The 144,179-nt window shown below is 37.5% G+C and overlaps 1 protein-coding gene across 6 annotated transcripts; it reads left to right on the top strand.

Annotated features, from left to right (window-relative positions):
- Window positions 1-37,244: 37,244 nt before the first annotated feature.
- PKIB (cAMP-dependent protein kinase inhibitor beta) lies at window positions 37,245-135,857 on the top strand. 6 transcript variants are annotated; one of them, XM_031456236.2, is made up of 6 exons: window positions 37,245-37,372; window positions 56,708-56,807; window positions 98,912-98,981; window positions 101,161-101,270; window positions 129,171-129,347; window positions 134,603-135,857. In XM_031456236.2, the coding sequence occupies exons 5-6, from the start codon at window positions 129,179-129,181 to the stop codon at window positions 134,668-134,670; spliced, it is 237 nt and encodes a 78-aa protein (XP_031312096.1). In that variant the 5' UTR covers window positions 37,245-37,372; window positions 56,708-56,807; window positions 98,912-98,981; window positions 101,161-101,270; window positions 129,171-129,178; the 3' UTR covers window positions 134,671-135,857. The 6 variants fall into 6 exon arrangements, with proteins under 6 accessions (XP_031312096.1, XP_031312095.1, XP_010977476.1 ...); XM_031456235.2 differs by lacking the exon at window positions 101,161-101,270 and having other exon boundaries at window positions 37,246-37,372; XM_010979174.3 differs by lacking the exon at window positions 101,161-101,270 and having other exon boundaries at window positions 37,246-37,470.
- Window positions 135,858-144,179: the final 8,322 nt, after the last annotated feature.

Here is a 144,179-nt window from a genome sequence, read left to right as displayed (position 1 = left end):
GTACCCCAATCCCCTGTTGTAGTAAGTCACTCTTCGTGTTAAACTATCCCTGTTCAAATCACAGTACTGTGATTCCGTCCTGACTGCTCCAGTCGCTTCAAGCCCAGAAGAGGCTGAGTGTCCCCCGGGGAATAACAGCATGGTATGCTGTGCTCTCCTCCATCAGCCCCTGACCGTCTCATCATTTACCTCCTGGCTGTGCTGACTGTCCTGTACTCTGCTCGCCATCTTTAAACACTCTTTTAAGAGTGCTGAATTATTTTTATTTTTCAGGCTTCACAAAGAAAATTGGTATTTACTCCTGGAGTTACCTCACTCTAGAAATACCTTAATGTAGGTATCATCATCTCTCAAAATTGTTCAGCACAACTATTTCTAAAAAGCCTTCCCTAACCCTTTCTCTCTCTTGAAATGAGTTGTTTTTTAACCTCTCGTTCCCTGAGGGCGTAAGCTGTTCACAGGTCTGTCTCCCTGAGTTTACAGTGAATCTTTTCTCTTTCTATCGCCAGATCTAGCACGTTGACCTTTTGTTGCATATTAAGAACTCAATAACCTTTATGAAATGAATGAATGCGTTTAATTTTTAAGGAATCTAATTTACAGTTTCTTCCATGGAGAATTGAGGTATGAATATGAAGCAAAATCAAGGTGAGATTTCAGGAGGGGGAAGCATATTAAATGGTAGGATGGTTCTCCCTTGACGTGGAGCCCTGTTTCCACGGCTTTCTCCACGGTCACAGCTGCACCACCCCGCTATTCTGAAGCAGCTGTCAGACCAGCTTGAACTTGGAGCTCTTCACAGCTTGCGAGTTGGGATCAAAGTGACACAGGTGCTTCTAATTTAGTCGGAGCTAAGTGACACTTCTAATTTAGGTAGAACAAATTGTCAGCGTATTCCTGTATCCTGGTGGATATTTGCATTTATAGGTCAACAGGTGTAACCTAGAATCTGTAGTTCTCAAAAAAAAAAAAAATTTAGAAATCAGCATTTTACAGCTCCTCTCAATTTACCAATTTAAAATTATGTACTACTGAGTTGGGATGTACTGTTGACCTAAACACGAGGACTCCTACGCTAGACCACTGTGACTACAAACTAATCGTTTTTCTCTGATGAAAACAAGACGTTAGCCTACAATAATGACAGAGAAAGTTACTGACTTCAACTACAAAGCAAAGATTCCCCAATTTTTCAGAGGGTCTCAATGATCTTTGAAATGAAGGTATTTAAATATGTGTTAATTAGGTTTCTAGTTTGTTCAGAAATCGTGCAGGTAGATAGCAATATAATGTTAAATAAATCTCAGAGTACACTGGTTATCCCTGGAATGTCTTTACTACATGTACTGATATGTTTATCAGGCACACAAAATATTCATCACGCTTGCATTTGACTAGTGCTTGTACTCACTTAAACTGAGATTTTTTTCAAGAAATCTGTACCATGGGCAAGAATTATCTTCATTTTACAGTGGAAAAATAACTGAGCAGTAGAGGGGTTAGCTATCAAAGGTCATATAGTCAATATGTTGGAAAACAAGGACTTTAATCAAGGGCTGTCATCCACTATTCGGTTGGCATTAAGTACATGACTTTGACAGAGTAAACTATAGAAAGATCAACATTTTAATCAACTGCTCAGTTCTTTCTCTTTCTCATATAGAGACTCATGAGAGGTTGTGCCACCAAAAAAATCAACTAATTAAACTCTAAATACCACTCGTTTTTAAGTGACCTCCAAACAAATCAATTCAAGGGAATATTCTGTTAGTGACTTAAGGTAATTGCTTAAACAGCTGTTTTGGAAAAATAAATTCCTCCTTAGAGATTTAAAATAACATCAACAGCAAATTGCAGATGGGACGCTACCTACAAAGAAGATCTGGGCAAATCGAAAGGTAATAAATCCATCCATTCATTTACTGAGCAAATGTTTATTATGTTCCTCCTTTGTTCTAATCACTAGGTAGGCATATACTGATTAAAAAAAAAACAACGATCTCTTGTGGTGAAGACTCTGACAATTCGAAGTCAAATGTTGTGATGAACCCAGAGGTGAGACTAATCGACTTGTCTGGGGAAAGGTAAATCGGAGAAGAAATTATATTTGAGTTGAATCATGAAGTTGAGCAATCCAGGAGAAAAAGAGGGGAGAGATCATTCCCAGGAAAGGACCATTTATGCAAAGACAGGAAGTTGTAAAAAAAATACAGTGTATCTTAGGAAACGTGAGGAATCCAGCATGGCTTGAGAAGAGGTTGCATGGGAGGCTGGAAGGATAGTTGAGGGTAGTATCTGAAGGAGCCTTTTGGCTATGAGTTGTTCGCTTTTTATCTTGCAGGCAGTAGGGAGGCATTGAAAACTGAGAGATTATGGCAGGGGTGATTGATAAAACTCAACATTTAGGTTTAGAGTAGAAGACATACCAAGTGCTAAAAGAAAGGAAGAAATATCGAGAAGATAAAGGACTTGTAGAACTGGTCCCGAATATGGCATTCTCTCTTTGATATTTTGGAAAGGAGTGATTTCACACACTAATTTTGTGCTTTTCTATCCTGCAGACCCTCTTTTTCTTTCAAATTGCCATTAGGACTTTAGCCTCTGGGTGCATTTCTTATCTTAATGTTCTGCTTTCTTTCAGGACATTACTTGTGGCCAGCTTGAAGATTCTGTTCACTGTGATTTAACTCTTCCTTATTAGTGATGATGCTTTGGAGAAGGCCGGTCTCATCATAACATGTAAGAGAAACACTCACCTCCTTGGATGTATACAGATGTGTAAAATACAGAAATTCCACACAAGATGGCCCCCTTGGTGGAACTTCTAGGGGTCTAGTGGTCTGGGGCATGTTGACACATTCCACTGAAGATGAAGGACAAGTTGCTGCATCTGCCTCATCTAACACTAAGAAAGAGGCAAACACCTTGTGGGCTTCTTTGGATTTTTAAAGACAACATATATCTCATTTGGATACACTAGTTCAACCTATTTACTAAAGGCTGCCTATTTCGAGTAGGACCAGAGGAAGAGAGCGTCCTCTATCAGGTCCAGGCTGCCCATACTAATTGCTCTACAACCTGGGCTGTACAAATGAGCAGATCTGATGGTTTCTGAGGAATCAGAGGTAGATAAGGAGGTTGTATAAAACTATTGGCAGGTCCCTACAAGTGAGTCATAGCAGAGAGCTTCAACGTTGTGACAAAGCTTTGCCTTCTCTGTAGAAAACTCTCTCCCTTTTGAAAAGCCACTTCTGGCTTGTTACTGGCAAGCCAGAAGTAACTGGAAGCTTGATCATGGACCAGTAAGTTACCAAATTACCCAAGCTACCTATCATGAACCAAGTGTTTGACAGGAAGCCAAAACTTTGGCCACATACAGCAGCACTCTGTCATCACAGGAAAGCAGTAACATGAGATCAGGATCAAGCATTTGCTGAAGGCACGAGTTAGCACAGAGCAAGTGTCACAGATGCTCCTGGCCCACATTTCTGCCTAAGTTGTACCCATAGCCTCATGGGACGCTCCCCCTGACAACTGACTAAGGAAGAACAACATTTGTGGTCTGGTTTTACATGTGATTCTGCACAACATGCTAGCACGACTCTCAAGCGGAGAGATGCAGGACTCAGCTCTACTCAGGCGTAGCCCTAAAGGACAGCAGTGAGGGAAGTCCTTCTAATGGATGAACTCAGAGCAGTGCACGTGGTTGTTCATGTCTTCCTGGAAGAAGAGATGGCCAGAGGCATGAATCTATCCTGACCCATATATAGTGCTTAATGTCTGGATGAATAGTCAGAGACTTGGAAGGAACACAATCAGAAAACTAGTCACAAAACAGTCTAGGGAAGAGATGTGTGGATAGACCTCTCTGACTGTATAGAGTATGAAGATATTTGTGACTTATGTTAATGCTCACCCAAGACTGTCATCAGCAAAGGAGGATTTCAATAGAAATCTGAAAAGTTGTTATTATGTGGATGTCAGTCAGAATCTATTCTCAGCTGCTGCTTTCCTTGCGAGTGAACACTGAAAGTGGCCATGGAAGCAACGATGGAGGTTTTGCATGGGCTCAGTAACACAGGCCGATCTGGGCATAACCACTCCTCAATGTCCAACCTGTCAACAGACGAAATCTGAGACACTAACATGGCACCATTCCCCTGGTAGTTTTGCCAGCCACCTGCTGGCAGATGATCGCATCAAACCACTTCCATCCTGGTGCTTTATTTCCACTGGAATAGATACATCTCCCAATATGGATTTGCCTCCCCTATCTGCAATGCTTCTGTCAAAACCATCATCCAAGAATACACAGAGTGCCTTACTCAACATCATGAAACTCCATGGAGCATCACCTCCAACCAATGGACTTTATAATGAATGAAGTGTGGCAATGGGCTCAGAATTCACTGATCTTAGCATGCTACCTTGTCACCCTGAAGCAGCTGACCAGAGAGAACACTTGTGAACACTCAGTTGTGGTGTCAGCTGGACAGCAACACCTTTGAGGGCTGAAGTAAAAATTCTCCAGGATTAGGTATACTATCGGAATCTGAGACCAAAGTAGGGTACTGTTTCTCCCACAGCTAGGATTCAGAGTACAAACAGGAGTTAACATCTATCAATATTTTTGCTTCTTATTCTTGCATCTTTTGACTTTGCTGGTTTGGTGGTCTTACTTCCCAAGGAGGGGATACTTCCAGTAGAGGATGCACCAATTGTTTCACTAAACTGGTTTTCGAGACCAATAACTGGCCACTGCCTCCTCATGTCACCTAACTAGTTGGTAAGAAGGGGGATATTGTACTGTTAGAGTGATTGATTCTCTCAAGGGGAAGATGGGTTACTACCATACGTTGGAGAAAGAAATGTGTATTTGGAATGGGGATTCTTTGAGATGCTTCAGAGCAGGCCCATATCCTATGATAAAAATTTAATGAAAAATTGCAACTGATCAATAGAGGCAGGACTTGTAAAGGGACAGACCCTTGAGCAATGAAGGTTTTGATTATCTGACCAAGAAAGAAACCCACCACCAGCTGAGAAGCTTGCTGAGAGCAAAGGGATTATGGAATGGCTAGCAGAAGAAGGGTGTATAGACCAGCTATGATTATATGATGGTAGGTGAAATGAAGACTTTGTAGTTGTATTTCTTCCTTATTTTGACATGAATTTATTTTTGTCTATTTAAAATGATCATTTATCTTTTTTCATTCCCTTTCTCATGCCCCTACTAGCTAAATAAGATAAGGGTTAAACTGATTTCTCAGTATTTAGTTACAGCATATCAAAAAGGGAATGTGATTCAGAAGAAGAAATCACTAAGATGGTATTTGTGGCTCCTCCTTTGGGGTGAGGAATAGTATGTTTTCAGTTATGCAAGAGATCGTTGCATCAGGTTAGGCAGAAGCATGGCTTTTCTTTTGTTTTATATGAAATATAGTTAAAAGAGGTGTGTATCAATGGCAGCATGACTAGGAGAGGACTATTTTAGATTGTACTGTCACCTTGGTTATGTTGAGAGCCACATTTCCCAGAATCCTCTTCCTGACAAGATTCCAGGTTAAACTTGGCCAAAAGAGAGCTTGCATGAGATTTAGAAGGCATAAGTACAAAATAGCAGCCTTTATTCTCTGGAGGTCTTTCTGGTCAGAGTGACAGAAGGTGCTCTTCTTTCTAACTCTTGGCCCTAGTGATTAATAGCATTTCCAGGTTTAGCACAGGATGCTTGACTGTACATCCACAGAAGCCATAGATAGCCTTACATAGTCCTCTCCCCTCGCAGTCCCACTTTGGAGGGATGTGCTAGTTTTTGCAGAATTCCCTGCAACCATGGGCTTTTTTTTACTTGCACCGGTGCCTCAGGAGGACTCATTAAGACTTCTTTGATGCTCTTACTTTCCCTCTTTGCTGTCAGTTCCCCTGCTCTTCCCACAGTTGTGTAAGCTTTACTTCCTACAGTATATCCTTTGTCCTGTAGCACTTATAGTGACTCTATTTCCATGACTGAACTACACATGTTAACAAGCACAAGTTCATGTGCCTGATGCACAGTGAGGCCAAATGATACCGAAATGTCAGGATTTGGTGCAGAGAAAGGTTTATTGCTGGGCTGAGCAAGGAGAATGGGTGGGTCTTGCTCAAAAAACAAGCAAACAAACAAAAAAAACACCGACCTGCCCGAAGGGTTTCAGCTATGCATTTTTAAAGGCCAGGTGAGGGAGAGGCATCCCAGGGTATGTGATCAGCTATGCACAATTCTCTGATTGGTTGATGGTGATCGAAAAGTCTGGGGGCTACAGGCTCATGATCATCAAGCAGTTAATTTCTTCAGTTTGGTGGGTATTTTTATGATCTGAAACACTCAGGAAATATACATAAGATACTATTATCTGGGTCCTTCAGAGAGGAGCTACAGCAGAGGATACGGGAGGAGGGGTCTGTTCCGGAAGGGTCCCATAGGGTCCTGCTTGGTTACACACATGTCTTCCAAGCTCTTGATTATCTTCAAATCTTTATAAAATTAAGACAAATGATTAAGTGAATTTTAAGAAATTATTTTTGGTGTGACCTTTCTTTCTTGAGAGATTTAATAAATATTATATAACAGAAAGACTTAAAGGTTTGAATTATTGAAATGGAGGTTAAGACTGGAAATACATTTATGTTTACTAGGACTCTAAGTTTTAGAAACACATCTTGAACGTACTGAAGCAGAAGAAGGGATTTAACGGCTCAATTAACTAAAAAGTGCAGGTTGTATATGCAGGTTTTGGGCATGGCTGAATGTAGGTGCTTACACGTTATCAAGTCTCTCTCTCTCTGCACCTCTCAGCTCTGCTTTCTTGGCTAGTTTCATTCTCAGAAGCTTTCTAAATGGTAGCAAAGATGAACATTGTCACTTTCAGGCTTATATTCTACCAATAACAGTACCAATGGAACAAAAGCACTCTTTTCCCAATACATGTCGATAAAAATCTTCAGGCTAATTTGGTTTACCTACCTTGGGTCATGTGCCCATTTCTTAAGCAGTAGTTGTGGATTCTGATTTTGAATTATAAGGTCAGAGCATACTCCTAGACTTGGGGCAGACCATCCAAACCTCATGCATTTGGAGGGGTCCTTAAGAAAAAGAAGGGGTCCATTGCTAGGGGGGCCTAGTAGGTAAAATTAGTACATCTCTATTATATCACACTTGGTTGTCCAGCAAACACATATACTTTCTTTTAATTCATACATTTCAACATTTCTTTTTATAGACACATTGCTCCTATGTAACATAAAGCAGTTATTTTATACATAACAAATACCACATTTAACTTCTATCTAAAAAGTACACGTGTGCTGTACAGTTACCCCGTTACCCCTAGATCTGGATCTTTGCTTTACGCCTATCTTTCTGTCAGTCTCAGATATAGCTTCTCAAGATTCAGCAGCCTCTGACTAATGGTGTATTTGTTTAATCACCTACAAGGCAAACATAATACACAGTGGTGGAGTAAATAAAGGATAAATTCAATAAAATTCTCATTTGGGAATAGGAAGAGGGGAAAAGTAAATAAACAGTGGTTCTATTCCTCAGGGATTGCACGTACTTACTTTCCTGGAAGGATAGTGAGTCCCTTGGTCAGGAATCTACATCACGGAGGATTTCACTTGACAATTATCTTCTTGTGGCTACATCTGATACCCTTTTTTTTTTCTTGGTGCCTGCCATATGTTAGTAATGCACATCCTGTTGGTCAAGTTTTGGCGGGGGAGGGAATGCTTAGGGATTAAGTACTTCCAAACATTTGCTTGCCAGGTTGGCAGTTTCTCTGGAAGGAAAACCTCCTTAAAACTGTAGTAGACATCCAGTTAATGTACATTTGGTCAATGCTATAGACTAATAACTGGAACCTGACATCATGCTGCGTCAAAGTCTCAAGAGAAATCTGAGTCTGTAGTTTCTGTTTCTTAGCATTTAGGACCCCAATGTTCTATCCATTTTCCAACTCTTTAGCCTAAAGGTTTATCATGGTGCAGAGCAACTGGTTGGGATTGGAAGTCATAACAATCCTCCGCGTATTTCTAGTTGGTATGACAGGGAAAGTTTTCACTTTTTAAAAATTAAGATAATTAGAGTGGAGTTTCTGTTATTTTCACCTAAAAACATCCTACCTAACACCTTCTTCAGACAAGGAGTAGCTATTGAAGTTCTTTGGAAGGATCTAGAGAATCATACTGCAGCTTCTCCTAGATTCTATCCTTATTTGCATCGTTGGATTTCCTTGGATTTCCCTTACACTAAATTTTTCTTGGGGTGAAGAATTTACCTTTTATAATGGTAAAAGCACATAGCTATTTGAATCTCAGCTGTCTTGGATTATCAGATGCAGCCATGAAGCAAGGTAGTGTTTTCTTTCTTTCTTTCTTTCTTTCTTTCTTTCTTTCTTTCTTTCTTTCTTGCTTGCTTGCTTGCTTGCTTGCTTGCTTGCTTGCTTGCTTTCTTGCTTTCTTGCTTTTAAACAGTCAAGCTTGACATATTGAGAACTTGCTATTATATTTCAGCATTCTGATATTTTTCTACCAAGTTCCCTAAGGTTCTACCCTCAGTAGACACATGACCTGAATCCAAATGTATGGCAGGTAACCATCTGCTTTGCTACTGCATAGCACAGATGGACCACATTCTAGCTAGTACAAGGGGAATACTCACCTCCCTGCAGTCCACCTCAACTTGGCCAACTAACATTTTAAGATTTGTTAGTAACAACAACTGACTTCCATATTAGCCAGGATATTTTTAGGTGAAATGACAGCAACCTCATCTACTTGTCTAATTTTTTTAAAACAGGTGTTAACATTTAGATTATTTATTATTTTTAACATTATAAATAAGACTATGATGAATATACATGATTATTTTTGTGGCATTGCCCTTAGTACCAACATTTCTAAGGCTCCTGGTGTATAGACGGTCAAATATCTTTCTAAAATTATTGTGGCAAATTACATTATTCCTAGCAATATATAGAGGTACAAATTTCACTGTGCCCTCAATGGCTGTAGTAGATGCTAAAATTGTCTTCCCCATCTTCCTTGAACTAGATCATTTTGGTGTTGGGTGACTTCCAACTGCTGGCTGTATTTATGTGCTTGGAATTTTTCTGAGATGCAAAAGGCATTTCTGTCCAAGTATGTGTCATAGGTCAGAAATGCTACAGAATTAACATACTCCAAGAGCCTCTGTCAAATAATGACTGATGAGAGTTGATGAATAAATACCCTTTGAAGCATGTGTTTTACACCATTATCTGCAAGATTAAGCTTCGGTCACCCATGCACCAATAGTAGCTGGCTTCATAACATGGTCCTTTTTCCTTCATTTTTATTGAGATATAATTGATATATAACATTATGTAAGTTCAAGGTATACAACATGATGATCTGATATATATATATATTGCAAAATGATTACCACATTAAGATTGGTTAACACAACCATCACCTCCCATAGTTACCATTTTTGCATATGTCTGGTAAGGATGTTTAAGATCAATTCTCTTAGCAACTTTCAAGTATACAATACAGTATTGTTAACTATAGTCACCATACCGTACATAAGATCCCCACTACATATTCATCTTATAACTGGAAGTTTGTACCCTCTGACCACCTTCACCTGTTTCTTCCACCCTCCCTCCCCTGGCAACCACCAGTCTACTCTGTTTCTATGAGTTCAGTTTTTTTAGATTCCATGTATAAGTGAGATCATACTTATGATACTTATGAAAGAGTATTTGTCTTTCTCTGTCTGACTTCACTTAGCATAATGCTCTCAAGGTTCATATATATTATCACAAATGGCAGGATTTTCTTTTTTATGGCTAATATTCCATTGTGTGTGTATGTGTCTATCAATCTATCTCTCATCTATATATATAATCTATCTATCTACCTATCTATCTGTATCTATCTCATTTGTTTTATCCATTCATCCATGGGTGTACACTTAGGTTGTTTCTGTATTATAGCGATTGTAAATAGTGCAACAATGAACATGGAAGTGCAGATATCTGTTGAGACAGTGATTTCATCTTTTTCAGATATATATTCAGAGGTAGGATTGATAGATCTTATGGTAGTTGTATTTTTATTTTGTTGAGGAACCTCCTTACTGTCTTCTATAGCGGCTGCACCACTTTGCTTAACACACTTGTGACCCATTGTCTTCCCTTCCCTGTCATATTTCACTACTCCTCTGCCAAGGTTCCTTATACTACACAGATAAACTACTTATACTTGAAGTCTCATCTCAGAGTCTGCTTTTTGAAGGAACCCAAAATAAAACATCAGGATTAATTATCATCATTTAATCTCAAATGGACAAACTTAATAGGAAATGAGTTAGCAATTATTTGTATCAACATAGATAAACCTTGAAACATTGTTAATTGAAAGAAGCAGCCTTCAGGGAATTCATAAGTGGGGTAGTATTTGTGGAACAATAATATACACAAAACAATTTTATTCCTGCAAAGCAATGCCATATATGCAAAAAACTGCATATATGCAAAATGATATAAAATATCATGTCACAAAATATATGATAAAACCTGCTTGACAGGGATAAAAGCACAGGCAGAATTGCACTAACTAATAAGAAAGGGGAATGTAATTGGGAAGGTTACATAGGAGGCTTCAGTTATATCAGTGATGTTTTATTTCTTAAGCTGCATTGTAGCTCTGTGTAGTTATATCATTCCATATGCTTTTCGTATGTGTGAAATATGTCTTTATAAAAAGATTACCTAAACTATATAAAGTAAAACAAAATATTTGTAAAGAAGTATTCATCTAATACTTAAATTAATACTTACAAGTACAAAAGACAAAAATAAAAAGTCTGATCGAATTAACTCTTAAAATGTAAATTTCTGAGATACTGTAATGGGGGATTCATAACATTATGCATTTGTCCAAACCTTTTGTATGTACAACACCAAGAGTGAACCCAAATATAAACTATGGTCTTTGAACGATAATGGTGTGTCACTGCAAGCTCACTAGTGGTAACAAATGTACCACTTTGGTGGGGGATGTTGATAATAGAAGAGACTATTCATTTGTGGGGAAGGAGGTGTGTGAGAATCTGTACCTTGAACCTAAAACTGCTTTAAAAAGTCAAGTGTATTAAAACGTACCAAAAAAGAGTGAATTTTTATGTGTCAAAAAATTGAACCAAAATTTCTTAACTAGGAAACTACCACAAATACAGAAAATATGATATTCTTAGTATATAGATGTCACACAAGTCAGTAAGAAAAACACAAAGGACCTAATAGAAAATTGGCAAAAACATATGAACCAACAATTCTCCAGCAGAAGGTAAAAATGGCTAGAATACATAAGAAACCAGTCAACCAGTTTTTAGTTAACTTCATAATAATCAAATAAAAGCATAATAAATGAGTTAACATTTTCATCTCTCAAAATGGCAAAGATTTAAATGGTCACAGAATTTTAAAAAGTTGATTCCTTTCCTGCAATAATTTGCTTTCTTGGACTTAATTTTGTAAACTAATCAGAGCTGTGGTTTTCCTGGTCAGAGAGAAGATGCGGCATCAGACAAGTTCGGGTTCAAACACCTTGTCTACTGCTTACTGGTTATATGGCTTAGGGTGTGTTATTTTTTCCTTCTCACTGAGCCTACTTCCTCAACTGTAAAATATGGACAATTGTATCTGTTTTATAGAAAATTATGAAGATGAAATTAAATCATGTAATTAACAAGTTGGTATAGGGTTGATCATTCAGAGTTATTTAACTGCTAGTCATTTTATTATAGTGATGTTTCTTGTAGCAGTACATATAATATTAAAAATTTAGACATTATCCAAATGCCAAATATATAGAGGAAAAGGCAAAAAATACTGTGGTATTGTTTTCAAAGGGAAGAGTATACGGCCAATAAAGATATTTTCCAAAAATGTTTAATGACAAAGAATATACTCACAATACAATGTTAACCTAAAAATACAGTCTAGGATACAAAGCTGTAATAAATTATGGTTCCATGTAAAATGTATACAGAAAATGCATGCCAAATTAATATTGATATTTCTAGGCTGCAGAATTATGAATAACTTTCTTTTGTATGCTTTTTGGTATTTTCCAAGTCTTCTCTCATAAATAGCATACTTTTATAATCATAAAATGTCACAAAGGTAATATGATGAAAAAGAGTATAATTTAATTTATATGTAAATGTAAGTAAATTGTAAGAAACATTACTGACAACATTTGTTTAAAAGGATATATACAACATATTACATATTGATTTTCTTAAGCTTTGATATCTCATGCATTTTGAAATTAACTCTATGTATAATTAAATAAAATGACTGAAAGTACCAGAAGGGAAAAGAATCAAGGAAATAGATATGACCTTTTAAACACAGTTCTTCTATAGCATTATGGCCTCGATGGTCTATCTCCAGCATTTATACATTGATCTATTCATGTATTTATTCATCAAACATTAGACCATTTATTATGTGTGAGGTACTGTGCCAGGTATGAGGCATATAAGAACTAAGGTGGGGTGGTCCCTCTTCAAGGATTTCACAATTTGATGGAAAGACAAACAGTGACTACACTAGAACATTATATATGGGGTTACATAATAAGCATTGTGGATCCAGAAAGGGAGAAGACATTCACGGCTTGATTAGGTCATTTAACTAAAAAGTATCATTAAGTATATTTGAAGTTAGGAATTCTAGCAAAACAAGATTAAAACCTGATCCATGTTGCTTTAAGGATAGAAATCTATTATGGAACAACTTTTTCTTGGAATAAGGGAGACAGTGTTAGAGAGGTCAAAGAAAAAGCAATTAAGTAAAAAGATCCTAACTATGGACATTGAATTTGGAATTTTCGTTTATATGTCCTTCTAGAAGTTTATAGTTACATTATTTTCAAACAAAATGTTATGCAAATCTTTTGTATAACAAAGGTGAAAAAGATTTTCAAGTTTGTGAGTTCATCACATCTTCCTCAAAAGATAGTGTCCATTTGCTGTCACATATCAATGAAAAAAAAATTCAGGGACCAATACTGAGGAAAAATGGAATGGTTTCTTCTCATTTTAAATGGGGAAAGACAAACATCTATTTAAAATGCATTAATTGGAAAGAAACAGAAAAGAGCGTAGTAATGGGAAAAAAGGATAATTTCTGTGTAAAAATTTCAGAGAAAGGTGTAAAACTTAGTGGGCAGGAATTACTTCAGGATGGTGTTAAAAGAGAGGAGAAATGTGATTGATGAGCAATTAACAAATATCGTTTGAGTAAGAAGGAAATGTGGATAGAAACAATAAGCCAGGAAGATCGATTTCTACCTCACCTGTGAGTGGAATGTGGGGAGCTATGGGCAAAAATAAAATCAAGGTTCAACCAAGACATTTTCAGAGGACCTGGCAAATGAGTTAGTGTCACATATGATGCTTCAAGCTGGGAAGGTTGCTACTTAGGTTTTTTTTTTTACCTCTACCCCTTGATATCTTTCTAAAATCTTGAATTATACTTGTTCATCCATCAATTCCCCATGAAACCCCTTATTCCTCTGGACTTATCTAATGCTGTTAATCATAGCAAATTTTTTTAGTTACCTTGCTGTCAAACTTTTACTTTATCTTTTCCATTTCCTACATTCAGTGCCTAGTTTTCCAGTTTCCCTCTGTCTAATCCATCTTTCCTTCCTTCCTATTTCCAAGGTCTCTACCCTAATCTTGGTCGCTTTCCTAGGCTCTCAGATTCTCAGCTTTCCCCACAATGTACCTGGTTGATGATGTAATCTTCTGAAGGTCAGATCCGGTATCATTCTACCTGCTTGAACCCTTCCCATGACTCATTACTTCAGAATAAAGTCAGTAGTTCAAGGTTGCCATAATTTACCTACAGCCTACTTTCTCAGGGTTATTTCCAATTACTTTCTTATAGTCCTTTTATACTCTAATCAAAGTGGACTTTTCACTGATGTAGTGAAACAGCCCATGCTTTCCCATCCCCGTATCTTTGCATGTGTGTTCTCTCTGCATGATTTACCCTTCCTCTCCTCTAGCCCATGAGCCCTAACCTATTCTTCAAGACACATCTGCAAATCCCTCTCTGAAGATCTTCCCAGTGTATCAAATTCCGTGGAGTTGTTTTCTTATTTCAATCCTCTGCATATTATTTTTATGTCATTTCCTTTACTTTGTCTTTTCTTACAAGAATATATGAATTATTTTTATTTCCCATACTCGATTTTAGCCTTTTCCAGAGCAGAATTTGTGTATTACTCATCTTTATGATTCCTCATATCAGATTAGGCCCTCAGTAAATATTTCTTTAATTGAATGAGCATTAATCAATAATTTGTAACAAAGCAAAGCACTGTTTACAAAAATATGATGCATTTGATCATTCATTCACTCATTCAAATTTTAAAATTTAAGACATACCATTTCCTAGTGCAAAGTACTAAACAACAAAACGAGAGTCATCTTCTGGTTATTTTCTTTGGGCCCCATGTATGAAGATCAGATTGTAAATGATAAATATTATTACAGAAAATAAAGTGGCAGCCTCCCCAGAGTTCAGTTTGAGGAAATGTGAATTGTTCTCACACAAACAGCTACATCAAATAAATGATATGTATTAAATACTACCAGATGTTTCTCATTTAGAGAGATTCTGGTGCAAAGAAATGACATTGTATGTAGACAGATGATGCAGTTAGCCTTGTTCTGAGATGATCAAAAATTGGTTTCAAAGTGTTTTCAGTTAGTGAAATTAACATATTTTTAATTTTAATTTTTAAAGTACAAAAATATTTTTAGTGAATTTATACTGAAATTATTTAAAAACCATTTTATTTTTGACCAGTTTTACTAGTCCAATATAGTAAAGGTTTTAAATTTAGTTTTTCCTGTTTGGAAATAGAGGATTCTATGTGGATGCAGTTAAATTCAACCAGTAAAATCACTTGCGTAAAGGTTCTCCTATAGGTACTGAAATGGTTCAAGCAGAGTCTAAACATGGAAAAGCATCCTCCCACTGTCTTAAATTGTGAATGACAGAAAGCAAAGCTTTAGTAATCGGACTTTGGCTGATTTTTGATGGGAAATTGAGAGTTCTGGAAAATGACCTTGGCATGCAATGATGTCATTTGTTTTCATCTCTTCTATGAAATGAAAGTAATTATGAAACCTACTGCCATTAGTATGTTACTCAGGAAGTGAGTTAGAAATATATTTCTCCTATATCACACTTTTCCTCAGCCTCTTCTTCTTGAAAAATTAATTATCTTCTTCATTAGCCTGTTAATTAAATGAATTGTTTGCCCGAGCAGGATTTGCCCAGCTTCACACATTAGTCAGGCCTCCCTGAGGACCCAGCTTTTCATGTTCCTGTAACATTTAGGACTGGGCTTTTCCTGTATTATATCCGCATGCACCATACCCTACAAGCAGCAGAGACTACTATTTGGCCTGGTGTCTTCTCGGTTCCTGGCATGCCAACATTTTCTTTTTCTTTTTTTTTGTTTCGATTGAATCTGCTTTAGTGAGCCTCCAAGATGAAAAATCAATGGCTAAACACAATAGTAAGATTTATTTATTTTTTCTGAATTGTGCTCAGTATCTTGTCTGACACCACCTGCGGTAAATCTGCTTTTTTTACTCACTCTAGAAAACATGTGAATCAAAGCTGATGGAGAAACAAACATTATCATCAATTCTTGTTGTCTTGGCTACCATAGGTGGATGGCACTGATTCTTTATTACAGACTGTAGCCTGACAAATGCCCTGAATCCTCCATCAATCACAGGCTCAAGATACACCTTGAGTCACACTAAAGCCAGGGGTCCTCAGAAATTGCACAGTCAGGGTATCAAGTATCAAGTCACTCTTCAAATAGCCCTAGTAATTTTGTGGGGAAAAAAGTTTAACTACTATATCAAGCTGTGATTTGGAAGAACTGAACCATTATAATCTTATCACAATTTTTCTATAGAGAATAGAATAGAGTTTTCAGGACTAAAGCAGTTTCTTAGTGTTAAAATTTAAGATCTCCTGGGAAATGCAGATTTTTCCTTAGAGAATTTCCTCCCCCCCCTTCTATCAGTCATCTCAGAGTTGTTTTTATTATAACATTTCTTTTACAATATAGGATTTTCCCTTCACCTTAACTTATGATTGCTAGTCATTATCAAAACTAAGCAATGTTGAGCATGAGAAACTAAACAGAAAAGAAGTAATGCAAAGTATTTGGTCAGAGAGCCTCTCAAAGGACTTAAATAGATTAGGAATGGAAGATACAAGCCTAGGTTAAATTTAAATAACTTGCCATATAAATGTTGAAAAACAATTACCAAATCTTTAAAATTTCAAGAACCAAGATTAAGGGTTTAAAAGAAATTCATTTTCTCTCTTACATAAACTTAATCTTCCTTTTAATGTGTTTTGTTCTTACAATTCTGTGATTGATCCACGTATATTTGCATTTATATTATTTTTCCTGTTTTTCTTCCTTATTACATCTTAATCTCTTTGTGGGCAGGGACCATTGCAAATGTTTAATTGTGACAGATGTCTTTGACTACTGAGTAAATAAATATTAGTTGACTGAGCCATGAGGATAGGTTTTCATGATAGCCATCTTTCTATACCTAGCAATGATGAAATTTTGGTTTTAGATTTCTATCTCCATGAACAAGAGTGGTCTGAATGTGGGGTGGACAGTGAGTGTAGGGGTGGAATATGATATTATTCTGAATTTTTAAAATGTTTATGCCCTTCTTTTACATATATATGAACACATGTGTGTATGTATACATGCATACATATATATCTGAATATGTATGAACCACGAACCATACATTGTTCATATTGGTTGTATATATGCACATATGTGTGTGTGTGTGTGTGTATACATGCATATAAACGTGTGTGGGTATACATATACACATATGCATACATACATACATATATACAACCAATATGAACATATATATATATACCCACACACATATTCCCCATCCCCTTGAGGGCAGAGACTGTCTTTTACCACTATGGACCATACTATGTATGGTTCATAGTACACAGCAGTTGTCAAAAAATGCTTGTGCCTCTTGATAGATGAGAGGACTCCGCAGTTGTTTATTTTTGTCATCTCCATGCAGCTGATACAATAACAGTTAACATCCTAGTGAAAAAGTTAAGTCCTAGATTCATCCCAGTGACCCTTGAGTCCTAATGTTTCTCACTAGAATCCAGTAGATGTTCTTTACCCAGCAGGACTTATCAGTCACACCACCGGGTGTCCTTTACTTTTTCCTATTTGGCATGAAAAAATAGAAGTGAATAAGAGAACATAAGAGGGAAATAAGGAGATGTGGTTACTGGTTAGCAACCCACCCAGTTATTGGGTTATGGCTCTCACCCAGATGAGAATGACTGGAAATGATTTCAAAGGCTAACAGATGGTTTTATATGATAAAATGTTATTGTTAAATAAATTCTGAATAAAAACTGTTTTTTTTTTTTCTCAAAAGCTTATAAATACGTCTTTCAAAGAGGTTGAAGGTAGGAATGATGTTACCTGCTGAAGGAGTGAGACAGATACGTGATCAAGGGTTTTTTCTAACCTATGATCCTGGGATGAGAGCTCTTTCCTTTGTGACTATGGATGGCATTTGTAGAAGGTGCAAATCTTTTGTACTGCCTGTGATAAAGGAACTGATTACCATACTAACATATTATTATATACAAACATCTTTAAGCAGAGATTGGAATACAGGCTCCACAAGGTCAAGGATTTTGGTCTGTTTTGTTCTCTTATGTATCCTGATACTTAAAACAGTTTTTAACACATAGAAGTCATAAAGGAAATTGTTACTGAATGAAGGATTAAAAATATGGACACACTATTCTCGCATGTTTTTGTCTTTGGCTATGCAAGTTGTGTTTTGTTTCCCTGATTTCAAAATCATCTACTGAGTATTGATTAATGCTACCTAATATGAAGAGACATAATATATAGAATGGTCTTAGCAGTCAAAATAGAAATGCATTTCCATCATGAATGGTTTCTTTCTTTTCCTTTTTGCTGTTTCTCTCAAATAGTTTGATTACGTGGGTTGCTGTTTGATTTCATTGCATAATCACTGTAGAAATCAAACTAACTAAGCTTTGGTGAAGATTATTTTGAACAAAATAATACAGTATCTAATAATTTTATTTAAAAATGTATTTCAGAAACATTTTATTATTAGCCTTAAAATGGATATATTAATGTATCTTCTACATTATTCAGACAGCAAATTGTAAAACAGGCATGCCAAAGCACTTCCATCAAAAGACTTACACTTTCTTAATAGTAATATTCAATTATTCCTAGAATTGAGAATTTTTATTCTAATAATGACCTGGGTAATAAACCAATATGACATATATTAAGTATGAGACTCATGATTCATCCTGCAGAATACAATTTTTTCACAAATGAGTCTTTAAAATACCTTTTCAGCATTTTGCTTTGCTTACCAGATTATTCTGTTAAATCTCTGCTGCTTCTACCTTAGGAATGCACCTTAGAACCATACCTCTTCCTACCCATTTACTTAAAAAAAAAAAATACACACGCACATATATGCATTCTATTATAATCCTAATGTGTTTTTTCAGGTTTCTTCTAGGTACAAATACCAATTCAAATGGGCACCATTAATCATAATGATGATAATATTAATAACAATTATAATAATTAATTCTGGATTATTTATTTCCATAGACTTAAATTTTTTTTTTTTATTATTTTGGGGGGAAAGATGAGAGAAATAGGTGAGACAGATTAAGAGGTAAAAACTTCCAGTTTTAAAATAAACGAGTCATAGATATGAGACAGTGTGTGTAATATAGTCAATAATAATGCAATCTTTCTGTACGGCGACAGATGGTAACTAGACTTACCATGGTGATCATTTTGAAACTTATAGAAATATCGAACCAGTATGTGGTACACCAGGAACTAGCATAGTATTGTAGGTAAATTATACTTCAAAAACAAGGAAATAAACAAACTCATAGGAAAGAAACCAGATTTATGGTTCTGAGAGGCAGCGGGTAGAGGGAGGGAGAACTGGATGAAGGTAACCAAAAGGTACACATTTCCAGTTATAAGACAAATAAGTAAGTACTAGAAATATGATGTACAACACAATAAATATAATTAACACTGTTGCATGCACATAAGAAAGTTGCTAATAGAGGAAATTCTTAGAGTTCTCATCACAAGGAAAAATATTTTTCATTTTCTTCTATTTTGTATCTACATGTGATCATGAATGTTCACTAATTTTATTGTGGTCATCATCTCATGATGTATATAAGTCAAATCCCTATGCTGTACACCTGAAAATTACAGTGCTGAATGTCAATTATATCACAATAAAACTGGAAGGAAAAAATCATAGACTTAAATTTTAATTATTTTTTTTCAACTTTAGAAGTAAACAGTTCATTAGGATCCTCTAAGACCTGTGAGAACAGACCAGAAAAACCAACTGTTATGCTTATCAGACTTTCACTTGGAAAAGAGACTTGAATGCTTCACTTGGACGGAGAGCTGGAGGGTTAGTATTTAGCATCTTCGCAGTCTGGGACAGTCTAACTTGGGAAGTCATAAAGGAATGAGGGAAGGACTTACCTACTGTTTTTCTGGTGGTCTGCCCCCTCTTTTGAAATGAATGAATCTATTGGCTCTGACACTAGAGGGAGTGCCAGATAAGTTAAAACCTTTCTTAGCTTTTCCATATCCAATGGAATGTCTTTTATTAGAGAATCCTTCAAAAGATTGAGAGATGATGGACAAGAAGGCAGTCCTGCTGGAAGAGATTTAAGAAGCACTGCTATCACCATCCCTGCCCCTGTGAGATGTTAAATTTATGCTTTGAACCATCTGTGCTACCTTTACTAGTAGTTCTACCTGAGATGAGCTTTTGGATGATGAGTGTACAATGTTGGGTCAAGCAGTGGACTTGGAAGAGATGGGGATGAATGATTTGAGTAGAATTCTTTGTAAGTCTGGTATATGAGGAACCACTTAACCTACAAAGTACACACAGAACTAAGGCTGAACAGACTTAATCTTATCTGCAAGAGATTATACATCATTAATGATTATGAGTGAGGCAAATGGCTATTTAAAGTATAGGTTCACAGTAACTATAAAAGATCTAATTAAAATATTTAGAGCCCAAGCAGAATGAAACTACATGAGGAACAGGAAGAATGTAAGAATGGTTAAACGTACAAGATTTTAGGGGAGTATCCTCACTTTTTTGCTACATATTTCCTCAAATAGTATAATTTTTTCTTATCTCACAAGAGATCAAATGCATAAGTTAAATTAAAATTTACGTCTACAAACCAGAGGTTAAATGTGTCAGTACAAAAGTTACATCATTAGGAAATTATAATAAATCCCAGATTAACTAAACCATGAATAGAATTCTAACCAGGTGTTTTGTTTTTGCATAAGTAGATTCAATAAATAAATAGCACAGTACCAAGCTAGAGGCCTGTGATGCACTGATTAAAAATCTAGTGGAATTTTTTTTCTGCTACATTCCACATTTAGAAGAAAGCTGCAAAAATATTAAATGAAAGTATCTCCTATCTTAGATCTTATTAACTTTTACTTCATGGAGTTTCAAGTAAAATTTTAAAAATAAACAGAACCAAAAACATGTTAAATTACATTTACCATATTATTTATTCATGGTCAGAAAAGTGGCCTCAATCTATTAAGAAAGGATTAAAAATGGACAACTGAGATTCAGTATAAGCTACCCGATGAACTCACTGTTGGTCCAAAATATTAGATTCATTAAATAACCTACTTGCTAAGTATTATGATCAATGGGAGAGTATTTATCCAATACAGTTAGATCAGATATACGAAGAGCAGCAGATGGTCAACTAAATAATTGAACACCTTTCAGCCTGACTTGGCTTTCATTGAACTGACCTATCTGGGCTACCTTTATCTACCTACTTTTCAACACAAACAACTGGAAGCCTTAGAGCTGACTCAGTAGTTGGGTTAATGCTGAAAGTAGCCATAGACGATTTAATTCTCTCCCTTCCTCACAGCTAAAGAAAGTCAAGTCTATAGAAGAAAAATTAAATTATGTAAGTACAGGTCACTTTGGTTGAATCTGAAGGAGAGGAACCCTTGGATACTGTGCTATGCCCGCTGTTTTATTTAAGGGACTTGAGCATCTGTGGATTTTGGTAGCCGCGTGGGTTAGGTGTCCTTCATGCTGAGTCCTTGAAAAATACATATGTAACCTGTTTCTCTCTCCCTCTTTGTTTTTCTTTTCTTTGTTTAAAGATGACACACTCACCTTAATTTGGTTTGAGATCTGAAACCTTAGAAATATGTTCAACGGAAGCTAAACTCTCTTTAGTAGGAATCACGTTTTGTCATGTCTGTGTCCTTCACAATAGAATGCCTGGTGCATGATAAACGTTCTTTGAACTGAATTAAACTTAACCAAATTGATATAATTGACAGAGGCTTAGTGAAATCATGCTTTGAAGTCACCTACTCAGAGAGGGTTTCAATTTTCCACTTTGGGTGGGTTAAGTTTCAACTGTTTAAACTGAAAGTAAATTGATCTATTGAACCAAGGATGGGACTGCCAGACAGGAACTTATTTATGGTTCTGTCCTAGTTAGGTTTCATTATTTGTGTTGCAATTATTAAATGCTGTCTTGATGCTGTCATATATTTCCTTATTTTAAAATAATTATACTTTATATAATTTATTTCTGGCTGTCCTCTCAGTGGGCTGATAATTCATTGTTATCAATTACATTGTCTGTGTTTTGATTCATCTTTCTGTGTCCTCACATAGTCCTTTTGCCTTTGAAGCTACAACAACTTCAAAGAAAGCTTAAATAAATGAAGAGATGTACAGGTTCAGCACTAAAGGAGAGGAATCTTTAAAGCCTAGATAAAAATGGTTCTATTTCTCCTTTTGGTCTTTTAACAAGTATTCAACCCATGACTCTCTTCTTGAGGAAGTCCTTCTCCCCACACTTTCTCCTTCTTGAATACTTGAAGTTGTAGCAGAGGAGAGGACTTGTATTTAGGAGAACAATCCAGCAGATGGGGCTTGAGACAGAATTTGAGGAGATGCAAATCTACCCAACACAAAAAAAGCTCCCAGAACTCCAAGTCTCAGCACTGGCTACAGCTCTTCAGGGCAATTACCGCTTTAGGGCCACAGGAAACCTGGAAGTGCCTGTTGGAACAAATTTCCCTAAGTCTCCACTGAGTGGGATGGTGGGGGAAAGGGGTGCGAATAAGATTTTTTGTTTGGAGATAAAGGTGTATCAAGCAGCCACTTTATTCAGACAAATAAATCAAACTAAATAAATGAGAAGTGTTTCTCTTTTATACTCCTTCTCTCTCTCTTTTTTTTTTTTTTTGGAAAGCATACATTTTTATGTGCCTAGATATGTTTATTTAAATATCTATTTATACATTGCTTTCTTTCCTGGTATTGTTTCTTGTTAAATCCATACAGAAACATTGCAGTTTTTTTGTTTTTTCTTTAATGAAGGTACTGGGGATGGAACCCAGGACCTTATGCATGCTAAGCATGTGCTCTACCACTGAAGTATACCCTCCCCCTTGTAGATTTTCATATATGCCTTGTTTATGCTTATTGAATGAATGAATAAATGAAGAACAGAAATATGCTACGTAGAGCTGAAACATTTCTGAGACATAAATCATCTAGTCCTGTCTCCTAATACTATAGCTGAGGAAATGGAAATCTGGAGAGGCTGCATAACTTCTAATTAGCAGCAGAGGGGGTGGTTAGTATTCATTTCCTTTGATTCTCACTCAACATGTTTTCTGTTGGAAAAATACAGCTGCTACTAAATTGACAGACTTTTTATAAAAGCTCTCGAGCCCAAGATTGAGGAGGTTCTTACTTTAGTACCTAAACCTACATGATCCTAATATAACTTCCGACTAGAGAAATATCTCTTAGAGTACGATGTATGCCATAACCCAGAAATTCTACTTCTCAGTATCTACCCTAGAATAACAGATGTGTATAAGATTCATAAAAACAAATTTATTTTAGCTACATTTATAATAATAAAACCCTGAAAAGAACTCCAGTATTTTTCTGTGTGGTGAGTGGTTAAATGATTCTTGATATTTGTATTTTATGAAATATTATGCAAAGTTAAAAAGAATGAGTCATACCCATGTTTGGTAACAGCAACAGAATTCTAAGACACGGTACAATAAAAAATGAAAGTTGTAGAATACCTACAGTATGTAAAACACACACAAGTGTAAAACAACACATATAGTAATTCTAGATCCTTATGACATGTATGTTAAAGCGTTATCCAAGGGTGGGAAATAAATACGTTAAAGTTTGGATATTAGACAGTTATCTATGGAGAAGGTAAGACTAAAGTTGAAAGTAGCTTTCATAGCTTAATTTCATCTCCATGTTTAAAATTTTTAAAAAATAAAATATATTCATTAATTATTTGTGTAATGTAAAAAAAAATTTTAAAGCATATTATTCAATAAAAACTTAATATGCCTCTATTTTAACATGACTTTACATCAAGAGCTGGGAGAGAAAATGCAGATATACAAGAGGAGGTTGTCATTCTAGGCCAACTCAAGTTCTACAAAGGAGAGCATAAATAAAATATTGATATTTAACTATCATAAGAAACAAGAAAATTATAAAGAGTAAGGGAGCAGTAATGAAAAAAGACAGCTAAATTGATCACATTTTTGCCAGCAAAGAGTTATTAATTAATAATAAGAAACCAATATTTTTCAACTCCATAAGTGACCCTCAAATATTAGCTATATCATATTCTCTGAAAAAGATCTGAATTTTCAAGCTTTGGCTAATCTGAATTATTTTATCTTTTGTTATTTCTGCCCTTAATCATTATGTATGTTTTGACATCAATGAAAAGCAGAAGAAATGAATAAAAATCAGGATCAGGAATAAAGGAGGATATTTAGACATATACTTAGGAGGAAATAGTGAAGTACACCAAAACACTAAACTATTGGTAAGGATGAGTGGTGTCTGATGAAAACATTTATCTTTCTGAGCTTTGAGCCTACTGCTAGCAAATATGGTATCTAAAAATGAAGCCTTATTTAGGAAGAAGAACTTCATGAATAGCTATTTTACATCAATACGATTCACAGCGAAACTCTGTGACGTTTATTTGTGGGAAGTTACATAGATGGAGGTTAAGATCACAGGCTTAGTGATTAGTCATACCCATGTTTTGAAACCTGATTTTACCACTTAAAGGTTGTAAGATCTTAGGTAAGTTTTATTTAACCTATCTGTGCCTCAGTTTACATTTTGTTAAAGGTAATAAAATAATATGGCATATCTCACAGATTGCTTTAGGGTGGTGATGAATAAGGTAATGAAAGAAAAGCACTTAGAACAACAAGGTCCAACTATATAGCATGGGGAACTATATTCAATATCTTGTAATAACCTATAATGATAAAGAATATATATGTATATTTGAATCACTTTGCTGTACGCTTGAAACTAACAAAACATTGTAAATCAACTATACTTCAATTAAACCAAAGAAAACAGAATTGTTATAAAACCATCATACAATTAAAAAGGAGAAAAGAAAGAAAAGCACTTAGCTTAGTTGGGCTCAGTAAACTAGAGAAGAATTACTTTTTTCCCCCCTCCAGTGGAAGTTTAGAAAGGTAGGCAGACAGTAAAATGATAGCCTTTTATCAGTGTTCTACAAAACAAAGTGTCGATTATTTAGCTCTTTAGTTAATTTGATGAACACAGACACAAAGGATAGAAGAGTTTAATCCCCAAGGTGAGCTTTTCAGGTTTTAAGTAAAAGGAACAATCAGATATTTTTCTTGCTTTCTCCAGGCCAAGGAGAAAGGAAGAGTCTGAACGCCTGCCAGGAGAGACTGGAGATAATGGTGATGGTGGGGAGGTGATGTGTGCTCACTGTTCTGTCCACTGGGCTGCCCTCTGCTCAGAGATGATAACTGAAATCTATTGAGAAGGACTTGGTGAGAAAATAGGTAGAAGTAGGTAAAATTGTGGAGAGGTTCTGCAAGTGATGAACTGCTCCACAGCTGTGTGGTTCCTTTATAACTCCCTCTTCCCGTCAGGGGTGTCTCTGTTACAAGCTTTACTTTAAAAAACACATGGATGTCATCCACATGAGCAGATTGCAGTTTATCCACCTCTTAAATCTATCTCTAAGTGGGAAATTCCACACACTCCAGTTTCTCCTTGCTAAATAATTCTATCATTAGGAAAGTCTTTCATCTAATTCCTATTTCTCAACACACACATATCCTCTCTCTCTTCCCACCAGCATGCATGTGGATATTTGTACTGGGCAAAAAGCATTTTATTTCCATAAGACTGGTTGTTTTGTGGATACCTAAACAGAGGGTTTTGGCCAGGTAGATATGACTTTATCAAACATTAGGAAGTCAAAGTTCTTCTATTTAAAAAAAATTAAACCATATCTTTGTTCTTACCAGTTTCACTTACTTAGGATTTAGCGAATGGGATTTGGATTTTTGCTGTATATTAGACTTTATCTGACACTTAGAATGATACCGAGCCAAATTTAAGCATCTTTCATTTATTGTAGAAATATAACTCTTCAGATAAAAATTTGGTTCAAAAAAATTGATCATCTGTATACAATGTTTTAAAAAGCAAAATGAATTATGTCATTATTAACATCCTCAACTGGGATTCTATAAGTGGGGTTTCAAGTTCTAACTTGCTTTATAGTCTGTTTTGTTTTCCTTTTTGCTTTAATTTCCAAGAGGTGAAGAACCAAATTTAAAGTTTAATCTCCATAAACACAGGGAAGATGGTTAATATATTTATTTCATTTCCATTGTACATTTTTTATATAATCTAACTTAACAATGTTATTATCTATAAGGGTCTTTTATAATAAATTCTTTTTGTAAGCTGACAGGATATCAGTTAAATAGAGAATAAATAATGCAATTTTTATAGCAAGTTACTTCCCTTTAAATGCAAGAGGGGTGGTCTAAAATAGGAAAGCTAACTAATCTCTAGCATTTTCTTCATCTAAATTTCTATTATTATGACTGGGGCTTTGAACAACTAACTATATCCAAACTTTCCATCAGAACAATGAAAATCGCTTTTATTTTAACTTAGGTGCTTGAGTAAACTCTGGAAAGTTCTAATCATTGAAAGAGTCATGAGAAGTTGCATTTTTAATATGAAAATCGCTTTTATTTTAACTTAGGGGCTTGAGCAAATTCTGGAAAGTTCTAATCATTGAAAGAGTCATGAAAAGTTGCATTTTTAATATTGTGAGGTCATACACAGTGTCTGATATTTCAGAATCAAGAGATCTGGGACACATTCTGAGGAAAGAAAGCTCCTTGCTTTCTTGAGTGGTTTGCCACAGCACCTCACCCACCCACCCACCAGAAACTGCCTTATAAGTTGCATTTGTCATCACAGGTTCACTTCAACACTAGGATTGTTGTGCAACGACGAGAGAGATGACATTTCTTAGAATAACAGAAGAACAGTTTACCTAGAGTAAAACCTCAAGTTTAATGGCTGAATTTAAAGATGCAAGGTGATGTACAGCAGTGCTTCTCAAACTTTAACATGTATAGGAGTCACTTGGGGATCTTGTTAAAGGCACACTGTGACTTGGTAGACCGGAGTGGTGGGATCTGAGATTTCACATTTCTAACAAGCTTCCTGATGGTATGAATTCCACTGGTCTGGAGATCTAGCATAACAATCATGTACATATTGTACATTGATATTTAGGGTCAGGTAAGGTTAATATTTTTTGTTTGAAATCTAAGGAGGTTTGGAATTGAAATCCAAGAATGTTTGGAGGTAACTTTTCTTACAAATTTTCACAGACTAAAAGTATTGATGGTAAAAGTCTGTGGTGCCAAGTTAATATTTTCAACCATAAATCATCCCTTTACTAAGCAGATTTGTTATTGGAATGAAACTAAATCTTCTAACACATCAGGCCAACTGTTTATGGATCTACACACGTGGATTTTGGGGTATATACAGAATTCTTTCATTTATTTTGGCTATTTAATTTTCCTTATTTTCTTTTTATGGGGAGGGGAGAATAATTAGATTTATATATTTATTTAATTTTTTTTTAATAGAGGTATTGGGGATTGAACCCAGGACCTAATGCATGTGCTCTACCACTGAGCTATACCATCCACCTAATTTTTCTTATTTTCAATGCCCCAGATGATATGAACCAGGGGGAAGGTGGAAAAAAAGTTTGATGCAGCAAGTTTATATGCTTTTAAATTTCTTCTGAAATATAGCCAAGATTTGTATAAACCACTATAAACAACTATCAGAAATGTTTTGTGGAAGAATGAGGACATTAATAAGAACCCATTAAGTTGTTAAGTTAATGGAAAAGCTCAGAATAATATCACTGTTGAATTGAGAAATAAGTTTTATTTGCTCCCCTCCTGAGATGTAGCTATTAATCTTGACTTTATGAGGTGATTTCCAGAGTGTGACATGGAATCAGCTCCTTTACTGATAAAGAATAATTTATAAATGGGTAACATTCACAAGTGTTAAAGTACTTCAAAGGCAACACAGACAGAATTTCAATATAATCCCAGTTAAAACTATCCTTGTTTGAAATGAAACATAAAGATCCTTTCTAATTTTAGAGAGGAATGCCAACACCCATTATCATTTCATATGAAAATTTAGGCATAAAAAGTTAAGGCCACAGAAGTTATCAGGAACAGATTTGAGAATGGGACTGGTTATCTCAGAACTGTGTCCTCCACTAAATTCGCCAGATAAGTTTTCCTCTAAGCAAAATGTAGATGAACAGAATTTCCACTTTTTCTTTAAGATTTACTTTATTCAATTCAAAACATTTATAAAAAGTGCACTGTGTGCAGTAAACTATTACTAAGCGTTTTGTGTAAAAGGATTTACATGAAAAGAACCAAAACAAAAACTAAAACTTAAAAGCAAAAACAAATTACTAAATGGACTTCTGCTTCTAGTCAAGAAGGAGTAATAGGGAGCAGATTTACTCTCCTTCCTGAAACAACTATAAAAGCAGACAAAATACAGAGGACGAGGTTTTTCAGATATTGAACATCAGTGAACACAGGATTGTGATCCCTGAGAAAGAGGAAACAAGGTAAACACGATGATTGCCTCAGCCCAGTTTCTGAAGAGAGTTTCCAGTGATATCGCAGGAAGGGGGAACTCATGCTGAGTCTGGTCATCTCTCAGAGCTGGAGAAACGGAGCTGACCATCTGGGGAGCCAGAGCACCTGCAAGCTGCAGGGCAGAGCCCCTGTGTGGAGGGAACTTCACAGAGAAAGTTCCTGAAATCTCCAGAAAACCCCCTCAAATCTTCAGTTGGGTACAAATCAGTTTACTCACGTAAGGAAATAAGAACCACCCGAGGGAACACAAAGACCAATCACCAAAGGTCACAAAGAGCTGAGAGTAGTTCAAGCTTCTAAGCTGGGGTTTTCGTCGTAATACAAGAGACATTAGGTAGACTCAGAAAGTGCCTACTGTGGTAGTGGAGCACAGTAAGCCCCAGACCAATGGTTTCTTTTTAATCCTACCTCACAAAATTTTATGGAAAGTCTCAAAAAGATAAACTCTTTCCAATTAACTTGGTTATGGCCAAGAACAAAGTTCAAGAATACTAATAGGAACATAAAAATACCCATCATCTACCCAACAAGGCAAAATCATAATGGCTAACATCTAATTAAAAATTACTAAGCATGTAGAGAAGCAGGGAAATATGGCCTATAGTGAAGAGAAAAGGCAGAAACAATCCAAAATTGACACAATGGAATTCATAGGTGATGACATTATAAAACTTATTTTAGCCAGATTCCATATATTCATGAAAGTAGAGGAAAGATTGAGCATTTTATATAGAGCTATGAAAGACATGGAAAAGACTGAGATCAAACTTACCGAGATGAAAAATCCAATATCTGAGATGAAACAAATACTGTATAGAATTAACAAATTAAGCACTACAGAGTAAAACAAATCAGTGAGCTTGAAGGCATAACAATAGAACTGTTAAAAACACACAACACAGAAGAAAGACTGCAAACGAATGAACAGAGCATCAGTGATCTGTGGGACAACTTCAAGAGCTTATGTATATGAGTTAATCAGAATCCTCAAGAAAGGGAGGACAGAAAAATTATCTGAAGAAATGAATGAAAGTTTCCAACCCAAGAAGTGTGATGGACCTCAAGTGCATGAAACATGAAAGAAACTACACCAAAGACATCATAATAAAATAACTTAAAATCACTGGTAAAGAGAATCTTAAAAACAGAGAATAAATAAATATTTTTTACATAGGACAAAGTACAGCAACTTCTTTAAACTATTGGGGAAAAAAAAAACCCTGTCAACCCAGAATTCTATATCAAAGTCTTCCTTATTACTTAAGGAAAGGACTCTTCATTAAGTAGACTGGAATCAGGAAAGCATGGACCTTGTTTGGTAAACCTTTTAAGGTGATAGTTTGCAGTCAGTCCTTCTTTCCTTCCAAACTTCTCCCTTCCTTTCTTTATCAGTACAAGTTTGGGAGAAAAGATTTATTTTATACATACCTTTTAGTTCATTTTTTTCTTTTTTATAATTAATTAATTAATTTTTAAATTGGAATATGGTCAGTTTATAATATTGTGTTAATTTCTGGTGTACAGCATAGTGATTTTTATATATATATATATATATTCCTTTTCATATTCTTTTTCATTATAGGCCATTATAAGGTATTGAATATAGTTCCCTGTGCTATATAGTAGGATCTTGTTGTTTATTTTAGATATAGTAGTTAGTATCTACAAATCCCTAACTCCCAATTTATCCCTCCCCACCCTCTTTCCCCCTAGTAACTGTAAGTTTGTTTTCTATGTCTGTGAGTCTGTTTTGTAAGTAAGTTCATTTGTGTCTTTTTTTTTTTTAGATTTCACATATAAGTGATATCATATGGTATTTTTCTTTCTTTTCCTGTCTTACTTCACTTAGAATGACAATCTCCAGGTCTATCCATGTTGTTGCAAATGGTATTATTTTATTCTTTTTTATGGTTTTATAATATTTCATTGCATATATGTATACCTCAACTTCTTTATCCAGTCATCTGTCAGTGGACACTTAGGTTGCTTCTATGTCTTTGCTATTGTAAATAGTGCTGCTATGAACATTGGGGTACATGCATCTTTTTGAATTGGAGTTTCCTCTGTATGTATGCCCAGGAGTGGGATTGCTGGATCAGAGTGATCATTTAAAGTAAACCTTTCTTCAATGTTACCAACTTTTCTCTAAAGATTTACTAATCCTTTGATTACTAGTTCTATTTATTTATGTAGCCAAATATTAAAATGATAAGATTTATCCCTGATAACTCAGTTATTATCAGGTTGAGATCACTGCATTAATTGATAATGGTTAAGAACTGTTTTTTTTTTTTTTTTTGGGTGGGGAGGAGGTACTTAGGTTTATTTATTGGTCTGTTTTTACTGAAGGTACTGAGGATTGAACCCAGGACCCTGTGCATGCTAGGGATGCACTCTACCACTGAGCTATATACCCTCCACCAAGATCTGATTTTTAAAGAAAGACTTCCCCTCCTAGGTATCAGAGTGGTGCTTTAACTTGAACCTTTGTAGATTGTTTGTTCTCAGACATTATCTTTCTAAAAATCTCTTCTGCAATGTCAGTTACTCTGCTCTACCTCCCCACTGCTGATCTCAAAGATTTCAAAGAGTGTTGCACAAGAAATTATGGAGAGGGTCGGAGTCTTTAGAAAACCTACTCATGGCTCACGAGAGAACCTTAAACGGTCAGGAAGAAGGAAAAAAAAGATGCAGCAAGAGGACAGGCTTTACTTATTTTTAAATTTTGTCTGGTGCTGCATCTAATAAGGAGAATCACAGATAAGACACATCTGATCCAAGAAGCCCAGAGAAATATTAAGGTTAAAGATTATACTTCAATTGTTAAGGTAAGTTAAATTAAGGAATACATATTTGTTGTTGTAATCTGCCTTACATGTACAGGCTAATGTTAATTTTTACAGCTTTTCTAACTCCTGTGCAGTATAAGGGAAATTACCAAAAAAAAAAAAAAAGTGTCCCAATTGGGTTGTCTAAATTCTCAGTTCCCAAGGAAATTTTTAAGAGGCTAGCCTTCAAATCCAATATTCCAGGAACACCTCAGAAGCTTTTTAAAATTTTTAATTTGACTGAATTAAAAAAAAAATTGAAGTACGGTCTGTTTACAATGTTGTGTCAACTTCTGGTGTACAGCATAATGTTTCAGTCATACATATACATACATATATTCCTTTTCTTTTTAAGAAGATTCTACCCACCCTAAATTCCTTCAGTGATGTTAAATTAGAATCTGTTCCAAATTTAAAAAGACCCAACTCATTTTATAAGACAACTTAGCATTATATTTATTGATAGTTACTGAGTAATTCAGGACCATAATAAATATCTATTATGAATAATATAATAAATATCATGAAAATGTTACTCGAATTCTGATAAAATGTATAGTTTCTAATATACTAAGAAAAAGTCCTAGAGACACCAAGATCCTCTAGGTTAGAAGTTATGAGTTAATTTTTTAATTAAATTAAATGCACTCATTTCTGATTTTATGAATCTGTACACAGAAGCAATTCATATAAAAGTATATTAAAATGTTTTCAATTATTTCTTATATATGCTGTTAAATGAAAGCTTATTTGGGCAAATAAATTACCACATACTCACATACTGGTGAATCTCAAATATATCTTTGTTAAGTTTTAGATTTCTTTAATTTCTTTTGATGCTTTTGCCAAGTGTTAAGGTCATTATATTGAACAGACGAGGGCAATGGTTGGTATTTTTATGTGTAATTACATATTTATAATTGAGTAGAAAGATAAGAATTTACTTATATATTCATGCAAAAAATTGTTACTGAATGCCTACCCTGGGCCAAGCACCTTGTCAATGCTGTACCAGTGGATGGCTAGAGAGTTAGAAATTTTTAAAATTGATCCTTAAGCATTCAGAATTGTCTCATTTACTGGAAGAAATTAGAAAGTATATTATGGAGTATAAAAGCTTCATGCTAAGGAACTTACAGTGTAATCAGGAGGATTAACACACATGAAAGGTGTTAAGGACATGCCAAAAATGTGAGAATAATATAGTCTTTTAATCTGAACTTGCAATACTCTTCTAACATGTGAGAGAAAGGCAATCAAATTTAGAAAGCAACTTGACACATGTTTGAAGGAATTGATCCGAGATGGAAAAAAAAATTTGTCAATAGGTCTCTGTAAGTAGATTATTTGCGAACAGGAGTTTGAAGAAACTGAGTGATAATGCTTAAGAGTCAGGATAGTGAAAATAAACACATCCCCCTGCACCAGTTATGAATGTTGGAATGAGGAAGTCACAAGGAGTGGCAAGTTAATTAGTTTATCTGGAAAACAGAATTTGTGCTGGGAAATGATAAGAACTGAGGAGTTTAAATTTGACAAGGAAGCAAATGCAGAAAATTACAGAATTTTAGAGCAGGACAATCTTTGGTTCTATACCTTCCCTTCAGAGAAAACTGACTTTACTGCAGTTACACACCATCAGTGGCATTGCCACTTGGGGTTAGAATCCAAGATTTCTTTTCCCAGTGTTCTTTCCATATACTCTGCTACTCTGCAAAATGATGCCCCATTGACCAGGAACAGGAGGGATGCATGAATGTAATGATAATTTAGAATACTTTCTAAGGAAATTTCTACTTAAAAAACTAAAAGGAAAGCAATCTCTTCCTCTGCCTCTGCCTCTGCCTCTGCCTCTGCCTCTCACTCTACAGCCTCTGATCTCCTGAAAGCCAACTGGGCCCCAACCTCTCTGTTGGTGGATGTGGGTCTATGGCATCATTTCTGCCACACAGTAGGTGCAGGGTCACCAGCAGGCAGCTCAGGCTCCACCTCCTTCTGCCATGGGCCTGTATATTACCATGTTTGGTCTCAGGGCAACTTCCTTGGAGGCCAACCTAAAGATGGATGCTCCTCTAATGGGCTCCAACCCTCAGTGCAGTCATGCTGCTGCCCCACTGCCACAATTAGGGATCCTCTCATTGTCAACACTCAGAAAATAATGGCTGGAATCTTTGAAGGAATTTATGATTCCTATTCTGTTATAAGCAGAAGGGAGAAAGGACCAACGAGTGTGATGCTTTTTAAGGAGAGTTCCATTTGGCTCTGGCTACTCAGTTGTTTCTCAGAGCGCCTGTCAGCTGGAGGAGGAGGACACAGTAACTCAGCATAGTCAGCGTAGTCACACAGTTTCAACATTTCTTTCTCTCCTCTCTGAGAGCTTTTAAGATTGTCCTCTGTTAGGTATGACTTGGGAAGCTAGCTCGGTCTCTGCCACAGATGTACAAGGTCACTCCTCAGCCCTTCTAAATCTTATTTTTTGGGGGAGGGATGAAATGTGGTCATCCTGTAAATGTTCCTTTCAGATCAGGGAACCACACATGTCCTCCAGAATGGAAGGTGGCTGAAGAGGAGGAGTGGAGAATCCCATTTCCTAAGTTTTCTACCGTAACCAGATGAAGCAGTCCCAGGTACACGAATCCTCTTCCCAGTCCCTTTTGTCCCCAAGGACAGATACCTACCCTTAGGGATGTAAAGTCACTCTGGGCAGTGTTAATCTTCTAGACTTCATATGTATTAAATTTTGTGGCTGGAATAAATTTCGTGCCTGGCAAGCTTCATATTATTATAAATATCTTGGTTTACCAAAGAGTCCTGAAAAGCTATTAGCTGCCAGTGTCATCCAGCCTGGCTCTTCCTAGGGCCTCAGCCAGCCTCGCTGTAGTGGACTGCATGCTCGTCTCCAAAAAGATACGTCCAAGTTCCAACCCCAGTACCTATGAATGTAACCTTACTTGGGAAAAAGGGTCTCTGAAGATGTAATTATGGTAAGGAGCTCCGGATGAGATCATCCCAGATTAACCGGGTGGACCCTGATCCAAAAAGTGTCCTTATAAGAAGAGGAGAAAACAGACAAATCTGTGGGGACCAATGCAAAATGCATATGTGGGGTCACTTGTTTAAAAATTATTAAGAACTTAAAGGAAGGGACAGCAGAGCATTAAGAGACAAGCACAGGGCCTTCTTAAGAGTAAAGCCCTGTCCTACTGCACAGGTTCACAGCCATGAAGCTGACCCTGCCTCCTAAACCTATCCTCTCCAACCTTATGGAATCCTTGTTCAATAATGAAAAAATCCCTCCACCTTGGTAATCTATTCACACACTGCTTCCTCCATTTACTTGCTTTAGGTGAAAATCAGCTTTCTTCTGAGGATAGTTTCCCCTGGCTCTCCCTTCATTGTAGACTGATCATTATCTAACACCCTAGGATCATGAAAGGCAGCACTGTCATCCTTGTAGCTCCCCAGTATTGCTTTTGAACGTGGACCACCTCTCATACCAGCCCCTGATCCGTTCAGGCTCTTGTCTCCTGCATGTGTACCTTCTGTCCCAATTCTGCACAGTCATCCACTCATGTCCTGACCATTCTGCCACAGTCATAGAGTCTCTGGTATCTGACTCATCCCTTCTCTACCTCATGGCATCACTGTTGGTGGCTTCAATGTCCATACGGATAGCCTCTCCAATACTTTAGTCTCTAATTTCTTGATCTTCATTCTATGGGGAACAGCTAACCCCAGCCACAGCTCTTCCATAACCCAGCCATCATTCTACTACTAAAACTTTCAAGAAAATGATCCCACTTCCTGACTACAATTTCTTATTTTTCTATCTCTCTTTTTGGTTAAGATTTGTAGTTCTTTGGCTTCTTTCTCTCTCCCTTTTTAAGTCTTCACTTATTTTCTCATGTAGTCTTAAGTGAAACTCATAGCTCTGTCCTTCAACTATTCTCTTAAAAACAGCATCCAAGCTTTCTCCTTGTCTTTCTATCAAATCACTTGGCAAAACTCCAAAGTGGGATTAATTAAATGTTCTGCATTTAGAATTATATTTTACACAAATTCACACAATTTTGTAGAACTACTGCTATCATCAATTCCTGGATGCAAACTTTTTTGTTTCTACGCTTGTTTGTTTTAATAGCCAAGTTCTTGCTACCATTCCCAACAGCAGCTGCTGCAAACCTTCAGGTTCTTTTCCTGACTTCATCATCTCCCTTACTTTGCTAGTAGAAATGAGGAGCTATCAAAAATGTTCAGTCTACTATAAACAGACAAAAGTAATCTATAAGGAGTGTTATCTTAAGTCATTATTTTGTCTTAATGGAAGAAAATGAGATTTTTAAAATTGATTTATAAACTGCTTATTAAGCAGCTATTTTGTACAGGTACTATTCTAGCCACCAAAGATACAACTTTCATGGAGCATACATTCAAGTGATTCTGATGATTTCAAATATGTAACTTAAAAGTGCATCAGTGAGAGCTAATGGTTTTATCAAATTTGCCCCAAAATACAGATCTTACAAGACGTATTTTGTAAGTATAAGGAATACAGTTGCAGAATTATAAAAATCCAATTATTGCAGTGAAGTTCATAAATCCGGACATCTCTACAATAGGCCCTCTAAAATAAATAGGCCTTAGAGTAATTTGCCTTAAATAATATTATATTCTATTACACAATAAAATAATAATAAGCCTTAGAAATATATGTGATGATGTCTTAATTTATAAATAATGTATCTTTGCCTTAAATAATATTATATTCTATTATACAATAAAATAGTAAGATTTGAAGTTACACTAAATACATAGATAAATCTCAATCTCTTTAATTACTGTTTGTATTTCCATACAAATAACTATGTTTTTAAAAAACAAAGTGTACCAATGTTGTCATTTAGAAATATCATAAGCTTTACTAACAGGGATAATTTAAAGATGTCATCAACCATAAAGGCAGGAAGACTTGAGCTCAAAAACTGCCTTGAAGTCTTCCTAATTATTTCACTTTATTCAAATTATTTAACCTTGGTGAGCCTCAGTTTATTTACCTGAAAATAGAGATATTATTACCAACCACATTGTAGGGGTAGGAATATTAAATAATTTAAAGAGCCTGACGGTAGCACCGTTGACAGATACTTTAAATAAAATACTTTAATATCTCACATAGCCTTTGCCTATGAAGATATTGGAAGTAGTCAGTAGTGAAGTGGTGGGTGTCATCGGCCTTGGGGAGGAAGCCGGAGCACAGTATCAACCGATGCCAACCAGTACCAACTAACAAACTGGTGTTAAGAAGACTTAGGACACTGATCACTTCTCTCAGGAAACCAGAGATCTCAGGACTTCAGTGAGGAGAAATCACCTCAGGAAGCAGAGAAGGGCACCTTACTTTGTTAGCAGTATCTTTTATGCTTTCTAAAGGACACAATGAGGCCTTAATAGTAAGGACTTCATTTTCCTTGGTGAAAACCTTGAAGTGGAACTTGATAGACACTGATTTCTGCTTTTCTTTGTCCAAAAATTGTCTACACTGCACATGGCTTCCTAATCTGTTGAAACAATCTGTTAATAAACACGAAGACCCACATTCCGGGTGCAGATAAGAAAACCAGGTACATTCCTACCTTTCTTTGACGCTTGGAGCACAGACGCTCCGGGGCTAGCACAAGTGGTTCGGAGGTGGCCTCCGGGAGCAGGACAGGAAGCAAAATTCCCGCAGTCACATCCAGCAAATTCCTACCAGAACCTTAACAGTCACTCAGGGGAACTGAGAGTGGTAGGCAGGGAGGTTCTGTGGTGATTACAGACGATTAATTGTCTGTTAACGCGTTCGCAGGAAAAAAGAACGCTGCCCAGGGTGGCCAAGAGGGAAAAGCCACCGACGCGCCGGCCCGAGAACCCCGCGGCGGCGCGGGCTACTCAGAGAGCCGGACCTCGTGGGGGGAGCCGCGCTCTACGCTCGGGGGCGGGTCCCGGCGGCCGCTCTCTCCGCCCCCGGAGTCGCCGCCACCTCCTGGCTGCGCCCCAGCCCGGCCTCTCAGAAGCGGCCGCTTCCTCGTGGACGGTGGAGGCGGCGGCGAGCTAGAGCCCGCGTCCCAGCTCGCGGCCACAGAGAGGCCGGGCGAGCCCGAGCGCGCGGAGACCCAGCCCGGCTCGGCAGGCAGCTCTGCGCGCGGCTGGTACGTACGCGGTGAGGGGGCGGCGGGAGTGTTGCCGTCGGTGCGACGACGGAGGGAGAGGACTTGGGGAGTCGGGGGAGACCGCGAGCGAATTTGCGGTAAGTGCAACTTTCCTCTTTTCCTCCTAGTATGCGCAAACATAGGGGGAATTCAAAGCGGATGCCTCTTTTGCTAGAATAACCACATCATTTAACATGCAGGGGTACTTACAGGGTGAAAGGGGGCGCTCGGGTCAACAGGCGTTACAGAGAAGGCTGGTCACCTCTTTTTGCCCACTCTGCCCTGACGGTGGACGTTGGTGACCTACTCTCATAAGTTGCTGAGCCCTTCTCTTCTCGCACCGGCAATGCCACGTCGTTTCCCATGGGCTGCGCGTTCCCAGCCCCAGGCGGCGGCTCGCGTCCACTGGGTCATCAGAGACCCGTGTCCTGCCCGCATCGAGCTGTGTGGCTTTAGCCAAGTCACCTCACCTTACCGGTTCCGGTCCATAATTTGATAAAATATGGGAATGATTAGTTCAGGTGAAATCATCGGTTCCCTGCAGCTCTTGGAATATCACGGAGCCTAGGACCCTGGCCGGCAGCCAGGGAGGGACGCGAGTGCAGTGTGGTGGCAGCCTCAGGAGATGGAGGGTCCTGACTACTGATGCTGCTGCAGGCCGTTGGGGAAGCTCCTGAAAGTGCCTTCTGGGGGAGATGACCTTGATTTACCAGCTGCCGGTCTGGCACACCTCTGCCCAGTGAGGCTGAGACGGACGGGCTAGTTCTGTCTTTGTAGAACTCATCCCAGGGAACGCATCCAAACATGGGTCCTTTGAAAGAGCTCTTGGTACAAGCGGGGCACTACCCCCCCCCCCCAAAGAAAAACCTGCATATGGTATTAGCCGGAGTCTGTGCAGGACTGTAAAGTAGTGGAGATTAGAGGCCGACGACAGACATTCACCTAGAAAAACTAAAGAAATTAAGACACTCATATTAATGGTTTGGATACTGAAAAAGTACTGGATTAGAACTGCTGTGAGTATTGCGTTTCTCTCTGCGTACATACAGATTCCATCTGTCCACTTTATCTCTTCATAAGATGCCTTTCGTCTTACTGGCACTGCTACACTTAAAAAAATTCCTTCTGGCATTTAATATTCAAAAAGCTCAGACTTTGGATTATTAAAATGAGATTTGATGGCTATAAAGCTCACAGGAAGTTCTGTAATGGAGTAGGTTCTGGATCAAGGTTAGTTAGACCAGCATTTTGAAAACCTTTTTTTTTCTGTTAGTAAGTCCTGTGTTGGTCAATACACCTCAACTGACACTATTTTAAGGGAGTTCACTTTCTAAAACAATGTTTTGGAAGATCAAATGATATAATTCTGAAGCAAAATATATGTTGGAAAAAATTTGCATGAAGTTTTTAGTAATTGACTTTTGTTTTATCTTTACCAAAACTTTCTTCAACAAAAATGAAGTCTTTCTTCAAAGGTTCATGGAATACCTTATGCAGGATATTTTAAATTGTGCCAAATTTTATTTTTGTTAAAGGATTTTTTCTCTTCTTTAGTCAATTTTAAACTAGAAATTTAGATTTTTAGAAATTTACTCCTTTCAATAATTTTTAAAGACATTTTGCCAAGTTGTAAAACCATCACCATAATTAAGTTTTAGAACATTTTCATCACTGCAGTAAGATCCTTCAATGCCCATTTATAGTTAATCTCTATTCTTACCCCCAGCTTCAGGCAAACCACTAATCTACTTTCAGTCTATAGATTTGCCTTCTCTGGATATTTTATAAAAATGGAATCATCAAATATGTGATCTTTTGTTTATGGCTTCTTTCACTTAACATATTGTTTTTGAGTTTTATCTGTGTTGTAGTGTATCAGTTCAGAAGTTTTCCATTGTATGGATATACCACATTTTGTCTATCTATTCGTCAGTGGTTCGACATTTGGATTGTTTTAAAATTTGAGACTATTATGAGTCATGATGTTAAGAATGTTGACGTGCAAATCTTTGTTTTCTTTTCTCTTGGATAGATATTTAGCAGTGCAGTGCTGGGTTGGATGATAAACATATGTCTAACTTCTTAAGAGCATTGTAGAATGACATGTAGAAGTTACACATTTATAAAGTGTAGAAAATTCTGGAAAAATTAATGTTTCATGCTGGATCATATAGGATTTGATATATATAGAGAGAGAGAATGTTGGAGAGGAAACACTTTGCTTTCTTTCATATTCAGAGCTCAAATACAGCAAACAAATTTAAAAAACTGTAATATTTCTCAGAAATAAAATATTTCTAAAGATGATTTTTTTGTTGAAGTTTTAGATTCACAGCAAAACTGAAAGGAAGGTACAGAGATTTCTCATACACCCCCACCCCTACCACATGCATAGCCTCCTCCATTATCAATATCCCTCACCAGAGTGGTACATTTGTTACAATGGATGAACCTACACTGACACATCATAATCACCCAAAGTCCATAGTTTACATTAGGGTTCACTCTTGTTGTTGTACCAACCCATTCTATGGGTTTAGACAAATGTACAATGACATCTGTCCATCATTATAATATCATAGAGTATTTTCACTGCCCTAAAAATCCTCTGTTCTCTGCCTATTCACCCCTCCACCCCCATACCTTTGTTTAATGCCAAATGAGTGTAAATCAGGTTTATTTAAGACAAAATTTCCTGCAGTGCCCATTGAGAATGTGAAAGAAAGCAATATAAAAATTGTATTTTAAGGTATTAGCGAGACTCAGACCTGAATGACTTGATAGTGGTTTTCCATTCCTTCGACACAAAATTTTAATTAAGTTAGAAAAAAAAAATCATTCCTTTCTGAATAACAGAAAAAACACCCTATGAATCCTATAATAAAATAAGCTTCCTTAACTATGATGCTATATAATTCTTAGAAGTAGTAGTTAAATATATTTTATTATTAGATGTAGAGATCTAAGGCCCATGTGTAAGTGATTTACATGTGCAAAAATCATGTATTAAGGATAAATCCAGGTCTCTTCCTGTTTTAAAACTTGTGGTTAATACATTCTCTAATGAATCCTGTTGGTCTCAGTAATTTTTATATTAATACGCTCTATGTATTTTTATGTCACTATCAGTTAGTAACATTACATAAAGAGAGCACTTGAACATACCCAGAAAACCTAACAGTGATTATTATCATTTTTCCCTGTTTATCTGAAGTGCAGTTGACTTTGAGAAATCAAATAAGTAGTCTACTTTACACTCAAGTGGGATATGTTTTTATTCTCACTCTCAATGGCAAATAGCAATTTTGTGCTTCTGCCCAGGTTTAGAGCATGCTATGGACTTTCCAAATCAAAGTGGATTTGTGTTCTCTAATAACTCCTATTCTTAAAATGTGATGGTGTCCAAGAGTTGGGTGATTGGTTGGAAAAGAAGTTCTGAGCTGATTAAGAAGAATAAAACAATTCAGATTTGTATATATTCCTGGATAGAAGGAAGTATTCTCACCTACAATCCTGGATCAGTTAGACTAGGATTTCTTAGACTGGAAAGTGGGCCAAGGGAATGGAGACTCTTTAAGATTATGTTGTCTCGAGCCAACACAGCTTGAACACCTGTTTTGGGGACTAGCAGCAGAAGCATTTATAGACAATACAAACGGAGCCAAATGCCTTCCTCTGCCTCTTGGATTCTCCCTCCTCGTGGTCTCTATTTTTTGAAAGACCTAAAATCTACTGTGCTGATGAAAAAGAACCCCTTTGGGAGTGGGGAAATCAGCATGGTTAACTGTAGGTTTTCACTTTTTCGATGAAGGAAAAGAAGAAACCCAGATTCAATGTGATAGTTTCAGGAATAAATCCATGGAAGATAGGAAGGAATTAAGTGATCTTCCCAAGCATGCTTATATTAAGTGACTATGAGGTGATTTACTTCTAGACTAATCTTTATGGGATGGGCTATTATGTCTCAGAAGAAAACAGTTTTAAAAATCAGTGTGTGTTTGTATTGTGTGTGTGTGTGTGAATAAGGATGGCTGGCTCGTGCAATTACATTCTTTTACTATTTTTTTTTATTTAAAAAATGAGAATAAGTACTTCTATCATGGAGTTTCTGGAGCCAGGTATATTATTAAATCTCAAAACTGAAATAAGCCCCTCTTGTCTGTCTTTCCCAAATCTAATAAGATCTAATAAAAAGCTAGATGATAGATATAATGACTTTGCCACATTCTAAAGGTTTGTAAAGAGTCTACCAAGCCAGAAAAAGATTTTACAAAGGTCAGGGCTTCCACAGAAACCATTCCACCTCTCAGTTTCTATATCCCTGAAGAAGGACATCTATCATAATTGTGCTCATTGCAGTAAGGAAGCAGAACTTTTCACAGTAATGATGGATTAGAAAAGCAAACAAACACAAAAAACAACTCTTCATCTTTCTAATGTGTCTTGAAGCTGTATATACATATATATATATACACATACACATACTCTTGTAGCTCAGAGGAGGTTGGATTTGAGGAGTTTTGGAGAGACTGTTGTTGCCCAAGCAAGAGATGCTGGAGAGTGAGTCAGAGATTAGGGATGAAGAATCAGAGATGAATCAGAGTATTCAAAGGCTAGGAATATTAGGAGTGGAAAATGATCAGGCTTGATGGTAATTGGGATATGAAGTTAAGGAGAAGTGGGAATGAAGAGTGCTCTGATTCTTGGCTGGAGGTTGAGGGCTAGCACTGTTTACAAAGATAGCAATAAAAGGGCAGAATTGATGGATTTGCTGGGTTGGATAATGTCTCCTTAAAATTCATATAGTTCCTGGAACCACAAAAATGAGGCCTAATGTAGAAATAAGGTCATTGCCCTTGTAATTGGTTAAGATGGGGTCATACTGGAGTAAGGTGGGTCCATAACCCAATGTAACTGGTGTCCTTATAAGAAGAAGAGAAGAGACAGAGAGGGATACGCATAGAGGGAAGACAAATACGTGATGATGGAAGTAGGAATTGGAGTTATGTGGCTGTAAGGGATTCCAAGATTTGCCAGCCACCACCAGAAGCTAGGAGAGAGGCATGGAACAGATTTCTCCTGAGTTCCCAAGAAGAAACCAACCTTGCCAAGACCTGGATTTTCAATTGCTAGTCAGTTGAACTGTGCCCTTCCTCAGCATCAATTGTAAAGATGGTTACAGAATAAGCAGTGTTATAACTTGGGCAGTGCATCCACTGTATCCTGACATGGTCAGAGTCTGCTGCCACTGAACCAGGTATAGATCTAAACGAGGTCATTTCAGGTTTTCCGTTCATTTGTACCATATGGATTTGACAGTGTGGAAATGGGGCCAGTCTACCACATGGAGGGCACAGGTTTTGTTTGCCTCAGGGAGAAGTGGGAGAAAGTTTTCAGAGGAAGTGAGGAATACTTCCCTCACAGGATGGATTTGGGGCAGCTCCCTGAAATGCTTGTGGACTTTTGCCAAAGAATATTAAGCTTCTAAAATCCAGCATAGGTTGTTCCAACTCTGAGAAGTCAATGTTTGGTTTCTAGGTTTGAATGCTTTGAAAGGAAATATTAACTTTTCAGGTGTAACGCAAAATGGGAGGAAATAAAGCATTTTTAAACTCATAGATGTTTATTTTTATGAACTCCTTAAGAAAGTATCTTAATTTACCTAATTTGTTGAAAACTTTTCAGATTACTTGTCAATAATTGCTATTGGTCTTAATAGCTAATTGGTTCAGTTCTTCATTTTGTGGTTTTGTATCAATATAATCCGCTTAAAATATGGATTAATAAAATACGATTCTGTCTAAGGACAACAGTTTAGGTTGTATCTAAGGACATCTCAAATTATCTTACAGAAGGACTGGTAAAGGTTTACTTTATTTGTCAGTCTACTTTATTTGTTAACTAGATGTAAAAATATAATCAAGTGATTTTTTTTCTTTCAATCTCAATCTTCATCACCTCTCCATCATTACATTATAATGAGTTGTTCCACATGTTGTTTTCTGGGCAGGTAATGTTTGCCGCTTAAAATACCACTAAATTTTAAACTTTCTATTTTTGAAATAGCATTTTTGAGATAATATACATTGCAATGAAAAATCAGAAATTTCAGAATTGTATTAAGAAGAAAATAAGGTCCATCTGTATTTCCACCATTAACTTTAAACTTTTTGCATATATGTAGCTCTTTAAAAACAAAAGTGATATATGCACTATTTCCCACTTAGCATGTCATTTTACTATATCTTTTCAAGGCAATAAATCATATTTTTAATGGCTACGTAGTGTTCTATTAAATTTTTGACTAATCCTTATTGAAAAATACTCAGAATGTTCCCAAATTTGGTATTATAAATAATATCTTAGTAGATAACTCTGCTTGTAATCCTTATATACTGTACACAGCTATTTTATTAATTTATTTGAACAAATTTTTACAGATGGAGTTGCTAGATCAGAGGATATTCACTTTTTAAACATTTTTGATACACTTTACAAAAATATCTTTTCATGAAACCTGTAGCAGTTTATACTCAAAATAAAACTTTCACTAATACTAATACTGTTTCAAAAATTTTAAATTTAGAAATGGGTGGGAAAAGATAGTTCATATTTGTATTTCTTTGTTTGCTAGTAAGGCTGAATATTTTTACACAACCAATATGTTTATTGGATATTTTGGATTTATTTTTATGAATTGCTTTTTTATAGTCTTTGCCTGTTTGAAATCTTTTTTTGTTTCAAGAGCTTTTTATTCATAAGGATATTAACTCTTTGTATGTCTTATGTTGCAATAAGACAGTGTTTTTTCAGTCAGGTTCTTATGTTTTTCCAGTCAGGTTCTTCTTTTTTTTGCCATTAACTATTTAGGCAGCAATGCTTTGTAAAATACTTGAATCTTATGGATGTCAAAGGTGTCAATTTCTTCTTGCATAGTTTCTGATTTTGTTAAGCTTGAGAAGGACTTTCCCACCTGTGAACATATTCACCTACATTTTTATAGTACTTTTGATTTTTGTAATTTAACTTTTTAATCCTTTGAAAATTATTTTAGTAGGAAATGAAGTAGGTAATTAATTTATATATATATATTCTTTTTTCCTTTTTTTAAAAATACAACTGATACTATTTTTTTAATTTAAAAAATTGAGGGGGCAGTAATTAGGTTTACTTATTTATTTATTTTTTGGAGGAGGTACTGGGGATTGAACCACCCTCTGTAATCTAACTTTATTATTACTAATTTTAAATCTCTAGTCTTGCCTCAAATCCATTTGTTATGTAACTGATTCCTTCCCCACTGATTTGAAGTAGCATCCCTTGCCACCTCACCCCAACGCCTCCCTGGAGCCCTCCTTCCTCATAACTGTCCCTACAATTGTGGTGTCCCCGCAGAATTTCCTCCCACGTGCTTTCCTGGCCTCCATTCCTGCACATGACTGCAGGTTCTTTGATTGCCTCCCTAAGCTGCCTTGATCCGTCTGCATCTGTCCCTCACCCCCTTACCTCAGAAGGAAAAGGAATTCCACGTCCCACAGCAGAGCTCTAGCTCTTCCTAAATTCCCCCGTTGCCAGTCTTGCAACGTATAATTTTGTTAGCCTTGCGAAACATAATTTTCTAATGCTTCAAATCTTTGTTTTTATCGTTTGTCTACTCAGTTCTCCTCTCTGCCTTGAAATGTTGTTATGCTTTGTGCTGCCTCTCCCTGACCTAATCCCTGCTTTTTATTCTTCCTTCAAAACCATTCCGTCCTACCTTCTAGAACACCTGTTCAATCACAATAAACTCCTCTTAACCTCCACCTTTTTCCTTGCCCTGAAACTTGACCCTCCTGGGGATATCCCTTCCCTTGAGTGCTTTCTATTGGAGACTGTTTATTATTCCATAGTTCAGGGCTGTCAGCATAGGGATGTGGGTCACACATCCTCCAAACACCCACATCCCACCTCTAGACCATTATTTCTGTACCCTCTCACACTCATTCCTGTTCTTTTGAGCCATTGGGCTATACTGTCAACTACCACTGCTCATTCCTGTGATCTATTCACCACCTGAACAAAGCACTCCTTCACTGATCACTTCAGTAACTGGTGTACAGTCATCTTCTCCCTGCCATCTCCTGTCCTCGTTCTGGGCGACTTCATGTCTATATCTAGCACCACAGCCTCCCAGTTTTTGACCTCCACAACTCCAGCAGTCATCTTCCCTTTTACTCCTTCTCACCCAGCCCCTTTTGTAGTTACACCCTGGACTTCTATAAAGTTGTCCTTCCTAAAGTCTCAAATTCATAAACTCTCTGGGCATAGCATCCTATATTCTCTCTCTTTTTTAACACCAATGCAGAGATTCACAACTACTCTTGTCCTTTGACCTGTTTGGGATGTCTGATTCTTTGATCTGTCGATTTTTATTCTTCATGCTCTGATTGCTTAACATAAGATGTTTCTCGTGTATTCCATGTTTCCAATCAGCACAAGTCAATGCAGAACCTAAGAATTCTGTGTGCTTCTGGCTAGTTTCTTACTACCCTCCCCCCTAAACAGCAACCTCAGAGCCTCAGTACCACCTACCTTGAGTCCTCCATATCCTAATGACCCCTTGTATTCCTATTTATGCAAATCACTGCAAGAACCCCTACACTTCCAAGGAGCATGACCAACTGTCCTGATTTTCCTGGGACTGAGGGGTTTCCCAGGATGCTATATGCAGTAAGTCCTTGACTTAAAGACTCCACACTTTTGAAATTTTTTTGAAATTCCTTATTTTCTTTTTTGCATGTTACCTGTCTTCATCTTTATTTTCAAACTGTGAGATGTTATTTCATCTGAAGTATGTAATAGGTCTTACTGTTCACTCTTTCTGTATGACTTTTTGAATCTCCTATGGGTTGAGAAACTCAGATACCTGAGTGCATTAGTTAGGAATGTTATAGTTGCTTATGATAGAAAATCCTCTTCAAATTTGTTTAAGGATAACGAGAAAATTGATTGGATTTATGTGACTCTGCTTTCAGTCACAGCTTCGTCTAGAGCTCAAATTATTTTGTAAGGACCCAATTTCCTGTCACTTCTTGGCTCGCCTCTCCTTCAACTTGGCTTCATCCTCAGGCTCTGCTTGGTGACAAAATTACTATCAATGGCTCCAGGCCTAATTTCTCAAGTTTAAATTCAAAGAGAAAAATGTGTCTTTACTTAGTAGCTTTGGCACCAGTCCGGAGGTGGACTAACTTGCATCATGAGCCCACTCTTGAAGCATTTGCTGGGTTGCAAACATGTCATGAGCCTGCTGAAGATTTTGCGTCACACATCACATCTGAGCCACTTACTGTGGCTCCAGGCATTTAGAGCTCTAATTTGTCACATCTGGATCTCAACTTCATTCTTGGAAACCACTGAATCACCTGAAGTGACTATAGGAGGGGAGGCTCCTCAAAGGAGAAGTGTTGGGCAGGCAACATTTTTACTGTCCTCTAAATAGGTGACAAGAAGGTTAAAAACAAAAGAGGCATAAACAGGCTCTGATTAAATCTGTAGGATGGTCTTAAGAGTACAAATTGTGAATATTATTAGTGTATAGGTTTTAGGACATTTATTTTGACTCAACAGCAGTATTTTTTAATATCCTGATGGTTGACTGTAGTGTTTGTAGTTCAGTTGCAAAGTAAGTAAGCTTTGTACACATAAGTGTTGTGTAATATAATTCTTCAATCATCATTAATGAATTTTATTTTAAATTCAACCTGTACAAATAATATTTTAAAAGTAAATAATATATAAGAAAGAAAGGAATCTTTCTCCTTTACATAAATATTTTTGCAGCTAACATTTATTAAAACATATCAACACAAGATTTAGAAGATAATAGTAGAGAAAAACTGCTAGACTAGAAGTTAAAAAACTTCCTTGTGAGGCTAAGTCAACTTTTAATCAGTCATGTGACCCTGAAGAAGTCTCTTAATCTCTTGAGATTTCAGTTTTTGTCCATATGATTGCACCAATATGAATAATGTGATTTCAGTTCTTCACCATGAAGTCAATATAGTGAAAAAGTCACCTGTATTGTTCTAAATAGAGTTTATAATTCTATATTTTAGTGCTAAATGTGCCCATTCATATTCAGAGTCATTTCTTCCTCTTTGTAGCGTAGAGATGATACTATTTACTTGCAGTTTCATTTTTTGCTTAGTGATTGTCAAGTACCCAGCACATTTCCTGGCATCCAGGACCCCTTCATTACTCGTAACCATTATGTTTATTTGAAGGACTCTCTTACATATATAAGGATTTAGACTGGTCCTGTGGGGTACTGGAAGAAAGATTTAGGACTGTTGGAGAGAGAGAGATGTTTTTTCTTCAAAATAAAAAAAGATGTTATAAAGGTTAAGCTGCAATAAAAAAAAGTAATGATATGTCTAAGTGGGGTAGCACTTTCTGAGTTCAGTGGTGGTGGTAGGCTAGAGCCAAGGCTTTATAAATCTTTTACTTGAAAGTAAAGAAATCTTCCTGCAACGTTCAGAAGGGATCCCCAGAGAAGGGCTCCTCACTCTTTTCCAGCAAAGAATCCCCAGAAATCTAGAGGCATAACTCGAAGTCTTTCTTAGAAAAGTACAAAGTTTCTTTGAAATTTCATATTCATCTTACACATTTGTATACATCTTGCATTCTACTTTGTATTGTGTTTATTTTGTTTTAATATATAAATTACTTTAAATATATGCTATCAAGTAAGACTGCTTTGATAAACAAAATTTATAATGTACTTAGTGATAAGTACTTTCTGGTATTTTCAAGGGTGCAGGCTTCTTAGTTTTAAAGAAGCACAGCTTAATGAACCCACAGGCTCATAATAAAATAGAATCCTCTCTCAGTTTAACACAGAGAAGCTGAAAATTCAAATTTCCATTGACTAGAATTTGTGTTGCATGGATTAATTTAGACAATCACATTACTGCAATATCAAAATTTTTGGCAATATATTGTATAAACATATATGTGAACTTAAGATGTTTTAGAAAAAAAGCATAAAAGCATTGTTATATTTGAAAATGGCAGCCTAGCTCTAGCTTCTGAGGTGAGGTAAGAGATTGAGTTACTTTGTGACATTACACTTGGCTGCTGCATTTGTGGGCTTTTGTGTGCTGTTTGCTCATATTCCTTTTTTTTTTTTTTTTTAATTAGTGCCTTACAGGGGACAGATATTGAGTAAATGCTGTTTTGTGAAGTATTATTTAGGAAATTTTAAAATTAGAATAGCTTTTTCATTTTATTTAGCTCTAATTTTTGTTTTTCTTTTCAACTCTCTTTCCTAGTTTAGTTGAACCAAAATTCCTGCAAAAAAAAATGCTATAAGAGTGGCTAATCTGAATGGGAAATTATCTTCTCTGAGGACAGCTCCAGACCACCTTTTAGTGATTTGGTTACCTGACCATGTTCCTCCCTTGAATTTCACGTTATTATGATGATAATAAAAGGGGCACAGGCAGTCTGATTATTTTAGCTATATTACTGGGTAAATTGAATTGCTGCAGAGGTATCTACTTATTTGCACTCAATGATTCATCATGGTTTAGGAAGAACACCAGCCGAGAAGTCAGGAGATTAAGTTTTTGTTTGGATTTTTGGCGAATTGCTTTATTACTTATCTCTGGTTAATTAAGAGGTTAAAAGTGCCCAATCTTCACGTAGTTTACAATTTTGTATAGGCCTTTTGTTCTCTAATCATTAATAAACTACAGTATAAACACTTCCTTAATGCTAAGGAATATACAAACCATCAAGGAGACCAAGGTGAGCAGAGCAAGGTCCCAGACCTTGGAGAACATGGGATTAACGTTGAGTATGTAAATTACTGTAAAGCAGTGTGATGAATGCCACCGTAGCAGAATGAATCAAGTCTAAGATGCTCAGAGATGGTTATAAGAAATTCTAAAACCAGGGACAGTTTCTCAGGGGAGGTGATGTTATTGCTAGAACTTGAACGATGATAACCAGTAGTTTGCCAGGCAAAGGGGAATATGTCCTAGGAAGAGGAAAGACACTTAAAGCGTATGATTTATTTAGGGAACTAGAATTAAATCAACAGACTAGACAGCTGCAGATATGGCTGAAAGTTCAAAGGGAAGTAGATTCAGAAGGGCCTTTCATATCACGATAAATAACTTGGACTTGACTGAAGGTTTTGAATTAGTAGATCAATAGAACCGTATATGTACTGTGGTTGACTGGCTGTGAGTTCATGTCTCTCAGAGCACACACCTCTTCCTCTACGACAAAGAGATAAGGGATGGTAGGGGAAATAGGAACAAAGCTGGACCCATATTTTGATGTGTGGGTAAGATTTTACATTGGTTGACTGGGCTGCTGTCTTTGTCCTAAGTGGTAGGACAGATGCAGATGGAAAAATATGCCTAATTTAGATTTGTTAAAAGCCTAGAACTAAGAAGACATACGTGTGGGTTAAACTATAGATAAGAATTGAAGGTCATTCCTAGAAATTGCTATACTTCAATTGAGTTATGTGTTAAGCTATTTTAGGAACAGGCTCATCATAAAAGTAATGTGGTTTATTTAATATGTTTTTCCCATTTTGTGGGGGAGGGTCTGTTAACAGAAAACATACAAATAGTAAAATTCTTTGAAATTATGAAAGGTTTGAAAGTTGTATTTTAAACGTGGTTAAGAAAAGAATGACCTCCTTTATGTATGTGTGTGCTTTTTTTAATAGACTTTTTTTGGCCACAGATTTTGGCTCTGATGCGTGAGTTTTCTGTCAGCTTCTCTAAAGATTCAAGGATAGAGTTTAAATTAAGGATACATTCAAGGGTACCCTTCAGGGTAGGAACTAACTCTGCACTGATTTTTATTTGGTTAGAGAGCATCCCGAGCAGTGTGTGTAGATTATGTAACTAGTCACTCAGGGCCCCTGGCTTCCTGTTAACCTGGCCCTCTTGTGAGGCAGTGCGCTGGGAGCAGCTGGGTCAGGCTCAGCGCTGTTGCCTAGCAGTCCCAGAAGAGGAATCATAAGGGGTTGTTGCTGAGCAACCAGGGGGCTGCTGGTGTCGCATCATCCCCCACGGAGTTGTACAGTAGCGGTGGGCCCGTCCCCATGGGAGAAGCAGTACAGCCTGGCAGGGGGCCAAGCCTCCCTCAGAGGAACAAGGGCTGTTAGCAGTAAGTACTTGACCTTAGAATCAAAGATGATAACTTATGTTCTATGAACATGCAAGCAATTTATGGAATTATTGATGTAAAATTATTGTTGTAAATTTAATTAAACATGAACTTGGAGCATGGCTATGGCAGCCAGAGTTCTCTTTTCAAATACTTTCATTCCGGTTTCTTTCTCCTTCAGGCTTAGTTGCAAGGTAAGTTTTCTGGGTCAATGGAAAGCAATTTTTCTTTATGCCTCATGGAATATGTTACTTTCCCTATTAATATTATTTAACCAAAGCAAGTATTTACACATTAGAAAAACCAGCAAGCTAACTCTGATCTGCTCAAGTGGACCTGCATTGCAAAGTCTTTGACTCAATATCAGTGCAAGAATTTGCTACTAATATTTGAGATACAGCTCTGAGTTGTCTTTCTGTATCAAAAAATCAGAAGATAATTCACCAGGACCACATCTTACTCTATTTTTTAATATTTAACACAGTCAATAAATGACTCTTCAGGAGAGCTGATAAAATGTCAGAAATAATTAGCTCTTGTAAGAAGGCTAACTTCTGCTTTTAGGGCTTAAAGTTGCCCATATTGAACAAACCTTTTCCTGAAGATCCGCACACATGTTTTAAAGGCCAAAATTGAGCTCTTTCAGTACTTTGGAAGAATGCACAGTTGCATCAAAGGCTAAGGTATGAAATAAAGCAATGAACATCCATCAGACTTAAGAAATAATTGACGCTGGCCAGTTAGAGAAAAGTGGTAGAAATCTTTCTGATCTCCCCCCCTCCCCCGATTTTTTCATTCAGTATTTCTGGCCTTGAGCTGTAACTGTTTGCCTGTAAAGATTTTAGGAAGCAGAGCTTTGGGTACAAAGGGGGAAAGTTCTGTGTTAACACTGGAATCTACACTCTTTGAGGGACCTATATCCTTTTTGAAAAAAATACTTAAAAACTTAAAAATTCCTCTTAAGAAATGCACACAGACTTTTGTTTGACATACATGCACACCCACTAATGTGTCTAAGCCATTCAATTCGAGGACAACTAAGATAGTATATCTATTGTAATAAATAATTAAATATTTTTCTGAGGTGCCTTATTTTTAAAGCTACTTAACACTTAAAAGTGAACTTTTTACCATTTTTATCATATAGACCATTGGCAGAAACATTCTATTTGTCTTTGTTATATAAAAGTAGTAATAACTATAATGCATATTAAGCACAAGATGTGCCAGGCATTGTTCTATGTGAATTAAATTATGTCATTTAACTCCCCCAACAACTCTATGTGAGAGGTACTGTTATTGTAGATATTTTACATATGGAGAAGTCTAGGCCTGCCCAGAAAGGTTAAGTAACCAGGCCAAATGTACACAGTAAAGATTTATAATCAGAAAGTCTGTCTTTAGAGTCTGTGCTCTCACTCACTACACTATACTTTGAGCACCATATTATTTCATGAGGGCAACCCAGGTGGTATTCACAACGAACTTGTTTTTAGATTATAATGATATAATAAGAGAATGCAAGAGAGTGAAAACTATGATATCCTTTACATAACTAATTTATAACTAATACATTACTTAATTTGTTCTTTGGGCCTATAATCCACAGCAGGAAGCCTTTTAAATCAAACTTCTTTATATCCATCCAGATTCTATGAATATGCAAAATAAATTTGGTCAGCATATAGCACTGAAGTTTTCTCTTTAATCTGAGATGTGAGGTCAGTTTTCTTTGGTATATGAGATGTGAAGAAAGAGGAAATGGTTAAAAGGAAAAAAGATCATATTTCTTGGAGCTTTGAGATACAAAGCATCAAGGAACTGCGTTTGAGTCGTGAGAACAGTCACTCGGGGGAAGAGTTATGTATAAAGCTAGGTCAGGAGTCCAGGAATATGGTGAGGCAGCATGGTGCACAGTGGATCATGCACAGGCTTTCAAGTCAGATAGACTTGAACTTGAATCCTGTCTTTATGAGTTATTAGCTGTGTGACCTTAAGTAGGTATCTCACCATCTCTAAGCTTTGGAAAAAAACCTTTTTTCTTCTTCAGAAAAGAAAAAAAAAGATCAGTTGTGATAATTAAGTGGGTAAAACACAGAGTGTAGCAAGGCTCATGACACAAAACATGTGTTTTATTAAATGTTAAAATCCCTTTATCTCCTCTCCCAGCAGCAACAACAACAATAAAGTAAAAAGAGGGTTATCCTGGGGACCTGAAAGGTCAAGGGAATTTCACAGGATTTGGGGTCAGAATTTGTCAACATTTTTGATACTCTTGATCAACTTTGCTAAATTGCTGTGTAAAAGCAGTATTACAATGCAAACATTACATTTTTAGTTAGAAAACTTGATTTCACTTTGCCTGTTACAAATGGCTATGATATTGACTTGAATTTAAGAAGACAGACAAGATGTTTATTTATATTAACTAGATCTAAAGCATGACTCTCTCTCTGATTCTTAGTTATCTTTATCAGTTCCTCTTAATTCATTCTTTAGCTACTGAGGCTTCATTTGAAATTTTTTGAATTAATGATTTTAGATAAATTGGAGATATGACAGATAAAATTTTGATTTTGTGTATATTTCCTACCAGCTACTCTGGCTATAACCCTCTGTCTCTTGAAGCAGGGTCTTTGTTTTCTCTGTGGTGTCTAAAACATGGTAGATAATAATATTTGCTGAATGAGTGAATGGATAAACAGATTACTTGCAATTTTATGTATATCCAAGCTATGAAAGCTTTTGAAAATGTAGCAGTGGCCAAGGATCTGGTTAGCAGACTAGCTTAAAAACTTATCACAATTGTAGAAATCAAGTATATACAGTAGGAAAAAATAGAAGAGTATAGGCTAAAAATCAATGAGAGGGAAACTTAATAAGTAAATAAAGGAATTTGAATAGAATAATGCTAATTCGATTGTGAACCAAATTAATTTATTATAAATTGATTACATGAGTTTTCCATTTTTCACAAAGATGTAAATTCATGGTATAAAGTCATCTTTTTAGAACTATATGTAGCAAAAATAAGCATAAAACATTTGCAAACCTTCATTTTAAAGTTGTAATATACCTTTTGCCCCTGCAAGTAGAGATGTATGAATTTTCCATTCAATAATCACTAGTTAAGTACCTACAGAATATCATGCCAGGTGCTGTAGATGGATGAATAAAACATTGCCATTCAAGATGTTCGCAGGCTGCCAGGGAAGATTGACACACACAGAGCTATAGTGCAAAGTCGACCATGACGAGTGCATCTGAGAGTTAGGAACAAAGTGGTTTCAGGGCAGGGGTTATGATTAATACCAAACTGCAACAATTCCAAAGAGCTTTTCAAAAGCAGCAACCTCTGAGTTAGGCTTTTAAGGATGGCCCAGAGCCTACTAGCGAGAGCACAGGACGATAATGTGCATTCTAGGCAGAAGAAGAAGGAAGTTTTTTATATGGCCTGTTTGCTTGTGCAGTTCTTTCAGTATTTGTTGCTAGCCCCATGTGGCCAAGGGTCCAAACCAGCACATTTTATTACACCTTGTACAAAGTCTCACTCATGAGAAGCACTCAGTAAGTTTTGGTTTTTGAATATCTGCATGACTGAATGAACAAAATTACAGATCCTTCTCAATATGGGAGAGTAATTTTCAAATAAAAAAATTACACTTCATGAGAGTTGTGTTTCTTTACTTGTTTATACCTATGCAAAGGAAAACTTAAACTTTGTGAACTCTGGATAACATTTGTCTCACCAGATTTTAAGAAAACACAGCTGTGGTCTTTATTCCTATCTCTTTGTTCTTCTCTTTCTACACTTAATTTCTATACTTTCATTGACTTGTTTAGATGCATGAATTCAAATATAGTCCTTTGGGTTTTTTTAGTCTAAAATAAAACTTCCTTAAGCTGAGGCTACTTATATATAATAAATGATATTCAGGCTGATGGTTTTAATTTCCTCTTTAGAAGCAAAACAAACTCATCCTATTGTACACATTCTGCATTCTCTACTTTATTATTTTTGTAAATACAATGATAGAGAATGGGCGTGTATTTCCTATTGGAAAGTGTCCAGTGGTATCTAGAGGATTTAGCTAGGTTTTAAGGAGATTATATTAGCATTTGTGCTATAAATGACAGCTGGATAATTTTAATTCAATGGCAGTTTCAGACAATTAAGACTTGTCACTGTTTTGAGTCCCTTTGCCTTTTCTTTCCCTTTTTAGATTTCGATATCTTGGAAATCTAAATGTATTAGAGTAGGATTCTTTTGGTATTTTGTTTTTCCTTTGGAAGCCAAAACAAAGACTCTTCAGAATGTCACAATCCCAAAAGGCAGCTGCAAGACTTAGGAGTCTGATCACAGCTACCTTTGTTGCATCCCAAACCAAATCTAGTGTTAAATACAAGAAGCACATTTTTCACTTTTGCTGTATTTCAGGGAGGGTAATAACAGCACTATCTATTTGTAATTTATTGTATATGATCTTCCTTGATTCCCAGAGTAACCTGGAGAGATAAGTATGGTAAATATTTTCATCCCCTTTTATAAGCAAGGCTCCGTCATTTACCTACAAAAAAGGATGACTCCTGAAAGTCAACAGCAGATGAGGGAAAGCGCTGAAATTAGAACCAAATTCAGTGCTTCACCTGCTGTGTTCCAGTGCCCTGAGGGCTTCCTTTTACTGGCTTTCGTATAAGCTGTGAAGAAATATGGGAAGCAAAGGAAAGAGAAGAGTGATGAAATGATTTGCAAATGAATTTAAAAGGTGACTAGCATAGTGCTGTTGGCATTTGGAGCAAAAGAGACTATTTGAGAATCATGGTGGAAGATTTGCACCACATAGAATTCCTGGGCTTTATACAAATTAAAAGTTCAGTTACTGTCCCAACATGAATGGTCTGTGGAATATGGACTGGAAGGGGCATGCCTCAAGCCAGGGAGACCTGTGAGAGATGTCACGATCTCTGTAAGAACTGATGGTGTGGAGGCAGGTGTGGGTGAGGAGGGTTGAGCTAGGTGGTGCCTGTGGGAATGGAATTGGAAGGACAAGTGAGCCCAAGGAACATTAGGAGTCTGGAATAGACAGAATTTGATGTTTATTAGAAAGGAAAGAAGGAAACAGTAGACAGCCCTGGACTTTCTCCTACTCTGAATAACCCTAGTAAATTTAGACAGTGCATACAAGCAGAGGAATGTTGACATTCCTAGTGGTACGTGTTATAGGAAAAAGAATAGATGATCTCCACAGCATGAAAGAAAGAAACATGGCTGTCTTATCCAGGACAAGGATGCATTTACCACGTGTCTGTTCAAATATGGAAGCTTCCCAAGGGAAAGGGAGCCTGGTTTATCCAGCGATCACTTGTAGCCACCTCTGTCAGGACTATATGGAAGTGAAAATAAGTTGTATTCTGTATTATTAGTTTAAAAATGGGGACTTTTGATAAAGAAATATCTAAACGGATATGAACAGGAAAACCACCCAAGAGTGTTGGTTTTGATGATGCCTCTTCACAGCAAAATCTCAAGTTACTTTTGATGCTGAGGCATTGTCGGTGGGCCGGATTTTATTAGGTTAATTTTCTCTTCCAGAACTCCAATCACCATATGATATAATTGAGGAAAACGATGTCCTTGCTCCTTGGCATTATAATTCAAAGATGAACTGTTGCGGGGATTTGTGGCTGTTAAAAATCACACATCTGAGAAAGGCTGTTACTTAGCTAGTGAAACTATCTTCATTGGAAATTTGAAAAGCTGGAGAGAGACATATTTTGCTATATCATTGATTTTACTTTTTAGTAGGAAAGTTTCTGCCCTTGTTACACAGTCTTAAAGCAAAACACCAAAAAGAGTGATCAGAATACAATTGGTGGGTTTGAGTGGGGAACAAAATAATAAAAAGAAACACATTCCTCATTTGTAAGATAATGCTGAGATGCTTACTCAGGAAAATTCCTCCTGCTTCTGTTATAAATCAGAGAAGTATAAAAGAAATCAGGATGAGGAATGAAAAAATAACAGTGAACGTTGTTTTAAAATTGTGTGGCAGCTTGTCATTAAATTAGATGTTAGTGCCTAAGGAACCATTTGTTCTTTTCTGAAAGAGATGAAGAACAAGGGATTTTATCTTAATAAATCTTTTTCCCCTTTGTTTCCTTCAGGAGTCATGGTATACTGAAAAGGCACTCAATCAAGAGAAATCTAGAGGGAGCTGGAAACCATCAAGTTTTTGAGGCCATACAGGGGGCAGGAAAGATAGAGGTGGGTACATTTTTGATCCATCAATCCTGCTATGGAGGGTGTCCTGGAAAATATCTTTGTTGCTATAAAGCCAGGGGACAGCAAAGAAAAGGTAAAGTGGGAGGTCTTTATTTTAGAAAACAAATCAATATGGTTAAATTTAAGCTTGATAGAATCTACTGTTGATGTCAAATTAACAGCAGATAACACATGCCAAGAACTTGAGCGACATGTTTCCATCTTGCGTCTGCCAGGGACCAGTGATCAGTACAGAGACCCAGCTTGACTTAATATTTATGTTCTTAGCTGTTCTTCCTTAAATTGTTCTCAACAGCGACAGCTAGCCCAACAAAATAATGTTTTAAATTTCTTTCCTTTAAAACAGAAGAAAAACTCATAATGTTATTTGTCAGGTCTTATAAACTCACTGCTCTTGTAATACTGGTCTCCTCAGAGACCATAATGATAGCTTTATAAGCAGTACATACAAGTGGACATTCTTGATGATGCTGATTAGTGGACATAAATCTCAAATACTTTTTTGAGAAACGGGTTTCTTTGTGCTGCTGATGTATCTGAGGCCAGCCCAGTGCCTTGGTGTGCTGCGTTCTCCCGATTAGAGGGAGACACTCGCTTCCCCGTGGTAGTTAAGATGGCCCATCAGAGACCATGGAGTGAGCCTCAGCTTTCCTGAAGGCCCTCACACTCTCCTCCCACACCTGGATTCCCATGAGAACGAGGGAACGTGGAAGAGTGGAAGACATTAGATTCAGTTTAGGCTCATTACCTGGTTTTCTCAAAATCAGTGCAACTTTCCTCCTAACCCACTGTGATTTCATTGGCTGTGCCTTCATTTGCATGTGTTCTCTGAGCATTTTTGCTGCTTTCTTGTCAACTTTTTACGTCAGCAAAGAGTAACCTGTTTTAAATGAAATCTACCCTTTGTTACGAAGTAATTTCACACAAATAATTTTATCAATAGCATTTCTATTTCTGCATAAACAACTGAAAATCTCCATACTAAGAAAAATCAAGTAAATTTGAAAACATTAATTTTGTATTTAAGGAAAATTAAAACGAACATAAAATAATTTATTGAGTCTTTATTGTGGGTGGAATGTGTAGCAATTTGTAAGCATAATCTCATGTAACCCTCACTTATAACTGTATGAGAAATGTGAGGAAGGCATAGTTATTCCTGTGACAAATGTGCACCTTGCCAAGTGCACACATTTAGCTACTAGGTGGTGAAGTTAGGATTTGAGCCTAATTTTGTCTGATGCTTAAACCTATGTCCTTAACCAGCTTGCATAGGAAGATTTGGCAGGAGCTAAAATACTCTGTTTAGATGAGCAAAGTGTCTTGTTGTCATCAAGTATTTATAATTGGTGGCTAAAAATACACATTTTTAAGGAACACATTATCCTTCACTCTATGAACTCTGCAAAAGAGTTGAAACATTTTTCTGATTCATTTAATGAAAAGTATAATGCCAGGAAACAAAAACACTAAAAAACACTAACAAAAGTAGCACAAAAAATAAAATCACAAAAATTCACTGAAATACTAAACAGAGGACTGTAAAATCAACAAAAATACAACAAATGGTGTTTATTCTAGAAAGGTACAGGTGGTTCAGTATTGAGAAATTTATTATAATAATTTCATGGTCATAGACTAAAGGATAAAACTACTATTTTTCACTTTCTAATAGATTCCAAATGACATTGATAAAATATAACTATATTTCTTTTAAGAAAACACACATATATACAACACAGTAATTTAGTAATAGAGAGATGTTATTAAATTGTGAAAAAGCAGAAAAAAATGGAAAAACATTAGAGACTTACTACATGCCTTATTTCATCACTTACAGTTAACATCATTCTGTAAATTCTATCCAATACAATAATTTTTAAAAAATGACTAAATGACATTTGAAAAGTTCTTATTATATATGCTAGAAACTGTTCTGAATACTTAACAAGTATTAACTCATTTAAACTTCATAACTATCCTAGGGAATACTGACTACTGTCATTCTCATTTTATACATTAGGAAGCTGAGGCCTAGAGAAGCTAAATAACTTGGCCCAGGGCACACAGTTAACAGTGGTAGAGCTGAACAAGCACGCAAGTAGTATAATCATGAGTCTTTAATTTTAAATAGTGTCATATGCTGTCTCTCAAAGTTTACAATTATTAGAAAATTAAGTAATTCCAGTTTCTTGTCTTGAATTATGCAGTGGATAATTGCAGAGGAGGGACACAAAGAAAAAATTTGGAGAGAAGTGTTTTCTGTTTTATGTAGAGTACTGTGCAAGATTGTTTTCTTCATCTCCTTCTAGAAAAGAGGTGATATCTTTTTTCTTTTAAAAAAGTATATATATTTTATATAAAATACTTATATGTAAACTATTTATAATATATGTAAAATATTTATATATAAAATATATATTTTTTGCTAAAAATCCCAAGAAAATCAACTGAAGAAGTATTAGAATAGGAGACTTCAATTAAGTCATCATACAAAAGATAAATGTGTCTAAATCAATTGATTTTTCTATAACAGCTACGGTTAGAAAACATGATGAAAAAATCACATTTATAAAAACAAATATCATATATCTATGAGTAAACTTAAGACTTAAATGAAGAAAATAACATTTTATTGGGAAACACAAAATAAGATTAGCAGTAGTGGAGATTTATATTGTATTCCTGGATGAGAATAATAAATATTATAATGATGTTAGCTTCCCCAAATTAATTTATAAAATTAATGCAATTCCATGTAGAGCCATAAAGAGATTTTTAGGGAGAGGTTGGCAAAATGATTATTAAAATCCATCTGGAAGGATGCACATACTAGGAAAATACCACATTTTTGAAAAAGAAGAATAATGAAGAAAGAACTTGTAATTCCAAGTATTAAAAAATATTATAAAATTACTATTACTATGATAGTATGTTATTTTTTACTAAAATAGAGACATAGGAGAAACTAAATCATCTTGAAAATTCCCAAAACAGATTAAAGCATGTAAAGGTAATGTATAATAAAGAGCATTTCTTGTTGGTGGAGGAAGTATTTATTACTAGGAGAACACAATTGCAGTAGTTGTTAAGAAAAATTGTAAAGTTGAATCTTTTATTCCTACAAAATAGAAATAAATATCAGATTAATTGAAGAAGAAAAAATAGTAAGCTATAACTAAAAATGGATTGGTGAATAATTTACAGTCTTGTCTAATATGACATCAAAGGCAAAAACCATAATTGAAGACTGATAGACTTGACTAAAGATATATTAAAACTTTTTTACATACAAATAGAAAGGAGACTCAAGCAGCATGCCTGGCAGTGGGTTTGAAAATTCTTTTCATGATTTTTTGAAGGATAAAATTAATAAATCAGCAAATTCTGACTCATATTCCAAGTCCACCACTGTTGGAAGGCTAAATAAGGCAGAGCCCATCCTGAGACAGCACTCATTTGGTATTGTACTCACCGTAGGAACAGAACAAATTCCAAAGATGAAATTCTAGAGAAGACCAAATAATGACATGGAAGTTAGGATTGTTCCATCTAAAAAGGTCAACTAAATTTGAGTTATTGAATCCAAGAGAGTAAGGGATTTCAGCTAGACAGTTTTATAATTCTTAATATGTGCTGGGGCATTCATTTTAATAGGTTATTGACATCATTGAGTAACGTTTGAAGTTTTACAATGTGTTAAAACATGTTATCTCTAATAAAAGTTAAATAATTCCAGTTTCTTGTCTTGAATTATGCAGTGGATGATTGCAGAGTAGGGACACAAAGAAAAAATTTGGAGAGAAGTGTTTCCTGTTTTATGTAGAGTACCGTGCAAGATTGTTTTCTTCATCTCCTTCTAGAATAGCTTTGCTCCTTCAACGCTGGGCCCTAGAGCAAGTGGGAAAGCAAAATTTATTATGGTCAATGAGTAATGAAATAAAGAAAAATAAAGTTTTAATCTATGTTAAATATCCCAGGTAATATCAGCCTGGACTATGACAATCAGTTCACACTAACACTAGCCAAACAGTAATTTTCTGTCCTGGGCTCTATTAGAAAAGTGACTAGACTCCAAGCCCCAAATAGCTCAAGAGAAAGAGTAACTGCTAGGCACATCAACTTCCTCATCTTTCTGTTCATATTCAGTCCCTCTCGGTGTCCCTGGCCACTGCTATTCCTCCTGAGGTCACTCACCCAGTTCCATGCCTTTCTGCCAGTGGTCCCTTGGCTGACACAGTTCTCTCTACCAACCTCTCCCCAATCTGTGGTGCCCTTTTGTTTCTAGGTTCGCATTGCCCAGTGTTCTGCATCCAGCTATCCTTCCTCACCTTTTTAACCGGACCATTGTCCTTGGATCAGGTTTGTTTCTTCAACTCTTTCTGTCCACCAACTCTAAACAGGTTCTTCCCTCTCTGACCCAAGGGCTGGAACTGTTAATAGATGGCTTTTTCTCGGGAAGCTTAGCGGTCTTAGGGCTTGCCTAACAGCCATCATCAATGTCCTTCCTATAAGGACTTTTAGGTACTCATGAAGTTGTATCCTTGACAGATCCATCCTGCTGACTCATGAGACATGCTGGAAATGTCTGAATCCAAAACAACAACAACAACAAAATACCACCTTAGACCCTAGCTCTAATACCCTTGCTAAACAAATATTGGGTATTGGTTTAAGAAAGTATCTTCATTTATTCATAAATATACACTTAGTATATATGTTATTGACTGTCCACAGAAAAAGGCCTGGAATAGCCAAAAGAAATGTGTAAAATATTTTCTTCTTGTCATAAGTAATAAAAGCACAAGAGAGGCTTAGTCATTTTGTATTAAATAAGAGTAACAGAATCAAGCAAGCACAACCCTGAAAATAAAGAAATAAATCTTGTTAATTTTCATGCCAGCCAGACTATCACTTTTTGAAGATTGTTAAAAAACTATTTGTAAGTGGTGAGTTCTAGAGGGGGAGATGGGCAACAAAACAAAACAAACAACAAACAAAAGAGCAGAACAGACACCCTTGTGAAGGAAAGAAAGCGAAATATATACAAAGAAAGGAGGTGGTCATTGTCAGTTTAGCATTGTTAGTGATCAAAATAACTGCCACTTAATGTTCATAGAGTTTGCGAAACTCATTTTCTCATTCTTTCATTTACTAAGTTTTTATTGAGCACTTGCCCCATTTACTGTGCGCCAATTGTGAACACTGAGGATGCAGAGCTCAGGATACTTTGCAATTCCCCTGGGGTTTGTAAACTGCAGGATCTACAGATCTAGAGTAAAGTTGGCTAGACGACTGTGAGGAGACCGAAAGAGCATCACATCAGGAGTGGCTGACATTTAGTACTTCGGGGAGGTCCTAAGGGATGACATGCTAATGTTCTTCAACTATATGAGGAATATCACCTGTGTGACTGAGAAGGCAAAACTAGGTTGAGTGGCTGGGAATCAGAGGAGGACATATTTTTATTTCACCAGAGAAATGGCTGCTTGAAATTGCAATAGGCTGCCTCTGGTACCTGGGATGGTTCCAGAAGCTTGGTGCCACTAGGAAGGAAAGTGGCACAAGGGATTCATACATGAAATGGTGAGAGACTAGGGATGGAGAGTTGGTAATTAACTCATCTCTGAAGACAAAACATTCCTGATCAGTTACTGAGAACATTGATGTGGGAAGGGCTCCCCTGAAGACAATGCAATGACAGACTCCAAGGATCTGGCCCGCCAGCTTTACACTTAACTCTTAGGCCTTGGCCAAATTTCTCATCTCTGAGTCTTATATCAGAGAAATCGGGATATGTCTCACAGGAGCATGGTGAGAACTGAATTGAATAATTAGTGTAAATGAACTAATTTTAAATCTTTAGCCTATTATAGGCAATCAATGAATGGTACTGTTACTTGTGGGGACCTAGAATCTCATCTTGGGAAACACTTGGAATACCTTAAACAATCCAGAAAGTTAAAATGATGCCCATTAATGTAGAATGTCCCTCTTACCCTATCCTTGGATTTGTAAAAACAAAGTATTTCTAAAATGTGCCATGAAAAATAGTAAACACATATAACATTGTAAAACATGTTGGGCCAATTGTTCCATTTTGTTAGTATTTGCTTATTATTTGTCTGTTCTTAGATGGTGGATTCCTTTTTTAGCTCAGTCTCCAGCTCTTTGAATTATGCTAAGAGACCTATATTGTCAACCTCCATATGTTATATCAAAAAGGATCTTGGACAGTGTATTATGACCTATTCAAAGAGAGCCTGGTCATACACGTTGGAAGAGTTTGAAAGTTGCTGGTGCTTTGGCTGTGACTATGTTATCTGTTGCAATCAGGTCCTGTGTTTCATTTGCGTTGTTGGTATTGGACATTGAATACTTTGAATTAGTCATTTTGGAGGCCAGAAGGACCTCCTGTGGTTGTGCTATACCTGGGTTATACCAATCAAGCAATTAATGACGGTCTGTAACATCAACTCAACCGACTGTGGGTCTGTTATGTGAGTTATGCTTACCAGCTCCAGTTAACGAGCCATGCCAATCGGCTACACTTTTCCAGGCCTATCTTTGATGAGATCTACCTTTCCTTTGTTTCAGTAGTGTTTTATTAGTATAACTTGTATATTGAGATATTTGAACAATGCCAAGAAGAACAAAGAATAAAATCGCCTCCCACCTCTCAGAACTGATACATTTTATTTTATAGTCATGAAGTCTTCCTTTTTAAAGAAATAAAATGGTGCAGTTAGTTAAGTCTCCTTTCGGAAGTATCTATGAATTAGTATATATTGTTCTAATCCATTTTATACTCTTACCCACATATTTATGCAACCATTCCAGTATTTAGTCTTGATTTATTTTTTTAGAATTTATAAAAATAGTATCACACTGCTTTTCACAACACTCTGTTTTTGAGATCTAGATAGTTATATGTAGTTCTACATCTGCTCTCCTTGGTGAAATTTATGCATTTTTGACAAGACATTTACTATTCACATTGTAGTGGCTTTCTTTACTCCTGAATTGGGCTGGTGGATGACAGGATGTTATTGCTGGAAGATTCAGGAGAAAACATCATTCTGATTTACGTCTTTACATATTGTCAACACTGGGACTCTATGAAAACGACAAAAGCTAAGCAAGATAGGAAGTCAGGACAGTATAAATAAACTAGGACTTTCCCAGGCAAACCCTAATGGAGAATTAGCCTGCATATGAAGAAAACACGGCTGCGGAAGGAGAAATGACTTTCTGGGTTACACAGCTGGGTAATGGCAGTCCTTGAAATTACCAGCCCAAATCTCAAAATCAAATAATTGCATGAAATAAGATATACGTAGAATGCTTTCCAGTCCATTGTTCTTTTCATCATGGTGCCTCTTATGTTTAAACAAGATGTAGAGAAGTAAGACAATGGATTCTTAGGGCCACCTCATCAGGAAATTGCCTGATATCCTGCCTTCAGAATGGCTAGTTACTGTCTGGCTTGAATCCATCATTTTCCCCTTATGATTGCTCTCTCCCTGCCCAGATAAACATAATTATAGCCTCTTTCCACTGGATGAGGCACCCTGTCCCCTTTGTCCCAATAGGTAGCGGAATGTGGCCAGGTAAATCAGGTTTCACTGGTGAGCAGAAGTCATCTCTTTTGCATTTACTTGTCAGCTTACCTTTGCCCTATATTTGTCTTGTTAACAGCTGGCTGTTAATGAATGTGATATGTCTTTTTCTGCAAGGTTTGGGTGTGCCAAGATTGAACAGGAGACAGATAACTGACTCACTAATTAACCAGGAGTTTTTAGTTCCAACTCAGGTCTGCAATTTCCTTAACTAGATCCAATCTCGGTTGTTCTTGATAGTAAGGTGGTATTACAGTTATATCATTTATACTACATGGAGGTAGGACAAATGATTTATCATTTCATTTTTATTTTAAACTCGTAAACTAATATAACTCCAAGGATTAAAAAGTTTCACCTAATTATGTTCTCAATAAAATTGTGGTAATTTGATTATTTTGCAAATAAATTCAGTCTGTAAATCCTAATTTACAAATGCTTGAGAACACAAAATACTTTTGATTAATTTAATGCCATTCTGTTATCCTACCTTGTAAATAACATAGACATTGTAACTATAGTCAAAACAAATGATAATCCATTGGTAGGGAAGTGTGGTATTTATGGTTGTTTTTAAATACAACCCTAAAAGTTCAAGGGTATAACTTTAAAAAGATGAAGTCATTGTCCAAAACTGCACATAAGCTGATTTTTGTTATTTGTCTCAAATGGTGTATCTTCAGATTGCTGAAGGACATCATGAATATTTTAGCTGCAATTATTAAAGTCTTCAGTATATAACCTTTCCATGTGTGGGCATGACTGCTGCAGGGTGGTTAAAAGGACAATGTCCCTCAAGGTCATATCCACATCGCCTACCGTGGAGGCTCCTCTTTGGTTTAGTTTGGTCTGTGGTTTCATGCTATTTGTATGTCATATGGAACATGGCTCAACTTGGTGAGCTGACTGCTAGGGGTCCACTCAAAATAAGCCCCTTCACTTAAAATGATTTCATATGTTAGTCTGTAGAGTCTGTGTTTAGTATTTAAATACATATTATAGCTTAATCACATCACATCAAGTTGTAATTTCAGCAGTACTTTATAATTTTTCTTTGGCTGTTTCCCTTGCGGCAATTTACTAGCCCATCGCATGAGATTTCATAGTCCTTCTGAAACTCGCTGAACAGTTGGATGACACGAAAGAGTTTATGGAAGGAGCACTTGAATGTTGGAAGTCATATCTCTATTCTGTTCCTTACTTTGCCATCATCTAGCTGCCTGAATCTTAGTAAATTATTCAAAGATACAGCACAGTGCAAGGGGTTAAAAATCATTGACAAATCTGAGTCCCAATTATGCCATTTATTAGCTGGTAAATTTACCTAACCTCCAGTCTTGAAGTTCTCATCTGTAAAATGGATCTGACAATAGCACCTCTCTTATAAAGTTATTTAGAAGGTTAAATCAATGGATATTTATAAAGCTTTTAGCATGGTGCCTAGATGACTGATTGTTTAATAAAACTTTACTGTGATTGGACTTCATTGGGTTTGATTTCTGGAAGAGTATTTCTGGTTTGAAGATTATGTTGTTTTAAGTTTCCGTTTCTTGCTTTTGCTTTCAACACGCCTTTGCCTTTGACTTATTACCCTTATGCTGCTGAAAGCATTGCTTCTATGCAAAGTAGTAGTGGCTTCATGGTCTAACAGCAATGATTTTTTGTCATTTGTTTTAAATTACGGCACATTTCAAAATTGTTAAATTTTAAAGAATTGTTTTACGATATAGGCAAAATACCTACATATCTTATAATTATGTAGACTGTGAGAATCTCTGTAACTGGGTTTAGAACTTGTGTTTTTATGGTGTAGACATTTTGTTTACCTTCTGAAGGGTTAATTTATTTCATTTCCCAATTTCTATCTTTATAAATGTGCTCTTGGTTGGAAGGCTGTTTGGAAAACGGAATCTGATGATTCCTTGTCACCTCTTATAGTGTCAGTGAAAATATTCCACTGTTTATCGCCCTCTAGTACAGGTTGGTGCATGACTATCTTTTTATACTTACCACACACCCATAACTCTTTGTTAAACAGTTCTCAGTCTTTTTTAATTAAGCTTGAAACCTGTTAAAATTGAAATATTTTGTAGTGCATAGAGCAGTCTAACATCAGAATTTAAAGTGCTTGGATGGCAGAAGGACTGATTAGTTTGGTTTTGTAAGACAGGATGTGCCCACCAGGGTGAACTAAGCCACTGAAATGGGAACTCGTTTTAGCCCATGGGAGAAAGTCCAGCTAAGCTAGTGGCCTCATGATCTAGAGAGAATGATGACAGCAACAGGAGGCTGTCCTGACAGGCCAGGGGTCGGAGTCCGAGTTGACCAGCAAGGTGCAGCAGATGGTGTCCCAGCAAGGGGGCAGACCATGGTGACACAGAGTCTGGAAGCAGGTGATATCCAGGCAGATAAACAGAGAGGTCTCATCCCAGACAGTATGGCCCCAGGGTTGGGGCTGGGGTTGGGAAATGAAATTCAGGCCCTGGAAAAACTGGATAGACTAGCCCAGAGGCCCATTTCAGAGGGAGCAGAGTGCTATCCAGGACATTAAAGCAGAGACTCTGTTATGTGGGCTGCAGGTAAAAGGGGACTTGGGACACCCTCAGTTTTGAGGGTTGTGTGGCCTGGAGGGACGCTGGAGTCGGGAACCAGGCCAGTCTTTATAGATGCTGACCTTGATAGTCCTTAAAATAGACTCACGTGGTTGTCATTTGAAAATTTAAAAGCTCTTGTGGTAGCTCACAGTGGAAAAAAAAAGTGTGGCAATGAATATACATATGTCATGTATAACTGTAAAATTGTGCTCTACACTGGAATTTGACACAACATTGTAAAATGACTATTACTCAATTTAAAAAAATGTTAAAAAAAAAGAAAATTGAAAAGCTCAAATATGTTAATTACTAATCTGTGCTTTACTGTATTGCTAATAAGTTAGATTAGAAGGCAGCTTTGATGTAATAAATCTTGCTTTTTTTTTTTTTTGTCTTTTGTAAAGCTTGCAGTAACTTTCAGATCAGAGTGAATTCCATGTAGTTCAAACGGCTCCCATGGGGGCTAGGTTAAGTGAAGCATACAATGTAGAGGTGTTATTGTTCCCTGCTCTTTTTGGATTTATCCTAAGAAGTCATGTATCAGAGAAGAGAGTATAAAGTGAGAGGATTAGCAAGTAAGTAGTTGTTTCTGGCTGAGCTTGCTTGAAATGGAGGAGAAAACAACATGGAAGGGAGTTGCTGAAATTTATTTCTCTACAATGACATGGAGTGTGGTCGTTATGTTACTTGGGAGCTCTGCATCAAACCAGGACGCTGCCTCCAAGGAATGAGAGAAAACTGAACGTTGGCTCTTTTGCCGACATTGTGTCTTAACTTTAACAGCTTCCTGCTATTGATCTAGATTTTATGCCTAATGACATATTTGTGATTAAAGAAAAAAAAAACTCATATAAAATAAAGTCCAAGCATGCCTGTTCCTTATATTTTAGATTAAATCTTAGGCTGATGTCCACTTTTTCAAAACTTTTACTTGGTTATTAGGAAGTACCAATGCTTCATTATTGTTTCCCTAAGTACTGTTTTCCGTAGAAGAAAATTTGTGGTTGTTTCTAATAGACTTTCTTTATACTGGTGAATATTGCCTAGAGACACTAAGCATTCATTTATCAAATGAAAGTTAATTTATGTAATTAAGATGGAGATAAATTTGGCTGTTATGAAATCTAGGTTAAAATTCTAACTTTCTGTGTGGCTTTGGGGCAAGTTATTTACTATACTGGGTTTTAGTTTTGTATCTCAATTTTTACCATGGTCATAGAAATACTCTATCTCCAGTACATCTTGGGAATCACAGTGGATAACAAAGTTTCCCTTTTTTTTTTTAATGGAAATTTTTAGTGGAAATCATTTCAATATGTCCCACTCTTATATGGCCTCATAATTTGAACATATTTGTATTAGTCAGGGTTCTACCAGAGAAACAGAGCTAGTAGGAAATATATATTAAAAGACTTATTGCAAGGAATCGGCTTAAGTATTTGTGGAGGCCGCCCAGCAGAGCCTGAAATCTTTGGGCAGGAAGGGCAGGCTGGACACTCTGGGTCAGGAGTTAGTGCTGAGTTCCACAGGTGGCATTTCTTCTTCCTCAGGGAAACCAGTTCTGCTCCTAAGACCTTTCGAATGATTGGATCACGCCCACCCAAGTGATTGAGAATAATCTCCTTTACTAAAATCAGTTTATTGTAGATGTTAATCACATTTACAAAATTCTTTCACAGCAACACCTAATTCAGTGTTTGAGTCACCAGAGACCACAGCTTAGCCAAGTTGACACATAAACCTGATTATCGCAGTCTACTCCTTGTCAGCTTGGTACCCATACACATTTCCTTAAATCATACTTAATCTCAAAATAATGACAGCAACAAAGTCATACTTCCACCTAACATGATACAGCTATCCTATAACTGAAAGCGTGCTAACCCTTTTTCCCTAGGAGAGGTGCAGGGTCATTGGAGGTTCACTCTTCTTATATCCTATAACTTAAAATACAGGATAAAGTTAGCTATTATTAATATATCTTATGTTAGAAGATAAGCACTTGAGAAGGAAGAAGCAAAAAAATATTTGACACACAAACAAACATTTGCAACAGAAAGGAAGAATACGTATAACTTAACAGTCCTCATTTCTGGAACTGGTCATGTGGTGAGAGTTGGTATTTATAACTCCTTTCTTTTACTATGTAATCTGTATATTCCATGTTCCCTTTGGTCTCAAGCAGGTGCCTCAGCTGGTTATGGTTCTTTGCCTGGTAGGGTGACCCAAACCTCCATTCCTAAAGGGTCTGGGCCATTAGCTGTTTTATGGCTTTTATTGACTTGTGAATTGAATTGTAGATTTCATTGACCTTAGTCACAGAGCATGGTGAAGGGAAATTCTCCAAGGGGACAGAAATCTGAATAGTGCTGCTAGATGTTCAGATTGCTTAGGAGAAATGGCCAGAGATATAAAAAAATTGTACTGACTCACGGGCTGTGGCCAGTGGTTTGACTGGATGGTCAGTAATTTGGAAAGAAAATGGTCAGAAAATTGGTACAAGGAAATTTGGGGAAGAGGTATGTGCTTAGACCCCTCTGAATGGGCAAAGAATGTGAAGGTATTTGTGTCCCATGTGAATGCTCACCAAAGGGTGACCTTAGCAGATGAGGATTTTAATCATTAAATGGACAGGCTGATCTATTTTCTCGATCTGAGCCTCTTTTCCAAGCTACGACTGTTATTGCCCAATGGGCTCATGAACAGTGAACATTATGGCAGAGGTAAGAATTATACATGGGCTCAGCAACATGGAATTGCATTCACCAAGGCTAACCTGGCTACAGCCACTGCTGAGTGCCCGATCTTTCAGGAGCAAATACAACATGAGTTCTTAATATGGCGTCATTCCTTGGGATGATCAGCCAGCTGTCTGGTGGCAGGTTTATTATACTGGGCGGCCTCCCCAAGGGATCTCCTATATTACAGATATACTCTTCCTTACTCCACTGTGAAGTACAGCCCAGTCGTCCCTTGGTAATCAGCATCAGTCACCCCAGCCAATATAGAAATTTCTTTCTTTGCCTATAATTTCAGAGCCCTGTGGAGCCCAAAGTGACTGGTGGCAGTCACATTGTTGTGTCTCCTTGGTGGAAGCACTCTTCTCTTTGAAACTAAGATCTCTCGAAGAGTGAATCAAAGGATCACAGGGATGGGAAGCAAAATTTTGCAAGCAGATTGCTAGGGATATTACTGACTGGTGTCATTCCCATTTCCACCCCTTTATTCCTGGTCCCATGAATCCTGGCTATGGGAGAGAGAGTATCATATATTGGATGCTGATTTATAGTATTTTAGCATCTTGGTGGATATGGCCAGAGCCTGGCCGGGTACCACCACATTGGTATAACTGTAATGGAGTCTTCAGAGGTCATTCCACTGTTCTGTCTTGCTTTCTGCTTCAGGATGATGGAGAAAATTGTAATGCCAGTGAGTGAGCATTTGCCGGATATCATTTGTTATGAAGTGAACTCCTTGATCAGAAACAGTACTGTGTGGAATACAATGATGGCATTCTGTAAATACAGGGACCCTTAGTTTTGGCAGAAGGGAAAGCAGCTCTATATGCAGAGTGTCTATTGCAGTAGGAACAAAGTACCACCTCTTCCATGATGGAGGCCACCCAGTATAATAAACCTGCCACCAGACAGCTGGCTAATCATCCCAAGGAATGACGCCATATTAAGAACTCATGTTGTATTTGCTCCTGAAAGATCGGGCATTCAGCAGTGGCTGTAGCCAGGTTAGCCTTGGTGAATGCAATTCCATGTTGCTGAGCCCATGTATAATTCTTACCTCTGCCATAATGTTCACTGTTCATGAGCCCATTGGGCAATAACAGTCGTAGCTTGGAAAAGAGGCTCAGATTGAGAAAATAGATCAGCCTGTCCATTTAATGATTAAAATCCTCATCTGCTAAGGTCACCCTTTGGTGAGCATTCACATGGGACACAAATATCTTCACATTCTTTGCCCATTCAGAGGGGTCTAAGCACATACCTCTTCCCCAAATTTCCTTGTACCAATTTTCTGACCATTTTCTTTCCAAATTACTGACCATCTAGCAGCACTACTCAGATTTCTGTCCCCTTGGAGAATTTCCCTTCACCATTGCCCTTCAGAGATGTATTAGCAAGGGGGCTGGAGTGCCACAGCTGTCCACTTTCAGTTGATGCCTGCATATCATACAGAACCATCTATAAACCAGGCTCAAGTTTTCTCTTCCTCAGTCAACTAGTTTTAGGGAACACTCCATGAGGCAATAGGTATGGACAGGTAGAGGATAGGTAAGGTAGCAAGACAAGGGGCCATGGGCATTTGGACTAGTTCCTCATGTAATTTACTTATGTCTTCAGGGCCTACTTGGGTCCAAACTCACGTATACCTCTTCCAGTTGATACCAGAGTGCTGCTGTGCACTCCCAGCTTTATGGCTTGGTGCGTCAGGCAGCAACCAGTTCATGATGGGCAGCTTAAATCTTATGTTAATTTGGTGGCCTATGATTAGGCATTCATTTTCTACTAAGACCCTGTAGCAAGCCAAAATCTGTTTCTCAAAAAGAGAGTAGATACCTGCTGAAGAAGATAGGGCTTTGTTCCAAAAGCCTCAGGGTTTGCCTTATGATTCACTAGTAGGGGCCTGCCAAATCTCCCAACAGCATCATGATCTGCCACTGGCACTCAGAGGAGAAGGCTGGGAGAAAGAGCCAGTACAGCAGGTTCTCAGGAGAAGTTATCCTCCCCTTCACTCAAGGGATTCTCAGTCTATAAAATAGGTCAAGGTTAAGAATTAATGGAGAAGTTGTAACTCTGTTTTGATGATTCAAGATAGACCTCTGTCCATTAGTCCTAAAAATCTTATGCGTATACTGATCAAGTTAGAATGTATTAGCTTGCCCATCTGCTTATTTTCTAGGAGCACCATGATCACAGCCAACACCATAGGTCTCTCTCTGCAAGCCAGGCTATTCTGATTGCTGCTTTGTCTCTGCTGTCCCTCATAGTAACCACCTCTGTCTTTGGTGATTAAGTGCTACCACTTGGCCCCGCCACCCTGGCACCCAATTTTCCCTGTTGCATTTAGTGATGCCAGTTTAGTGACAGCAATTCCCACTGTAATATCTGACCTGTAGAAAAGAGTGACCACAGAGTTCTTCAGGGATGCTGGGACTCCTTTCACAAAAGTATTTCTTGCAGTCACAGTGGAAGGTGTGTCCTTTGGACCCTCCTGGGGTAGGCGAGCAGGTTTCATATGATAAAGCCACTTTAACATTTATTCTGCAGTACACCAAGGCAGTCATTTCTGGCATTTTGATTTCATTTAATGTTGGTCCATGTTTCAACCAACTAAACTAAATGTTAGCCTACTTCCTAACACCTTCAGCAAAAACATTGACTCTAGAATCTCTGTTTGGTGTGCCCATATCAATAAATTCATTCGAATTCAACTTTATGTTTCTTCCGCAATCATCCAGCACCTTTAATATACATTCATGCACCCATTCCTGAGATTTCTGTCTGGGAAATAAGTTGGAAAACTTTTGGTGTGTCATGTAGCACACTTCCTCACTGTGTACCTCACCCTTTGGAGCCTGCTGGAAGATGGGTCTAGTTAGAAATCTAGAAGCAAAGAGGGGTGGTGGGGATAGGTCCTGAAGAGAGTCTGCTGTGTCTTGCAGGGCAGTTCCCTCAGGAGAGACTTTTACAGGTTCTTCAGGCAGAGTAGGAGTTAACCTCTTCACACAGAGGTGGAAGACTGGCTTCTATTAGCAAATGATTCAGCAGAATTTAGGGATTTGAAATCCTTAGTTTCATTGGGATTTCCCAAGTGTATCTGTTCCAATTTTCAAGATTCTACTCCTTCCCAGTCAGTGCCCTCGCTGTAATGAAGATGGTCTGCAAGGTTGGGAATTCAATTTGTGTGTGTCAGCAATTTACAGGATGAGATTCTGGGTTTGAAATCTCAGCCCTATAGCTACAGGAGATATGGGTTTCCTTCTGGGCAGACATAGATGTATTGAGGTCATTTATGCAGAACTCGTTCTGGGAATTTCCCTTTTCTACAGCATAGTTAGGAGCAACCAACTAAGAGAGAAGTTACATGAGTATGGTTGTGGAGACTGGGTAGGCAAGTCCAAAGGTTGGTTGGCAGGCTGGAAACTCTCTGGCAGGAAGAAGCCATAGTCTGCAGGTAGAATTTCTTCTTCCTCAGAGAAACCACTGTTCTGTTCTTTCAGCTGGTTTGGTCAGGCCTATCCAGATTATTGAGGATCCTTTACTTAAATCAAATTGATTATAGATATTATCACATCTGCAAATTCCTCTACAATACCACCTAGATTAGTGTTGATTAAATAACTGGGGACTGTAGCCAAGTTGGCCCAGGAAACTGAGAGTTCCTGTAGTCAGTTTTGTTCGTGATGACTCAGAGTCATCGCATGTAGGCAGACGTGAAGGATGTGTATGCAGATAGTGGCTAATTACCCAAGCACAGGCTCTAGAACTTGGTTGCTTGAAAGAGTTCTAGGTACTAGTTCACTTTTTAGTCATTTATTTTTTCTTAAAAATAGAACGGAGTGTTGCAGCTGCCATATGCTCTTTGGTAGCATCATGTGGTTCTTTTTTCCTTTAGCGAAAATTGCTATAGTGGCTTTTTCTCAACAGGTTTTCTCACCCTCCAGACAATCATCTTATTTGTGGTCTGTGGCTGTTACTATTTTTGAATTAACACATGGTTGAAACATCCACAATAGAGTGGGTCAGCCACTTTCTTTGGGACCAGTGGTCTTTTCTGTTGTGTTCATTTATTGCTGCCTGTTGAGGGGCTGATTTTGCTGACAGGGTTGGAATTTAGTTTTGTTTCTCTAAGAATTCTAGAATTAGAAGATTCCAGAAAGCTGACACCCAGAAAGTTGAGCATTCTCAATATGTTGTTTGAAATGCTCTTAAAAAAAAAGTTAGGTTGACATGTGACTAAAATGTTACTAACTCTGCTGAGGGAAAAGGGTGTATTCCTGAGTGAACATTTTGTTGTTAATCACAAAACAAGGTGACACGGTTTCCTGGATTGTTTGTTCGAGGTGACTACCACCTTCAGCTGAGCTCATGTGATGTTTCTTTGGAATGATGGTGTGTGTTAGGCCATTTTCTTCACTTAGGTGTGCTCTAGTGGCAAAGAGGCAAGATCTAAATCCCTCTGACAAGATTTCAGGTACAATCTATGGCTGTGAGAGAGATTTTTTTGAGAAACCTCTATGGCAGTTTATCTGGTGCTTTGTAATTCAAATTTGTGGTGGTGGGAAAGGAAGAGGAGGAATCTGATTCTAGAACATGTACTTTTTCCTCTGTAGTAAACTCTCCGCATTCTATGCGGTACAACTTGAAAGGACTGTTTGAAGGAAAAACAGCAGGAATTGGTGTGGAGGTGTCTTCCTGGCAGGAATCAGCAGCTCCCTCTTTTCTCTCTCCATTTATGATAAGCAGGACTTCTGTTTGATTTTGGGCCAGATAATCTTAGTGCTCGAGGCCAATCAAATTCCATCTGTTGCCTCTCCCAGCCTTTCCCAAGCTCTCAACCCCATGTTCTGCTCCAGCAGTGTGACATAGTGTAGAGAATTTGAACTTTGGAGTCAGACCCAGGGTTTGGATTCTTATTACCTTAAGAGGTGAGTTATGTTTTCTAAACCTTGGTTTCCTCATAAAGAAAATGGAGATGATTCAGAGCATTATGTTGAAATAAGATCATGTGTGTGAAAAGTGCGTGGTACAGGGTAGGTACTTAACAAATTGTATTTTCCTTGCTGTTCTCCACCCTCCAAATCCCTGAATATAAAAATTATGTACCCAGATAGCATTTAGGGAAGAGATGTGAGTGGTCATTCCTGTCATTTCCTCCAGTACTTGAGCTGTGGCTTCATAATTGACAGTCTGAAGGCAAACCCATGCTGGTTTCCACTTACCTCTGGAATATTGTTGGTATTAATATGCATTCATTGCAAGTCTGCTATGCTCAGGGTTTTGAACCAAAGCTAAGGAAAATCATAAATAATGATTGGCATTATTGTGTGATGGTAGATTCTAAGAATGTAACCTACATTTTGGTATTCTGTCCTCAAACTCTAAAATCAGATGTAGGCCTTGTTTTCAGTCCTTAGTTGTTACATTTTTCTGTATTAATTTATTCATAACCCATTGGAGTATTTTACACTATTTTTTTCTTGTTAATTTCATACCCTCTCACAATGTTAGAATTTGAAAGAGAAATTTTGGTATTTGCTAAACATTTTGGATTTATTTCCTTTAGGTACAGGAAAAATATGGCTTGGGTCAATTCATCTTTTTGATTATACTACTACTATGGTTAGAAATTTAAATTGTTTTTGACCTTCGTGTTTTCTCTCCTGCATTTCAGCTTATATCCAAGGATTTTTAATTCTTCTACATAAATACTATATAGTCTCTTTATCATTATGAGCATTCATTCAGTAAAATGTATGGAGGGTCTGGTAGGGCCTGATGATTTGAAACAAAAATAGAAATGATACTTGCCTTCGGGGAGGTAACAGTCTAGTTGAGAAGACAGACATAAATAAACATACAAACGTATAGCTAGTAATTGTAATGAGTATTATGGAAAGAAATGTAGATTTCTAGAGAATAAATTTAATATTTATAGTGCTAACAAAAGTAACTTAATTTTTATAAAGCAACAGCCTAAATAAAAAATTTATAGAAAAATAGTAATTTTAGGTTTTATTCTTCAACACTGAGAAAGAAATAATTATTTACGTTCTGTCCAGCTATAGGGCTCTGAATTTTACTTAAGAAGGTGCTTGAAATTGCAAAATTTGAGCTCAATGACAATAGTATTATTATAATACAGCACTTTTTATACCCTTGTTAGTAATTTATTTTTCATGGTATTGTGAGTCTTGTTTTCCTGGATATGCAATATTCTTCAGAGATCTTTTTTTTTTTTTTTGTCCTTCCTAACTAGGAATCTTAGGGTTTAGCATCTGCATATGCTTATGATAACTAAAAACAACACTTGGCTATTGAGCTATTGTGTGTACCAGGAGAATCTGACTGGGGTAATGTTTAATCTCTATTAAATAAAAGATCTGGTAAATCTGTTATATAAAAGACTACTGTGCTGTGGACTTGATATCATCTAACTTTAAATACTCTTTTAAAGAATAGTCCCAACAGCAGAAATGTCATTTTTATTTTACTCAAACTTGAAGCATAAATCATTGGAAAGAATCAGTTCATAGAGAATTAAATGGAAAATTTGTTTACTTAAGTAGATTTTAAATATAGTACTTGAATTTGAGAAAAATAAATTTTGCCTAGCAATTGTGGTAAGAATTTGCTCCTATAACATCAAGAAAAGCTTTTTAGCCAAACTGATTTATTAGTGCTCAAATTTGTCCCTATGTGGGTCACCTGGCTGGTTCTCACCTCTGACCCTGACAGCATAGTGCAGCAGGACCACAGAGTTATAGCTTTATACATGTAGCCAGCCCACAAGAAGCTCAGCTGGGAGGAGTGAAGGGGCAAAGAGGTTGAAAGAGGAGTTAGAACTCCTGGGAGAATTAGAAGAGTTGGGAGACAAGGGCATTCCTAAACTGTAGATGCAGTACTGAGGGTGTAGAGAAAGAACTGTCATGGAAGTAAAAGTAGATTATTGTATCCTTAGAGACAAGGTCACCGGTGACCACGTTTGTTCCACTGCACACTGGGTGTATTTGCCACGTACAGTTCCATCTGGTTCACCTCCTCAGAGAGGCTGTCTTTGATCTCTCCACCTAATTTAGATTGTCCTTGAGTTCTAATTATTCTCTAATGATCTGTTTTCCCCTTTTATAACCCTCATCAAAACTATAACTTATGGGTTTGATTACTTATATGTTCTATAATCTCCTTTGTCTTTAGGATCTTGCCCTTCTCGTTTACTATATTACCCCCACCTTTAGCTTCTAGTTGTTCAACACACAGCTGTTAAACAAATGACATTCAGTCAAAACTTGGTTGCTCTCTCCAGTTGGTTTTACCCTTTACTCAGTAGAACTTGAGTCTAAAACTGCTGCTCTTGGCTGTTTATTTGGAGCTTTCATGAACATCACCAAAATGCTTGGAAATGTTTGGTTTTTTTTTTTTCAGAGTAGTTATTTCAGAATTGGTTTAAAATAGATGTTGGTTATTGTTTACACCAAAAATGCAGCTATTTGTCCTAATTTAGTATCATGATTTATGTTAGTGTCATTGACTTTTTATTGATCCCAGTGACTGATGTTAAGATGATATTTTGGAGTTAATTTAACTTTAGTTTTGATGGTATTATGTAGACGTGGTAATGAGGAGACGTTATGAGTGAGTGATTCCAGAGGTGTTTGGATTGTCTTGAGGGTATCTGCATGCTGCTTCCTTTTTCATCATTGTTAAGGAAGAGCTGCTTGGGATCTTCCTTACCTTGATGTTTCCAGCAAATTGGATTGGTATTTATTGAGCATTTCTTCAGCTGTGTGTTTCTAAGCTTTGAAAGATTAGAGAGTAACTCAACTTAAATACTGGCTTTCAGCCACATCTCAATGCAGTCATACAATCAATAAAAGTTCTCTCAGTCCAGCCTCACCATGAACCATGCAGCTTTTGCTAGAGCAATTAAGGGACGTAACTAAAGATAAGGGCTTTGTCAAATATCAGATATGTGGTGGTGGATATGATAACCTTAAAAACACTCACAAATTCTAATTCTCTGCTACGGTGTCCTAAATCTCTGAATTAAACTCTTTACATCATGTTGATTAAGACATACATTCAAATTAAATTTACTAGTCTTTCATGAAAATTTCAAAGAAAAACCTGCCTGAAACCTTGGTTTGTTAATTAAGAATAACTAGAAATATTGTGTACTTTTAATCTTTTGGAGGTCTCTAAAATGTTTTTGGAGTAAGTTGGTTTTGGTTTCATCCTAGTTCTGGAATAATTAGTAGGAAATGTTGCATGCAACCTATATTTGCAGAAGTGATTTGGGTGAAGTCATTTATATTATGCCTCGACAACACCTGCACATATGGGCACTGGATTAGTTCCTATGTAATTATGATAATTGAATGATTCTTACCAAATGATGAGTCAGAGTCCATTTAACATTCAGAAAAGTAATGATATATCAAAGTTTTGGCTACACATTACTCTAAAGTGGAATAGGAAATATATTGGCTTAGGTTGCTGAGAGATTTAGGATTATACTTAAAAGTGATCCCTTGAGGTGCAATAAATCCAGTTGCCCGACTTTTAACTTTTCACTTATTGCCTTCATTTATACACTCATTTTTCCTTTTTTCACATTTGCAATTATTGTTCTCGTTTGATGTAATATGTGCACATCACTATAAAAGTTTAACAAGGTTGGAATTCAAGCTTAATTTTTCCTTACTAGTAGGGAATCTTCAAAACTCTTTCTAAACTAAGACTAGGGGAGAGCTACTACATCTTAAATCTGAACCAGGGGTCACTAAAGACTGAGGATCTGGAGGAAACATGGTCTCTTCAGTTGGGAAGTTCTTAGTATTCATTTTAATTGTGCCTTTGGCTTTATACTGCATCACAAGATAGACAAGACTGTGTTATTACCTCAGAAAAGTTGTGAGAAATAACAAGATAGTCCTAGGAATGGATTTGGTAAGCATTGGATGTGGTAAAACATGAAAAGTGCAGCATCACAACTATAAGGCATTAGCATTACTAAAGGCAAAAGAGAGTTTATAGTCCATGAAAAGGAGGAGTGAAAATAAATCAGGTAACCATTAATGGATTTCTTATCCAGGAAGTATTCTGGGCTCTCTATTGAAAAGAATCCCAGTGATATGTACCCCTTCTGTCTTTATTGCTTTGATGTGCCATTGAAGTTATAGAAAAGAGGCTGCTTTTTGGGAATGTTCAAGAACGGGTGCCTTCTAGTTTGCTAAAGTTCTAGGAAAATCTTTATCCCTAAAAAATAAGTACCAGTAATAATTGGATAGTGTATCTGGATTGGGCTCGAGACCTAAGTTTGAATCTTGACCCTGGCACTAATTGGCTTGCAGTTTGGGCAGTCTCTCCCAGACTCAGTTTTCTCATCAATGAAATGAGGATAATCATATCTATCTTGAGAATGTTAGGAAGACTCTGATAATAATTCATGTTAGTTGCCTAGCATATTTCAGTTACTTAATAGAAGTTATTTTTATTATGTTTATGCCTTAGCCAGGGTCCCATCAAAAGCAGGACTTGGAACCAAGTTTTGGAGGAAGACCATAGCTGTACTTTCCTTCTTTGGCTTTTTATTGAAAAAGGAGCCATAATTTAAAAAAAAAAAAAAAAGCCTAATAATTGGAGGTAATTGAGGGGAAACCAGAATATATATTCTGTGTGCTCACTTGTAAATTGGGGATAGCTGTATCTGATTTATAAGATTGTTGTGAGGATTAGGTGAGTTAACATATGTGAAGGCTTAAAACCATGTGTTGTACACAGGAATGTTTTAACAATAATATTTTATATCATTGCTGGTATTATTCTTGTTACTATAGAGTAGGGATTAGGCTCAAGCCTTGCAGTTAAGGAGAACTGGGTTTAAATCCCTCAACTTTCTAAATGGGCAACCTTGGATATTGCCTTAGCCTCTCTGAACTTAGTATCATCTATAAATGGAGGTGACAGGGGTTCTTCTCCAATAGGTTGAAAAGCAATAACAAAATAGAGAGTATAGCATAGTTTCTGGCACATTGGAAACACTTGGTAACGTTAGATTTTATATCGACAGTGATGGCTATTCATTTATTTCACATTCATTTGATAAATTTTTATTAAGCACCTCCTTATCATCTGCCAGGCAGTCTTCTAGATTCTGGGGATATAACATTAAATACAGCAGAATCATAGCCTAAAGGAACTAACATTTTATAGTAATGTTAAACAGTAGACTTGAATTATTTAATATTTTTAATCAAAGCAATTTTTTCCATGAGGAACAAAAACTAGACTTTACCAGATAGAACTCATATGGACTTTTTAATTGAATAAAGATGTTTTTATTTGAATATTGTTTACATGAAAATGGATGCTTCTAAATACTTGAAAATAATTTGTTCTCTTGACAATTTTGAAAAGTGCTACGTTTCATTAGAATTTTATTTACTCTATTAAAATGTACATAACAAAATCAGTGAGGCTTCAAATACAAGTATTTGTATTTGAATACTTGTATATTCAATACTTGTATATTTATGTAAAATATACTTGAATGTATTTTAAAATTTCTATATATAGAGTTAGTAGATATTTTCAAAGTTCTTGGCCTCAGGAAAATTCAGTCCTTACCATGCTGTTTTCCTCACAGACGATGCAAAATTTAATTATGCTTTAAAAGACATTGTGAATGATGAATCTACTGATAAATCAAACTAAGTGTGAAATCATTATGCAAGACCATTTGGCTGTTATGTGATTTATTCATAGTTACTTGATTTGTTTTTCCACATAAGCACCGGGTAAGCTTTAATTTAGTAAAGGAGAGTATTATTTTGTCATCTTTAAGGCTCACGGCAAGAATTTTCACTGTTTGAAAGGAGACATATTCTTAACTAGCATTTAAAATTCTAATTTGGTAAACTGTCTCAAACATTTTTGGGTAAAGTTGTCTATGTGACTAGCATTGATTTAACGAAGTAGCAAGAGGGGAATTTGTAAATGTAAAGTGAAGTAATTTGAAAATCTATTAGCTGGGAGATTTCTGCTCATGCTATCTTTAGAGGCTGCAGAGGACACAAATTTAAAACAAAAGTGAAAAACAAGAACGTTTTATAGAAGGAGACACAGAGAATGACAGTCAACAATAGAAAGAGCTGCACAAAACAGAAATAAAAAGTGAAAACATTTGTCCTGAGCCGTATAATTTTAAGATGTTCTGAAATAGCATGAAAATTAATGATCTACTTTAGTTTGCCTTTACAGATGATTTGGAAATGTCAAACACGTTTTGGATGAATGAGAAAGCTAAGCACTGAATCATTTGTAGGTGTTTTCTGAACACAGCAGAACCTAGAGAACCTGACATGCATAAGAAAGCCCCACCAAACATGGTGGTTTATCATACTCATATGCATACTCGTTGTTGACAGTATAGTCCAGAGCAAAGAAGCCCACGATGCCTTACACACTGAAAGACAATATGATGTAAAGAGGACACTGGGGAGGATTCAGAAGGCTTGAATTTGAATTCTTTCTGTTTTTCATCTTGGCAACTCATTCAGGGACTGGAGCATAGGGCCTCAGTTCTGAAATTAGAGGATTGAGAATAGAATTAAATATATTTTTCTCTAAGCCTCCTTCCAACTCTCGCATTCTGTACCTCTGTGATCTGCTGTTCTCTTACAAACTCAGCCGTAGAGATGGTAGCATCCTCCTTGCTTCGACCTCATGGCCAAGAGAGCTTACTTTATGTTTTGAATGGTAATCACTGGAAAGCATAAAAAGCATGAATATCTTGGAATTCAATAAGGCGTGGTTACTTACACTAGAAAATTCCTGTTCCATTAAGCGGATATTCTTGATCAAAATAAGATGAGGCGGTCTCCTCCCCATACCATTTTTATAGTCTAAAGGTTAATTGGGTATGTTATTATGTGACCATAGAGAGGTTTTCATATGGAAATTTGTGACTTCTCAGGAAAACAGATTTGGAACTGAGTTATAAATAACAGAAAAATCTCAACAATTGAAATATTCCTGCAATCAATATTATTGCCATTCATCTAAAAAACTCATCCATTTAACAAACCTTTCTATATACAAAGCATTTATATTTACAGATTGAATATTCATACATAGACATTTCTTACTATTTTGGAAGAATAGTCAAAAGGTAGAACATATACAAGACATCTTAAATGTAACAAACTAATTCTACGTTCTGTGTTTCGAAAAAGGAAAACAAGCTCAAGTTGAGTCTGCAATCAGTATGTTTTTCAAAATGCTTTAAGAATAAATGGCTCTATGGATAAATGTGATTGGCATATTGTACATTAATCCCCTCTCAGATATTCACACTGAACATTAATATCCTCTAAGAATGTTTTGCAGTAAATTTACTTACCTTAAAAACTTTATTGACATATAATTCACATACTATAAAAGTCATCCATTTGAAGTATACAATTCAGTGGTTTCTAGTATATTCATGCACCATCACCACAATCACCTTTAGATCATTTTAATCACCACAAGAGGAACCCTAAAACCATTCACTCTGAGTCCTCAATTCCCCAAAACCGCACCCCCCAGCACTAGGAAACCACAAATCATTTGCATGTATCGGACATTTATAAATGGAACCACACGTGTATTTTCTTTCATTTACCACCATAATGTTTTCAAGGATCATTGATGTTGTAGCATGCATCATTCATTTCCTTTTACTGCCAAATAATATTATGTTGTAAGGATACACTGCATTTTGTTTCTACGTTCATCAATTGATGAACATTTGGGTTGTTTCCTCTTTTTGGCTGTTATGAATGACATTGCTACAGAGAAATGTTAAAATGTTATTCCCATTAAAGTTTTTGTGTGGATATATGCTTTCATTTTTCTTTGGTATATACCTAGGAGTAAAATAGCTGGGTCATATAGTAGTTCTGTCTAACAATTTGAAGAATTGGCAAACTATTTTCCAACGAAGTGCACCATTTTACATTCTAAACAGCATTGAATGAGGCTTTCAGCTTCTCCATGTCCTTGTCAGCACTTGTCATTGTCTGTCTTTTTTATTATAGCCATCCTGGTGGGTATGAAGTGATATTTCATTGTGGTTTTAATTTGCATTTTCTAATGATTAACAATGTTGCACATCTTTTTGTGTGCTTATTGGCCATTTGCATACCTTCTTTGGAAAAGTTTCTTGATGTCCATCCATTGTTCATTTTCTAAATTGGGTTATCTTTTATTAATTTAGGTGTAATAGTTCTTATATACTATAGATACGAGTCACTTACCAGATCTATGATTAGCAAATACTTTCTCCACTTCTGTGGGTAACTTTTTCACTTTTTGATGATGTCTTTTAGTGCACAGAAGTTTTTAATTTTGGTGAGGTTTATTTTATCTAATTTTTGTGTCACTTGTGCATTTGGTGTCATATCAAAGAAACTGTTTCTTATACCATGGTCATAAAGCTTTATATTTATTTTAAAAATTTTTATAGTTTTAGCATTTACATTTAGATTTATGATCCATTTGAGTTAATCCTTGTGTGTGATATGAAGTATGGGTCCAACTTCATTCTTTTGCATCTGGATATCCAGTTGTTCCAGCGCCATTTGTTTAAAAGACTATTCCTTCCCCTGTTGAATTGCCTTGGCACTCTTGTTCAAAATCAATTGACTATAAATGTATATTTTTTTCCCCTAGACTCTCAATTTTATTGGATTAATCTGCTATCCATATATAAATATCATAATATCTTGATTGTAAGAGCTTTGTAGTAAGTTTTAAAATCAAGATGTATGAGTCCTCCAGCCATGTTCTTTTTCAAGATTGTCTTGGCTATTTTATGTTTTTTACATTCCAGTTGAATTTTAGAACCATTTTGTCAATTTTTGCAAAGAAGCAAACTGGGATTTTGATGGGCCTTGTGTTTGAATCTGTGCATCAGTTTGGGGACTATTGCCATCTTAACTACATAAATCTTCAGATCTAAAATATATCTATAAACTCTATCTTATTTTCTTGAATGGACCCATTTCAAGGTGGAAGAAAATCTCCAGTGATGTTCTCCATAGCTTTGTTCTTGGCAGAGCTCTGCTTAATATTAGAAGGCTTCTTTTTCAGCATTGTTGGTTATACAAGACTGGGAAGGGAAATATTTGGTAGAATTGATCTTTATCTTAGACCAGATTGATGAATTGAAATCACCAATGTGAAATTTGTAAGCCTTAAAAGAATACAGTTAGGTTCCAAAATTTAACTGCTCAACAACAGTTTGGAAGAGGTTTTGAAAATATCAAATTATGTATAGTTGATACTTATTTTAGTTAGAGAAAGGAAGACTTAGGACATGATGGCTGACTTTTTAGAAACCAGAAATTCCACCTATGGAAGGTGAAACAAAATGAAGCAAAAGAATAGGATGATGTCATAAGGGGATGAGTTCAGCACTATGGGCATGCTTTGTACATTATAAAAGGCTATTTTGATATATTTATTAAAGTATTATATAAAAATAATATTTGATACTCAGAATAGTGACCATCACTATTCTGCAAGAGGTTGAAAGATTAAAAAGATAGTGTCATGGACTGTATCTTCTATTTACCAAACAGGAGAAGGATTAGAACATCTTAGAAAGATTCTTACCAACAAGATTTGCAAGGGATCTACTCTTTGTGTCCAATTGCTTATAGTCCAAGAGAGGTTGTGGCATTATGGGTACTTTTTAGGGTTGACCAGTTTGGCAGCTGGCTTTATTTCTTTCTATTTTAAAAACAGAGAGGCCTGGAGGAACAGCTCTTCATGAGTGAAGTGGCAACTTAAGCTAACATTGAGATTAGTAATTGGAATAGTTGCTGATAATTACCAAATGATTTCTTTACATAGTTGGTAGAATTATTAGTCTCATTAACTATGATTGAACTAAGTTTAGAAACAATATGTAACTTGCCTAAAAGACCCAGAGCTAGTTAGTAGTGGAGCTAGCATAGCTCAAGGGCGTCTGCGTCTAGCAGCTGTGTTTTACTACCTTCCAAGATAAAAGCTTAAGCAAGAACTATGAAGGTTTAGTTTAATGGCCCCCTTCCCTTAAACATATTTCTTGTTTCTCTCATCCCCATTATACCATTTCTTTTGCACTTCCTTCGCTTTGAAAAACTTTATGGAAACAAACACTGTAGTGATTTGGGGGGGTGGGGGAGGGGAGGTAATTAGGTTTATTTGTTTATTTTAATAGAAGTACTAAGGATTGAACCCAGGACTCTACCACTGAGCTATACCTAGCCCCCGCCCTCGTACTGTAGTGATTCTAATACATTTATTCGTTCTATTAAGTGTGTTGGAACTTCTCAGCATGAGTAAATATGGTGACAGCTTGATATCTGTTAATGCCAACAGGTCTTGAGATACCAGGGAGCACTAGACACACAAGCTGTTATAGGAGATTTCATTCACCTGAAGCCATTTTTATGTATTATTTAATCTAAGACCTATTAGTCTGATCCTGGTTTTGTTTATCCTCGCACTTAGGGATGCTTTAATTCAGAAAAGTCAGAGTAAATGTGGCCTGAAAGAAGAGTCTGTTAAGTCATTGAATTCCCTGAGTCAGCGCACTTTCTATCCATGCCCTCTAGGAGCAGCTGATGTTTTTTCACCATCCCCAGATGGATGCCCCCAAAGGGCTGCTATAACAAGGTAACACAAACTGGTACTTAAAACAACAGAAATGTATTATTTCAAGGTGTTGGCGGAGCTCTGCATCCTCCAAAGCCTCTGGGGAGCATCCTTCCCTGTCCCTTCCAGGTTCTGGCAGCCACAGATATTCCTTGGTTTGTAGGTATATTATTCTGGTCTCTGCCTCTAACTTTTCTTTTTTTTTTTTTTTGAGTAAAGGTAGATTTATTTAGAGAGGTTCATACTACATAGAGTGTAGGCTGTTTCAAAAGGCGAGAGGAAGGCCATGAGGTGTGGGGGTTGAGTGCTCAGGTTAAAGTAAAAGTAGATACATACTCCATAGACGGAGTGCAGAGCTGTCTCTGAGGATGAGGGAGTGTGAGATGTGGCTGTGAGGCACAGTGTTGCCAGTTTTTATGGGCTTGGTAGCTTCACATGCCAACAAGTGGGAGGACCATTTCAACTATCCTGGGCACTGAACTGGGATTCCCAGGAATTGGGCCGCTTTGACCTTTTATGGTTAGCCTCGAAACTGTCGTGGTGCCTGTGGACATGTTATTTACCATGCTAATATATTACAGTGAGCATATAATGAAGCTCAAGGTCTACTGGGAGTCAAATCTCCTGCCATCTTAATCCTCAAGGCCTACTGGGAGCTGAATCTTTCACCATCTTAGTGTTAATTGCTGTGACATTCCTTGAATGGCTGTGCTCTGCCCCCTTCCCTCCTGTCTCATTCCCCACTCAGAGATTTTACTCCTGTAATCTTATGAGGGTGCAGAGGGGCGACAGTCCTTCTTCCGAAACTACTTCTGGGCTGAGTAGGGGCCTTAACCCTGCCTATCAGGGAGTAAAAATCTCTGAATGCCTAATCTAGGGGCCCCAGGGGCAGGACAGCCTTTTGTTTTTGCATCTGAGGGCGGAATGAGCTGGAATCCTCGCATATCCATCATCTGATACGGGACTGTTGTAACCCACTATTTCCATAGACTTCCAATGAATCTTAAAGATGAAGCACCTTAAAGACATGGTTAAACACCTGTAATTGATACTTAACATACCAAATAATCCTAGTTAATTTGATATCTAAGATGCCTCAGGTTTTCTTTAAACCATCTCAAAGTTAACTGGAGCTACAAAGAACTTTTAAAATTTGTTAAATACTTAAAATCCTGATTATGCATGAAACTCTTCTCAGAGTTTCTTTTCCACAAACCTTTTTTTTAACTGAAAACACACATCTTACTTTTTTAGCATACTGAAATATTTTCCTTATTATTTTAGTAGCTTTAATTATATATATTATAATTTTAACCCTTAAAAACAATCTCTGGCAAAAACCAAGAAGCAAGCAATCATGAATTGGTTGTCATACCAGCACTTTTTTTTGCAATCAATCAGGAATTTAATGAGAGGTATTTCTATGGAAACAAAAGGAAACAAAGGTTAATAATTAGAGCAGATTATAAACCATTTTCTCAGCCAAGGAGCAGTTATTCAAGAAGATTCCTAGATGTAGGGTCTAAGGATCCCTCCCAGTTTGAAATGTCTCTGACGATGTCATTGGGTGTGCAGGTAAACTTCTGCGTGGCTCATACAGCAACAGGCAGGAGGATTGTTTCAGTGTGAGCTGTCAAGGGAATTTATTTGAAGTTCACATCAAGTCATCTAGCTCCTGTTTGCAGGGCTTCAGGAAAAGGGCAGTTTTAGTTTGAGTTTCTGAATTCTGGAGGAATCAGGTAGGGAGAAAAACAAATGTTTTTCTCCTGCTTACAACAGGATAATTTACTAAATTACTGTAAATCTTTAAAAAAAAAAAAAAGTTTCCCGGTATCTTACCGAGATCCAGCCACTTTGCATAAACAAGGCCAGTTGGGTGTGGTTTATACTGAGGAATGCTGGTGGTGGTGAGGGCTCTAAAACTTCCTCCTGCAAACTCAGCCATGAGCTTGAGAGTCTTTTTTTTTTTTAATTGAAGTATATAGTCAATTACAATGTGTCAGTTTCTGGTGTACAACACAATGTCCCAGTCATGCATATACATGCATATATTTGTTTCCATATTTTTTCCATTAAAGGCTATTACAAGATATTGAACATAATTCCCTGTGCTATACAAAAGAAACTTTTTTTTAAAATCTATATATATAGTGGCTAACATTTGTAAATCTCAAACTCCCAAATTTATCCCTTCCCAACCCCTCTCCCTGGTAACCATAAGATTGTTTACTAAGTCTGTGAGTCTGTTTCTGTTTTGTAGATGAGTTCATAGTGTCCTTTTTTTTTTTAAGATTCCACATATAAGTAATATCATACGGTATTTTTCTTTCTCTTCTAGCTTACTTCATTTAGAATGATGATCTCTAGGTCCATCCATGTTGCTGCAAATGGCATTATTTTATTCATTTTTTATAGCAGAGTAGTATTCTATTGTATAAATATACCACAACTTCTTTATCCATTCATCTGTTTATGAACATTTAGGTTGTTTCCATGTCTTGGCTATTGTATATAGTTCTACTGTGAATATTGAGGTGCATATATCTTTTCACATTAGAGTTCCCTCTGGATATATACCCAGAAGTGGGATTGCTGGATCATATGATGTCTATTTTTAGTTTTTTGAGGAATCTCCATACTATTTTCCATAATGGCTGCACCAAACTGCATTCCCACCAGCATTGTAGAGGGTTGCCTTTTCTCCACACCCTCTCCAGCACTTAATCGTTTGTGGATTTTTGAACAATGGCCATTCTGACTAGTGTGAGGTAAGAGTCATTTTTTTCTCGCAGACACTTCAAAAATGTGTTGCTGTCTTTTGAAATGAAGTCCATGTTTCCTCCACGGGAGTCTCCTCCCATTGGTGAAATGGTTGTTGTAGAGGAATACATAAATTCGTTATTGCAGAAACTCTGTGAGTCCATGCCTCAAGCATTTTGGATCCAAAACACCTCTTCCTTTGTTCCCACTGAAGTTTCTTCTAATTGCTTTTTGTTTCAAGGCTGAGCTCTGAGTGAGGAAGGAGCCTGACTCTCATTCAGATGCTCTTTGCATCTGTCATTGCTATCAAATTGTTTTGTCTCCTGGAATAGGCCTGGTCTGATGTCTTGGGTCAGCTGTCTACCTCAGATGTTATCTTCTTCTCATCCTTTTCTGGTAGCTTCTCCTTTGTTTGAGCATTGTTTTAAGGTGGTCAGCAGTCTTTTCTATAGGCCAGTCCAGTGTAAGGTCTAGAAGTGATTAGTTTATTAAGGCTCCAGAGTAAGCCTGCTTACCTCTGCTTGGAGCTCTGTGGCGGTCTGCCTCTATCGTCACATGACATTCTTACCTGTGTCCCTATGTCTTCACATTTTTTCTCCTGTTTTTAGAAGGATACCAGTCACACTGGATTAAGGGCTCACCCTGCTCCAGGATGACCTCATCTTAACTTGGTTACATCTACAGGGACTGTTTCCAAATAAGATCACAGTCATAGGTACTGGGGTTTGGACTTTAACATATCTTTGAGGGGGCACAATTCAACCCATACACAAAATCTAGTACTTGTGATACTGGTGGAGTATGACTCAGAGAAATGCAGAGGTGGGTGGAATTGTGGTACTGAAAATAAGTTAGTGTCTTAGCATTTAGAACGATTGCTCTTTTCACCAGCTCCTTTCACAAAAGAATTGCATTTTCATGATTATGTGGAGTTTTGCATCATTTGAAGATCCACAGGATGATGTTATTTCAACTAGTGCAGCAGGAGATGACAACAGTAATACTGCAGTGCAGTGCAAATAGCCACAACCACAAAATCAGTAGACTGAGCAGATGATGTGATGGAACTAGCGGTGACAATCAGCAAATGATTGATGTGTGAAGCAAAGCACAGCTTTTAGCAGCAGCTGCTTCACTGAGAATTGGTTTTAATGAGTCACCACTGCAGCTGCCACTCTCCTCTGAGCCTGATAAATCCCGACATGAACAAGGTGCTGGTAGAGGAAGTGTAAATCCAGCCAGTAGTAACTGTCACTGTCCTCAGTCTGAGACATGGGGCATTCTCAAATTCAAGGGAGGAGAGGAAGGAGATAATTTTGACATGAAATATATTTTTGTTGAATTCTGTCTCTTTTGTCCTGTCTGTAATCTTCTTGCCTTGAATTTAGGCTCTTAAAGTGAAACATATCTAAGTGAGTTAATTTATCTTATAAAAAACAGATATATTTAATATAAAGAATTTAATGTGTCTAGTAAACAACACTCTAAGGGAAAAAAATATGTCATTGTAAAAAAGCGTATTGAGACTTTTCTTTATACTAATTTGGTACTTTAATGACATCAACAGTTTTCAAATTTAGCTGCAAGTTTTGGTCTCCAGTCCTGAAGTGCAGTCCGCATAGCCTAATGCAGGCCTGCTATAAATGTCTCTGGTTCTAGACAGATCATGAATTAGAAAAGTGAAGTTTTTTTTAGTTGACCCACATACCTGATTTCAAAAAAAATCTCAAAATAGTGACCACAACAACAGTGACAAAGAGAAACAGGGTAGGTTGCACCTCTTAATAAAAATAAGTAGAAAAACCAGAAATGGGCATTTCAGCCCAGCCTCTTTATTAATGAACAAAGTATGACATCTTAACTTGGTCAGTTTACTTTTCAGAGATTGTTCTTACAGCTAGTGCCCCAGAGTCACTCTTCAAAATACCCTTTAAGAGTGAATTTGTTTCAACATGCTATTTCAGATTTTTTTCCTTAATGTTATTTTAAAATCTGAAACTAACCACCTGTATTTTATCTAGGTAGAAGCATCTAAATCTACAGCATGTAAAACAGTTAGGAAAGATATATGCCTCTGAATAAGATTTCCCTAATACATTTTTTTTCCTACGTGTGTTTTTCCCAGACTATAGGAGAAAGAAATAGCAATGATCAGGAATATTAGAACAAAGAAGATTAAAGGGGGAAACTTTCAGCTTAAGAAATAGCAGGATCAAAATCACACAGAAATTCATTCAGAATTAGTTTTGAAATGAAATGGAGGTTAGGAAGAGGAAAAGAAGTTGGACATAGACCAGTTGTATTAATGAAAAAAAAAATTAAAGTGCGTTTGAGGTTTTCACAGACATTTTCTGGTCTTGTGTTGGTAATTGGTTAAATAGGAGCAGTTTGGTTTTAGATGAGGCTGGGTTTATGCTCCGTTGCCCCCAGTAAAGAAATGTCCTGTGATCTTGTGCTACTCATTGACCTTCTAAAGTGGAGTTTCTCCTTTGGTACAAAGAACATCCAAATAATAATGACTCTCATTTTATTAAGCATTAGACATTTATACCAAGTACTTTTCAGACATTGTCTCATTTAGTGTTGGTAGCACTCTGTGACGCAGTTTTATTTCCACATCATGAATAAGAAAGTTGGGCTGAAGTTGCCCAAGTGATAGCTGTTATGTTCAAGAGCCAGTCTGGCTCCAAAGCTCGTATGCCTAGCATTATCCTGTCATTAAGAGTTAGAATCTCTTCCACCTTTAGCCTTCTCTGTGCAAATCTTTATGGCCATCTGACTTTCTTTGCCTGGTGATCTGACCACTGACATTACCTCTCAACCAGACTCAAGAAGGTTAACATTGCAAAATCCCCTAAAACTCCCAAGGTTATCTGTACAGATGTGGAAACTAAAGTCCAAAGAGTTTGCTATTTTGTAAGACATCATTATGTCCATTGCATAAGAGCATCTTGCCTTACCTGAAAGGACACCAAATCTATTTCAAAAACATTTTTTTTAAAAATTGGGGATCTGTTATGTTTTTTCAGTACTCCTCCCCACATCCCACCTCTGTTAACTCTGGGAGTCTGTCAGATCAGTTTCTGGTAGATTTATAAGATGACAACACATTTAATGCTAGTCCTATACTGCCTTCAAGGACATTACTGTGCTTTTTAAATAACAGATTGGGTTTCTTTGAACAGGTTACTGATCTTATCAAGGTGGGGATAGAGCATCTGGTGTTAAAATATAATGCTAATAGTGTGTCTCATAAGAACTGCTTTGGAAAAAAAACAGATGGCATATCCAAAGTGACCTCTGGAGTAGAGTTCATCAGCTCTGCTTGCCCATGTATTTACTCCCTGCTGCTCCCATGGGTTGACTTAGGCAAGCACCACTACTATTTTTGAGTCAGTATGACTTTGTGGGTTCATCTTGACACTGCTTGGCACTGGCTCTATTATAACCTTGGGACCGCTTAGGTACCCGAGGTATTCATATTTACTTCTGAGGGCTTCTGTAAAGATTTAGTGAGACAGTGTTTAAGACATAGCTGGAAAATCATGAGCACTCAGCAATTGTTTGCTCCCTTCCTTCCCAATGAGTTAGTGTATTCATTTCCATATTTAACGGAGTTTTCATTGGCTTTCTTTCGTGAGCATAAATGTTTGAATGCCAGTTCAAAGCCTGCTAGTATGACTATCGCAACGTTGAGCTTAATACTTAAAATTTTAACTGTTTTATTATTAACATCAAAACCACTTTGTTAATTGTGATACCTAACAGTTTTCTCTTGAGACGCAAGTCTACGTGTTAAAATGTTGTACGTCATATGGGACATTCGTGAGGCTAATGAGCTGATTTCCTGGTCTTTGAAGATTATGACATAGGCAAGAAAGTAATATAGGCTAAGAAACTTAATAATACTGTTGGAAAAATCTTAAAGGCACTTTCTTTATTGAAGCTTTGTAAAGAAACATTACAAAGCAGTGAGTAGTTAATTAATAAATGTGTCTGGTGTTTTGATGGTGTGGTTCTTCTGTGCCACATGGTAAGACGGTGGTGAAAGGGGCTTTCCTGAATGATCAGAGTGGCTTTCAGAATATGTTAAATGCCAGGAATTTTAGAACCACACAAGCCACACCTGAGGAGACTGGACAGAACAGATGCGAGTGAAGCTAGACAACTGTCCACATTGAATGCTAAGCACCATGAAACACAATCCTCTCTCCCACTTCCCCCTCCCCCAACACAGACACACTCTTCTATACCAACTCAAAATAAGAAAAACAGTTATTTTCGCCCCAGGCTAATTTGATGGTGTACAGCAACCTTTGTTTAGGTATTTTGCAACCATTTATAAAGGAGAGATCATTTGGGGGTAAGACCTTCCATCCTGATTTACTTGGAGGAATGAATAGTAATGTCTGGTCATTATGTAAAAAAAAGAGAGGGGGTGTCCCAAAATTCAGGCCAGTATTAACAACTTAAAAAGAAGATTGATTATGAAATTCAAGTATAACACTAGAAACAACGAAGACAAAAACTATTCCCCAAACATTTTAAAGACCATGGCTAATGCAATCACTATGTGAAGAGGAAAAGATTACTAACAGGCATCTCTTTAAAGGAGAGAAGGGAAATATCGGTGTCTCATACAAAGAGATTTAGGATGCTCGGTTTCCGTGAAAATGTAGTGGGAAAGAATCCTGGAATTTTCCCTGCTGTCTCTGGGGTGGTTAAAATGTACATACTACTGGCTAAAGTAGAGAGAAAAGAATCATAAGAAAAAGCTAATATGGTGAGCTTCATTAATCTGAAGTGGACAGTGGAATGGAAAACAAATCTTTGGTCTGATTCCTCTCTGAAAAACACCCTTCTGGTTGAATGGTCGAGGCCAGGTTGGGAAGCAGGACTGTTATGGCACAGCCACACTGCCTGAATATTCTGGAATACTGGTGACCTTCCAGTAATTAGAATGCGTCTGATAAGTGACACAGACTGCGTTCCCAAACTCTTGCTTCTTGTAAGTAGCAGTTGACATCCATGTTGCCAACCTTAGATTAACTCTCAGATTCAAATGTGAAATTTAGATCCACTGTATCTTTGAATGTAAACTAATAGATGTTGAGGAGGAAGCTTTTGTTTCATTTTGTGATTTCCACTTATCAGCATCAGTGTCCTAGAAAGGACAAGGACAGTAGCAAAATACTTCAGCTTCCATTTCCCTTCATGCTCTCACTTTGTTGATTCCTCTGTTGGGAGAATAAAAAAAGGAGAGAATGGTATAAGTCCTGGTTATTTGTTCTTTGCGCTGTTGGAAGTCTGGAAGTTTCAACCGATACTAAAGCGTGATTGAGACCTGGCTTGTTCAGGTCTTGTTCTGAGCAGTGCTTTTCTATTTCAAGAAATGATGGCTTTAATTTTTCATGATACCTTTAAACAGATTTAAGAAATTTAGACCATATCAGATTCCTTTTAAATATGTTTGCCATCTTGGATTAGGGTTAATTCTGTTATTCTGTATTTTCAATCATTACCCTTTCTCTTATTTAGATAATGTTCTTTTTTTCCTTTGCTGATTATTGCTTCTTCCTCCTGCCTCCTGTGAGAACACGCTATTATTCATTGACACACTCTGACCTCTCATAGTCTAAGATTCTATCAATTCTCATCTTTTCAACTCTATATACTGTACAGAATTGCTGAAATTTCCATGTTTAATTTTCTCCTCTTATCTGAGTTCCAGGCCCATAGTTCCAGTTACTTCCTGTGCTGTCCCCTGGGCAATATTGCAGGAATCAAAACTTACTAGCTCTCCCTCTTGTCTGTTATTTTATTAAGAGTTTTGTCACCCAATTCCCTAAACATAAAACCTTGGAAGTGTTTCAGCTCATTGCTCTCCTTCGTTCACTTCAGCCTGTCACCACATACCATGGATTTTTCCATTTTGAAATGTTTCTTGTATTCATCTGTATTAATTAAGATATGGGTTTGTCTGTTAATAATAAAGTCCCCAAATAACAGTAGATTAAACACAATGTAAATTTAGTTCTGTCTTGTGTACAGCCCAGGTAGATGGTTCAGAGGTGGTATAATGGCTTGACCATATTAGGGATGCAGGCTCTTTCTATCTTATTGCTTTATCATCCCCAAGGTATCGTCCTTGGCACGTGGTAAATGATGGCTCACCACCACAGATACAGTCCAGCTTTCAGAAAGGGGAAAAGAGGAGGGAGGGGACACACTCCCCTCTCTTTTAAGATATAACCTAGAAATGGATACATCGCATATTCAATGACAAACTCCAGTTGCATGGCTGTATCTAGCAGCATGGGAGGCTTGGTAATGTGGCCCTTAGCTGTGTACCCAGCCAAACTTTCTATTTCTTAGAGATAAAGATGAGAAGAACTATCGGGAGCCAACCAGCAGTCTCTGTCACACCTTCCTTATTCCAATTGTACTGTCTCCCCCTTTGGTGGGCCTTTATCACCAATGCCAAGACTACTTCTAGAGACTTACTGCTGGATTTACTGTTTGCTCACTATCAACTCATCCATCCTTTCTTTTAAAGAGCCATGTTTTTTCTTTCTTGTTAAACCTCAGCTTCATAGCCCATAGCATCAAGTCTTTGTTTCAAAACTCTTTATACTCTGGTCCTGTTCTACCTGTTTCTGGTCTTTTTTCAACTTTCTTTCATTCATTAATTCATTTGTTTATCCAGTAAATCTGTGCTGAGTGCCTACTCTGTGTCAGGCACAGAGTCATTTATTTTCCCAAGCTAGTTCATTTGAGTTCTGTGGATAGAAAACATCCTCACGAAAGTCCGTGCTCTCTAACGTCACAGTGATTCATCTTTTGATGGTTGTTTTCATCTTTGTAATGCTTGAGAGGTTAAATGCATCTTAAGAACTGCCTTTTAAAACTGGGTCTTGGCAGTTGAAGTGCTCAATTTGCTTTTAGGAATCGGATGAAGTTCACCTGACATTTTGAATTTTCAGGCCTTTATACATTTTAGACCTAGGATTTGCCTTTAAAAACAAGACAAAAATAGAAAGTAATGCTTCTTGAAGCAGCTATAACTAGATTTAGTAGCTCACTGAAATTGTAAAATAGCTCAGCGCAAACGTGGACTAAGTATTACCTCGTGTGTTGTAGCTTCCTGGTTGCTGATTTCTTCCCAAACAGCTTAACTTCATCTTCAGTTCCACACCCTGAGGTGTGAGGGTCTGTGTTGCAGAACATACCTTGACTGGGCTTCATCTTCCAAACCACATTTCCTAGGTATTACAGAGGCCAGGCCAGGTTATACAAGTAGAGGGTCAAATTTTCATTTAAAAATTTGATATTTGATCATCATGGATTTCTCACACTAATTTTGATGTTTTTAATATTGCATTAAAATATTAATTGACTTCTGAGGTTTTGGGGGACCCCCGAAATCTTGTATATGAGGTGTACTGGATCTTTCTCCTTTATGCAAATTTTTGCGTATTGACATGGCTGACTGCTTGAGTCATTAGCATTTTCACATTAGAAAATATACATTTCGAACAGAAAATAAGTATTCATTGTTTTACTAAACCCTGGAGCAAAACTTACCTTAAATCTTACGAGATCACACTTTAAATTTTTTATTTGCAAATGAGATCAGATTGGGATGTGCTGAGAAGCCAGTCCATGAAAACTAGGCAGAGACATCAAAAGGGAAGATGAAAAAGTATCCGGGCTTAATAATTTCAGCTGCTTTATTTATTACATTGTTTGGAAATAGCCGTTCTTTATTCTAACTTCAGCCTGGTAGCCTTATCTCTAAAATGGCAGTGTGTTCAAGTAATTTTCAAACTACACTCCTGGAGGAGAGGAGTGCAGGAAGTGGGTAGAGTGGGTGGAGACCGAAGCTGCCTTAGCCAGAGCAGTCCTGCTGTTGTTATCTGTCTTAAAGATTGGCCACCTGCTAAAGAGTTCATTTGGAAAAAAAATATTTAAAAGTAGTTTGAAAATCACTGGACTAGATGATTTTCAAGACCTTTGCTAATTCACAGCCTTAAGTGTGCATGTGATTCTTGTATGAGGGACTTCTGCTGATCCAGCCACATTGTGATGTATTCCCTTGCAAGGCATGTAATAACCTTTGCTGAGACCATTGGCCTTTTCCCCTTAAGGATCTTCTTAGCTGTCTTATATATCTCCAAGTTTTCTCTAGATTTAACTGTAGTTCCAAGAGAGAAAGTGGAGAGATATCTCCAAGAGAGATAATTAGATCTTGTGTAGTAGCAACATCTTGCAAATTCTGCATCCAGTCTGGAAGTTCAGGAAGAACATAGTAGAACACCTGGTTATATTTACAGTGTTTTATTTTAAATTTCTGTTAATGTATTTAACATACATTGTAATGATAACATAACATACAAGTTATATTAGTCATGAGTAGATTGATACTTACAATTTATAAAAATAAATGTTTCTAAATAGGAGATGTGTGCTCAGAACAAATTTTGTTGTTGTTGTTGGGGCATGCCACTGTTCTTGAAACCTTTTCAGGAATTACTTCTATTAGTAAAATTTTTGATAATTGATAATTCAAAGGATAAGTAGAAACTCTCTGTCTCTTAAACTTTAACATATTGGGGTTTAGCATATCCCACATAAATCTGAATTTTGATGTATGTGAGGAAGTCCGTTACATAAGTATATTTGAATGTAATGTAAGCTGCAAAGAAGTGGAGAGAGGAAAAAGAGCTATGTCACTCTTCTATTTCTTTCTTTCTTTTTTGGTTCTATTACACTGGGGAGAGATAGGTAGAAATTCTTAAAATAAAAATTTAATCATGGGAAAGCTATAAAAATATTTTTCTAAAAACATGTATTTTTAAAAACACCAATAACAATGTTTAGTTTTACCTAACTGTCTTTAAACTGGATTCCTGCTTGTAGTTTCTACTACATCTTTGCCAAGAGCCATATGCAAATGTTTGAAAAATTAAGACTACAAAAGTATGTTTCTTAATCTTTTTCTCTGAGGGCTGCATATATATATTACAAAAGTTTTGAAGCTTAATTTTTTTGATTTTGTTACTCCTTCCCATATGATCATTTTTTCATTAATTTTTCTCTTCCTCTTCTCAGTTCCTTATATTCAGCCTGAAAAAATAGGACTCATTTAAAGGGAAACAGTCTCGGATACCCAGTGAGAGGAACAGTGAAAACCATATAGGAAGCAGGGTAGAGAAACAAGGTTAAACGACGTCTGCTTTGGATTTTTAAATTCTTCCACGGTGATGAAGTATGCATTCAGGCAGCTCTGAGTCTGAAAAGCACCTCACACACCTTGACATTCAACAGATTTATTGCATCCCTCCTACCATGTGCGAGATGAATGAGTCACAATCTGTGCCTTCCAAAGGCTTAAAAAAACCTGTGTGAGGTGGAGGTGAGAAGGCATGCCTAGTCAGAGATTGATAATATAGGTGATGAGTTCAACAATAGAGATATACCGGAGTGTTTTAGAGCACAGAGGAAGGAACCTACCTAGTGTGAGGGGGCAAGGAAGGTTTCTGAGAAAGGGTTGCCCAAGTGAACCCTGAATGGATGAATATGTGTTAGCCAGGGGATGGAGAGGGCATTGAGGACAAAGAACCACAGCTGCTAGGGCAATATAAACAAGGCACAGGGGACCACTGGTAGAGTGTGACTGCAGAGCTTTAGGACTAGTGCAGTCTGGCATGGGTAAAAATGAGGGAGAGGTAGATTGGGGCCACCTCCTAGAGGGCACCATGCACCCTGTGATTGGACTTGGACTTGATCCTGCAGGGGATGGAAAGGCTGTGAAAAATTAGTTAATCATAAAATGCTCTTGAGTAGACTTGCTTTGAAATAATTCCACATAACATCTGTGTCAAGAACGGATTTTCAGGAAGCAAGAATGCATAGAAGAAAATCATTTAGGGTATTGTTGCAATAGTCTAGTAAGAGTGAATGGCAGGCTGAACTGGAGCAGTGAGAGTGTGATGGAGGGTGTTTGCAAAGCACACTGCTGTTGTCAGTGGCTAATGGAAATACCCATGGTTTATACCCCTATTATTTTTCACCCTTCTGGGGTCAGATGCCCAGCCCTGAAGTACAAGGCCCAATCTGTGAAGAGAAATTATACGAAAGTAGTTTATCTTTATTTCTAGGAGCAAGGTGGTTGGGCTGCTTTCACATGGCTCCCATGTAGATACTGGGAATATTGGTACAATGCTTCAAGGTGCTTAAGAAAGATGTACAATTCTCCACAGTCATATTCCAGAAGTGCAGTGTGTTTCTACAACCTCCCAAAAGTACAGTCATGCCATATACTTTGTTATAGTCACTTTCTATGCCTACAAAGTTTTGCTGTAATGAACGGTTGTTTTTACGTGATGACTTTCTCAACTTGGCATTAACCCCTAATAGCAATGATGCAGTAATTATTCATTTAATTTTGTAGCTGGCAATTCTGTGTACTGACACTTGTTATTTGAAATGAAGCCTTTTGACTTTAAAGAGAAAATTTTGTTGGAATTGGAGGTTCTGCTTTTCTCAAGAAAGTCAAGCAAGCCATGCATGGTGTTTACCAGTTTTAAGTTAAAAAGAAAGACACAGTGACTAAAATTTGATAATCTAACTGGACTTTCGCCTTTTCTGATTCTCAGTTTTGTTTTGTTTTGTTTTGTTTTAATTTACAGGAAAAAAGGTTTATCAGCATTTCTTCCTGAACCTGCCTTAGAAATAACAGCATATTTTAATCAGAGATTTGTAAGTATCATTTTCTTCTTTATTTAGGAAATTAGATACTGATTTTGTGGAAGAGATTACTTCTTCAGTAAAACACTTGACAGGATACAACTATGCAATCTGAGTTGGCGTGCAAAATTTGAGTGAGAGTAAAACACACACAAAAATCACCCTTCAGAAAACAAAGCAAAGAAACCAAATCCTCAACCAGGAAATCTTCACCAAATTTATCTACAGCTAGCGAATGCTGGATTTATTTTTTGGCATTCTACTTTCTTGATGTCATCTTCTTTCCTTTTTCCCCTTTGTGAAAATACCTGTGTGTTCACATATTTTAGAAAATCTGTAACATCAATGGGAAGGAAGAGGAAGGTGGTTGGGTATGAACACAGGAAAGGGAATAATTTGAATTCTGTTAAAAAGTTAGATGGCTTTGGACAATGTTGTATTTTCCATTAACGCTTTTAGTAAAGTTTTTAAAAAACCAAAACTTGATCTCATAATAGCTTGGTCCATTCGGTTTCTTCATGTTTATGAAATGCCTGTTATTGTGCTATACCCCAAAATGGTCAACTCAGGAAGAGGGAATCTGGGAGACCTCTCCTGTTTCAGTTTAGCAAGAGATCAAGACAAGCACAGCTTTTCACAAACAGGTATTTTATTAGATGAATGGAGAAGAATCAGTGAGGGAAGAATCAGTGGGGGAAGCTTTGTCCTAAAAATGTATCTGTTGTAATAGCATTTTATATTTTATTCTGCGAAAGACATTTCAAGTCTAATGTAGTCCTTATTCTAACAGTGAAGCAAAAAGTTGGCATACTGAGTTGAAGGGCACACAGTCCAGGGCCTGTGGTATCAAGACAGGTCAATGAAGCAGAGTCAGGTGACTAAAGTCTGGAGCTGGGTGGGTTCCTCACCAGGTGGGTGAGACCTTGGACAGCATACTTCTGGGAGGCTTCTCAGCAGTAAATATTTGTGTTTGAAGGTTGTTGACTAGAACTGATGACTACCTTGGACCATTTTATGATTCTAGGACATCCCTGAAATATTGTTGCTTAGTGGTTAATAATCATTATATCTTGGCTAATCTATGATTATTACAATGACATTCACATTTGTGAAGTAGCTAATAAAACCAACCAACAGGAACTGAAACATGTTGCTAACTTGCTTCATCAGATAAGATCTCAGCAAATTGTTTAATTAAAAGGTTGTACTGAACTCGTAATTGCTGAGATCAATAGCAGTGTTGGCTGTTCTTTAGCTGTGTGACATTAGTTTTCAGTTCCAGTGTATTCACTTATGAATCTTTGGGGGAAGTTACCTGAACTCTACTGCTTCCATTTGTCAGTAAAATGAGGGTAGAAATGCTTATGTCACAGATTTGTTATGGGATTAAATGAAGTGATGAATTACAATATGAAGAATAATGATAAAATAGACCGATACTGCAATCATAATTCTCTCTTTACTATATTGTTTTGTCGACTTTGAGGTTTTGTCCAAATAGTGATTTCATTTGTCAGCATATATAAGCTATGTACAAAATCACTGAAAGAATTTTGGCCACATTCCCAGGTATTTTTTTAACATGCATCTTAGATAATTCGCACAAAACTGATCTACAGGCTACCCTTTGAGAAACACTAATTTTCCTTTAAAAATGAGCCCCAAACTAATTGATCACCAAAGTCACATGAGAGCTTTGTGAAAAATACATATTCCTACAGTTCCATCTTAAAATTTTTGATTTGGCAGATCTGGGGCAAGGTGTTGGAACTTGTTTTCCAAAAGTTGCCTCACTGGTTTTGATATTTGCAAACCACTGCTTTACAGCCTTACCATGTCTCTTTTTTTTTTTTCCCTCATAAAGTTTTTAGCTGTGCTTACTATATATGGATGAGGAGATATCCTTATTGAGACATCCTTCAGCTAGTCCAGATCAAGTTACAGGCATGAAAGGTTGAGGGTGCATGTCTGCATTTGCATGCATTAACCAGATTGACCATCTTCTTACTCTTGGTTGTGTAGCTGCTTTAAGTAAATCGAAGTGCTGAGCCCAGATATTAAAGAATCCCTGCAGGAGAAAGGACCATGGGAGACCATCTAGTTCAAACGTCTTACTTCACAGAGGAGGAAACTGAGATTTGCCCAAGGCCACAAGCAAGACTAGGACTAACACTTGGATTTCCACCCCCAGCTCCACCTCTCTTCCATCCCAATTGGCTGACTGTTCTGCCGTTTGAGGAACCTGCAACACCCATGAAACCAGCTTCTCCAGTGTTGGCCGGCAGGTGTAGAAAGTGCTCTGTGAGTCAGCTTTCCTGCTTACCTGTCCAGCTTTTTGAAAGGGAGAGCTTTTTCTTTCTTGACTCCAGTCTTCTGTCCTAATAAAAAGACGAAGGAAGGTCACTGAGGGACTGAAGGTACTCACTGGGAGAGTCAGCTCGTTCCAGCAGGGGCACCGTCTTCTCAGTCACCTTCTGGGTTCTTCTCAGCCAGAGCCATCTGTGCCTTTTCTCAAACACCATATCTCTTGATGGCAGAGCCATCATCTTTTTAGTCTGTACCATTCTTGTAACCTTCTTTGTCTTGGCATCTCTTACCTGACTTCAGTTGCTCTTATTTGGACACTGGTCAGCTCTGAAGTGCCATTACATTCAACAACTATTAAATACTACCACTCTCTCCCAAGAACAGTCTTACGTAGTCTTACATGGAAAATGAATCCAGCATGGTCCTAGTTTCAGAAGAGGTCACAGTATCACAGGGAGGGAGATTAGTATAAAAATGGTGCAGGAGTGCTTGAAAGTGTCACAGGAGCCACAGCTGCCACTTCTTAGGGGAATCTAAGGAGGCTTTTGGGAGGAGGTGACAGTAGTCTTGTTTTAAGTGCAAAAATTACAGCCCTCAGTATAAATTTGCAACATTTTGCAATGATGGGAAGAGAATGTTTCTAAGACTTAATGAGGAGAGCTAATGCAATTGAGATTAACAAGGCAAAGGTCCGCCTGATGGACAGAAAGGGACACTGTAACCTGTGGTGGAAGACCCAAGTCTCCTCCTCATGGTATCACCCCAACCTGTGTGACCTCGGCCAATGCAGTCAGATTCCCTAGGTCTCACTTGACTGCTCATTCAATTCATTCAAATAATGAAACTCATGTTATAGTTTGTCCTATATACTTGGGATACAGTCAGGTGGAACAAAAGTGCCTCCTCAACAAAGTGTTTTCTGAGCCAAGGCCTCTGTTTTGAGTAGTTGTTGACCCAGTGAGGAGAAGCTTTGAAAGGAGGAGCTTCTGCCAGTGGCCTGAATAAATATGGGGGTGAAGGATGTGGGTGTGGGAGTTACAAGTCCTGAATGGGAAGCAGTTTCCTTTGGCTGCCGGACCAGAGGGGAGGAGGGAGGCGTGGCAAGAGGCGAGGCTGGGAAGTAGGCTGAGTACACATTGGGGAGGGTGCGTTAGTCATGCTGAGGAGCTGGGTGACGTTTTCTTGGCATAAAGGGAGTAGTCAGAGAACTGAGATAGTCATATTTGCATGGCTAGTGTAGAGGACGGACTAGAGGCCCACAAAACTGAGGCCGGATAACGAATGGCGGGTATCATCTAATCTAGAGAGGCCGATGCCCTTAAACAGGTAGCGACGGGGGGTGAGCAGAGCAGGTGGTGCGTTGGTTGAAGAGCCCTTTAGAGAATAGCGTTGATGTGACTTGATGCTCACGGAGGGTGAGGGAAAAGGACGCCTGCTGGGTTTCTGACTTGTGCAACTGGGTGGATTATAGTGCTGTTCACTGCGAAAGAAACCCAGGAGGAGGAGCAAGTTCCAACAGGAAGATGACGATCTCTAACGTGAGGGGATGAGCCCCGCTGCTCTGTCCTGGGGCTCTTCAGTGTGAACTGGCCCTCCACATGCTGAGAATACCACACACACTGTCCCACTTAATCTTTATAACTGTGGGAGGTATTATGTGCATTCAAAAGATGTAGGAGCTGAGGCTCGGAGAGCTGACTGCCTCACATAACATGCCTCCGCTAATAAGTAGTGGAGCCAAAAGTTCAGACCAGAATGCTAAAGCGGGTGTATTTCATCCTAAAGCACACGTACCTTCTGTTATATCACTCTGCTTTCCTTTTAGCTCTGACGCATTTAATTCTGTGAAAATAGGTCACTTGTAGAACACAATCAACTTTAGACTTTATGGATGGTTAAATCGAAGGCATAAACTCTACCTTCTAATTTATCATTATCTCTTCTTCGGAAAACTGCAGCTGCCTCGAAACTCATCTCTTGAATCCACTCTTCTTTTCCAATCTATTTCATTTGCTGCAGCCAGAGTGATCTTTTTAATGTTCAGTTTTGATCATCACACTATTGCTTAAAAGACTTCAATACCTTCCCAGTGCTATTAGGATAGTCAGCCGAATCCTTAACAGGCGTCAGTGATGCAGCCCCTGTTAATTGAGCTACTCTGTCTTGTGCCATTTCCCACCTTCTTCTCTGTGTTTGGGCCACACTGGTTCCTCCAGTTCCTGGAATGTGCTGTGCTCTTCTCTGCTGGGAATACTCTCCTTTTACCTGTATACCAGCTGCTCCTTTTCTCCATCTCTCAGTTCGTGTTGTCAATGCGTCAGGTCCTGATACACTCACTTAAGCCCTCATTACTTTTCATCTGAGAATCACTGCAGTTTGTATTCGTACACAAATTTGTGTTGATTATTTTTTTCTCACCCATTAGGTTCCATGAAAGTAGTTATATAACTCTTTTGCCAGGCATATCATTGGCACTCAGTATATATTTTCCAAGTTAACTAATACATTTATAAATGAATAAACATGATTCTGAATTAGCTACTTTATAGTTGATTGTGTATTTGGTACGTTACTATTTAAAATTGAAAAAGAACTTTTTTTTTCTGCAAAATAAACTGAGCTTCAGTCATATACAATATTGTTTTTTAATACCTCGATGATATAGTGTTTCCCCTGGTATTATATTGTAATTGGTTTTTCCCTTTCTGAAGTCAATTTTTCTTTGCTTGGTAAATGAAGCTATTTCCAACAGCATAGGGGTAATTACTAAACTGACATTTTTTTGGATTATACCAATTAAACCAGGGCAATTAAAACTTGGAAATGGCAACTATAAAAGAACAATATGTCATCATTGTGTTCCAATAAAGGTTGGAAATGTATTATAATTTGTTTTTAAACGTCACATCTTTATTGCACTTGCTAATTAAATGAGATTTTCCATCCTAGCCTTGCTGAAAATAATTTAGAATTTTCAGGAGTGATATCTTATTTTTTCCCCCTCAAGAACAATTCTCTGCCATGTGACTAGCATAGTCTAACAAATGAGGCTTGGATAAAGCCTGGGGAAGGATGCAGTAAATGTGTCAGCCCACAGCCCTTAAGTGGAGGTGGGCTGTCAGTGCTCAAAATAGGCTCCCAGGACTCTGGGATGAATAAATGATTGGACTGTGGGACAGAATCTAGTGAGAGAGATTTTTGCATTCTATTCTACACATGCATTGCTGAGACCCCCTGGAATTGCCTACTGAAATTTGACAATCATAGTTATCTAGCCTTTCAAACTCAGAGAGCTAACTGAGGGGCTTGGATTAGATGAGGGTTAAACAATTTTTTTTTCTTTAGCTTGAATAGCCTAGAATTCCACAGGAAAGAGGAGGGGAATTAAAAGTAGGTGGAGGAAGGCTGACATGTTAACCATTCAAGTTATGACTGTTACAGGAGACAGAGTACTGGCCACAAGGACTTGATTTTTGGTACAGTCCAGTATTTGCCAACAGGGGATCCTGATCTCCTAGAATTCTACAGAATTATTGGAGGGATCCACAAAATAAATACTGTCACATACCATGTAGACTACCATTTTTCAAATGTATATAGGTTATTGTTATAAAAATAAGAGTTAATTTCTTTAAAATGTCTATTTCATAGTACCTTTTCAACTATTTTATATTTTCTCAATCAACAGATACCTAGAAAATGTAAGTTTTTCACCCTTGAGGAGTCATCTTGGCATTAAACCTCAATAAACATGGTCATAGCACTCATACTATAGGATGTACAGTCTTTTTCTGTTTATTTACCCCACACCTAGTATTTCTGAGACCCTTCAAATTCTCTGAGTCTCTCCTGGGTGCTTGCTACTTGTCACTCTTTCTGGCCTGAAGCTCTGGTCTCCCTGCTCACCCTTTCTGCCGTCTCCTAAAGCTTTTGATGCTGCTGCATCTCTCTCTAGTCTGTGTCACCTTAGCTGGTCCTCAGGGTACGCCCTTTGCTGCCTACAGCAGAGATAGCACTAAGATGGTTATAGTGCGTAGTAAATGTTACCGAAGACTTGAAGATAATATGAAAGAATTATAGTGCAGAAAAGGGAAACCTAGAATTAGATACTCAACACCATGACTACAAGAGTCCATTAATTGTGCCCACTCGCAGGGCTCCCCCCCTGCGAGTGGGCACAATTGGGTTGACTTTCGCCTTAGTGTCCTGCCCACTTCCACAGGCATGATTACTGCAATCTTGTTCTGCCTCCCTGGAACCTAGGCTGGAATCCCTCTCCCTACACATAGAGAAATCAGTATATGTTATGATTGTTATATTTTGGCAGTTATGCAATTCATACCCCAATGAATACAACATTTAAATTGCAGTAGTAAGTAATTAGTGTTACTAGTGTTATTGTCTGAATCTCATCATTCCAAAGTGGAATTCTTATGTAACTAAGCCTCCTTCTGGTACAGGAAAAAGAATGTGGGGAGAGAGGATGGCTGTGTCCCAGGTCTCAGTTGAGTTCCTAGGACACGCCCTGCCAAGTGTGGGTCCTTGGCTTCACACAGGAAAGAATTCAAGAGCGAGCCACAGTCGAGTAAAGACAGATTTATTCAGAGAGCTACATACTCCATAGACAAGAGTGCAGGCTGTTTTAGAAGGCAAGAGAAAGGCCACAAGGTGCGAGATTGGGTGCTCAATTTTAAAGTAAAAGTAGTTACACACACACTCCATAGACAAAGTGTGGGCTGTCTCGGAAGGCTAGGGAGTGAGAGGCATGAGGCATGGGGATGAGTGTTTAAAGTAAAAATAGTTACACACTCCATAGACAGAGTGCAGGCCATCTCACTCAGAAGGGAGAGCAGACACGAGGCACGGTGTTGTTAGTTTTTATGGGCTTGATAACTTCTTATGCTAACATGTGGGAGGATTATTCCAACTACCTTTGGGAAGGGACTGGGATTCCCAGGATTTGGGCCACCTCCCACTTTTTGACCTTTTACTGTCAGCCTTGAAGCTGTCATGGCCCCTGTGGGTGTGCCATTTACCATGCTAATATATTACAATGAGCATATAATGAAGCTCAAGGTCTACTAGAAGTCAAATCTCCTGCCATCTTGGGCCTCAAGGTCTACTGGGAGTTGAATCTCCACCATCTTAGTGTTAATTTCTGTGTCATTCCTTGAATGGCTGTGCCCTACCCCCTTCCTTCCTGTCTCACTTCCACCCTAACAATCTATTTCCCATCAAGAGGACTTTCCAACCCAAGAAGTGAATTTTTTTTTTTTATAAAGCCTTAGGAGAACACAGATTGACTGCTAAGCAAGGCTCAAGGTCAAGATGTGGACATGTATTGCCCTAGTAGACTTTACAATCAGAAACTTGCCCTTGAGCACATGAAGACCTGACCCTCATAGAGCAGGATAGCAGAAGGTCTACGTTTGTCTCCCACATACCCCTTAAAGGCTGGTCCTTTTCCCTTACAAATTACACCCACTGTATCTACTAGTGATCTGATGTTAAAAAGTAGTTTTTATCCTTAAAAGAATTAGAAACTATCATTATTGTGGGTGAAGTACTGTCCATATGTCCAATGTTGTGATGTCTAAACCCGATTCTGAAATTAACAGGATCTCCATCATACCAGCAATCTGGTTTCTGCCTCATCTTTGAAATCAAGGTTGCTTTTTCATTTGTTTGTTTAATATTTGTTTATTAATTTGCTGATGACCAAATTCCTTTAGCCCTTAACTCTCAGATATCTCCAAGTTACTTATACATTGTCAATTTTTTTGTGTTTCTTTTGACAGTCTTTACTAGCATTGATTACTTTAACTTTGCATCAATTCCATTAAATTGTAAAATAGGTAAAAGAAAGTGGATTAGATATGCTTCAGTCAAGGTCAGACAGACATTTGAGTCTTGTGCAAAATGTTACATTTCAGGTTTTAAAATTAGGGTATTGAAATATTCCTCTAAATTCTTAAATGCCAAAAACACACTTATTAATCTTCACCCAGCTACCAAACTTCACAGGTCATTATAAATGTGTTATGAGAAGTTAGTCACTTGCCCCCAGTTATAGATGGTAACAAAATTAGGAAATGAATCATATGTTTCCATACTACCCTTAATTTTAAAAATGGAAGTTACAACTGAAATAAATTAAAGGTAGAGAGTGTGCCAGAGTGCAGCTCATATTTAAAAGCTGCAGTTTTAAAAAGACTAAAAATGCTCTTTACAGTTATAATTACCACTATGTACATGAAAAACACAGATGAGAATGACTCAACATACGCTTTTCAGATAAATCTGGAGGCAGGTTATAGAAAGGATTCAAAGAAAGAAAAGATTCTCAGGCTCAGAAGAGTGTACTGCATGCATAAATGCAGCAGCAAAATGGCCAACACTGGGCCTCGGGTGGACAAATGCTTATGGACAAAAAAAAAATAGCAAAAATATTCTGCTCGGACTGGACTAGCTTATCTTAAAAAAAAAGTACATCAGAGAAACATGGTGTTTCAGACTACAGAAAGCCTTCAATTTAAAATGTACTGGGAAGCAGGTTTTGAATTTTAATCTTGGAAATTAAAATACTATAAAATGTAAAGAATATTCAAGTTTACAGAAGATAGACACTTCCACTCTCCGTCCATGCTTCATAGAGGATCTGCTGGGGAAAGCGACATACACAAGTAGTTGTAAAAACAGACAAACAAAAAAATCCCCAAACTCGTGAGCACGTGTATTGCTTTCATTCTTTCCACACCTGTGATGGGGGTTTCTGAAAATGCCAGAGGGCTTCTTTCTTTGTCCCCTATGACCTATGTTTACATACATTTGTCACTGTCCTGCAGCCCCCATTGTGCAAGGCTTTGAGATTTTCAGAAACCTCTGTACTCTAGGGTGGAGTATGTAGCTTGGGATTTAAGAGCTAACTCCTCTGAGACTGAAAAACCCAGGGACAGTTTTCCCGGTGACACAAGAATAACGTGAACCAGAGCGCTCATAATTTAAATGAAACAAGAGCCATCGTAAACATACCAATTTGATTTTTCTCTAGGCTCACACTTTTCAGTACAAGTGAAAAATGTTTTCAGTAAAATTTATCCACCTAGTTCTGAAATTTTTAGTAAAATTTATCCTCCAAATTTTGAGGTTATTGAACAAATACACCTAGTCCGTAGGTCTTACAAGTGAAACAAGTTGTCTTTTAAAAGCTTATAAATCAATTATACAGGAGGGATAAATTGGGAGATATGGATTAACATATACACACTACTGTATATAAAATAGATAAACAACAAGGACCTACTGTATAGCACAGGGAAATATTTTCAATATTTTATGATAGCCTCTAATAGAAAATAACCTGAAAAAGAATATATATGTAGTGTAATTGAATCATTTTGCCATATACCTGAAACTAATACAACGTTGAAATCAACTATACTTCAATGAAGAAACAAAAACAAAAACAAAAAACCCAAAACCCAAAAAACTTTTTTAAAAGCACTGTTCACAAGGCTTATCTGATTCTTGATCAGTTTTGCTCACACACACACACACACACAAAGCTTATAAGTGAATTAGTGTATGCTTTAATTACTACTTTCTCCCTTCATTCTTGGCTATTTTTGATAGATGATTAGAAAGTTTAGGAGGGTTTAAGTGTGTAAGGTAAGTGGAATCAAATAATAGAAAGAAAACTGTAAAAATGTAGATTCTCCTGCCTACACTGAAAATGAAAAATAAGAGGATATTTTAGTTATTGAGGAAACAATGCATGACAAGGAATAGGGAAACATTCTCAGAGAGGTTAAGGCATCTGCCCAATGTTATGCAGTTGGTGGCACCGAGAACACGGGTTTGACTCCAACATCCCCACCAACCTTAAAAATAGGCAGAAGATAAAATGTTGATAACTCAAGAAAGTCTTTCCCAAATACCTCTCCTTTTCCATTAGCTAATTTGTGGACATGCCACCATTAACAATTTGCTTTATGGGTCTAAGACTTTGTCTGGAGTTTTCCTTGTAGGAAGCGTAGAGCATACTTTTGTGAATGAATTAAATAAATATTTCCCAAAAGCTGGTTTGGATCGGATGAAGAGGAAGAGGACACTGTAAGTTCTATGGCAGGAGTGGAGCCTAGGGAGGAGAACTGATGAAGGAAGATGGTGAAGGGTGCAAATCAGTCTCTCTGAGAGAGTCTACAGTTGATCAGAGGCTGGACATACTGTTATAGTGAAACTGTCCTCTAAAACGTGTTCTAAAGTGATCATGCAGTGTCTCCCTTACTTCATGGCCTTTATATGTCCATTCCCAGTATTTGTCCTATTAAAAACAGCTGTTTTACATTGCTCACATTTCAAAAGATTATTTCTGATTTTTTAAATTCAGAAGACTATAAGTGATGTCCTCTCCCCAAATGTTAGTTGAATTTTTAAATAAGATCTTCAATCTTCCCTTTTCTTAGTCCTTTTTTTTTTTTTTTTTTTACAATCTCTGATCCATCTTAGTCAATATCATCCAGACATTCTGGCCTCTCAAACTGACTCTCCAGTGTCAACAAGCTTTAGTGAACAATTCTTTCTGCTATTTTCAATGTATCAGCGTATTTCTCCTTCCTTTTCTCACACCTATTAGTGATGATCTTTGAAAAATTATAATTATACTAATTTTAGATTATTATAAACAGAGTCAGTTTTTTAGTGTTTTCTTCAGTGATGTTAATTATAATGGAGTTGGGGGAATTTTTCTGTACTAAAATTCATCTGCATCCTTAAATGAACATCAAAGGACAAACAACAAAAAATCTGACGTGAAAAAGATCAAAGTGGTAGGATGACTTGAAAGGTCTGTTTTGGTTGAGAAACACTCCCGGCTTAGGATTTAATGCAGCAATGCTTAAAATGCCAACACGGGGTAATTTATCAAATTCTATAACATAAGCCTCCCATCTGCACAGACAGGATCTGCAAATGATGTGGATTTCAGTCAGATCGATGTGAAGTTCATTTGAAAAGCACTCACTGAAGACCTACTATCCAGTGTCCATACTTGGACCCTCTTTGTTCTTGCCTCCCAGGAGGTATGATCTTCTGGGGGTAAAACAAGTCACCCACATAGAACGTTTAGTGAACAACATATTAAACTGATGTAGTGGTGAACTTCAGGGTTGGTTATCAGAGTGGAAGGTGCAAGAGCCCAGGGGATGACTGATGGAGTCAAGGCCATCAGTATATGTCCCGATAAAGCAGGTCTGGACAGAGTTAGTTTTATAATTTATTTAATTTTTAACTTACTACAAGGAAATTTTAATAAGGCCTGAAATTAGATGAGATTTCCGAGACTATGTATATGCATTAGAAACCACCAGTAAATGGTCCATTCTTTTGAATGATGCATGTGATTAGACACTGAGGCAGCATCATTTATGGATTTTTTTTCCAGTGTAATATTAGAGAAAGATGGAGAAGAATCTGACCCAACTTTTACTCCAATTCAGTTATTCTCAAACTTACCTGATAGTAAGAATCTCCTAGGTGCTTCAATACATATGGTGTCAAACATACAGAATCGGAGACTCTAGGGAAGGCACTGGGAGCCTATTGTTAACAGACTTCCCATGTGAATCTTCTGAACAGACAAGTTTGGGAAATACTGCTCTAGTTCATCTGGAATAAGATTAATTTTAGGTAAATAAGCTTTTTACCCACCCTTGTTTTCTCTCTGCCTCTGTTTCTCCCTCTCTCCCCCATTAGGCTTAAAAAAAAAAAATTAAGAAAAGCTAAATTGCTTCAGACTCACTGTGTTAGTCTCCAGGCTGGCAGAGGTGAGATACAGTTTTCCCAGGGGCCTCTTTTTTTTTTTTTTTTTAATCTTCTCCTTTCCACAATTTAATCAACTGTTAAGGTGAAAAATCTAGTTCTTCTCTGTGCAGTGGCTCCTAACAGAGAGAGGAATTAATTTACACTGCCTGGTGTCAGGATGTAATGTGATTATGCTGGCAAAGATATAAAAAGAAAATACCCAAAGCTTCTGAAAAAAATTCAAAAGAGGTCACTATTAGAGCAGGTGGATGAAGCAAGGAGCTTGCTGGTTTAGTAGTTACTGAGCTAAAAGGATATTCAGTGTATATAGCTAGGGCAGCTTGGAGAAGGTCACCACACTGTAATTATAGCATTCCAGGGGAGAGTTCAGAATTTTACAGTAAAATGCATATTTATTTGTCTTACTGTATAATAGTGACTAAAAGATCTGGTAAATACAGTGCAGTCAAATGTCAGTTACCCCCAGGGAATCTAATGGTGGGTTTCCTTTGCTGCATTCTTTGGGAACTTCTCTACTTTATAATTGGAAATGTCTTTACATAAATTGCGAACTTATTTTCATATTTTAACAGAAAGAACTACAAAGAAAACATGCACCAAAAAGACAACACAGTCAAAATTAAACCAAAAAAATCTTAGAATCCTTAAGTAAACATTTATATTTGACCGCTTACTATTTTTTAGTGACTTCTGCCAATTGTTGTGACATGGGAGATAATCTAGGAAGTAAAACTAGCACAACTGAAAATAATAATAATTAAATTACAGATACAGTTATACCGCCAGCAATAGGAATTTGCTTACATTTTATTCTGTGGAAGGATTTTAAGGCATCTGAATGTGTGTGTTCACAGATTATATAAGTATACTGTATATGTATATTATATACTAGTTAATGAGAAGTATAAAGAGAACAAAAAGTGATTTTTATTCAAAGTTGTGCATATTATTTCAATCGTATGATCTCCACTTTTAAGATTCAAAGTTAAATTAAAGTTTTTATATCAGATGAATTGCTTGAACAATGTTTTGAGTTGGTTTAACACTGTGGAAAATATGTGGTTTGAGGAGAAAATTCTTGTTGAAGGGATTCATGCATATGGTAGACAGCATAGTAGGTGAATTTTAGATGAGTTCTGGATCTGTAATTTTATTACTCTCATTATTTATATTCTGTTCTAATTCTAAATTTATAAGGGTCTGTGATTCAAGAAGGGAGGCAATGTAATGAAATAATTAAAAGTCCACATTTTGGAATTACACGTAACAGCACTTAAATCCTAATTTAGAGTGAGTTCCTAAAGTTTGGAAGATTCAATTTTAGTTGTATCATTTGAATTATGGAGATATTTCTCTCTCTCTCTCTGACACTTATTATAAAGATTAAATGAAATAATGTGTATGAGGCAATTTACTATCTTGCTAAGTAAGAACTCTATTTAAAGTGTAGCTGTTTTAAGTTTGTAGAGATGATAATTATTTTAATTATCAGCTAATACTTCTTTACTCCTTTACACTTCCTTTAATGCTTTATCTAAACACTATTCCCTATGGAATGGTAAACATTATCTAGAATAAAAGCTCACTTAACTTTTTGACTAGCTTTTTAAAATACAAAGAGCCATAGTCTTGAAGTCAATGTTATCTCTAGCAAATAACTTGACTTTTTTGAGAGAAAATCTTTTCTGAGCTGAGGCTAGAGAACTGAGAACAAATCTTAGAGTGGGAAAGGTGATGACACAGGAGTTCATTTTTAAGTTTCTGGGAGGGAACTGAATCATTGACTAATTGATGGGAGAATTCAAGATGTGATGAGACAGTAGACAATGTATGAGTCTCTGGAATGGTGCCCAGGACCCCAGCTCACTGGGTGGAGCGACAGGAGGATTAAACAATAGAAATTTGAATGGGGTTAGGAAATCCAAGTGTAGAAAGTACGAGGTCTTAATTCCTAAGGAAATTGAGCCTCTTAAGGAAGTTCCACATCTAGTATAACCTTAGAAAGACAGAACAGGCCAAATAGAGTTGTTAAATGAAGAAGCAGTGAGGATACAAACTGCTCACTCACTTCCTCTTATATAACAAGTTTTAACTCTTGAAGACTCTGTTTTAAGTTACCTTGAGTCATGTTAACTATTTTAACTGGGGGAAGGGGTGCTCATGTTGTGAAACCAGTTTGTAAGTGTCAAGGAATTTAATTTTAATTTATTTTTCACTGGATCAAAGTGTCCATGCCTACTATGGGATATTTTAGGACAATGAGTGCTATAACCATGGGGAATTTAAGCAAGACAAGAATTCTGATGATTAAGGTGAAGCATACCTGTTTGTCCTCTCCTTTATATTCAGTAACTCCCCTAAGTAAAGCCCCCATTATGGGGGATGTGATGGTTAAGTTTAGTTTTAACTCCAGGTATGACTATAATTTTAGCTCTAGTATTGGTCAAAGCCATAAAGCTTGCCAGTTGGTGAATTTCAGCAAATATTAAAGTTAATTCAAAATCTATGAGACACAAAAGCCAATCGACGTCCTTTCATCATTTGCTATATAAATGCATTCAGCAAATTTTGAATTTTGTATTGGGTCAAATTGTGGGCCTTTGTTTTAGTTGTTTTTTTCTTAGTGTCCTCCTCCCCATATCCAGGTTTCTTTCTTCCCTTATTTTGTTTATCTTATTATTGTTGTTGGTCACTGGATATACTCAGGGGTGGGGGGTGGTCCTCCCCACCCTGATCATATTTATAAGTTGTTTCATCCAGAGCCCCTCAAATTAGTATTATGAGGATTTGGGGTCTACCTCCCATCTGTTGTTGATTTATATGGTTTAAAGGCCCTAGGTTTGAATTAACCCCTTCATGGAGCCACAGGGTGCCATGAGTGTTTCCCTATAAGCCCAAGAATTAGGATCTTTGTTGCAATAGAGACACAGGCAGCTGAGTGGTGCAGGGGAAGAGTGCTGGGCCTACAACCCACACTTGATGGATCAAAACCATTCTCTGCCACGGCCCCTTTTCTATTGTGTAGGCTCCCTGTCTTGGCTCCCCCCACCAACTCTGTGCAAATTCCCTGGGAGTATCTTGAGTTTTTAGCCATGTAGAGTTGCAGTTTTCAGCTTCTGTGTGCACAGTCACCTGTGATGCAGACGTTCTGGGTGTATGAGGAAAGGTTCAGGACCTTGGTGGCCTCCGTCATTGATGGCTACCTCTTCCTCCAGGGAATGTCAGTATCCCTGGGATAGGGTCCACATTTTGTCTGAGACGTGGATGGAGGCCATAAGGCCCCTGATTATAACCTCAGCCTTGGTGCATTGGCTGCAGGGTCTGCACTGGGAGAGCAGTTGAGTACCAAATGCTCCTTCCTCCCCCCACCCTTTTTTTTTCATCAGCCCCTGGGCCACGGGCCATCATGGATGTGCACCTCAATAACCCTGAGGGTCAGGAGAGCACAAGCAACAGCGGCAAGGGAAGCAGCAGCACAAGAAGCCAGCAAGGTCGCTACCCTTGCACAAACAGCAACATCAGCGGGGATGCCGTGCTTAATTCTGTGTGGGGTGGTGGTCTCCTGACTTTCCACAGACCTCACATTAGGTCGTCTCTGGGCCTGTCCCAGAGGTGTGCAGTTACAGTGTCTGTGTAGGTTTGCAAGCGGCCAGTGACAGTGCCCAGGCTAGACGCAGTGGCCTAGCCTGACCTTGGTAAGCAGGACTGAAGCACTGACTGGATGTGGTGCTGTGCTTTCACTGCCTGCACAGGTGGGAGCCTCACAGACTACCTGCCAAACACAGGCTAAACCTGGCAGCCTCAGGTTATGCTAGGGTATAGTCAATTAACAGTTCTCATCCTGGAGACAGTGTTTTAGGGCCCAAAGAGAGAGCAGTGGCTGACAAACACAACAAAGTACCACACGGGACATAGTTTAGACCTGCCAGGAGTTATTGCTTCCATTCCAGGCAGCCTTCATCCTATCATGGAAGCAGATAAGTTTACCAAGAGCAGTTCATTAAAACTGACTGGGTGTCCTCGGTCATGGTTGGGCAGATCATGTGTTTCATGACACTGGTGGTTTTTAATTGCCTCCTGTTCACCCCACTGGTGAGGGAGAGATTCCCGTCCTGGGGGTATGGGGCTGGCTAAACACACAACACTTGGCACTGGACAGATGAGATCGACAGCAGATTATCAGTCACATATATGCACAGCCCAGGAAGAAGGACACTGTAGGCCAGGCAGAGCCTCGTGGGAACTGTACTCAGGAACAGAGTCAACAACCAAGGACGGGGGAAGGCAGACATTGTAGTAATGAGAGGGCGTGGTGCCTCCTGGTTCTCACAAGAGGATGTGGTGGACTTGTTTGAATAATTCCACAGACTGATACGGAACTACAAACTACCACTCAGGGGTAAGCAGGAACTGGGCCTTGTCCCCTTGAAAAGGAGGGTTGTTGGGCCAGTGTCCCTTACCCACAGGAGCGGAGTTGGGAGGGAAACCCATGATGGGGCCACTTGCAGCCCTCACAGTGTTACTAGCTGTCAGGGCAGCATGTAATACGGAGCCTTAGTTTTAGGCCTTACACCTCATGGAGAAATGAACCCTGTGGATGATTGTGAATTGGTTAGAAATTTACACCAGAGAATAATTTTAATGTGGAAGTGAATAATTTTACTTTGAATCACAAGACTATTTTCTGCTATGAAGGAAAAATAGGGATCTGTGGGTTAAAATAAGTTATGTTCAGGAATAATGCAGGTACATTATTGCACATCTGTTTCTTTGTGACTGAATGAAATGAATATCTTGCTATTACTCGGAAAAGAGAAGATTGACACTTAGCCAGAACTTTCTTTTCTGATACTATGGGAGACTTAATGCTCTTAAAAAACCTTAGTACACAACATCCTGAAGTGTAAGATAAAATATTTTCAAAACTCTTTTTAAATGAGTGTTCATATTGCCAAATAAGTAGGAGAATACTTCATAAACCCAGAACAAGGAGAAACCACAAATCTAGGGGCAGGTGAGTGCTGTACCCAGAGGCTTCCCTGGGTTCCCTAGAGACTCACGACTTCTGCTTTCAAGAGCTGGGTTCTGGGGACAAGGAAAGAAACTTTGGACCCACTCAGGTCAGGAAATCAGATTGGGTCCCCTGCATAAGGTTTGGTCTGCTGAAGCGTGACGTGCTCAGTCACAGGTAATGTGACAAAACCCTAACCTTCAAAGGAAGACAGTAAGGATACTTGCCAGGCTTGGCCTTGCCTTGAATGTAAAACGTGAAAAGGGCTCTCCTGGTCATTTTATTACCAAAAGTGGAACCTCTTGCAGGTTGCAACTGTTTTCAGAAAAATTCCACGCTAAGAATTTAAAGCTAACCAATGTGATAGTGCCCCCTCTAGTAGAGGCAAATTCAGAGCCCATGAGGAAAATACTTTAACTCAGGTCTCAGGTAATTTTAAGGAAAATACTTAGAAAAAAAAAAAAGTGAACTCACAATCAAAAATCATAAAGCATGCAAGGAAATAAGCCGCCATGGGAGAGGTTCTACATAAATAATAAACAACAGGATCAAACTGTAGGGACTTCAGATATTGGAATTACTTATACAGCATTTTAAAAAATAGGCTTGGGGGGTGGGAAGGGGTAGACTGGGAGTTCGAAATTTGTAGATACTGACAGGCATATGTAGAATAGGTAAACAAGATTATACTGTATAGCACAGGGAAATATATACAAGATCTTGTGGTAGCTCACAGCGAAAAAAAATGTGACAATGAATATATGTATGTTCATGTATAACAAAAATTGTGCTGTACACTGGAATTTGACACAACATTGTAAAATGACTATAACTCAATAAAAAATGTTAATAAAAAATAGGGTTAGTATATTTGAAAAGAATTAATGAGTATATTTAAATTGTGTGTGATTAAGGAATAAGATACTGTGATATAATGAAGCAGACTTAAAAATGAGCCAGGTTGTCTAGGAAATAAAAACTATGATAATTAGAAATTGAAATTTGATGTATAGCTTATGCAGCAGATCAGACACAGATAATAGAGATCAAGAGAGAGAGAGAGACAGAAACCCCAAGACCTGCAGTCAGCAAGCTGGAGACCCAGGAGCTAGCTGATGGTCTAGTTCTATCCCACGTCTGAAGTCCTGAGAAGCGGGAGAGCTGATAGTCTAAGTTCCAAGTTCCAAGTCTGAGACTGCAGGTGGGGGAAGACGATGGATGTCTGGATGTCTCAATGGGAGGGTCAGGCAGAGAGAGTATATTCTCTCATAGCCTTTTATCCTAGGCAGGGCTTCAAAGGATTAGCTTACATCTGGGGCGGGAGATCTGCTTCACTTAGTCTATTGATTCAAATGTTAATCTCATCTAGAAACACTCTCATAGACACACCCAGAATAATGTTTAAGCAGATATCTGGGTGCCCTGTGGCCCAGTCAAGTTGACATGTAAAATTAACCATCACAACCAGCAAAAATGGCATAAAGTAGGATAGTATTGTGAAGTGCTTGTAGAAGGTAACTTCAGCCTAGAGTAGTATACCTTGCAAGAGATAAAGTAGATTTTTTCAGGAAAACAAAAACCAATAGTTCCCCCTGCAAAAATTCCTAAAGTCTGGCTTATATCTAGCATAAAGGGGAAATCTCCTTATCTCACAATTGCAAGTTATAAAAAAGATTGTGGAAATATAATGGTACTATGGATATATAGAAGAATGTAATTCTTAAGAGATACGTTAAATACGCTGAAATATTTAGATGTGAAAGTGTCATGTTATCAGCAACCTGCTTTCAAATGGTTGAACAAAAATTGTGTGTGTGTGTGTGTGTTTACAAACAGAGATTAAATATAGCAAACTGTTAACAATTATTGAAATCAAGTGGAGGTTATACTTTGTTCTTTCAACTTGTATGAAAATATTTAAATACAAAACTCATGGGAAGACTCTAACTTGAAGCTATTTGTTTAATAATCCTAGAATTTTATTGTATTCAAATATAGTCGTATATTATTGTAAGAACCATTTTTTCCATGATTGACAATCTTCCCATTAATATTTAATTTTCTAGTGTTTCCTCTCTGTGATCCTCCAAGGCCACCAGCAATAGTAAAGCAAGTGGCCACATAAGTAGCCACACCCTTTTACACAAATCAACAGACCATATGTATATATGTGTCTATTTCTGGAATCTCTGTTTTATTCTGTTTTTCTACTTGTCTATCCTTGAAGAATACCACACTATCTTAATTAATTTTCGTATCTGATATAAATTATCATACTTTATTAATGAATCTTCAGATACAACAGTATCCTACCTTTTTTCTTTTTTAAAAAAGAAACTATTTTTGGTCTGTTGCATTTACAGAGACTTTTTGTAAACAGCTTATCACTCTTATTACAGTGGATTTACTTACAAAACTTCCCTTTTTGATAGACTTCTAGCAGTTCTCTTTCACATCAGTGTCAATTTTCAGACAATGCATCTTATACAAACCTTGGTTACGTGACTTAGAAATTCTCGTGATTTCCCAGGGCTCACAGGAAGAAATACAATCTCCTCCATAATGGCATTCATTTTCACTGGGTTCTAGTTATGACCGTGGTCCAACTTATTTTTCCAACTCTATATGGCATAATACTCTATTATAGCGAGATGTTTCCTTTTCCTTTATTTGTAACTTGCCTTCTGCAGTCCTATCTTCATGATGTAGCTAAAGATATTTCTTTGGCTTGGTAAGCTTTTCATTTTCTTCCTGTGATTCTCTCTCAAATATTAAGGCCTGATATGTGTCCTGCAGCTTCTGTGGAGTCTCTCTTCATTGCCCCCAAATTCCATAGCATTTCTACATTTTTATAGTATTTTTCATTTATACCGTTTATTTAATGTACTGACTTCTATTTTTACATTTCTTTGATATGCATATATTTCATTTGCACATTAGGTCACAAATATTTTTTGGGGTGAATGCCATGTATCATGCTTCTTTTGTGTATCCCCACTGTCTATCACGGTATTTTTAGTCTTATTTGGAACTGTTTACCCAGAATTCTGCACTGACGGAAGGATATGGTGGATGCTTAGTAATAGTTGATTGAATGAATACAGTCTTTGTTCAACAAATATTTGGTGAGGTGTAATAGAAGGAGCAAGGAGTGAGGTATTAGATAAAATGGTTCTGGACTTGCCTGTGTCACTTGCTCGCTGGGTTGCTTATACCAAACCCTTTTATTTCTATGATTGTCAGTTTCCTCACCTTTATAATGAAGACAGTAATGACTGCCCCACAGCACAGAACCACATGAGCTTATTTTCACTAAAGTGCTTTAAAACAGTGTGTGCTCAACATATATTTTTGCCATTTTTCATATTACAAAAATCTTCATTATAGAGTGTTTGGAAAACAATAAAGTTCAAAGAAAACGATAGAAATCATTTATAATAACACTACCAAGAAAGAATTACTGTTAAAATTTTGGTGTATTTCCCTTCCCATGTTTTTCTGTGCATATATATTTAAAATTATTATTATACATATATGTTATATATAGATTTTTGAACTGTTTAAATTTGCTGTGTTTGTTGAATATATTTTAGATACATTTTTCATGAGGTCATATTTTTTCTGATATAATATTAAATAAATATAGGAATAGAATTTTTTATTTTTATAAATTTTTTGTAAAAGTTAAATGCATCCGTATGAATAATTTTACTTATATCAACTTAATTATAACTTAATACCAAATACATAATTTGATGAACACAAATATTTCAATGATATGATTTTTCTTTCTGAAAGTCATTTGCTTTCTGAAGTCATTTGCTGTTTAGAAATTTCTTTTGTCTATATAAACCAAAAAATCCTCAAAACAACTTTAAAATTTTGGCCACTATGATTTTGATTGAATTTTATGCTTGATGAAACTCTACAATGATTTCTTCTCCTGCAAAGAAAAATAAAATAATGAAGAGAGCTTAGAAAACAATTCAGAGCTTGAAAAGTCTCAATCATTTCCTCCTTTTCCCAACTGGAAGACAAAAGATGAAAATTAAATTCATTCAAAAAGGCTCTGAGACATCCCAAAGAATTTTTCTTTAAATTGGTGAAATAGAAGAAAAAGACATTGCTGGAACTTTTAAAGTTGTGTGCACTGATAAAAGCATCTTACCTATTTATTAACTTTATTTATTCAATTTAACTAAGGAAGGGTTTGTGAAAGATTTCAGTTCTTAGCCCTGTCCCTTACTTTTGCCATTGCATTTGGCGTTTAACTATGTGTATTTTACATAGTTGTATACACCATGAAATGTTAGCTTTCTAGAGGTTTTTCTTTTTTTTTTTTAATTTTTATTAAAAACTTAGAATTATCTTGGCCTGGAAAAGTTATATTTTTAAGATATAATAACATGATGTGTGTGGCCAGGGTGGGCCATGGGGAAGTGGGTGGGAGATTGTAAAAAAGTATTTTTAAATGCTCTTTTTTAAAACACCAAGTTTCTGGCAATGTCTCAGTGTTAATCTCTTTCTATCTTTATAGCTCACAACAGTAGAGGCTGTCTCTAGCGTCACATCAACACCATAGTTTAACAGGATAATTGACGTTCATAATGAAAATCTATTACAGTGCCTATAAATTAATATGACTGATATCTGAACAAATTTGATTTGTGTAGTTGTTAACCAAACATATTTATATTCATTAGTTTGGTTCTAAGGTAGTAGAAGAGATAGTATTAATCCTACTTCTGATAAACGTAGAAACTTAATTAACTAAGACGTTAAATGTCTTGCTGGAAGTCCCAAGTCTATTAGAAGACAATGCAGGATTAAACAACAGGAATGTTCACTTTTCGGTGATCAAACTTTCCTATGCTCCACGTGGACAGCTTAACAGACATGAGGATCGATTTAAGGTCACTCATCCCAAGGGTGTATTAATGTAGTTCAGTAATGTTGTCACTGCTCCAAATTCTGCTTTGAAATCTTCATTTGAAATAGTTTCCTTCTGAATTTACACAAATCTAAATTACTTAAGGAGGCTTTGAAAAGAACCTGAATTTATTCTGAGTGTAATCAAAGAAACGAGTGAACAAATGGGACATATAGTTTGTAACTAAAAACTGTAAAATAGAATGTATTTTAAGTATATTATTTTATCATTCTATTTTATATGAATATAAAATGAGTTGCACTGATGAAGTCACAAAAGTTTTTAAGAGGTGGAATAATTACGTAGTTTCCTAAAGTAATTGATTTGATGGATATGGCACACATTTACATGTATAAATTTTTGTTTGTTTGTGAAAAGAGATCTATTGTTTTATATCACACTGCATTTTTCCTCTTGAAGGCAGATAAGCTTATATGTTATGAAAGTTTTCTGAAATAAAAGCATGCAATTTAAAGTGTCCATGCTTAAGTTATTGCTTTACATTACCTTTAAATTGGAAGAGTAATTACAGGACTATTTTTTGTTATAGATGTTTCATTCTCGATAATAATCATAGGCAGAGAAAATAAGCCCAGAAGATAAAGGGCTTTATTTTTCCTCTTGTTGGGAAAGAAAATGGTAAAGGAGAATTAGTCGAATAAGTTAAAACTATAGGATCTGATCTATTTAAATTATTAGAGGATTGCATATTTGTACAAGAGAAAGCTGATGAACTGTGTGTTGGTAAGTCTGTTTATGGCTAGCAGACATTGGGTCCTGTCCAGAATTCCATAAGACATCTGGTCCACGCCAAAAGGTCCTTGAAATTTAGTCCTGTACAAAACGTCTATGAGCATATTTGGTCCATGCTGAATGGCTTTGGACATGACTGAAAATTAAGGACCTTTTGGTGTGGAACGAATGTCTTTCAGACAGGATCCTGTTTCAGACAGGATCAAGTGGTCCTGCAAGGCTGCTGGCAATTTAATGTTTATGGGTCTTTTCCAGAGAGGGCTACCTGGATGAGGGTGGTTCTATGTGAGTTTTTGCATTAACTACTGCTCTGCATATGACAATCAGTGTTACTCACACCGGCAAGGCGTTGCATTTGTCATAGTCCACAACCTGCCTGCAAAGCTATTTCAATGTTAATGTAACACATTTCATTTTAATATTTAATAATTGAACTTTCATTTTTTATTAAGAATATTAATCATTAAAAGTACCTTCACTGACTATATAGGTACCAGCTATTACTTCAACATTTCTTTTGTTAAATTTATTAGGCAACTATATTCCAGTCCGCATACCAGGCAGAGAGATACACAGCCACCTCTGCTGTGACTAATTGGTCAGAGTTAACTTCCCTTTCTTGTCTTCCTATTGATGTCATCAAAACTCACTTGACATTTAAAAACCACCACCTCACTAAAAGGGGAACCAACTTCTCAGCCCGTGTTCACTCTGAGACAGTGCAGGCAGATCATAGGAAGCTCAAAATTGTATTATTTTCCCACTCGTGCAGAAGTTTGGGCTTCTGTGAGCTTGGAGAGTCTTTGTGCTGCTTTTGAAATCTAGGAACACTTTGCGTCCAAGAGTGGTTGGAAAGGGCCAAGATGAGAAGTGGATGGTCTGAGAGCAGCCTGTCACTGGAATTTGCTTACTCATTCTATGGGACCCTACTCAGTTGCTGTTTTCCCTATAAAGCCCCGTTCCCTTTTCCTTTTTGTAATTAACCACTCCCTCTGTGCACGTGCGGGAGCAGTCTGCCACGCAACCTGCCCAGGCTGCCTTCCCAGTTGAGGCACGGAGAGTCCTTACTTATTTTAGCAAAGCCCATGGTAACTGTGACTCACTGAAGGGAGTTCCAAGGTTTGTTGCAGTTAATCTTTTTTATTTGTATCCAAGTCAATCCATATTATTATTCTAAGTGACCCTATCTTAGTAGAGCAAATGTCATTGTGCTGGAAAGGTACTCTGATTTATTTATTACTTTACCTGGAAGATATGGGAAAATGAGTTTGACTTTGAATTTTATAAATTTAAGCTGTCAGCAATTCTCTGTGATAAAAATAGCTTCCATGTACCCACCAGTATATGCTGAAGGGTCTGTTTATATCAGTATCAAGCAAGAACCTATGGATGAAACAAAATGTGTGACATAAGGTAGAATTCCCTTTGGCTTATATTTGAAGCACAGAAACACTGTATATGGAGGAATTTTTAAGAAAGGGAAGGTCTTTAAGTTTAAAAAAATACTTTTTATACAGGTATACATTCCATGTAAGCTCTGTTTAGCCTAAAATGTTCTTGATACTTAGTTGAAGAGGAAATGTGTTAAAAGGATTTCTGCTTCAGAGATGAATGCTTTTACTTTATTTCCGAAGAATAGGATTTAAGATCAAGAAGGTAACTGAAAAGAGCAGAATGTGTTTGATCTCACTAGACTATGGGTTCCTCTTTTAGCTTGTGAGCCTAGCACAGGTCCTGGCACTTAATAATTTAAGAGAAGCCTGATAAATGTTGACTAGATGAACACATAATTATCTATTTTTTTTGGTCCACATTAAGAGGCAACTGTTAAAGTTCTTTCACCTTGTTTGGAAGAGGTTTGTATGTTCCCAAACAGAAAATCAAACCAAATTATGATCTGGAGGCAGAGAACTAAAGAAATCTAGCATAAGGTATTAGATATTGAAAGCTAGAGAGAAACAGTTGAGGCTTTTGGTTAGCAGCTGAGACCAGTGTATGTCTCTCTCCTTCTTCTCTGTCTTTTGGCCAGAAAGTACTAACTTTCCAAAATACATGTTCTTCTTTTGTTTGTTTATTTTAAGCATTTTTTTTCAGGTATCTTGACTTATCTTCCCAGAGAACTGACTTAGCCAGTAAGGAGTTTAAGTCCTACATGCAGAATGAGCAGTGGTTTCCTTGTGGGTGATGGGGTGACTGATGTGGATCCAGAAATTAGAAAAAGGATATCCAACTTCTTGTGGTCTTGGCTTCAAACTAAAAAGCTTGAGAAAAGAATGGTTGTAAAAATTTCTATTTGTTTATAATTATGCTTCTAACATACTAGCAGACTGTTTTCTCAGGGGGCAATTTTGAGTCCACTGGGAGGTGACTAGTGGTTTCTTTTTATACGTATTCCTCCAGTGCTCTGTTTAGCTTGAACATCTTTGTCCTCTTCAGCTGTGCTGGTGTTGCACCTTCAATATTTTGGAGACTGCAAAGATCCGGGCATGTGTGTGTATGTGAATGTGTAATGATCTTTTTGTTAAGGCATCCTAAAATTGTATATTTACGGTACAGCTGAAAGTGTGTCCCAGGCAATTAAAATCGCATTATCTTGCTGTGAGCATGCAAGGACTTTTGCAGAATCTCCAAATGTCCAAACAGTTTCAGCTCCTGTAAGCTGCCACAGTTGACGAAGCAGAACTCCAGATTCCACTGCTAATTCTGTAAAAGAAAAAGAGGAAGAGTTGCTCGTGAGTCAGCTGCCTTGGTTAGCAAACATATACACAATTAGCTTTTTAAGCTCAGAAAATTAAAAGAATGTGGAAGTTAATCTCTTTTATGTTTTTCTTAGTAGTGTTTCTTTATCTTTCTATATATTAGTATTTTTATATTTATTATTTTCTTTAACTAATGAATTATATACACAGACTTTACTTATTTCACCTCCACAAGGGCATTTCTATGTCAATAAAACAGTTGAGCACAATTAGTTATTTGTCAGAACTGTAAATACAGTCAGTTCTTTCCTCTTATCCCAAGTACAGAATAGTGGCAGCGCAGTTGAAAACCATTTATAGGATCTAGTTCGTATTTTTTTCTGTCAGGTTGATGACTTCTCATCAGGGCGCTTCTATGAATGCCTTACAAATTTAGAGGGCTTGAAATTAAACATGAGTCTGGACCTTTAATATATATTCTTGATATTTCATTTAGCTTGTAATCAGATTTGAGATTTTATTTTTTCTTTGGTTTTGACCTTAATTTGTACAGTTTGACCCATTTCGTTCTTTTTTCTTTCTTTCATTAAAGTATAGTTGGTTTACAATGTTGTGTTAGTTTCTAGTGTATAGCATAGCAATTCAGTTATACATATATATATTCCTTTTATATTCTTTTTCAATATAGGTTATTACAAGATATTGAATATAGTTCCCTGTGCTATACAGTATGATCTTGTTGTTTATCTATTTTATATGTCTATGGGTTATATATTTTTAAATGTTACAAAACATTGAAGAGAGTAGTTCTCTCTGTATTATATATATACATACATACTTTATATACATGTTTAGATTGCATACACAGCCAATGTTGCATAGAATAATAACAACAGACAAGTAAGATGGCTGATTAGGGGATGGGGACTTTCTCTTAAAGATATGCTATTTTGGGTAAAATTGTCATGATATTACTTTTAGAGCCTTTCTGCATTAGGATACCTGTGTATTCATAACTTTGCTAGGTGAATGTGTTTCAAGTCCTTTAAATTACAAAAGTCATATGTGCCCATGATTACAAGTTAAAATATGTAAGGAAATACAAAAGTGGTTAATATTCTCCTTGTTCTCTCTTAAATTCTTAACTAAATTTTTTATTCTTTTTACAAAGTTGAGATTACATTGTATTCATTACTTTTTCCCCCTTTTCCTCCATGCTGTAAATTTACTTTTTCAACTTGCTGTATTTCAGTGTGTCATGGACATATCTCCATAAGTAGATCTAACTGTATCTAACATATTATTTTTAATAGCCACATAATATTCCATAATATAATATGTGTGGTTTATTCAGTCTTCTTTTCCTCATGGACTTTCAGATTATTTCCAGTGCTGCAATAAACTTCCTTACCAGGAAATTAAAGATGCCCAGTTAAGAATCACCCTGTGCATTCAGAGGCTCTTGCCAGTGATGTCTTAAGTCATCGAGATACTCTGTCAGGAAGATCAGATGACTTTTCTCTGTAGAAAGCGCCCTGTTCCCACAGCCCTGTGGGGCTGAGCTGGGAAAACTATCCACCTTGTAACCTTCCTGGTCACTCAGCATCAGTGGCAGGCCCTGTAAATAAGGTGGTGTCCAGTGAAAATTTGAAAAAGGACCAAGTAAAGCTCCAGAGTAAAGCAACCTGCTTGGCCTCTCTACATAGCCAGTTCTGTTTTTGATCTTAAAATGGTAGTTAAAAGTTGGCAGACTTTTACATAGTTTTGTGATGATCTTGTTTTCTAAGACCAATTAACAAAAAAGGATTAATTTAGAAAGCCTATGCCTGAAATACTAATATAAAGGTAAAAGCAAAAACTTGCAAATGGCAGCCAGCAGCAAAGAAATCTTAAACTCAGAGCCCAGAATTTCTTCTTCATGTTGATGGCCAATTCTTGAGACCATCTTTTGGAAGTCCTATTTCAACATGAAAACTCTAATTCAGTATTCCTTAGACATAGCCCATCCTGTGAAACATAAAATATATAGCATTGAAGTATTTAAAATAGTGTATCTTAATATTTTTATATCTATTGTTATCTTCAATTTTAAGATTTTGGACTGTGAGGCTAGTAATAATTAAAGTATTCATGGAGCTTCTCCTCCAAGCTTAGCATAGTTATTTGCAGTTCCACAGGAAGATGCTTCACAGAAATAAACACTTGATCATGGCCATGGCTTCTGATGTGATGTTAAGTGACTGAGGACAGAGAAGGAGCTTGCAAATGGGGTCTGTTTCCAAACTGGTGTTAGGTACTTCTCACAAGCTGTAGAGAAGAGATCTCTACTAGAAATTTATGTATCATTGAACCAGACATTCAAGCCAGAGAGGAATACCTATGAAAAGACAGGGACTCTCTCTTTCACAAACATATACGTATATAGAGTTGACCCTTAAACAACATAGAGGTTAGGGGCGCCAACCCCCATACAGCTGAAAATCTGCATATGACTTTATAGTTGCCCTTCCGTATCTGCAGTTCTCCACCCCTGGATGCAACCAACTGTGGATGGTGTAGCACTGTAGTACATATTAATTGAAAAACATCCACCTATAAGTGGACTCATGTAGTTCAAACCGTGTTGTTCAAGGGTCAACTGTATATAATTTTTTCTGTTTAAAAAGTCTGAAGAACTGAATCTAAAGTAGCTGTTATGTGGTTGTTTATTCATATCACTGAGATTTAGAAAGATAATTTTGTGGTAATCCATGTCATCTTGCTTTCAGAATGAACTGAAACTGGGTTTGCATCCTTGTGTGCTTGGTTAGCAACTTAAGTCACTTAATATTTCTAAGTCCCAGTTTCCACATCAGCAAGTGAGGGTTATTCCTCACTACCTCATAGGATTATTAGAAGTTTTAACTGATATAATAGATGTGAAAATGTTCATGCAGTATTGAATACATTCTGGCTTCCATTTTAGAAAACTCAAGAGGTCTTCCAATAGGGAGACGTTTCTCGTTAGAATTAAAGGGGATACATCAGAGGTGGTAGAGTGAATAAAACTTAGAAATGAACAGTGATGACAATAATCAAACATATGGTTTTATAGTTACAAAGAGTTTCCATGTCCTTTATCTCCTTTATTCTTCACGAGTATCTTATGAACCACTCAGGCTAATTTTTATACCCATTTATATAATGGGTATAATTTATATAATAGGACAGGAACTGTGATTCAAAGAAAGTAAGTGGATTAACCAATATCACCTTGCAAGCCTATGATGGGTTGATTTCTTTTTGACTAATACTCTAGTGCTCTTCACTTTATTCTACCGATGCCAGACAGTTGGGAAATACTCAGTAGTTAGAAACCTAAAATTATGCCTGAAAATCTAGCATTGTTTTCAAATTTTCCATGATTCCTGAAAAGATGAGACAGCTGGGGAAGTAGGCTAGAATATCTCTGGACTCCTGAGGCCCACACTGAGCTCAATGTGCATTTCCTGGGTGGTACGGACCAAGGAAGTTATGTTCCTAATACGAAGTGTATCATATTTTGTGCCGGTTCCACTTCATTTTTAGCACTTCCTGAATTGAAGTTAACTGATGGGGAAGGGCTCCCTTCCAACTACACTGAAAAGTTTGGTTTGGTTTGTGTAGGCCAAGGATCGCATATGTCTGCCCTCAAGTGCCACAGTTGAGTATTGATATTCAACACATTCTATGTTATGGAGTTATCTATTCCATACCCTTTTTCTCCCGTTGGAGAGTGCACGTCGCCTAAAAATGGAGAATACTTCATTCCTTTGTACTCTCGAGGCCCAGCTGACAGCCTAGCAGTTAATAGGTTCTCCAAAAAAATGTTTGCTGCAGCTGCAGCTGCTGCTTTTGAGATACTATTCAGTGTTGACTTCTTAGGAAAGATTCATTAGAAAACGTTGTAGGAAATAGAGGGTGAGTTTTAGAATAAGCAGTATCGCTGCCTCCCTCCCTGTCTAGTGAATGGTCTCTTCCCTAGAGAGAGACAATCGCCAGGCAGATGCTTAGGAAAGTACTAGTAATCACCATGTCCATTTGAAGGCAGCAAAAGGTAACCGAGGTCCTGTTCTCCCAAACGTGAACTGGAGGCGATTGAGAATTAGGTCTGAGACCAGAGCCAATAGAAATACGCGGCTGCCGCTGGGGAAAAAAAGCCTTTGAGATAAAGTTGAATTTCTTATTTTTAAAATGTAGGAACAGAGTGTATTTTGTTTGGTCCTTACAAATTACAGTGATTGGTTTCAGCCTGAACAAGCACCACTAGCAAATGCTGGCAGGCAGAGTCTCCACGGGGGCGGCCAAACAAGTCAGTTCGCGTTTCCTTCCAAGTCCTTGTTTGGCTAATGCATCCATAGAAAAGCAGAACAAAAGACAAGAGATTGCTGCACCCTGTAGCATCCAGATAGCTCCCTGGGCTCCGGGGTTATTTATAGCACTCTGCTCACGCTGAGGCCTTCCTGCTCCATTCAGCCAGTGTACGAATGTGCAAGTAGAAACTGCGGGACCTTGACGGCAGACAACAGTGCAGGTGTGATCAATGATTAGCTTCTCAAGGCTTCTGTGTTGCTAGTCTAGACATGCCTCCTAACCACCATTGTGAACCTGCCCCTTGGAAGAGGCTCATCCTCTTCTTTACCTACACATTCTGTTTGTAGATGTTGCTATGAGGACAGAGTCATCAGAAATGACGGATGTGGAGCCCATGGTCAACAACTTTGCATCATCAGCAAGGGCAGGCCGCCGGAATGCTCTACCAGACATCCAGGGGTCAACAGCCATCGGCGGAACCTTGGAGTTGCCCTTGAAACTGGAGGCCCTCTCCGTGAAGGAAGGTAACACTCAAAATCCTCTTAAAGTCAACAGCATGTCTCTCTTCTTAATCCTGTCCCCTAGAACAGTATCCCTCCTAACTAGTTAAAAGCACTCTTTTTTTTAAACTTGTTTACTAAAACTTCTCAGCTTTCATTTAAAGCTGAGTAGATTTTTTCAGTCTTTCGAAAAGTGGACCTTTTCATCTTTTTATCTCCTGGTGTAAATGTGGAATGTGAATATTTAAAATTTTATTTTTATTTTTTGGGGGTGGTGAAGGTAATTAGGTATTTATTTATTTGGAGGTACTGGGGATTGAACCCAAGACCTCGTGCATGCTAAGCATGCACTCTACCACTGAGCTGTACCCTCCCCCTTGAACATTTACTTATTGGATATGTAAAGTTTTGCACTGTGCTAGTGACTGGGAATACAAAGGTGAATAATCCCTTCCTTCAATAAGCTTACAAAATTTTTTGAAAAGCTCTTAGAAATAAAGTAATTTTCCTTCTGTTGTCCATCATCGAATCACTCTGGAAGCATCTTCTTCCCTGTCCCCTTCTATTTCTCATATCTAAGAAGAAGTTTATTATAAACTAAAGATGAGACCTTTAAGACAAGTATTTGCATAAAGGGTGATCATTCTTTAACCAGGAGGAAAAGTTGAATTAAGGAAAAAGGAGAGGAGCATGGGTGTAGCTCAGTGGTAGAGCACCTGCTGAGCATGCATGAGGTCCTGGGTTCAATCCCTCATACCTCCTTTAAAAAAGTAAAGAATAAAGGAGAGCTTTATTTTATTTATCAAACGAATGAAGGAAAATCTTCGGTCTTTTACTGCATTGCTTACGTATCATTCGTAAAAGCTTCCAGAGTTCAGTCTTACGAAAATAAATATAATACTTACAGTAAAGTGTTAAAGGAGTCCCTTCACTTAAAAACATTCAAGTGCTTTAGAGACAGCTTTAGTTGCAAGTCATTACCAACAAGCCTGTGCCTTGTGCCTCATTTTAGACTTCAAAGTGAACTCCAGTGTGTGTGTAGAAATTCATTCCTGGTGGCAGTGGTGCAAGAGTGAGCCGGAAGCTTCTGCACATCTACCCTGTTCACCTGAGCCCCGGAAGAGGGCTCTTAGTTCTTTGCCTCAGGAGGGGATGTTCTACCTGGTAAAACCACAGATGTTCCTGGTCTGATCTTTATGAAGTTCTTCTCACCTTGTAGGCCAGGGACTGAGGCCAGATCCGCGAGTCCCGGGGTTACCTCACCTTTTTCTAGGAGACATTTCATGTCTCATATGGGACACTACAAGTAATATAACAGTTTCCACGAACACATGAACAATTGTTAGATGAATGAAAAGATGGAGGAAAAGAAAGAAGAGAAATGAAAATCTGTGTAATGTTTTTGGCTTTTTAAGTTAAACTCTACTATGATTATGATTAACAGAGCATGATACTGACGTTGAAGGGCCATCTTCCACTGGAGAGGTAGAGAAGATAAGTCGCTTTTTAGTGTCACAGGCCTAGTTAAAGTTGATGTACCCTAAACACACACACAGAATCTTAGTGTTTATTGACATTATTTAGTCAAACAAAGGAGAAAGAACTACATGGTAAGAGAGTTAGCAGTTTCTTCACTTTATTTTGTTCACTAGGGAAACCATTTTCTGAAAGAATATTGTTCCTAATTTTATATTTTCCTTTAAATAATTTTGAAAGAAAATCGAAAATATTAACTAAGACTCAAAATTTTCAAAGTAAATCAACATATAGCACCAGATATTAAAGAAAACACAAAAGGACATAATTTTACTCATGAAGCTATAAATAAATAGCTTTAAGGCCTATCTTCTTTTTCATTAGCTTCGTACAAATATTAAGTGTTTACAATGAGTATTCAATTGCTAGTAAAAAACGAAAAGCTGGGGTCTGTCTCAGACATTTTGTTTCAACATTTTGGCCATTTAAAAATAGAAGTTCTGGGGAAAGTCTGCAGATTTCCTTCAGATCCATCCTCTTTTGTTTTTGATTTTTGATATTCTGAAGTGGGAAGATATCTGGCACCCTGAGTGAAATTAACCTGCCTGAAATCCTCCTAGTTCATAATCTGTCTTAATCTATCCCTTACCAATTGATAGCCATGGTAGGGAGGACAGCAATGCCTTATAACAGATCAACAAGAGGTGACAGAGGGCGGCAGCTTAGGAAAGTGGAAATGTCACGAGGGCCTTGTATTACATCCCTCCATCACTGACTAGTCACTTGATCCATCACTCAACTTAGGGCCAAGGGCTGGACACCGCTCTGAAAACCAGCCATATAGCAGTGAATAAGACGGACATAAACGCTTGCTGTTATGCTTCTTATATTCCAATAGGAGAGTTAGATTATAAACAAATAAATACATAAGTCAGCAGTGAAACGTTCTATCCTATTAAAGTAGGATGCTGTGGTGAAAAGTGATTGGGTGGCTACTTAGACTGAGAAATTAGGGAAGCCCTAACTGAAATCTGAATGGCAGTGGTATGTTTTAAATAACAACGCAATGGTCCAGGCACAGGAAAGTCAGAGGAAAGAGCCTTCTTTGCAGAAGGAGCAGCTTGTAAAAAGCTCTTAGAGTGGCACAAGGTGGACATGTTAAGAAACATAAACTCCGGCTGCTGTGGCTGGAGGCCAGTGGGTGAGAGGGAGGAGGGAGAATGGTTAGAAGATGATGCTGGAGAGAGAAGCGAGGGCTAGATCTCTTAGGGCTTTAGAAACCTGGATGAATAGAGAGAATTTTGTTCTAAGTGTGAAGGTTTTCAGCAGGGGAGTGACATTCACGTTTTAAATACCCACTCTGTCTGTTACATGGAGAATGGATTGCAGAGGAGGAATGATAGATACAGTTGATTAGAAGGTGCAGTCCCCATTAGGAAATCTTTAGGGGCCAAGTTAAGCTTTCAGACTCATAAGATCACATTTGGTGCCAGTCTTCGCTTAGAAGTGTACAGGTTTGAAAACACAGTGGGCCAGAAGGGCGGCATTACCCTTACGTAATCTTCTTACAGAATATAATTTACATAATCTTCTTCTATGGGAGTCCTTGAAGCAACCCTTATAAGCAGTCCTGGGGACCAGTGTCTATGTCACGCCCATCCCACCACTCACTGAGAACTCAGGTGCAAGGAGACAAGATTTGCATCAATGTGGGCAGAGGGTCAGAAGCCCTGTATCCCATGGGGGCTAACACTTGGAAATAAGTCCTTGGAGACTGCTTCCTAGCTTCCCTGCAAGAGACATGCTCAGTTACAAGAATCATTGCATTTAGGGAATCCCAGTGCTGTGGTTTCCTACCAGGTACTTAGAGTTAATATACAGTTTCTCTCAGCACAAGTGTGTTTTACCATTTGGTTCATTTTTACCGTAAGCTTGAGTAACCAGGCTGACATTCCACCTTAATCTGCTTTCTGGGGTAACAAAGCTAGAAAATTAACCCAAGTGAGACTTGTCCTAAGAGAAGGGGAATCAGCTTTGTTAACTTTTATGCATCGGACTGTTGCAGTAGTCTGTGAGAGACAGTGGCTTTGCATAGGAGGAAAGATGGAGAGAGGTGGGTGGATTTGGGATGTGTTTTATAGGCAGAACCCGTAGGACTTGCTGATGGATTGAATGGAGGATAATTCCTGGAGCAACAGGGTCAGTGGAGATGCCATATACTAAGAAGGGCCAGCCTGGAGGAGAAGCGATTTTAAGGGTTAGAGGAGTGATTTCTGCTTCCTCCATATTTCATCTGAGATGCCTAAGAGACACCCGAATATTGTCAGCTCTACATTCAAAATTGGTTCAAAAATCCACCATTTTCCCCCTGAAAGTCCTAGTCACTTGATACTTCTCCGACCCCATTTTCCATTCTTCTTTTTTTTCCTCTGCACTTCCTACACATTGTTGCCTTTGACCTTGACCATTTCTCTGCATAGAATGCTCATCTCCCTGCTGTCCATCCACCTAGCTAGCTCCCTCACCTCCTTGGGTCTTTACTCACATGGTCCCTCCTCAGTGAGGCGTTCTCAGCCAACCCTATCTCATGTTGCAAACCTCCAGCCCCAAGGCTTCTTGACAATCCCTGTTCTTTAATTTCCTCTGTAGCACTTCTCACATGCCACACCTTTTACTTATTTTAGTTATTATCCAAATTCTCATGAAAAGTTTTCTGAGACCTAGAATGTATTTTTTTTTCTTTTTTTCCACTGCTTGGTACATAGTATGTGTTTCATAAATATTTGGTGAATGAAAGTTGGAGAACAGAATAGAGTCTGTCAGATTTCTTTTCAAAGATGACATTGATGATTTTGGTAGGACCAATTTTGGGGACGTGGTAGAGACTTAATAGTTTTATTTTAAAAAGATGACAGCAAAAGATAATACATTTGAAAGGATTAAAGAAAAGCCAGTACGTGAAGAAACTGCTGTCAAAAGAAGGCCTTTGTTTGTTGAAGATGGAAGTGACTTAAGGAAGTGAGGGAGTCAGGAGAAAGAGGGAAAGTCGGATGAAACGGAGGGGCTGGGGATGCTTATGGGAGCGCTGTTGAAGCAGAAATGGGTAGGATCCTGGATTAGGAAGGAATTCGAGCTGGATGGTAGGAGCAGCACCAGGGCTAGCTCCAAGGGTGTGCTGACCGGGCAGCTGCATGGGGCCCTGGGCTCACAAGAGGCTTGCACTTGGTTTTGTTCTACTTTTGCCGTCTTTCACTTTGCACTGGACTCCAGCAACTTATGTAGTCAGTCCTGAGGAGCACATCTTCCACTGTAGGAGACCAGACCTCAGAGGGTTTTAGAGGTTTGGTGGCAGAAAGAAAATCTGATAGTTTTGATTTTTTTTTTTCTCCATGTAGCAGAAAGTGAGATGAACTCCTAAGGAGGCAGAGTGTGAGGAAAATCAGAGCGTGATCCAACATAGGGAGATGGGGGCGGGCAAGGTCAATCAACCTGAATCCAGACTGTGGCTCTGTCACTTCCCCACCTGGTGACTTGGGCAAGTCCCTTAGCCTATTTGTGCTTCAGTGGACTCATCTATGAATGGAGATGGTAATAATACCTTAGAAGACTGCCCAGCACATCATAATCCTGGAGAGTAGGAAAGGTTACTAGGAGAATGGACCCATATCTCTTTTCAAAGTTTGTACCAATCAAGTAGAAAATGACTAAGGTGCATAAAGGAAAAACCAACTGTTTTATTCCAATATAATACAAAGTAGATTTCAACATATTCTCTATATGAGTGAAAATTATTTATTTTTCAGATGTGAAAAAGAAAGATGAAGAAACAACACAAGACCAATTGGAAAAGCCCAAAGATGAAGGAAAATGAAGGCTCATAACCTATCCAAAGTGCTGAATTTCTGCACATTGAAAGACTTAGTGGCTCTGCTTTCCTGAGACGTTTGATCTGGTAGTAACTATGGTAACGTTGCAGCCCTAAGCAACATGTGTGTGTTAGATAATTTTGTTGTGACGCTACTCACTTGGACTGCAACTGTGATGTCTAATGTAGGTTATTAAAAGGCAGATTACTTCCGAATTATCCCCAAGAGAAAGGTTAAGAATGTATGGTTACTTAAATATATATCATTGTCTATAAACCCAACAAAACCCACTGTTCTCTTTTGGATTTATTTAGCCAGATATATTTTTAATGCCATTTTTATGGTAATGGGTAAACCATTTCTTGGTAAATATAAACCACACACTATTAATTTAAAACTTTATGGAATTTGTAGAAAACTATGGCTTTTGGTGAGAAAGAATGATAGAATAGTCAAGAACATGTAGACAAAATGATGTTTTTAGCTGAAATGCACCAATTTTCCCCCCAAACCCTAAAAAGATTTGGAAAAATAGTAAAAAGTTTGATAACTCAAACATCTCTAGGAACTTTTTGTCTGGTGTGTTCTGCTTCTAGTCTATGCGTACTGTGATTTTTCATGTGGACTCTTAAAATGGAACATTTGTGACAAATTGTTTATGTGGAATATGCCTATTAAATGAATCTCACTATCTTCCTTAACTTTGGTGTGTGTGTGTGCATATGTTTTTCTTTAATGTGAATTACACAAAACATTTTACTAGTTGCTTTATATTATCTTTTCTTATTCTTAGGGCTTTTGTGTATATGACTTGTTTCTAAAATAATTTCCTCAGAAATGCAGACCTTAATTTTTATATCTTTCCTAAACTAGCTAACATAATAATAGGCACTTAAGTATGTAGTGAATGGTGTAGGTAGAGATAGCAAGATACTTGCTTTTAATATATATTTAATTATATATTTTAAAAGGAATGAAACCAAAACCAAAGCTTTAGTAAATTTTGATTTATTAGACTTTTTAGGAAAATCATAGAATTCTGAATTTTTAAAGAAAATCTGACTAATGAAATTATTTTTATTTTCAGCTATATATGCATGCAGTTCTGTTTTATTTGATTGTTGACTTAAGCCATGTCTGTATACAGTAATCAGATAAACTCTTTCACTATTAAAGAAACTTACTGACACAAGGCTCCTTCATTTTATCTCCTAAAGCATACCAGGTGAAAAATGGTGACACATTTTAAAGAAGTTCATAAGTTAATAGTCTTTGCAATATAAAACATCACTTGCTTACCATTTCTTTGGGAAGTTTACCTTTAAATCTGATATACAACCAAAAGGGTAGATTTCCAAAGAATCTGGGTGTTTTAAGTTCTTAAACGTAAATTTTTCTTTAAAAAATAATCAAAAGTAATATTTTAGGTGCAGGACTAATTTAACATTCAATAAAATGTCTTATAGTCATTTAATTCAGTTAGATTTCTGAAAGGTATTTAATGACATGGTATTATACCAGTATACAGATGGGTTAAATTAGAGTTTTCAAGTTTGGGGGGAGTGGGAATTTGGGCTCCTGGAGGACATCTGGTACCCTCTGGGGACCTTTCTGGCTGCCACTACTAGGGGCGGGACCAGGGAGAGAAGGTGCTACTGACACCTAGTGGGCCGAGGCCAGAGATGCTGCTAGACCACTAAGCGTCCTTCAGTCCTACAGGGCTGACCCTCACAGCAAAGAATTACCTGGCCACGAGTGTCAATAATGCTGAGGTCAAGAAACCCTGGAGAAGAGTTAAACTGTCAAGCACATGGATTTTGGATTCAGACGACATGGGTTTGAATTCTAGCCCTGCTACTCACCAGCTGTGTGATCTTGGGCAGTTTATGTCATATCTTGAGGTCTAAGTTTTATCCTCTTGGAATGGTGCTAATAATAGTACATATTTTATACAGTGAATGGAAGTGGTTAATGCAATAGAACATTTAAGACACTTGGCTAATGCCTGGCAAAGAGTAATTATTCAACAAATATTAGCTATCATCATCATCATTTTTATTCTACATGTTTTCGCCATTATTTTCTGGTGGTGGAGATGGTGGGCAGCTGGATTTGTTAGCATGGCCATCTTCTGCCTTCCTCGAATTTCACAGACATCCCCAATCTTAGTGCTGGGAGAAGATACTATGATGGAAATTGACGGTTCATACTAATTACCACATTAGTACCTATTCAGTCATGCTAATGAGCAGCTGACAGGTGATGAGTGTTACTCTTTTAACAATGAGTCACGTCACCAGGGTTTTATGACAGTTACTGACACAAAACAGAATTTTGAGTCAGTATTTAAATGAGTAACATGTTCCATTATAATGTAGAAGAAAAAAAAGTAACAGCTTTTGGGTCACAGTATTATATGATACTTACCTCTCATTTAGAAGACCAGAAATGAAGCCATGTCCCTCCCCACTGTTGCTAGTAATGACATATATTCTTTATCCTGTATATTCTAAATCACTTTTTCATCACAATACACAAGTAAATGTCCCATTTTATACATATAATATTTTACAATACACAAGGTGTCAGGCTTGTTGAATATTTGCCAACAAAAGGATTTTTTTCTGAGAAGGATTCCAGACAAGAATGAGAGGTCAGTTGTAGTTGAAAGACTAAATTTGCCAACCAACTTCTAAAAAAAAGTCAAGCTATTTTGGGGAATTTATAGTATTTTGTCATAGCAAGTAGACGTTTTCAACAAAGCCCCAAGTTGGGGCTCATTAAAGAAAGTTTCCATGCTCATTTTTGCTATTGTCTTTTTATAAGCCATTTGCTTTAGTCAATAGCTATAAAGTCTTACTTAATACTGTGAGAGAAACCAGGACAAAAGGGGACGATAAAGCTATAAAGGGGCCATCTGGAAACTTGACTCTATACACAGGAGAAAGAACAAAAACCATTCTGTGTCACATGCCCAGAGATTTTCTTTTCTTTTCTTTTCTTTTTTATGATCTGGGCTGGAAAGGTTTGAACCTTCTCAGAATATGAGTTTCTATGGGGGAAGCTTCCTATTTGCAGAAGGAAACTCTGCATTAGCTTTCAGTTTTGCTAGCTCGGGTGGCTTGAGCAGATGATGCTGGAGAGAGAGAAAGGGAGAGAACAAGAGGAAGAATTACTGAGGCACACTAGCCTGTTGCCTCATCTGTGGAACCGGACACCTCAAGTTCAAGTTACAGCTCTGCCATTTGTGCTTATGACTTTGGTTACTTTACTCTCTTTCAACTTCTTCACTGTGTAAAATGGTGAGTTATGATAAGAATTAAATGAGTGAATACTGGTAAATTGCTAAAGAAAGTGCCTGATACATAACAATAACTTACTGTTATTATGATCATTATTAATTGCATGAGCATAAAGGGTGGTGGAGACTTAAGGGTAAATGTCCTAAGTCTATTGATTCTTTCTCTGTCATTTACAAGAGTAGATTTTCCTCCTATTCCTTTGCTCTCTTTTTTTTCCATGAGCAGTAGTACCTTCTTAGCTAAACTAGGACTGATTGATCAGAATGCATTCCATGTTTTTCCAGAGTTACTGACGATGTCTTTTAGAACATCAAACAACTGCAGTGATTTAAAATGGAAGCATTGGCTCAAACAAAGGGCTCGGGACCATATTGTTGCCACCTGTTAAAAACCTAGAGTGGGTTTTTCATTGAGTACACAGTAATAGGAAAAACTATTATTAGAGCCATACTTTGGTGATTACTAAGCACCATAGTAGATCCTTTTGAAGCTTCATAATGATAGTCACGCAAAATGGTTGTTAACATTTCTCATTTTACAGATGAAGAAAATGGATTCAGGGAGTGTTTCTGGGAATTCACTCAAGTAAGAAAATGGCAACAGTGATCTGAGGGCTCTCAGAGCCAGGACATGCGCTGCCTTTACTGCGCAAAATGGCCCCTCTGCCTCAGAACATCTCATCCGCGAGTCTTATAAAACTTGCCTGGGAATTCCACACAGGATTCCTAGGAAAACTGAAAAGTTGTACATAGGCGGAAGAGCATTGATATCTTAGCACAAGCAACTTTATTTCTTTGCGTGACATTTATTAATTTGTCCACTACTTCATTAATTCACATTTTAGTTCTATTCCAGTAAAGATTCTTATTGGGCAAATACAATTACCATTTCATTTGCCATCACCTTACAAGACCTTGAAGGAAGAGGAAATTGGTGAGAAGACGACTTTTGGGTGGGTTTTGGGTGGGAGGTAGTAACGGGAAGTGAGGCAAAGGGAATAAAGTTGAACTGAAAAGAAAAGGGGTGCCACGCCCAAGCCTGACTCACTTCATGTTTGTCCTGGGGCTGGTCACAGTCCTGCAAGGGGCACATGGACATTCTGTGGGAAGCACAGAAATCATCTGTCATGAACTAACTATAGTATCTTAAAAGTAGGGCCGCATGGGTAAGTGAAATGACCTCCTTCGTTCCATATGTAGGAAGTTCAGAGGTTGAATGACGTTTGGCAGCATTGATGGCAGAGAAGCCCTGAAGGGTTATGGGACAGGAAAGGCTACAGAGTTTAAAAATTAGGGGTAAAAAAAAACATTCTTGCCCCAACTTAGAGTGTATGGAATTGACTTTGGCAGCTCTTTGAAGGCTCTCATGGTGCTCTAGACGTATTAGACTTTCAAAATTCCTGTTTTATAATAAAATTTTCACCTAAATTGGATTTCTATTAGTGGAAGGGATTTGCTTTTTAAATCTTTCCTTTCTTTGATATTACAATATTGTGAAAAATAATAGGGAAAAAAAGCAGAAGGAGATGAGTCAATAGATGAGGATTTGGTTCTGAGTTCTGGCTTAAATTTAACCTAAATTGACTGTAGGCCTTCGGGTAAATTATTTTCCCCTTTAATTTTCATTTTTGGGAATTACTCAAAATCAACACTAGAGGGAGCTGGCATCACACTTCTTAGTAATTTAACGACAGTCAAATTTAATCAGGTTTCCTAAGTCTTCCAATTTGTTTTGTTTTGTTTCACTAATTCTGCTCCTTGTGTTGGTCAGGAATGTAGCAAAAACAAAATAAAACAACAGCAACGAACAATATTTCAAACACAACACAGTTTTTCTGAGTTTAGAATGGAAATGATAATAGAAAGTGTGCTAATCTCTGTTTCAGACACGCTATGCTCTTAAATACCAAAAGAGGGTGCTCTAATACATTTTAAAACTGCACTTCTTAGGCATACAAAAGCTACAACTTTTTCTTCCAGGCAACAAAAATTCTTTTTTTCTGTATAACAGAGTTGACTGGATTTCTTTACTTCTTTTTAAAATTTAAGATAGCTACTGTGAACAAAAAATACTGCGAATCATATCAGTAAACAAAGAATGCTGAAACCATCAAGTTATCAGTGGCTGCCGCCACCCCCCATTGTAGACAAGCCTGCAGCCCAGCCTCTGCATCCACTCACAATGGTGCACCCTGAGGGGACTCAGAATAAGAAAGGACAGGATACTGGCCCTAGATAGCTAGAGGCTTCTCAAAGGAATGAATTCAATGAGCCCAAATGTTTGCTTCCTACCATACAGAGAAAAGCACTGCAATTCTTTAACTTGAGATGTCTGGTTTTCTTCAGTTAACAAGTAATCTTTTAATGTTCTGACTACCTGGTCTTTGTTGTAAGACTCCTAGATCTTCCCCTACCTCCTCGGAGCAGTCCCTCAGAGCGATCTGAGTGGCTGTCATCCTGGGCTCGAAGGGCTTCGAGTCCTCAGAATTGTCCGCTGAATAAAACGTAACTCTCAGCTTTTTGGTTGCGCATTTATTTCAGTTAATACTACGGACAAACGTCTTATTCATTAAAATGAAACGAAAAACAGTTCTCAATTCTCTACAATCTCAGATTCAAACCTGACTTTTGATTTCCCACCCACCCCTGTGAAAAGCACTATCTTCAATTGTAACTCTGAGATTTCAAAAAGCCCCTGGCAGCTTGAGCCCAAGTAAATGGTGAGTGTGCTGTTTTTCTTCTTGATTTGATTCAAAATCTCTCCTATCACTTAGTCTCCACCTTGACTTCAGAGAAAGGTGGGTCTCATGAAAACAGAATGAGGGTTAATCAAGTGATTATTCCTGGTCTCCCAAGGGCAGGCAGGGAAATAGGGAAAACTTTACCCACAAATCCCGCTGTATGCTGTGTGGGAAAGTCGAGGGCACAAAGGAGATGCTGGCCAAGTAGTCTTGGCGAGGAGCCTGGTAAGAGGTAAGAGGCCCTGAGCACGGCTTCTCAGTATCTCTGGACCACCTTCACTGGACACGAAGTCTGTATTCAGGGAGGGCCACCTGTGGGTGAGGGGGAGGGCAGGGACAGACAGATAATGCTTACTGTACATTAAGAGCAAACACTTTATATGCATTCAAGGCTGTGGCCAGTACTTTATGTGTTAATTTATTTAATTCTCATCACAGCCCTACTCAGGAAAAAAACAAGCCTGGAGAAGTCGTTGCCTGAGGCCACACAAGTATAGGGTTTCAGAACAGGCCTCCCCAAGGCAGGCCATTTTGGAACATAAATTACTTTGAGCTAAAGGCAAAGGAGACCCTGAGGGTTCAAAAGAAACTACTGCCCCTCTCTTAACTCCCTAGAAGGATTTAAAATGGGGATTCTTCCCAGAGAAAGAATTATCAGAGATCAGTTTTATCATAAGTGGCCCCATCTGTATGGCAGGCAAACATGTAATTACCCGTCATCTGCTCCTCTTATCTTCCTGTGAGTGACCCTCCAGTCCTTGGAAGCCCCAGGCCCCTCTCCCATTCCTTAGCTCAGCAGCATATAAACCTCATTTTATCATTCTGTCTCTGAAAGGTGTGTGGGATTCTGTACTCATGAAATTAAATTGATATTCTCCTGTTAATGTCTTGTATTAATTTCTTTTTTAGATCAGCCAGAAGAACCTGTAAGGGTAAGGAAAGGTTTTTTTCCTCATTGACACTAGTAAATGGCAAAGCCAAGTTTTAAACTAAAGCAGTGATGCAGGAAAACAGATGTGGGGCAGGAGGAGGGCTGTGTCCCAGGTCTCGGTCGAGCCCCTGGGATGTGACCCTCTAAGTGTGGGTCCTTGGCTTCACGCAGGAAAGAATTTAAGAGCGAGCCACAGTTGAGTGAAGGTAGATTTATTCAGAGAGATACGTTGAAAGGCAAGAGAAAGGCCACAAGGTGTGGGGGTTGGGTGCTCAGATTAAAAGTAGGTACACATTCCATAGACGGAATGTGGGCAGTCTCCGAAGAGGGAAAAAGAGGGGTGGCCAGCCGTGAGGCACTGTGTTGCTGGTTTTTATGGGCTTGGTGGCTTCATATGCTGATAAGTGGAAGAACCAGTCTAAGTAGCCTGGGGAAGGAGCTGGGATTCCCAGGAAGTTGGCCATTTCCCACTCTGACCTTTTTTCGCTAGCCTTGGGACTGCCATGGTGCCTGTGGGCATGCTATTTACCATGTTAATATATTACAATGAGAGCATAATGAAGCTCAAAATCTGCTAGAAATTAAATCTCTCATCATCTTGAGCGTCAAGGCCTTCTGGGGAGTGAATCTTTCACCATTTTGATGTTAATTGCTGTAGCATTCCTTGAATGGCTGTGCCCTGCCCCCTTCCTGTCTCAGCAGGTTGAATCTAGAATCTGTGCTCTAACCACGAGCCTATATCATCTTCCCAGATAAGAGCAAATACCCACCCAGTGATTACTGTGTGCCGCACACTGTTGCTGTTTAGTACCTTAACCATATGACCTTTTTTAGTTCTCACAACCCCATGATGTAGGTATTATTGTCCCTAATTTACATGTGAGGAAACTGAGGCACAAATAAGTTAAAAGGTTGAAATAATGATTGAAGTTGAGTGTGTGCTTAAAGACAAGTCTTTACAACAAAGTCAGCTAGGATACCCGGCAGGTGGAGAGTTCAGCTCTGAGCCCCTTCCCCCATTCTCTTTTTCCTTGGGGTTCTCTTACTTCCATCCATGCTACCCCATCAAGGCTGCCCCCCCACCCACACTGCCCACGACACTGCTTCTCTTTGGCGGCTTTGTTTTAAGCATGGGGGTGAGTTGCTGCTTTTGGTGCCTCTTGTCACTCCTGGGGCTTAAAAATATGTATGTAACACTAAATATAGAGAACAAAAAACTAATTTCTTCTGCATTGAGTGCAGCTTTCACTGAAGTGTTGACTGGAAAAAATGCACAACCTGAAAGTTGAGAATTACGTCTTACTGGGCAGATTTTCTGACGACTTCAAGCCCGGGAGGTGGCCACTTAGATCACTCTCAGAGACTGCTCCAAAGAGGTAAAGGCGGGGCCAGGATATGGAGGGGTTTTTGCAACAATGACCTGGTGGTCAGAACATCAAAAGATTACTGTTAATTAAAGAAAACCAGATATCTCAAGTTAAGGAATTAAGTGCTTTTCTATGTCTAGGAAGATGCAAGAGTCTGGGCTCAATGAAACCACTCCTTTGATGTGCTCCTTAGCTAGCAGGGGCCAGGGTCCCGTTCTTTCCCATCCTGAGTTCCCTGGGGGCACCGTTGTGGGCGGCTGCAGTGTCTGATGGCTTCACACATCCCCTCCCAGAACACTTGATGTATTTCTTGCATATTTAATTTACTCTAGCTAGTAATCCTCTGGCAAAAGCAACCTCTCTTCAGATTAATATTTCTTTACCCTTTCTCTTTGTTTCTGGTGTTAAGAAATTTCATTTCAACTGCTGTCAGTCTTAAGAGAAAGCAGGCTGATGTGGAAATTAGAGTCGGAACCACTGTTTGTCTCTGTCACTGTCTTCTGCATTTTAAAAAGCTGGTGACACAACAATGCTCTGGTAGCACAAACAAGCAGAATTTCCAAACAAACCAGATGGTAGTTAACAGGCCAACTTTAAAGGCAAGTATTTGTTTTGATCTCTTTCCTAAGGGAAAGAAAATTAGCTAATTAATGGAAGAAAAGACAGTAAGAAAGAAAGGCAAGAAATACTGAAGATAGTGAATAAAGAGAAACTTAAGGAGGAATGGATATTGGAAAATGAGGAGAGCAAATTAGCCAGTTCTAGAAAAAGAGAAAATTAAGAGTGAAAAAAAGATATAATTGTAGATTGTTCATCAAATGGTTGCCTAGGAAACTTAAGTAGGAATGGTTCTCTCTCTACTGAATGATTGTTGAAGGACACACCAAATTTAGAGTCTGCTGGTTATTCCAGTAACAACTGGGAAACAAACATGTTTCAGACATATTCGTTATGAACGCCCGTATTTTCTACATTATGCTTTTCTCCTAACAGAGGGTTGATTTCAACAATTTTGGAAGGTAATCGGAGAGGAACAGTAAGATTGCAACACAGGCAGGATGAGGTTTTTCAGAAGCCACATTAGTATGTATAATGTCAAGTAACAAACCGTGGAAAAAGTCAATTAAGAAGCAGTTCAAAGCCCATTCGACAATGTGAGGTCATCTTTACAGTA

This window comes from Camelus dromedarius, chromosome 6, assembly GCF_036321535.1.
Source record: "Camelus dromedarius isolate mCamDro1 chromosome 6, mCamDro1.pat, whole genome shotgun sequence".
In the NCBI taxonomy this organism is placed as follows: domain Eukaryota; kingdom Metazoa; phylum Chordata; class Mammalia; order Artiodactyla; family Camelidae; genus Camelus; species Camelus dromedarius.
Note: the sequence above shows the minus strand (reverse complement) of the source record. Positions and strands in the feature narration are given on the sequence as shown.

Excerpts from the sequence above, each read along its gene's own strand:
- PKIB (XM_031456236.2), top strand. The coding sequence starts at position 129,179 with ATGAGGACAGAGTCATCAGAAATGACGGATGTGGAGCCCATGGTCAAC. Across the intron at positions 129,348-134,602 it reads GGCCCTCTCCGTGAAGGAAG|ATGTGAAAAAGAAAGATGAA; the intron begins GTAACACTCAAA and ends TTTATTTTTCAG.